This window comes from Hippopotamus amphibius, chromosome 9 (genome assembly GCF_030028045.1).
Source record: "Hippopotamus amphibius kiboko isolate mHipAmp2 chromosome 9, mHipAmp2.hap2, whole genome shotgun sequence".
In the NCBI taxonomy this organism is placed as follows: domain Eukaryota; kingdom Metazoa; phylum Chordata; class Mammalia; order Artiodactyla; family Hippopotamidae; genus Hippopotamus; species Hippopotamus amphibius.
The window spans coordinates 129,773,852-129,879,477 of NC_080194.1; the positions used below are offsets into that span (position 1 = coordinate 129,773,852).

Here is a 105,626-nt window from a genome sequence, read left to right on the forward strand (position 1 = left end):
AATCCAGAGAAACATCTATGCACACACCAGCCCCAGACCCCAAAGTCCAGTTATTTGGTCCTGACGCCACTAAGGAAGCAAGAATGTGCACACCCTTCTCCCTCCAGGAAAAAAAAAAGAAAAAAAAAAAAAAAATGGCAGAAGACAATACAAAATGACCACAAAAGGAATCACTGTAATGATTTACCTTCTTTGGGGAATATCCGATTTGAAAAAAGAATAAGGAAAAAAAAAAAGAGGACATTTTTACCTGACCAGACAAAAACAAATTGTTTCGGTTTATGATGGAATTGAAATTCACTACAGAAATGTATAGGTCAATAGCAAATGTTGAGGCTTTGGAATGTTTGCAGTTTATTGCCTGCATTCAATGTCACAAATTTCATCCCTAAAAGACCTGAACGAACAATTTGGGGAAATGGCCACCAGGTGGCAGTAATACCCCTTCTCCACATTTCTGAAATTAAAAACAAACCTGCTTTTTGTCATGTTGGATGTTGAAACCAATCGATCGTCACAAAACTACCAAGCAACATATTTGAAATATGGTGCCAGTGTAGCAAGATTTTAGTTAATATTTAGGTACTGCACTGTCCTTTCGTCCCAGACCTCCACATTGATTCTCGGTTGATTCTGAGTCCAGAGTCAAAATTTTTAACTGGAATTGCTTTTCTAAACTTCAAGTCAGAAGCTCATCCTCGACTTTGTTCTCCACTCCAGAGCTTCAGTTCCACTTAGAAACAAAAGCCCTTGCAGGTGGACTTTATCAGCCTTACTTCATTTCATCAAATTGGAATTGAATGATGTAGATTAGAGGCAATTAGTTTAAACTGAAAATCCAATGCACGTGGAAAAAGACAAATCTCAGTGAGACTCTGGAAGCAACTTACCTTTAGCTGTCTGTGATGAAAATGTAAAGATTTCCTGAGGGACTGGATTGAAAGTGGCAAAAGGTACAGCATAGAAACCACTCACATTACTCCTCCCCATGACAAGTCAAAACAGGACAAAGCTTTCCAGAGCTCTGCAGCAGCGTGCAGACATAGACAAAGAGAGAACCTTAGTTCCCAGAGTTGTCTAGTGGACCAGAATTTCAGCAGCAGAAGGGTTTATGGGAGGGGCCTGGGATAGCCCACGGAATTGTGCTGTAGGCTAGAGGAGGCTCAGAAAGAGGCGCAGAGAATAACCAAAGGGACTGGCGCTAATGGAGAGGATAAAGATGCAGCTGCTTGAGAGCTGGGTTTTCCACCGTCGCGAGCCTAGGAGAGAAATGGTGATTGACTGGCTTGGGTCACATGCCACGAAGCACTTTGATCCATCGACTTGCCCATCGGATTGCCCACTGTGGGGGAGAGATGATTCCAAAAGGCATCTGGGGAGCTGTCTAAGTTCCAGCAAAGGGAACTGCGTATTAGACGGCCAGAAAGCAAGCAACCCATGTCAACATAATTAACAGGTACTTTGAAAACCTGTAGACCATGGACCGAGATTTCCTTTCTTTTTAAGATTTATCATTTTTGGTTGGATTACACTGAAGTCAGGTCATTGCATTTCCAAACCACCTCTGAGGTCTGTTTATCCTGCTCAGTGAGACAAAGAAGAGAACCGGCAGAGAAGAAAGGAAGTTCAGGTGGGATGGACCATGACCACCTCCTAAAACCATCCGGCCTGATTTAGCATCCCATGAAATACTCCCAGTTACGATCCACCAACATCGTTCGGTCCAGATCCCTGGAGAGCTTGTTAAGATGGCAGATTCCAGGACCCCACCCCTTGAGGGTCCCAATCCACAAGTCTGGGAGTGGCCCAGGAATCTGTATTCTCAACATGCTCCCCAGGGAATTCCAAGGCAGCTTGGACTATGCTTTAAGAATCGCACTCCCCCCCTTCCCCCCAACCAGCAAATTATAAAGACTTTTTCACACATAAGGAGACAGAACTTTAGGCTAAATTTGAAATCAGTTGAGCTGCTGGCAAAATCTGGCAAATCACACATTTTGCCCACTGGCTCTCTGCCTTCTTTGACAGAAAACAAGCCAAGCAAGACGGAGGCTGGAACTGGAGGCTGAGTCATCCGTCCTTTAAATAAGCACTCTGGTTACTGTGTCAGCTCACCCAGGGGCAGGGAGGCGGGAGTCTGCAGGCCACACCTTGCTGACAAGTGGAGGCTGGCAGTCTGCAGTTCACACTGAAGGCTCCAGATCCTGGCTTAGAACTCCTGACAGCCCGGCTCTCCCATTTAATCCCTTGGGAAAGCCTTCAGCTCCAGCAGCTGCTCCACCTGGGGTCCACACTTTCCACGCCTTCCTGGAAGAGCCTGGAGGCTCTTCCTCCAGGAAGCCCTTCCTGATTCAGCCCCTGCCCACCCTGGAGCCTTCAGCACTTCCCTGAACTACCTGTGTGACCCTGTCTTTTTTTTTTTTTTTTAAGTCGTGGTAAAAAAAAAACACGTAACAGGAGATCACCCTCTTAACAAAGTTGGAAGTATACGGAACTGTACTGTTACCTGTAAGGACTATGTTGCACAGCCTCCTAGAACTTCTCCATCTTGCAGGACTCAAACTCTGTATGCACTGAACAGCAACTCCCCATCCCCCCTCCCCCACCCTCCTCCCCCAGACCCCCTCCCCCGGTCCCTGGCAACCACCCTTCTACTTTCTGTTCCTATGAATTTGACCGCTTTAAATACCTCCCATAAGTGGTATCAAGAGATGGAAACAATCTAAATGTCCATTGACAGATTGGAGAAAGAAAACGTGGTGTGTGCATAGGATGAAGTATTATTCAGGCATGAAGAAGGAAATCCCGTCACAGGCTAGAACTTGGAGGACATTGCTCTCAGTGAGATAAGCAGCCCTGGGAGGTCAGATTCTGCCTGAGTCTGACCGTCCTTCACCTGAGTTATAAGGCGGCATGCTAGAATCACCTGGAGACCCTCAACAACCTCCACACCTGGCAGCTCCCCAGACCAAGGGGATGGCCACCTCTGAGGGATCCAGCCCTCAGAAGCCTCCCGAGTGGTTCCAGCACGTGACAAGGTTGAGCACCCAGGATTTGGAGTCGGAAAGTCTAATTTGAATCCTCACGTCTGCCCCTTACTTGGTGGGTGGGCTTGGCCCCATGACTTGACGATAGAAGAGATGAACAACCCCCGCGGAGTGCCAGGCCCCCTGCTGTTGCTGCCATGGCTGTTCCCATTTTACAGGCAGCAGAGGCCCAGAGAAATCAAGCAGCTGCCTGAGCTGGGAAGCTCAGGGAAACGCTGGGACATGGCTTGAAGGCAGACAGCCAGCTCACCGGGGAGAGTTAGCCCTGGAGCGCAGGTCTCATTGGTCCTAGTGAGATATTTCTGGACATCACACCTTATTCTGAGAACGTGTGGGGACCTTTCAGGGTCTTTTTTTGGAGGGGGGACAAAAGGCCATTCATCCCAGGGTGACAGAGGGTGACAAAGAGGGAAAGCAGGCTTCAGGGAAATGCAAACCTAAGCACAGCTAAGAGGACAGAAGCACGGCAGCCGCCTTGTTACACCCCGTCCTCCGTCACAACTCAGGCTCAGACTAGGAATGTGGATGCTCTTTTGGCCGACGCGCCTCTCTGGCCCAGGCAGTAGCACGTTGTGGCATTTAACTTCCCCTCCTGGCCAAAAAGAAAAAAAAAAAAGCCGTTATTTAAAGGAATCCTGTGCCAAGGTCAAGCCACACCTCTCTTTCCTCCCGCGGGTCCAAGTACCCCGTGAAATTACACTGTTGTCCTTCTACAAACACAGAGAGGCAAGTCTCTCCTGGTTGTTCCCGTCTCTGTTTGTTCTAGTTGATGACAAATATTGAGCTAATATGCAGTTTAAGTTTTGGGACCAGGAACACCATGTGCTGTTCAGAGACAGCCCAGGGGCCACAGCCACGGTGGGGCGGGCTGTCATTGGCTTTGCCCTGTTTCCTCTCCCAATGGTGTGACCTGCTCTGGGCCCTGGCGGCCTCCTGATGGTGGCCAATCACCGTATATCCTGGTATATAACGTTCTACAGTGGAGTTTCCCAGCTGGGGGCAATTTTGCCCCGTCTCTCCAGGGGACATCTGGAAATGTCCGGAGACATTTTTGGTTGTCATGATTGAGGGGTGCAGTTGGCACCTCGTGGGTGGAGGCCAGGGAGGGATGCCGCTAAACATGCGACATGCAAGAACAGCCCCACAACTGAGAGCTTTCTGCTCCGTGATGTTGCTGTGCCAGTGTTGAGAAACCCTGGTATATAACATGAAGCTCTCACAAGGAAAAATTTTGAAAAAAACCCATTTGCAAGTATTATTCAAAATGACTTCAAAGTGGTTTTGCACTTAAAATATATTCTTTTTCTCATGCAAGGATAGAAAATTTTACACAGACATCCAGCTGCAAACTGTAAATCCCTCTCAATGTAATATTCTACTAGCTGAAAACAAGAGTACACATTTTTAAATTGAGCTGAAAATTAATAACTTGAGATCAATGAAAATAGCTACATGGCCATGTCCTGGTGGTAACAGATTAAACTGTAAAGCAGTGAGGAATAACCCACATTAGCTTTTATCAGCTGTCTTGCATTTGGCTGAATTCTATGTGAAAAAATTTTTGCTACAGTGCTTTGTTGCTCTGTTGTCTTGCCACACAACATCACTAGGCGGCGGTAGTATTACCTTCTGTTTCACTCTCTGGCCACTTGGCCTTTTGATGTCCGTAAAGCAAATGCATTGGAAGCAGGATAATTTTTGGACACATGTATTGGAGTTAGGAGTAGAGATTCATATTCACGTCTAGACATAATATACTTCTTGTTCCAGTGTTTACCTCCAAATGTAAAATGAAAACCCATCTGTACCTAGGTCTGATCCCTTAAAATGATGGTCTGCAAACTTTTGTGATCATCAGAATAAGCTGAAAGGCTTATAAAATTCAGATTCATGCCCTTGGAGATTTAACAGGTTTAGAATCTGCACTTTCACAAGTATTCCATCTGTGCCCTAAATGGTTCAACTGTTTCACACGTGTACACACATACACACATGTACACACACAGACACTATTCTCTATTTTATGGCCCCAAATGGAAGCCTGCAGTAGTAGCTTACATTAATGGCCCCAATTTGCTCCTGCCCTTGCCTCCCCATCCCCATCTTTGTTTTCGTCTCACTGAAGGAGGGAGTTGATTTCCCCTCCCATGAACCTGGGTAAGATTCGTAACCTGCTTGGCCAATAGAAGGCAGAGAAGTAATGGTATCTTAACTGCAAACCTAGCCCTTAAGAGACCTTATGTTTCCAATTGCTCTCCTCCATCTCTGCCATCACATGAGACTATACCTGAGTCAGTCTGATACAGGACAGGAGACACATGAACAAGGTTGAGTTGCCACTTCAGCCAAGGGCATTATCAGCCAACACCCAGACCTGTGAGCACATTCAGTGAAAGTCAGCAGAGCTGCCCCTCCAAACTCCAGCTGATCCCAAACACATGAACAATGAACACTGATTGTCATATGCCACCATGCATTGTGGCTATTTGTTACCCAGCAATAGCTAACTCACACACTGCTGTCTTGCAAGCATCCACTGTCAATCAAAGGAGGCAGCTTCTGTGGATAAGTGAGACCAAAAGGAAAGACTTTGCCTCCTTACTGTACTCAACTGTTCTTCCCATCACTTTCCCACCAATAAAATGGGCACACCAGTGTCTGCCCTCTCTATTTGGTGGGTGGTCATGAGAATCGAATTAAATGATACAATTCATACAAAGGTGTTTTGTAAACTGGAGTTCTGGGTATCTCTGGAAGCACCATACACGGTGCCAGGTCCTGTATATGCCTTATCTCATTTAATCCCCACAATCATGTGTGCTAACTGGTCTTGCTGCCCAGTTCTTCCTGTCCTCGGTTCTCCTGATACAGGTCTTAGCTTAAATGTCATTTCATCAATGAGTCCTTCTCACCTGATCTAGGTTGCTCTCTGTACATTCCTTCACAGATTATACTCCAATTTGTAATTTTATTTATCTTTTTTCTTGCCTATTGTCTCCCCCCACCCCCACACCACTATAATATAAGCTCTGTGAGCGCATGGGACCCTTCTGTCTGGTACATTCTGTGTCTCCGGTGCCTAGCCCAATATGTGGCACATAGTAGGTGTTCATCAAATATTGGTTGAAGGGGAGACCAATGGACTAAGCATTACCTTGGTTTTACAGATTAGGCCACGAGGTTTAAAAAGTCTAAGTAGCTTACTCAAGCCTCTTGGCTCCTAATTGCAGAGTCAGATTGGAACTCTGGTTTACACTGCCTCCCAGGGAGGGTTTGCTTGGTTGCAGAAGTCCTGGGTCATGCCCTTGGGTGGGGGCAAGAAAAGCAATGATCAGAACAGAAAAAGGCAAATGAAAGCTCCTGCCCCCCTGGGCAATGAGTCAGAAACCTCAGCTTCTTAAAGCCAGACAGTCTCTGTAATTAGCACACCCCAGACATCTGGCAGAGATGCTGCTCCTGCCGGCCATCTGCGCAGAGTTGCACAACGCACCTCATCCAGCCCCTTCCACCCGGGTCCCTGCAACCCCAGAAGCTCGGGTAGGAATTGTGCTCAGAACAGGGTGAGAGGATGGGGTGTGATGCGCTTTCTTGGAAGCTGGAAGCATCTGATCATACACCCAGGAGTGGCTAAACCGAAATATATATTTCTAATCTCCTGTTGGATTGGGATGTCCTACAAGGCCAACTTGAGAGGGGAAACCCAGTTCAGAGGGAGGAGACTCGGGGGAAATCTGACAAGGGAGGAACAAACACACGTGTGAATTCTGTTACACCAGTGAGGACATCAGCGGTCACGCTTTCTTGTATTATGTATATCCTCCCTGATGCACCCATGTAAGAAAGATGAGGTTGGAGGGGCTTGTGGTAGGTGGAAACACAGCCCCTCAAAGATGTCCATACTCTAATTCCTAGAAGCTATGATATGTTACTTTCATGCCAAAGGGACTTTGAAGTGATTAAGTTAAGAAGATTTTGATGTGGGAAGATTATCCTGGATCATCAGGGTGAGACCAGTGTGACCACAGGGTCCTTCACAGGGAGGCGGGAGTTCAGAGAGAAGAGAAGATGCTTTGAAAGTAGAGGGAGAGGCCATATACCAAGGAATGTAGGTGAAAAAAGCACATACTCCCAAAGGAAAGAAATGAATTCTTCTCCTGCAGCCTCCAGAAGGAAGCAGCCCTGCCAATGCCCAGTGAAACTAATTTGAGACTTCCGACCTGAAAAAATGTGAGATAATAAATTCATGTTGTTTTCAGCCACTACGTTTGCGGTCATCTCTTAAAGCAGCATCAGGAAACTAAGACAGGGTTAAAAGTAATCTACAAGGTAAATTACTCCCAGTGGTTCCCAACTGATTCACCTGGTACCTAAAGTCACATCATATAAGAGGAAGTTATCGTCTTCTCTGTTCTCTGACTAGCTTTCTGATTAGGTCCTGATCATTTATAACACCTACGCATCTGCTACTAACCTCCTTTCTTAATGAAGAAAGAGCAGTCTTCAGGCTCAAAAACTCCTGCAAACAGCCATTTGCAATATACAGTTAATAACGTTCTTGTCTTTAATCATATCTCGTTTTTAACTGGGTCACTAACGACAACTGATGCTGATCTTCAACTTACTTTAGAAATTTGAAATTTCAAATAAATTATCAATTTAGGTTTTCTTCTAAATAAGTGTATTTATATAAAAGAGTTGATTTGAGGAAAAATGTTCAGTGAATAATAGTGCAGGATGTACACACCTACCAGCAAAGAGCATGTGGTTGGGATGTGGATTAATAAAATCTGGGAAGCACTAGCTTGGCTGTGGGTCAGTAGGGAACTGGGCTTCTGCTGGGATTTAGCAGGCATTGGCCTTTCTGTTTGCCCAGTATCTGAGCTTCCTTCCCTTCCTTGGGGCATTTGCTTCCTTCTAAGTCTCAGTGGGCTGCAGAACTTACCTCCCACTATAGAAACTGAAGATGCTTGCTAACTGCTTTCACTCCCTACTAGGTAAGGGAGTTCTTGGTATTGGTAACCAGCAGCAAAACGTGAGCCACTGGGCACTGATGCATGTTCTGCTCATCCGTTTTCCAAAGGGAATCATTTATGGTAGGCATCCTGTTCCTCTTCCTCCATTCTCTATTGGGTGCCTTCAGGAGTATATGAAAACTTCTAATCATAGGTTGCTGGGCCTGATAAAGAGGATATTAACACATCACCAAGCAACCCTGGAGTGGTTGTGACTCCAGGGTGTGTACCTCCCAGGAAGCGGTTAGTTCATTTCATGAATGTATAAGCATTTTTAAACTTCTTAGGAAGTTGTGCATGGATTTAGAAGGCAAAGAGATGGACTTTAGTAGATATTTTGGTTGCCCAGCTCACAGTCAATTCCCTCTTTTCTTCCCTACAAGTGTGGTTCATAAATCTATCCCTCACTGAAGGAATCTGATCCCCTCCCACTTGCAGGTCACTGCTAAGCATGGTAATTTAATTACCTCTCCCAGTGATTGGGTTAAGCATGAAAACGGAATCCTCAGGCCAGTGACATCAAGGAGAGTTTGCTAAAGGGCTCCTGGGAAATCTCTTCTTGTTCCTAAAAAAAGACCTAGGAAAAGACAGTTCCTCCTTACCTGATAAAACCAGGGGATGGATGGCAATGTTTTCGACAAGCCAGAGAGTACTGAAGGCTTTGCAGGCCATGTGAAGTGGGCGGTGACTCTGCCATTGTAGTGTGGAGGCAGCCATACACAGTATCTAAACAAAGAGGTGTGCCTGCGTTCCAATGAAACCTTCTTTATATGGACACTGAAATTTCAATTTCATAAAATTTTCATGTGTCACCAACTATTTTTTTTGTCACTCTTTTGGGGGGAAATTGGGACTAAATAGCCTGCATCAGAGCAGGGACTAAGTTTATCATGATATACCTGACACCTAGCCCAATGCTTATGCCATAATTTGTACACGAATATTTGGTAAATAAATATTTACAAAATCCTTGTGATGAACTGACCCCTTTATCATAATAAATATTTATGCACCCAACATCGGAGCACCTAAATATATAAAGCCAATATTAATAGATGTGAAGGGAGAAATTAGACAGCAATACAGTAATAGTAGAGGACTTCCATACCCCACTTTCAACAATGGCTAGATCATCTAGACAGAAAATTGTTAAGGTAGCAGTGGATTTGAACTACACTGTAGAGCAAATGGACCTGATAGACATACACAGAACATTCCATCCCACAGCAGCAAAATACACTTTCTTCTCAAGTGTATGTGAAACATTCTCCTGGAAAAACCAGATGTTAGCCACAAATATTTGGTGAATAAGTGATTGGTTAATTTTCTGATTGGAAGAAATATAAAATTGAGTGCTCTGGGGTGACTACCATCCAACTGCCACCTGGGAAAAAAACAAAAAATCTAGAAACACAAAGAATATGGACAGCAACCCCTGTGTGGAGACAAGGAAATGTGGGTTCCCGAGATAGACAGCTTTTATTACTTTGGGCATTCCTTAGGTTAAAAATGAAAGCTCGCTCTCTCTCTGGTTAAATTTTTCTTTCTTTCTTTCTTCCTTCCTTCCTCTTTCTTTCTTTCTTTCTTTCTTTCTTTCTTTCTTTCTTTCTTTCTTTCTTTCTTTCTTTCTTTCCCCTTTCTTTCTTTTTCTTTCTTTCTTTCTTTCTTTCTTTCTTTCTTTCTTTCTTTCTTTCTTTCTTTCTTTTCTTTCTTTCTTTCTTTCTTTCTTTTTCTTTTCTTTCTTTCTTCTTTCTTTCTTTCTTTCTTTCTTTCTTTCTTTCTTTCTTTCTTTTTCTTTCTTTCTTCTTTCTTTCTTTCTTTCTTTCTTTCTTTCTTTCTTTCTTTCTTTCTTTCTTTCCTTCTTCCTTCCTTTCTTTTTTTTTTCTGGAGAGTGTGCTATTACAATAGTCTTATTTTTATGATCACCCAACCCTTTAAAGCAAAAGACTTTATTAAACACAAACTGAAGGACAGGACCGGCTACATAACTTGTGGAGACCATCACAAAAAAAAATGTGGGGCTCTTTGTCTAAATATCATTAAGAATTTTAAGATGGTGCTAGCAGACCTTTAACCAAGTGTGGGGCCCTTCAAGGCGGGGGCTCCTGTGCCATTGCTAGTCATTCATCCAGGAAGCTGGCCCATGAAAGCAGCAGAGGGAGTGGGAAATCGTCCTCTGACCAATTGTCAGACATCCCTGGCTCGCTGTAAAAGCCACACATTATGATCTTGATGAGAAATCAAATGACCCCTTGCCACTCAAGATGGCAGCTTCTTCCCCTAGATACTGGCACCATTGGGAACATGAGAGTCTACTGCTCTGGGCAATTTGGTTTTAAACTTTATTTTTCAATGTACAGTTTCAGATTATACAAAACATAGAAAATGGACTACTTTAAAGGCACATTAAGTAGAAAGTACCTAACTACCCTAAAATCACATTTGTCCCCAAACCAAGATTCAAACTCAACCTCTACACCTTTCCCTAGCATCTCCCCATCACCACTGCCCCCCAGTATACAAAACTATCCAACTTGCTGTATTGTAAGTAACCTTTCAGCTATTAAGAGAGTTTAGTAATTCCCACCCAGGCAGATTTTAAATGATGCTACAGCTTCTATTCAAGCTACTGTGTTTAGTGCGCTTATGTATGGGTTTGGGGGTCTAGGTTTCTTCATCACCAGTGAATAAAGAGCATCCTAGGACTTCAGCCTGTTGATTAGGGATGCACACAGGTGCACAACCCACAGCAGAGGGTGTGGGGCAGGGTGCGGGGGATGTCTCCAGTTTCCGTGTATTAAGGTATGAGTATATATACATTCACGCAGAGCAACAAATCAAGCATCCTCCAAATTCATTTGAACAGAGACCCAAAGTAATTTTAATGCAAGTAACAAAATGAATTAGTCTGTCTCCATCCATAGGCCCTCAATGAAAGAATTACAGTACTTTATAAAAATGTCCTAAAATATGCAAACTACAGTTCCCTCAAATGTAGTTGTTACCAGTAACATATTTGGTCCTAATATTTGCTTCTCGGATATCTTATCTAATTGTCTTTGTTGTTGTCCTTGAATAACGGATCATAAGCACCAAGTGAGGGCTGAACCTCCTGATGGGTAAGAAGGCTGGGTGTTTTCTCGCTCATGCCATCACCTCTTTCCCACCTCCCCAGGGCATATCATGCCATGGGGGTAAAGGCAGCTCTTCTGTTTCACAAAACCCTGGCATCACAGATGGATGCGGCCACTGAATGCAAAAAAGTAGTGGAGACCAGCCAGGAAAAAACCATGGGGTCACTTCAGACACCCACTCTTGAAGTCTTTTTGGGAAGGAAATTCATGCATTGCTTGGGGATACGGCTTTCTAGATTTCTGGTTCTGAGGGGTTTTGTTTGTTTCCATTGTGGCTACCCGGGAGTTATGGAAAAGCCGCCTGAGCAGAAAGCTTGAGACACTTAGATCCACCTTCCTCCACGAGGTGTACGTAGCATCCTGCCAACCCCAGGGGTGTGACCCGCACGCCTACCCAAAACAGGATTAATGACAGTTTTCCACTGAGGCAAGAAGTGACCGTTTGTCCTGCTCTGGCCCAGTGTCCCCCTGCACTGTGCTGGTGGCCTCTCTGCAGGGAAGGGGCCCTGTCTTAGGCAGGATGTTTGGATGTGCCTGCCCCTGTGTTTTCAGAGCCTTACACAGTGCTTCAAACATAGTAAGCATTTAATATTCTGCTGAAACTGAATGAATGAATGAGTGAGTGGGTAGATGGAGAGAAAACCCTATCCTGCACTGAAGAGGTAGCCACAGTGGCCCTCAATGACTCAAACCAGGCATTTCCCCAGCTCCACTGGAACTGGACTGAGGGCAAACCATCGCTCCACTTAGCAGAAGGTCATGTACACGGCGCCAGTGCTGACACGCGCAGATGGGTTCCAGGCGCACCTCCCAGCAGCAGCTTCACAAGACATGAGGGAAAACGCAGTGAGGTGCAAAGAGCTTCTCTCGTAGGCACTTCCTGGGGCCTGCACATTGCCACACACCTCACAGGGCTGAGGACCAGCTCCCCAGAGCCCTTACCCCTCAATACAGTCTCCGAATCCCAGGCAGCACTTACCCAGACCCTAGCAGGCAGCAGACCCCAAGAGGCACTTATACCCACTGAAGTTTGAGAACCACGGCAATCTGGGACCCTCCCAGGGCTTTGTTCACTGTCAGGACCCTGGGCCCCTCCAGGGAAGGAAGCGTTCTCTGGGTGTAACGCAGACGGCACCGCCCCATCCGTGCCACCTTGCTCGGGCTGAGTGGAGTGATATTTAGGCTGATCTAAATCCTAAATCCTAGGAGCTTTTAAAAATAGGCAGACATAGAGCAGGTTCCCTCCTGCCCACACAAGGGCCTCTCTTCTGAATCTTTGGTTGTGTTCTCTGCAGCCTTCACCGCTGCTTGTAATTCATGTTCCTAATTGGTTTTTAATCTGTCTCCTCTGCTAGACAACGAGCCCCATGAGGAGAGAGACTGTCTCGACATGGTTTCCCCTGTGCCTGGCACAAGCATCCCTTTACTTATGTTGCTGGATGAATGAATGAATGGTGAACAGTCCTCTGAGGCTCCAGAAATGGGGGTTAGTAGAGGCCAGGCAGCCTTAGAAGGCAGGGCAGGAAGAGAAGGGAGAGGCCTTCTGAATTAGGGTAGGGAGGAGGCTACATTCCCCATGCCCCAGAAAAGGGTGTTTGGCTATTGGCATGCAAGGCTTGGGACTGGAGTCTGGGTGGTCCAGTTGTGAGCAGCTGTGCAAGAGACAGTGAAGAATGAATAGCTATGGAGGCCAAGGTTTGGGCCTCCAGTGGAGTCTAGGCCCACATCCCCATCTTGACACGATGAGATCTTTAACATTTATGAGGCAGCTCTGCTCACCTGGCCCTGGCACCGTGGTCCTCAGTCTTAAGGCACCAGAGCATCACCAATGAGCTTGTTAAAAACACAGGTTCCCCGACTCCATCCCTGAAGACTCTAGTTCTGTAAGTCTAGGGAGGGACCCCGATAGCCTACATTTTACAAGGTGCCCTAGGGATCACATGCTGAGATTAGGGTGAGCCTCAATCGGACCCTCTAGGTTAAAGCTCACCTTCCTTAAGGCAAGCAGGGGACTTTGTTAGCAAATCTGGGTGGCACTTTCTGGACCCGACCCATTACAGGAGGGCTGGGGCTCTGGTCTGGATGTAGCAGAACACCAGGGGTTATACCCGTTTCTCATGCGGAACTTGGCTAAACATCTAAGGAGGTTTCCTCCCTTACCTGGACCCTCTAACCCCACCTTCCACCACTAACACATATTCAGGAAGGGAAGCTGAGGTGAGGGGGGCTCAGTGTAGCCCAGACCTAGGGGAATATGTCCCCCAAGACCCAGCTTTCTCAGTCTTTTGTCACATCACGTTACATCCCCGTGGTTAAGAAAGGTCCTGCTGAACACTTTTGGATCTGAGCATTGCTGGATTTTTGGCTTTGTCGTGTTGAGGCTTTCGGATGGGCAGTTCTGAATTCCAGCCTTCATAGTCTATTCTCTGATCTCAAGAATGCAAAAACTCTTCTCTTGGCTTTTAAAGGAAACAATGTGTTTGCTAGAAAAACCACACACACAAAATTTGATTATATACAAAACGGTTATCTGAATGTGGATTCTGTACTGCAGCGAAAGCAACCCAGCTCCTGGGCTCTATTTGCGCTTCCTCAGTATCAGGTACATGAGGCCACTGATGAAGGTGAAAGCAAAGGCCACCCAGGCCAGGATGAAGGAGTAGCCGTAGCTGCCACCCGAGGTCAGGGCATACAGTTCTGGGTTGTTCTTGTGAATGTCTTCACGCCGGTCTGTATAAATGGAAGCTGCAATCATGACACACAGGCCTGTTGGAAGAAAGCCAGGGCCCAAATAAATCACAGACCACAGCGTGCACTGGGGACCTGGGGGGACTAAGGCCAGAGCTGAAGACAAACTTCAGTTTTTATTATTAGCAGGTATTTATTTTAGTCTCTTGGAAAGATTACGACTAATATTTTGTAGCAGAATATTGCTGCCTACCCTGAAGCCATCTTGCTTTCCATTCCTGCCAGCTGAACTCAGTATAGTTTGAGCAGCCAGCTACCCAGCTCAGAGGGTCATAATTGGTTCAAGCCATGGGTCAGCCAGGCAGGAAGTAGTTTGCTTTGCAGGCGACATAAGGTCAATGTCACAACTACTCAATTCTGCTGTCACAGCATGAAAGCAGCCATGAACGATACATAAATGAGTGGGCGGGGCTGTTCCAATAACATTTAATTTGCAAAAACAGGTAGTGGGCCAGATTTGGCCTGTGGGCCATAGTTTGCCAACCCCTCTTGGCAGTCCTGTTCCTGTTTACTTGTTATAGTTTATGGTTCCATGTGTCTCAGTTCGAGCCACAGAAAATCCAAAGAGAAGGAGATGAGGGAGGAGAAAGCATTTTTTTGTTGCTGTATTTTCCCTTGCTTACTGCTTTCGAAACTGTTGGGTCAGGATGAATGTCTGGAGCTGCAGCAGCCTTTTGGGGGCCATGAGGAGGTCATCACTGACACTCTGAAGATGACAGCATGGAAGGATAGAAAGAGTGGGGTGTCTTGATGACGCTGCTGAGCTGCCAAACCAACTCTGGTACCTCCACCTTCAAGCTATTTGTTACACTAAAAAAAGTAAAGGTTTTTGTGGCTGAAGTCATTGTTAATTGGATTTTTCTCTTGCAGCCAAAAGCATCCTCACTGAACCACCAACATTCACAGATATTAGTGGTAGGATGAGGTTAGGCATCCAGATATTCCTTGGGGGACCTATGCCTCTCTCCTCTGTACCAAGACAGCAACTCCTCTTACCCTACAGACCCCAGCTCAGGCTTCACGTCTTCAGGACGCCTTTCCTGACCCCCTAACTAAATCTGAACTATGAAGTATAAAACATCCCACCATGGTACAGCTGCCAACCTCTCCTTTCTAAGTCCTCACCTGCCACTCTCCTCCCGGCTTCTACTTATGGTTGGCTGGGAAGGGAGTGTTTATTCCAGGAAGCCCATCGTTTTACTTACATGACATGAGCTGGATGATGGAGGTTAAAATAAATCTCTCTCCCTGCTTGAGGCGGAAGAGCTGGAGCAGAAAGATCAGAAAGGCAATGCAGCAGAGAATGGTGGACAGGATCATGGTGGCCTGGACCGCCTGCACCGTGGAGAATTCTGTGGGGAAAAAGCAAGAGCACATGACTGAGGACCACAGACCTCCCGGGCCCCTGGGGTACACAGTGACAGCTCCAGAGCAGGATGACATCAGGCAAAGGGGCACCAGGCTTTCATCTACACAGAATGAGCCCAAGGGCAGCCAAGGTGTCTTCCTGACACCCCCTCCCTCCAGTGTCCACTTGTGCAATTGCCCAGATGATCCCCAAAGTCCTTATCTGGAAAATGGAGCAAGGACCACCCACTCTGCAGTCTTCCTGGTCTGGGCATTGCCCCCAAGTGCCTGGCTCATGGTCAGGTTTTTCATTTAAAGTACAAACCCTCCAGTTTCAACCTGGCAGATTCTGGATCAAGAAGTTGGAATGGAATGGGCTGCGTTGGGATTGGGGGTCTGAACCATATAAAGACCTCTAAAGGGATTCTTAGAGATACAGGGCTCACGGGGCTGAGGGACCTTCTGAAAGTGTTCTGTGGACACAAAATACCCTCTAAGTATAGGACAGTGAGCCTTGTGATTGCTATTTAGGTAAAGGGAATGTGAGGTTTTTTAAAATTAGCCTTAGTGAGGGGGGCATGAAATTTTGGGGCTCAGCACAGGGAATTCTCAGTGAAGAAAGGAGCTGGTCTTAGGTGGAGGGTGCTGCATGTGGCAAGAACACAGGTGCATGGACCGAAGCCACCTGTGTGCGTCTCAGTTTCCTCACCTGTCAAATGGGGATAGTAACAGCTTCCCACCTCACCCGTCGGGGCATGTGGAATGAACTCAGCTATGTAAGGATTTTAAGCAGTTCTGGCAAAAAGGGAGTCCTGTGTAAGGGCTGGATGTTATTACCAGGATGCAGCTAAGACAGGTCAGGGAACAGTGCCCAAAGCTGCAGAGGAAAACCTAAGGGCAAATCCTCCTTTTTTCCCCAATTTTATCTGAAACTGACTGGACGGAAGCATGATATTTAAGTACTTAATCCAATATTTAGAGCATTGGATCCTGGTCCATGGGGTCTCTCGGAGAGTACCTAGCCCCCTCCCCATTCCCTATGGTGAGACCAGAAGCCAGACCCGCACACACATACACACAGCCTGATTCCATATGAAGCCCAAGAGCAGGAGGGACAAAAGTCGAAAACCCTGCTCCTTGGGGCAGGGGGTGGTGGGAAGCGAGTGGAAAAGGGCCCAGGGGAACTTTCTGGGGTGATGGGAATGTTTTCTTTCTTGCTTTGGATGATAGTTACAAGGGTGTATATATAATTACCAAAACTTTGAACCAGCCCTTAAGAAGTATGCATTTCCTTGTTCATAAATTATAGCTCCGTTAGCAATAAAAATCCTGCAGCCTTCCCTGAGATGAAATAAACCAGAATCTCTGGTGTTGGGATCAGATAAGAAGGGAGGTGGGGCACATAAAGTCCCGCAAGGACTTCCAGTATGGGGTCAAGGTTGTGACCCTCTGGCTTAGAGCAGAGCTTCCCAACTTCGCCTGATTCGGGGAATCACTAGGAGGCTTCTTTTTTTTTTTTTAATTAACATTTATTTTTGGCTATGTTGGGTCTTTACTGCTGTGCGCTGGACTTTCTGCTCTGTGTTGCGGCGAGCGGGGGTTACTCTTCGTTGTGGTGTGCCGGCTTCTCATTTCAGTGGCTTCTCTTGTTGCGGAGTGCAGGCTCTAGGCGCGTAGGCTTCAGTAGTTGCAGCATGTGAGCTCAGAAGTTGTGGCTCATGGGCTCTAGAGCACAGCCTCAGTAGTTGTGGTACACTGGCTTAGTTGCTCCAAGGCATGTGAGATCTTCCCAGACCAGGGCTTGAACCCGTGTACCCTGCACTGGCAGGTGGATTCTTAACCGCTGTGCCACCAGGGAAGTCCCTGGAGGCTTCTTAAAATAGTGATTCCTGGGCCTTTTCTTTGAGATTATCACACAGTCATTCTGGGATGGGCACTAGGAATCTTTATTTTTAGCAAGTAGCCCCCACAATGGGGCAAATACGGAAAACATGGCAGCTGCTGTGGACTGAATGTCTGTATCCCCCCAAAATTTGTATGTTGAAATCTTAATCCCCAGTGGGATCATATTAGGAGGTGGAGGCCTTTGCGAGGTGATTAGGTCATGAGGGTGGAGCCCTCATGCATGGGTTGAGTGCCCTTCTAAGAGACACAAGAGATTGTCTTGCTGTCTGTGCTCTGCCTGGTGAGGACACAATGAGCAGGAGGCCGTGTGCAAACCAGGAATGGAGGCCTCGCCAGACAATGGATCTACTGGCACCTTGTGAGAAGCAAGTCTTCAAGCCACCCAGTCTATGGTACTGTCTTAGCAGCCTGATCAGACTCAGACAATGGCTTTAGAGAAAAAGATGGATTTTTTTTTTTTTTTTAGAGCAGGGTTTCTCAAAGCTGGGGGGTGGGTACCACTGGTAGCCAATAAGATGAATGTAGCTTTGGAACCCAACCAGGGCACCAAACAACCAAACCTCACCTAAAGAGAGGAATGTTCACTTTGCTTGTGTTTGAATTCATCTAAGGACCCAAAGGAGGAGGAGGAGCTCACACCTGGTGCTTTGGCACTTTGATAACACCTGCCAATATCCAGGTATTGGTGGTGGTTTTGGTTTTTAACCAGGAAAGAACCGGAAACCAGTTCAAAGCCTTCAAAAGGCAAGTGCATCTGGTCAGAATTTAATTTAATAACACCATTTGGATTTCAATGCAGTTTTTTTGGTAAGTTTTCTTTCTTTCATGGCAGGTCATACCAGTGTATCACTTACAACAGGCAGACAAAGTTCCCCTTAAAATAAATTTATGTAGGGAAAAAGTGAAACTGTTTTAAACCAGGTGTTGGCATGGTTTTTCTGCAAAGGCCAGATAGTAAATATTTTAGGCTTTGTGGCCATATAGTCCCTTGTTCATTGTCTTGTTTTATTTTTGGAGTTTTTTGTTTATTTTTTTTTTAACAACGCTTTAAAAATATAAAAACCATTCTTAGCTCATTGGTCTGAATCTGCCTGGTAGTTTGCCAACTCGTTATTTTAAAGAAAACTAAGAGAATTCCCTGGCTGTTCAGTGGTTAGGACTCTGCATTTCCACTGCAGGAGGCCCAGGTTCGATCCCTGGTCAGGGAACTAAGATGCTGCAAGCTGAGTGGCACAGCCAAAGAAAAATTAATTTATAAAAATAAAGAAAAATAGAGGATGTGGTATGCAAAGGACAGAAGCTTGGAAACACTGCTTCAGAGCACAGTCAGCGCTCCCAGCTGACCACACACTCTGGCAACGTTAGGGCCCCAACAGGGAAGAATGGCTGTTTCCAGGGTCAAGGGTTAGCACGGCAGAGAAACAAACCCAGAGGGGAGGTGGCATGGATTGCATTAGGTGGTTTAGAATGCAGGCTTCAGAACTGGTCATGTCTAGACTGGAATCCTAACTCCAACATTTACTCCTGGCTTTGTGACCTCAGGTTTCTGCACTGTGCCTCAGTTTCCCCATCCTGAAACAGGGCCAGCGGTCCCTGCCAGACACAGCCACGAGATCACTTATGTAAAGGACTTAGCCCAGTGCCTCACAAAACTTCAGTAAATGATGCCTCCTATTGGTATTTTTGCTTTTATTATGAATGTTGATATTGTTATTGATGGAACGGTGAGACTTTAGGACCAAGCAAGGTCCCTTGCTCCCTAAACAGGATTCCAGGAAAAAACAAACATAAAACAAGCATAGGATGCTCGTTAAATTTGAATATCAGGTAAACAACAAATTTTTTAGTATAAGTATGCCCCATGTAATATTTGGGACATACTTACACTAACTTATCTGTTGTTTATCTGAGATATCAAATTTAATGGGGCATGCAATATTTTATCAGGCACTGGGAGCCAAAGTGCCACGTCCAACACTTCTACAACAGAAAACCAAACCATTCACTCCACAGTGAAGGAGAAGGGTTGGCATGTTTTTAGGTGCGATTTTCTGCATTTGCAAAGCCCTTTTATCTACTGTAGCTCATGCACAGAGGCAGGCACGGCAGGTGCATTGCCATCACCTGCATTTGCAGCTGAGGCTATTGAGTGCCTGAGCGCTCATGTGACCTGCCCAAGGGAAGGTCACGCAGCTCTTAAAGGAGCCAGCTCTCAGGTTTCTGCCCATTAGGCTGCTGAGATGCGGGGAAGTGACACAGATGTCTCTGAGCCTATTTAGAGGAGTGAGGAGAAGATTCTAGGATGATGAGGGATGAAGCGGAGACGTGGTGAGGGAGGGAAGCTCTGCTTGGTCGAGAAAGAGAGAAGAGAAGGGTGGGGCCCAGCATCCCTGGTGTTGGTGCCCTCCAGCCTCTGGCGTCCCCACTGCCCTCCTGTCCTCAGCTCATGCTGACCCCTGCTCAGAGCACCCTGAAGCAGCAGCCAGGCGCCCCCCGCAAGGCTGTGACTGAAGGAGGGGTGAGGAGTCAGGCAACAGGGAAGCCCGAGAGGGTCTCCCAAGGGGTCTTTTCTTACTCAGTGCTTTCCAGTCAGCCTCACACCCACCTTGCACGGAGTCATCGATTTCTGTACAGTTCGTGTTGTTGATGCACACTCTCCACACGTCGGCAAAAAAATCGTTTCCGACCCACCAGGCCTGTAACACAAAATGGAAACAGAGGGACAGGCTGCTCATTTATTATGGAAACACAGGCCCCGAACCGGGGGAGGCACAGGAGTGAATGATATTTCAGGACTGGTGCTTCTCAATCTGCGGTGTGCACGCAGGTCACCTAGGGATCTGGTTAGAATGCAGATTCTGAGTCGAGAGGTCTGGGATGGGGCCTGAGAGTCTGCATTTCTAATAAGCTCCCAGGCGACGCCGACGCTGCCGATGGTCTGCTGAAAGGGAAGGTCCGGGCCCTCCCAGGATGTGGGCGAGGAGGTGCGGCTCAGCCGGTGGTGATCAGAGCAGCCGGTGATGAGTTCCACCAGCCCTGCAGGGGTGATGCCGGAAGGCAGGAGGGAGAGGATGAGGTCTAGGGGGGAAGCCTGTTACAAACAAAATAATCAGACGAGACTCTCCTGCTTTCCATCCAAATGCTTCTGTTCCTCTCTGTGCTCCAGCTGTGCTTTGCCCCCAGATGGCCTTCCTTCTGCTTTCCATCCACCCGAAGGCTGGAATTTCTGCCCACCCCCACCCAATCCATCCAGGCAAGAGACATTCACTGAGCTCCCACTGTGTGCCCAGTGACAGTGCCAAGCACAATTCCTAACTCACTATGAAGACCGCATGACTCACCAACTGGCAAAAATGCCCACCTGTGTCTTCTCAGTAAGGGCCACAGTAACAGAGACACCCACAGGATTAACTGGTGCTGTGGCTGATGGCTTTTCTGCCCCTAATGTTAGTCTATCCCTTTCACTATGTCTGGGACCTTTTCAGGATCCCAAAGGACTACATGCAAGAAATAGAAAAAGAGTCTAAAAGAACATTCAAAATCACTTAGTTCACAGAGAGTGGGCCCTTTGGATAATGGTAGGTTCCCAAGACTTTAACTCACAGCATCAATGTGGTCCCTGCCCTGGCCATTCATGACAGCTCTTCCAGAACCTCCAGGAACCCAAGTCCAATCACTGCACTCATCTCCCTTATAGCGTCTAGAGCCAGGAGCCTCTGCAACGCTTCAATTCCCAACTCTGCCACTTCCTGCCATGTAAATTCCAGCAGCCTCCCTAACTGCCCTGGGGCCCAGTTCTCTCATCATAAATTAGTGCCAGGAGAAGACCTATCTTGTAGACTTGAGGGGAGGATCAAAGGAGATGATGCACACAAAAGGGCGGAGCCTAGGAGCTGCCATAGTAAGTTCTCTCTAAGTGACAGGTGTTGTCCTGATCTGTGTTGCTACTGTTATGCTGACTAATCAACAGGAGTCTGTATGCAGGCAGACTGGATGGTCGCCTGTACAGTGCACTTTTTGGCTTTCTGAGCAGAGTCTCTGACTCTAAAGGTCTCCATAGTCTGAAACTAACAGGATGGACACCAAGCCTTTGGATCAGGGTGTGCGCCATAGGGCACTTCTGGTAAAAAGCTTCATTTCCTGCCAGGGGGGATATTAACCTAGCCAATAGGCTATTTATCAGATGCCATATGGGGGCTTGCCTGGTGGTGCAGTGGTTAAGAATCTGCCTGACAATGCAGGGAACACGGGTTCAAGCCCTGGTCCGGGAAGATCCCACATGCCTTGGAGCAACGAAGCCCATGTGCCACAACTACTGAGCCTGCAGGCCTAGAGCCACTGTGCTCTGCAACGAGAGAAGCCACCGCAATGAGAAGCCTGCACACCACAACAAAGAGTAGCCCCCACACTCTGCACCTAGAGAAAGCCCACGCACAGCAACAAAGACCCAACACAGCCAATAAACAAATTTATTAAAAAATGCCATATGGCTGTGAGCAGGATACTCAAGGAAAGAACTGAATTTTTCATGGGCGCATAGGCAGAGCAGGGAAAGTTCCAAGCATGAGTTCTGCTGGGAAGGGCACGGCCAGCTGGGCTTGCAACAAGGGATCCTGTTGGTAAGAAGATGTCAGAGGCAGGAGGGGCAAAGATCACCTGGGATGGGTCACCTGGGCGATCTAGGGCAATGGTCCTCAACCAAGGGTGATTTTGCCTCTCATGGGACACTTGGCAATGTCTGAAGACACTCTCTGGCGTCACAGCTAGGGATGGGAGTGCTGTTGGCATCACATACGTAGAGACCAAGGATGCTGCTAAACATCCTACGATGTGCTAAACATCCACACTAAAGGATAAAACCGTCCAAAGTGACAGCAGTGCTGAGGCTGAGAAAACGACCTGCGGAGAGCTGAATTTAAGCCACACCCTCAAAGGGCTTCCTACAGTCAAGGCATCATGCCAGGCTCTGTGGGGGACTCAGGGATGAGAGGACCAAGGTGCCTGCCCATCCAGACCTACACATGGTATGCTTCGAACCCCCACACTTAGGCCAAGAGTCTTCAGGCTGAGGAGATGGGTGTGCTTGGTCGGGAGGATAAGCCCCATTATAATCACCTCGGGGGAATTCTCAATCCCGCTTCTGCTGACTCCAGGATCAGGGGTTCTGGGATGGTCGAAAGGAAAGGGAACTCACATTGTCGATGGTGGCGACGAAGAGCAACGCCGCAGACGTGATGTGGAAGATGATGATGAAAGCCAGAAGCACCAACATGTTCACGGGGCACCGTGGGGCGCGGAGGAGCGTTCAAAGCCCAGAGGAGATGCGCTGGAGAGGGTGAGAGACATGTACGTTTGTCAGGGACAGAGCACTAGGAAAATGAAAAATACGCAACTTTTCATCAGGTTTGAGAAAACCTTAGACAGCTCTTCCCATCGGTCCTTTGCCTGGAGACTTCACTGGACGAAATCTGGCATGAGGAGCTGTTCTTTGTTGCATCCAGACACCAAATATTCCATGTGGAGGAGGAAGGGGGAGGACCAGTTATAATCCCTAATTCAGAAGAGCACTGCAAGTCTTTGAAGCAGCGCACTGCAGGCACCAGGGCAGGAAGGAGTAGCTCTGTGTGTGCTAAAATGCTGTTCCAGATCCCCTGGCCCCCAGGCAATGCCGGGGGGATGTCACGGGACCAGAGTAAGGTCACTGTCTGAGTTTTCATTATCACTACTGCCCTGCTGCATAACAAAGCTAAAGTGATCAAATAGGAAACTATTTCCTAATGATCTAACCATTTATAAAATTAATCCCAATGTAAGCTGGTGCAGCCACTATGGAAAAGAGTATGGAGGTTCCTTAAAAAACTAAAAATAGAGTTGCCGTATGATCCAGCAATCCCACTCCCGGGCATACATGACAGAAAATTCCAATTTGAAAAGATACATGCACCCCAGTGTTCATAGCAGCTCTATTCACAATAGCCAAGGCATGGAATCCACCTAAGTGTCCATTAACAGATGAATGGCTGAAGAAGATGTGGTGCATATACACAATGGAATACTACTCGGCCATAAAGAAGAATGAAATCATGCCATTCGCAGCAACATGGATGGACCTAGAGACTGTCATACTAAGTCAGACAAAGACAAATACCATGTGATATCACTTATATGTGGAATCTAAAATATGACACAAATGAATTTATTTATAGAACAGAAAGACTCACAGATGTAGAAAACAAAATTGTGATTACTAAAGGGGAAAGGGGGTGGGGGAGGGATAAATTAGGAGTTTGGGATTAGCAGATATAAACTACTGTATATAAAATAGATATACAACAAGGTTCTATTGTATAGCACAGGAAACTATATTCGATATCTGGTAATAAAGCATAATGGAAAAGAATATGAAAAAGAATATGTATGTATATGTGTGTAGATATAACTGAATCACTTTGCTGTATAACAGAAACTAGCACAACATTGTAAATCAACTATACTTTGATAAAAAAATAAAAAAACTAATCCCCACTCAAATGCCCCTCAATATCTAACCCCATCTGAACAACACCCAACCACAAATGCAAACACAATGTGTGGCCGACAGCCACAGTTTCATTTTCCTCTCTCTGGGAGGCCGCAAAAAGGCCGCATTTTCCAGCTTCCTCCACAATTAGGTCGGAGCCTTGTGACTAATTCTGGCCAATGGGCTGTAAGCAGCACTGGCTGACATCACTTCCGGGCTGAAGTATTTCCAGGCTGAAGAGCAGGTGTGAGTTCTCCCCTTGATGAAGTAGCTGGGATGGTCTAGCCACGGTATGTTGAAGCCTCACACTTTGGACAGATACTGTAACTGGGAAACAAGCCTTTGGATGTTAAACCACTGAGATTCCAGGTAAGCCTTTTATTTTAAACTATGGTTGGACAGTCTGAATAACATAAAACAGAAAGCGATGACAAAGTGAAGTTGGAAATCTTGCAAAAGAACTAGGATTGTATCAAGTTGATGAAAGTGACACTGAAGAACTGGTCAAAAGGTGCTGAAGGGGTTAATATGTGAAGACCTGTCCGGGCTGAACTAGTTAGTGATAAAAGAGAAAAAAGAGAAACTTGAATGATGAAGAAGAAGAAGAAGAAGAAGAAGAAGAAGGGGAAGGGGAAAGGGAAGAAGGAGGAGGAGGAGGGGAGGAGGAGGAAGAGGAGAAGGAAGGAGAGGAAGAGGAAGAAGAATAAGGAGGGGGAGGGGGAGGGGGAGGAGAAGAAGAGAAAGAAAGCATTCAAAAGAATGCTTTGAATATCAAAGGATAAAAAGTGACGCTTGGGATAACTGATGAAGTCTTTGAACACTTTTGCCAAAAGGACCATCATCTTGGTCAACCGACACACAAATGTCAAGTGAAAATGTCACATCAACCAATCCAGTTGGACGAGTGAATGTTACTAACCCCCCAAATCAACACTTGACTCACTCTTCTTTCATTCCGATAATTTGTGACCAGTTACTATTACTAAAATTTTGTATAACATAAAATTAATTTTTAGTTTCACTTTAGAAAAAAACACAGTCCAAATCAGACCTTGTTTTCACTATTTACGATGACATTATAGCACCAGTTTTAAGTGGATTGATTTTATTTTTTAACAGTCTCTCTCTCCCTCCAAATACCCCACTCCCACACAATTTTTTCTGAACCATCTGAGAGTAAGTTGCCTATGCCACAGTCTATGTCTAAATATTTCCGTGAGCATCTCTGAAAAACAAGGACGTCCCTGTACATAACCACGGCATGCAAATCACAAAAATTTCACCTTATGCAATACTTTTATCTCACCTACAGTCCATATTCGAATTTCTCCAATAATCTCAGTAATGACCTTAGCTATGGTTTTGGTCCAGGACAACTCCAAGAGAATGCATTGCATTTTGTTGTCATATCTCTTTATTCTCCACTAACCTAAACTAAAGATATTCTAATCTCATCTAGAATGGTTCCTTAGCCTTTCTTGGTCGTTCCTGGCATTGATACTATGTAAGAGTACTGACCATTTATTTTGTAGAAAGTCCCTCCATTTGTTTAATGCTTCCTCATGCGTAGACTCAGGGGTTTTTTGGCAAGAATACCACATACTCATGTGTCCTTAGTATGCCCCATCCAGAGGCATGGGATGTCAGGTTGTCCTTACTGGGGATGCTAACTTTGATTAAGGGGTTAAAGTTCACTAAATTTCTCCATTGCACATTTTTCCTTTGTAATTAAAAAGTAATCTCTGTGATAAAATGCACATAATTTTAAAAATGTACCATTAATGACATTTAGTACATTCACAATGTTGTACATCCATCACCACTATCTAGTTCCAGAACATTTCCTCACCTTGAAAGGAAACGTTGTACTCATTAAGCAGACACTCCCCATTCCTCCCTCTACTCGGCCCCTGGCAACCACTACTCTGCTTTCCATCTATGGATCTGCTGATTCTGGATATGTCACAGAAATGGAACGACATAAGATTTGTCCTTTTGTGTCTGGCTTCTTCCATTTGGCAGTGTTTTCAAGGTTCATCCATGTTGCAGCACACGTAGGGAGATATTTTGAGATGATGTAAAGATCCAAGCTCTCATCAAAACGTCACCCCAATAGTTTGAGCATCCACTCATATTTCTGAAATAGAATCATTTAAAATATACTTTTTGGACAAATACCATATGATATCACTTGTATGTGGAATCTAAAATATGACACCAATGAACATATCTACAAAAAAGAAACAGACTCAGACATAGAGAACAGACTTGTGGTTGCTGGGGGGAGGGGAGGTGGGGGAGGGAAGGACTGGGCGTTTGGGATTAGTAGATGCAAACTATTATACATAGAATGGACAAAGACAAGGTCCTACTGTATAGCCCAGGGAACTATATTCAATATCCTATGATAAACCATAACGGAAAAGAATATGCAAAAGAATATATACACACACACGTACAAGTGAATCACTTTGCTATACAGCAGAAATTAACACAACATTGTAAATCAACTATACTTCAATAATTTCTAAGAAAAAATAAAATAGCCTTTTTCTGATACCAACTCTCCCACTTAGAGAGCTGCACTGCGTGAAACCCTCTAAACTCTCCACCCTTCCTCTGACCAGGCTCACGCTCACTCGTGGGACGCATTATTCCTTCATGAGACTGACCAAGGCTCGTGAGCTCACACAGGGGCCACTCTTTGAGATCCGGAACTCATGAACCATGAACCGGGAGCCGCGGGGATGCAGAGCTCAGCCTGGGCGGTCCCAGCCGCGATTCTGTGCATCACCACTTGGAAGAACCCCGTGAACCAGCTCAGAGATTCTTCCAATTCTTTTAAAAAGGACAAAGTCCCCTTTGTCTAGGCCTGCGTCATTCTTAGCTGCCGTCCCATGCGGCCTCCAAATAGATGCGTTTCTGACCCTCACACAAAAAGTGCATTACCACACTGAGTGCCACGTTGCTTTAATATCAGCTGGAATGCCAAGATGCCAGCATCACGCGCAGTGCCAATCACTCCAGGGTGATAATAGCTTTACATATGGTCCCGCTCAGATGACACACAAACACAAGGACACATAACTAAAACTTTCTAGAAAAGGAAGGAAAGGCTTTAACTCACTCTTTCCTAAAGTGTGGAATTCAAATGTTATAAGGGATGATTTGGGATGGTGCATTCATAGGGCATCAAATAGCAGTGACCCAGGTAGAGAGAAAGTCCCCCGTTCTAATGCTTCCAAGTCCATCAAGGAAAAAGACCCAGTTTGGTGCTAGCCTGTCTCCAACACTTAGCAATTTTCTTTCAAACAAAAAGAAAAAGCAGAACTTTGGATTGGCCACCGTGCATACCTAGAATTTAACAATGTTGTTTAGATTTTATTATATTTATTTTTAAGGGTCTTTCTTTTTATCAGAAGTAATACCACGTATAATCATCGTAGAAAGTCACTTTTTAAAACAACTTTATTGGAGTTTTAAAAGTGAGTCATTTAAGAAAAACTGTATGTAAATAAAAGGGCAGGTGGTCTTCAATGTCAGCAAAAATCCTGAAGGTGGTTCTCAAATGCCTAGTGTCTGGGAAGCACGGCTTTAACACCTGGGAGTGATTTCAGTTGGAATTCCAGACATTAGAAATAAGCTCCCGCAGAGAAGAGAGTACGTTTTTACAAAAGGTCAAGTAAGGTCTCGAGCCCAGTGTTAGGCAAAAGTCTAGGGGCACACACGGGTGGCTGTGGGTTGGTTTGAAGCAATAGGTATCCAGGAGAATTAGGGAAAAGAGAAACGTCACCTACTTAGTACTCTCCTATGATGGTGTCTAGAATTCAGCCTTGACCTTCAGAGGGTCTTCAAAGGGTATAAAGTACTGGACCAGCTGTTATGTATGGACTGGGTGGGTGGACAAGACTTGATGTCATGTGTTTTTGAGTTAATAACATCCCTTGGTTCCCCCGGAAATATAATTCTGGCCTACACAGACCAGCCTCTGCCATTCCCGCGGCTCTTCCCAGCGGTGCTTTCTCCTGCCCATGTTTTACCCCTGCACTGGGACTCTGTGGACCCTCTCTGGAGATACTGAAGGCCAGACAGCTCCCTGGGCTAGATGTTGGATGAAGGCCAGCCCACCAAACCCAGGGTGGCATCAATTTTATCTTTGCCATTCACAGAAATTTATTTCCCCTTCCAAAAACGTCATACTGAACGCTGACCCCTCTCGCCACCCCCTGTCCTCGTGGGCTTCAGCGCTCTGCCAGCCGGGCCTGGTCTCAGTTCCTTGGAGCAGAGCTCCTGGGGGCACCCTGTCCCTTCCACCCTCAGCTGGCTCTCTCTCGCACTGTCCAGGTCTCAACTCGAGCATCCCCTCCTCAGAGAAGCGGCCCTGATCACCCAATAGCCACGTCCCTCCGGTACTGTGTATCCCGTCAGTATCTATCCCATTCCCCTGGCTTATTTTCTTTGGAGGATTTTCACTGAAAGTGTCTTATTTGTTCACTTGATTATTATCTGTTCCCTGCTGTGCCCAGCGCACAGAAAGCTATTTGCCGTCATTTCCAGATTGGGAAAACCCAAACCCCTGATTGTCCAGAGGCAGGAACTGAAGCCAGAAAGGGCCATGACACACTCAAATCCCAAGGCAACGCAGGAGCAAGAGCAGGACTAGGGGGTCTCCTGGCCCCCGCTCTAATTGCCCTTTTGACCTCAGAGGGAGACCCCTCAGAGGACGCAAAGCAATCTTTCAATAGTCAACAACCATTTCCCAAAAGCCTCTGTCACTTTCAAGCACAACTTTCACCAGCAGTCTGAACGATGTTGTTTTCTTCCTTTGGTGGTTTCTTCAGGGGCTGAGCAGGACATTCTGAGAGGCCACGTGGGTTGGGGCGTTTACCTGTCTGAAGATGGGAGACTGTACTGGATGATCTTTTCAAGTTCCTGTCTAGAAATCAAAGTCTTATGATTTGCAGAACTTCTCTTTTAACTATATGTTTTGGGGACTTCCCTGGTGGCGCAGTGGTTAAGAATCCACCTGCCAATGCGGGGAACATGGGTTCAATCCCTGGTCCAGGAAGATCCCACATGATGCGAAGCAACTAAGCCCGTGCGCCACAACCACTGAGCCTGTGCTCTAGAGCCCACAAGCCACAAATACTGAGCCTGATTGCCACAACTACTGGAGCCCACACACCTAGAGCCTGTGCTCTGCAACAAGAAAAGCCACTGCAATGAGAAGCCCGAGCACCACAGCAAAGAGGAGCCTCCGCTCTCCACAACTAGAGAAAGTCCGTGCACAGCAACAAAGACCCAACACAGCCAATAAAAATAAATATAGATAAATAAATAAAAACATGTTTTGAACTACATAATACATGTGATGATTAAGGGGGAAAAAAGATAATAGAACCAAAGGCATATGATGAAAACCACAGCCTCTGCCCTACCCTAGTCCAGATCCCCGGAAGCAATCACTTTTAACACTTTCAGCTGTTTATTTTCCCCATAGTTCCATATGTCCAAACAATACGCATACATTTCTCTTTCCTGATTCATCTATTATAAACATGACTGACTTCCAGCCTAGGAAAGAGTTTCTCTCACCATCATCACTGTCCATCTTCCTACTCCCACCATCCCAATACAGTCTTATCACTCATCAATAATTCTCATTTATGCTAGGGCCATGTAAATGTTGTACACTGCAGAGCCAAATAGTGTACTGTGATTGCACTTTTTCTTAAAAAAATCTTCTTTTCCCTAGCTTTACTAGTTGTTTTTTCCTTGCTCTCTCTCTAGCTCCATCTATTTTACTTTTTTTTCAGTTCTTTCCAAACTTCTTATCATTCCAAGACTTCTATTACAGAACCCCAGATGCAAAGCAATGCACAGTTTCCGTTACAAGCCTGTGATTAGACTTCTCCTTTGCAGTGTACTGTCTTCGGTCAGTCCCTCTCTCCCAACTCTGTCCTCCTCTGCTCTCCACCGGGTGCAGCCTCAGCAGCTGCTGCTGTCACAGGACAAGCAAGACAAACATTCTTCAGGCAAGACCAGCAAATCTGCTCCTAACTATGACCAGGGCACGGGATGCCAGCATAACCTAAAGATGTATGAGATAAAGCAGATCCCTGGGGAGGGGGAGTGCCCAGACGGGTCACCCCACATGAAATGAGACTCCTCATGATTAAAGGTCGAGTTGCAGTTTACACAGCATATCTTGTGCTGGATCTTCAGGTCAACGCTATGAAGCTGGCAGAGCAAGGTATCATTATCCCCATTTTACAGATGAAAGACTGAGGCTCACAGAAGCGTCACATGATTCGCCAAAGTCAGCAGAGCTGGGACCCTAACCCTGGTTTTCCAACTCCAAATCCAGGACATTCTTCTACTACCCACTTTCCTGCTCCCAAGGTTAGAGCCTAAGAAAATCAGGAGAGAGGACACAGGTAGCATCAAGTCATCTTTGTATCCTCCACCTTTGGCTGGATTTCCCGCAAGCTTTCCACCAGGCAGGGGACATTTGGGAAGGCGGCATCTCTCTGCCCTGGCCATTAGCTAAAGTTGAGACATAACTGGGCTAATTAAGAGAGGACTTCATTAAAATCTAGGCTTTAGTCATCATTTGTACTAAAAACAGAATTTCTTGCATTTTAAATCCCACTAGCTCACCAGCCCAGCTGAAGCGTGTGTGTGTTGTCTTTATTGATCTACTCTGAGGTTAGTTTGGACTTTGGATAGAGTTTTACCTTGATCACGAAAAGGATTTATCCAGACACAGTAGAATGGGCTCAGTTCTGTTTTCTAAACTTATCACAATGTGCCCCCTTTCTACCCAGAAACACAGGTGAATCTCGCAGGGCACAACACCTGGATTCCCCACCTTGATTTAGGTGCATTGTAGGAATCATGGTAATTTCAGACTGAAGCCCTAAATACTCCCCATTCTATAACATACCCATAAAAATAATCACATAAAATACTATGGAACACAGCATATTAGAACTTAAGATTTTATTTTATCTTTTTAAGGAGAAAGAATCAGCAGCTGGAATCGGAGGAGCAAGCCCTATCTGCGCATCCAGAACTGAAGCGAGGAGGGGGGAGGGGGAGGGGGAGGCACTGGGAGGTGTAGGTGGAGCTGTGGAAATTCTGCACACAGAATGGAGTGTATGTGGCTCAGCGAACTTCAAGTTCTAAAAGCTGATGGTTAAAAAAAAGAAGGCTGATGGTTTGGGATAAGGGACGGTACTCCCAGAAATGTCCATCCACTCCCCAGAAGACAAACAGGGTGCACCAAGAACTGGCATCTCCCCACTGCCTCCTAAGTAGCGGTGCTGTCCTGCTAGGCCTTGGTCCAATGTTTGCTTGAAATGTATGTGTGTGTGTGTGTGTGTTTGCACGTCTAGCACCGGGTGTGGAAAGTCCTGCCGGTGACTCACTGGCCCGCCCTCCCCCAGAAGCAACATTTGATCTGTCGTTGATGGTGTGACATCACCAACAGGGTCTTACAGGTGAAAAGAGGGCGATGTGAGAGTCCCCTTCCCCCCTACTCTTCATCAAAACACAAACTCCCACCGCAGGGAGCCCCGGCCCCTGCCTGCTGCTGCAAAAAGCCAGTGCTTTGGCCACGTTCCATCATGTGCAGGGGAGCCAGAGCGTGAGCCAGCGGCTTCCCACGTTCCCAGCCTGGGGCGAGAACACGCTGTGAGGAGGACCACTCGCCCACCTGCTTCTACCCCCACCCTCGGGAGTTCTTCCTACAATTTAAACTGCGGACCGTTCTCAGCTGAGGTGGAGCCTTTTCCCGGAATTGCAAGCAAAAGGACAATCCTGAGGTCTAGAACCTTTCAAAACAGGCCTGAGCTACTTGGTGTTTAAGCGTCCCCCAGCCCAGAAGGGCTCCACCCACAGCTCCCGCTCAGAAGGCCAGGGAGGCTCTGGGCGCTGAGCTCTGGGCAAGGCCAGCTGCTAAGCAGTCGCCCAGGCCACACAGCCAGAGGGACTCCGAGGCCCATTCCGGAGCTGGAGTTTCTACCCCAGGCTGGCTGGAAGCCAGCACCCCCAACCCCCACCCCCCACAGCACTCAGAGGGGACAGTGGCTTTGGCCTGTTTTCAGGAAGGCAGAGGTCAGCTCAGCCTCCTGCCCTGGTATCTGGACACTGGCCAGCCCGGAATGGCCAGGCGTCCAAGATGCCCTGGGGATGGCGGAAGCCCTTCGCTCTGGGCGGCCCAGCTTTGTCTCACTGGGGCTGGAACTTCTGGGCGCAAAGCCAATGCTTGCCTCCGTCCAGAAATGGCAACAGGCAGAGGACACTGGGATTTGGCAGTGCTCCAGGGCAGAAGCTACTGAGGATGATTCTGCCTGAGTCTTTCAATCCATTGGAATAATAATACCCACGGCATCGACAATAATAATAGCCAACATGTATTGCCTAGTATGTGCCAGGCACTGTTCTAAGCTCATTACATGTATTAACTTATGCATTCCTCACAAAAACACTCTGATGTAGGTGCTATAATTAACCTCAAAGAAAATAAGCCTCAGAGAGGTTAAGCAACTTCTCTAAGATCACACAGCTAGTAAAGGCTGGAGCTGGGATCTGAAGTCAGACAATCTGGCATCAGAGAAACCACCATGTTGCCTAACCTAAATATGAATTTCTCTTCCCTTTTAGGATCCTCCTCCAGCCTGATCAGGAGATCAGTCCAAAGTCCTGGGACCACACGTGGCTTTGGATGCTGGCCATCATGACCTGTCATTACGCTAGGACCCATGATGTGGGACATGCTCTGCGAAGCACACCGGGGACACGGGAAGCAGAGCACAAAGTCACCCACGAACCTCCAGGCTGAAAGCACCTCCCTTCGCTGCACGCAGGGCGAATACCTGTCAGTGAGGGGACAGTCGGTCATGAGGATGGGCAAGGACTAGGATCCACTTTGCAGGAGAGGAGTCAAGTTGAGGGCTTTGTCCCCATCATCCAGTTAGCAGGTGGCAGAGCCAGGGCTCAAACCCCAGGCTTTGCATTATTAGCCTGGCACCCCTTTCTTTTCTGGCCGTGCCGCACAGCTTGCAGGATCTTAGTTCCCCGACCAGGGATTGAACCCAGGCCCCTCTCAGTGAAATCACAGAGTCCTAACCCCTGGACCATCAGGGAGTTCCCCCATTGTTTTTGTTTTTGTTTTTTCTAATTTATTTTTACTGAAGTATTTGGTGCCTCCACTGTGGAAAACAGTGTGGAGGTTCCTCAGAAAACTAAAAAGAGAATTACTGTATGATCCAGCAATCCCACTCCTGGGCATATATCAGGACAAAACTCTAACTCCACTCCTGGGCACATATCAGGACATGCACCCCTGTGTTTATAGCAGCACTCTCCACAATAGCCAAGACATGGAAGTAGCCTAAATGTCCATCCCCCATTGTTTTTAAATGGAGCAATTATTCAGGCAACGAGCATTCATTGAGCGCCCACCACGTACCAGGCCTTGGTGACACACGAGTGAGTAAGGCAGGCTCCACGTCCCCTGGGAGCTGCCCCGTACATAAAGAACAAGGGTATATAAATAAATAACATGACGTGATGACATGCGTGCTATGAGAACGCAAAGGAAGATGTGACAAGCCCCATGCTGGGGTGAAGGCAGCATCAGAGGCTTCGCGGAGGAAATGGCATCTGGGCTGGGTCTCAAAGGACAGGCGGTTTGCCAGGCAGAGCCGTGGGGACAGGGTGTTGCATCCCTCGGAACAGGATGCTCCGAGGCACCGAAGCGTTACCAGTGTGAGCAGGGGGTGAGCTGGGCAGGGCTGAGCCTGACCTCTGCGCTGGGTCAGAAGCTTGATGGGGCTTGGAAGTTTGAGTATTATCCTGGGGGCAGTGGGGACACGGGGAAGGCTTTGAAGCAGGAAAGGAATAAGATCTGCCTCTAGAAGAAAAACATCCCATAATCAGGAGGATGGATTAGGAGGCAAATTGGGGGAGGCTGTCGAGAAGCCCTGGTGAGAAAAGAAGAGGGTCCAGATGAACGTAGAGACTGGGAAGTGAGCAGAAGGGAGGGATGGAGACTCTCCAGAAGGAGATTCGACATGACCCGGGGATGGGCGGGGCGTTGGGCAAAGGATTCTGGGGGCTCAGAGTGGACACTGGTTTGACAAGCATGCTTGGCTTGGAGCAGAAGGAGCACATTTGAAGGAGGACAGAAACCGTTCGTTGCTGTTAGAACTGTCTGGTTACTAACGGTGGAAATGCTCTGGGGCAGTTGGAAATATGGGCAGTACTGTCATCCAGGAGAAAACAGGAGCTGGGAACAGAAATCCCCATGACGTGGGTTTGCAGATGGGAGACAAAGCCACTAGTAATTGTGAAATAGCACTGGGGAGAAAGGGCTGGGAGAGAGGAGGGGATGGGGGAGAAAACCAAGGGCAGATGGCGGGACCCCAAAGCTGAGAGAAAGAGAGAGACAGAGTAGGCAAAAGGCATCAGGATGGAAAATTAGCTCATTGGCAAACTTGGGAATAACAATTTTAGTGAAGTAAACTAAAGCCTTTCTTTATTTTTCTCCTTTTAGCACCTCTCATGGCCCAATGTTACCTCGTAGTTGTCATTTGGGGGTTAACTTTCCCCCCTGCCACAGCATCAGGGGCCTGGCAGGTTCTGCAGATCTATATTCTCAGCACTTAGAACAGTGCCTAGTTTATAGATGGTGCTCAATAAATGTGCTGAATGAAGGAAGCAAAGAAGAAAGGAAGGGAGGAAGGGAGGGAGGGAGGCAGGGAAGGAAGGAGGAAGAGAAGAAGGAATGAAGGAAAGAAGGAAGGACGGACCCAGATTTCAAGGGGCTAAAGCACTAAGAAGCCAAGAAATGTTAACAAACATTGTAAATCAACTATAGTTCAATTTAAAATTTTTGAAAAAATAAATAATTAAAAAAGAATTCAAGAAATGGAGCCAGACTCTTCCTTCCAGTTTGGCAATAAAAGAAGAAAGAAACATTAATCAAGGCTCTGGAGTCCCTTCCCAAAGAGATAACACCAGGCCCATGTGGCTTCACTGGTGAATTCTGCCAAACATTTGAGGAAGAATAACACCAACTCTAGACACTCTCTTCCAGAAAATCAAAGAGGAAGGAATAGCTCCCAACTCATCCTATGAGGCCTGCGTTACCCTGATCCCCAAACCGGGCAAGACATTCTAAGACAGGAAAAATACAGACGAATATTTCTCATGTTCACACGTGCAAAAGATTTTAACAAAGTGTTGTTAGCAAATCGAATCCTCCTATTAAGAAGTGGAATCTATCTCCCCACCCACTGAACCTGGCTGCCCTTGTGATTTCTTTTATCAATAGAACGCCGCAAAAGTGCCAGTTCTGAGCCCAGGCCTTCAAGACCTCACATACTTCCTGTCTGCTCAGCTACCACATGAACGAGCCCAGCCTGGCCTGCTGGGTGGTAGGAGATTACATGCAACAGAGATAAGCTTTTCTCCAACAAGGGCTACCCAAGACCAGCCAGCCCCCAGCTGACCCACCAGCTGGCCACAGAGACATGAGAGAGCCCAGCTGAGCCCAGCCCATATTGCCCACCTGCAGAAACATGAACTAAATAAGTGTTTTCTCTTTTAAGCCATTACAGCCTCAGAGATATTGCAGGCTCAGTTCCAGACCACTGCAATAAAGCAAATATTGCAATAAAGTGAGTCACGTGACTTTCTTGGTTTCCCAGTACGTATAAAAGTTATGTTTATACTACACGGTAGTCTATGAAGTATGCAATAGCATTATGTCTAAAAAAAGAGTACATACCTTAATTTCAAAATATTTTACTATAAAAATTGCTAACCATCATCTGAGCCTTCAGCAAATCACACTAGTAACATTAAAGATCACAGATCACATAACAAATATAATAATAATGAAAAACTGTGAAACACTGTGAGAATTACCAAAACGTGACAGACATAAACTGAACAAATACTGTTGGAAAAATGGTGCTGATAGATTTGCTCAATGCAGAGTGGCCACAAACCTTTAATTTGTAAAAAAATGCAGTATCTGCAAAATGCAATCAAGAGAAGGGCAATAAAACAAAATGTGCATGTACATTTCAGGATAGTTTGTTACACAGCAAGAGCTAACTGATACAGGGGACACACTGCATTACTAGATTCAGAGTTCCTCAAAGACAGAAACCATGTCTTAGTCATGCCCAGTGCCCAGGGTTACTCAGCAAACACTTGGTGAATGTCTGCTAGTTTGCACAGCTTTGGCAGAAGAGCTAATAACCGCCATTCTGCCAATGACTGCTGTCTGACCCCGTCAATTAAAGAGCTCCCTGCTAGCTGCTGTCATCCAAGGAGCTCCCTGTAATTATGCCACCCCAGCAAACCCACACCCCAGCCCAGAGAAGGCTTGGACCTGCAGGCACACATGTCATTTGGATTAGGTAGCTGAGGTGAGGCAGGGGTCAGACTCAGGGTTTTTGCTGTCCTTGCAGCCATTAGGTTAGGAATGTTCTTCCCTTCACAGAGCAACTTGTATTAGTGACTTCCAAGTAACTCCCAGGAGATCAGTGGCGCTCACTTTAACAGCCTTTTCCTCTTTCCTAAACTGTCATTTCTATGGGTGAATTTTACCAGCAGGTTAGGGACTGGGAACCACTGCCTACAATTCAGCCAGACCCAAGGAGCCCCAGGACCAAGAAGCCAGGCCTCCACCTCCAGGTAAGTTAACACATGAAGGGGACAAAGGGGAGAAGATGAACAGGAAGTAATATGTACAGACCATGGAAGAGCACACACACAGAGCCAGACTGGACTGTAGTCTAGCAGCCTAACAACTCAATGCCTCAGTTTCCTCATCTGTACAATGGGGATGACGATGGTATGCCCACCTCCTAGGACCACTGGGAGATAATTGAGTGAAAGTGCTTAGAACAGCATCTGGCACAAAGCAAGTGCTATGTACATGCACCAATCATGACCAGCATCACGGTCAAGGAGTTTCTTAGAACTGCGACCCCCAGACCTTTCCCCTCCCCACAGAGTCAGTTCTCTCCTCGTCCACTGCCACTCTCTGGTGGCAGTCACCAAGTGGAAATAAACCACCCAGCTGTCTCCAGAAGGGAATAAGTGCAAACAGACAACAGGCAGCTTACGGCATGTGGACAGTTAGGGGATATTTCAGGCACCATCCTCACTGTGCTTGCATCAGTGTTCCCCCAGATCAGTCATTCCTGCACCACCTGCAGAATCTCAGGTATATGCGTGTACCACCTGTGTCACTAGTAGCCTATTCACTTTTTAAACCTACATCTTTATAAAAGGAAACCTTATGTCACAATCAGAATGGAAAGTTAGCAGTTGCCTGCCATAAATAGAGGCTGCTGGGAGGAAAGAAATACAAGGAAAACAGAACAATGTTATTCCATTCCAGCTAGAAACTGTTGCTGCTCAAGACTGTGAGTCCAAGGCCAGCTTTCTCTCTCTTTGCTAAAGCAGGATGTCACATATGTTTGGGAAGTCTTATTAAAGACATATTAGCACAAACCTGAGATTTTCTCCTTGGAGGGTTGGGAGGGAATTTAAAAGGGAATGATTTAAAAAGGATTCTATCTTATTTAATGCAGTATATCTAGTCTACCTGAAGTATCTGTGATCATTAATTTTCTGTGTCAATTTGTCTGGGCCACAGAGTTTCTAGGAGGGTGTCCTTTGGATGAGATGAACATTTAAATCAGTGGGCTTTGAGTAAAGCAGATTGCCCTCCATAATGTGGGTGGGCCTCATCTGATCAGGTGAAGGTCCAAATAGAACAAACACTGAAATCCCCACACCCCCAAGCAGCCTTCAGACTTGAATTGCAACATCCACTCTTCCTTGGGTCCCCAGCCTACCAGCCTACCCTGCTGATTTTGGTCTTGCTAGCCTTCATAATTGCGTGGGCCAGTTCCTTAAAATAAACCTCTCTCTCTCTCCACACACACACACACACACACACCCTATTGGTTCTGTTTCTTGGAGAACCCTGCCTAACACAGCATCTCTCCCTTAGGATACCCAACCCATACAGACTCACTAACCTGAGAGCTGGCAGGTCATGTCCCTTAATTAGGGGTTTGGGGTACTAGCAGGAAGGGATGCTCTCTATTAAACACCCAAGCCCAAGCAGATGCTGAGCCAGCTGGGGAGCCATCCCCATGAACTTGGAATCATACTATAACTTTTCCCCACCAGCATGCCCTGGAGGACTGTGAGGCTGCCCTGCTGGAAAGAAAGGCAGCCCCCAAACCTCTTGCCCTTCCAACCAGGGCACCTCTGATGACGTGCGTCTGCAGCTATGACACCGTCCAGCCATGGAACTGGGAAACGGACCCCACACAATGAGAACCGCAGACGCATGCAGTCTTCGCTGAAAGGCACTGTGGGATTGTGCAGAACCACCGCTGCCCCAGTCTCTGCCTGGATTACTTTTATAGCAACCAGTTTCCATCTGTGTGGGCCCCGGGACTGGAGACCTCACTCCTTCGTGACGCGGCACCTGATAATTGCACCCTAAACATTAGCAGAAGGTTTTCCAAACTTCAATCACTAGCTTACCTCCTTCCTGAGTACCACTGTGAGATTTTACTTCATATATGTCATTAAATAAACCCACTCTCTAACAGGAATACACGTATTTCAAGAAGAAATCTTTTGGCTCCTGAAAATGGAAAATCAGCATGACCTGCCGCAGAGACTGATGGTGAAAATTAATAGCCACTCCCCCCAAAAGTTCACAAGTTCTGATTCAGTGCTGTTGTGCATCAAAGGGCTAAGTGAAGACCTGCTCTGTCTGGTTAAAGAAGGAAAACTAGAGTCAAAGAGGCATCTTCCCCTTGATGGAATCCCTGGCAGCCCAGTGGTTAGGACTCGGTGATTTCACTGCCATAGACCCAGATTTGATCCCTAGTCGGGGAACTAATATCCCACAAGCCACGTGGTGAGGCCACACACACACACAAAAAGTGTGACACAGCCATAAAATGGAATACTACTCGGCAATGAAAAAGGAACACCATGTACAACACCATGGATGACTCACAAAACCTTGTGCTGAGTGAAAGATGCCAGACACAAAGATTGCATACTGCCATGCTATTGTGACTTATAATAAGAAATATAGCTTTAAAAAAAAAAAAGAAGGAAAACTAGAGTTGAAGAGGCATCTTCTCCTTGATGGAATCAGAAGAGCTGAAAGACAATTGAAAAGGGAACCACTTTGTTACTGAGTGATTTAATGTCATACCCAGCAGCATCTACAATCACTCCAGCATCGTGCAGAAAACAGCCTTACAGAGGGCTCTGCTGTCCATGGATTCCAATTCTCTCTCAGGTGGTCCCCATATGCCTTTCATTCCTTCCCGCCATCCCCCAGCCTACTCAGCTGGGCCCAGCCTGTCCCAGAACCTTTGGTGGGGCCTTGCTTAGACCCAGGAGCTCTGGCCCCCAGCAACCCGCTCTAGACCTATAGGAATTTCACCAGTAGAAGCTTCTTAGGAGTCAGAAACCAGGACAGGACTGGGCACTGAACTAAAACCTGGGGAAGTCAAGAAACTGGAGCCCTCATCCACTGCTGCTGGGAGTGTAAAATGGTGCAGCCACTTTGGGAAACAGTCCTCAAATGATTAAACATAGAGTTATCATAGGAGCCAGCAATTCCACTCCTGGGTTAAGTACCCAAGAGAAATGAAAACGCTAGCACAGAGAACTATACTCACTATCTTGGCAATAACCTATAATCGAAAAGAATCTAAAAAACAATATATATGTATATAATAACTGAATCACTTTGCTATACACCTGAAATTAACACAACATTGTAAATCAACTATATTTCAATAAAAATTTTTAAAAAAAGAAATGAAAACACATGAGCAACAAAAACATAGAGGAATGTTTAGAGCAGCACTGTTCACAATAGCCAAAGGATGGAAACCACCCGGGATCCATCAGCTCATGAATGGATATACCAAATGGGTTACATCCCCACAACACGATATTAACAGACCATAAAAAGAAATGAAGTACTGAGAGACGCTACAACACGGATGAACCCTGAAGACATTATGCGAAGTAGATGAACCCAGACCCAAAAGACCACACAATGTATGATTCCATTTATATGAAAAGTCCAGAATAGACAAATCAATAGAGACAGAAAGCAGGTTCGTGGTTCATTAGGGCTGAGGGGGATGGGAAAATAGGAGGGTGATCTCTAAAGGGTATGGGAGTTCCAAATGAGGAAATGTTCCAAAATTGACTACGGTGATGTTTGCACACATTTGTGAATATACTAATACACACTGAAATGTACACTTTAAAAACTCATTAAGAAAGAGATTATAAAAAGTAAAATGGGAGCGCTCTGAGTTCACTGGGGGCTGGTATTTCAACACCCCCACCCTGGGTCTGACACAAGGACACCTAAGAGCCCTCTGTGACCCCTGAGGTGGGAGGAAGGGTAGAAACCATGGCTCAGGACCCTGGAGCCTCAAGCTGGTCAGACCAAGAAGTCCCGCCCCACCCCTCACGGGGCCCAGAAGTGATCAGCCCACACCTACAATGGACCACCCACCCCCAGTCAGTCCTACTGAGCCAGCTCCTCACTTTCCAGGACACCCCAAGAGGTGGGGAGCATGTGACCCCATTTCCCAGCCATCTCTCCCGAGCATACTGTGGGCGCTACTGGAGGACACGAGGACATGGAGCACTCCATCCTGACCCTCACCGAGCGCCCCAAAGAATCGCCAGGATGGGTCAGGACTCCAAGCAGTGCCCTTCCAACCTCCCAGCAGAAGCTTGCTCCCCACCCCCACCCAGAGCACTGGGATGTTTGCACAAGCCGTTCCCTGTCTGGAAAGTTCTTAGGTCTGGGGGTGACTGGCTCTTTCCCTTCATTCAGCCTCAGCTCCGAAGTCCCCTCCTCAGAGAAGCCTTCCCAGACCATCCACGTGCTAGGTGACCCTGTTTTATTTTCTTCAAATCACTCCACATCATCTGCTGTTTTCTTCCTGATCTCTAGTCCCTGCTGTTGTTCTGTCTCATCCCTCTGGACTGGAAGCTCCCTGAAGGCAGAGGCTTATGTCTGTTTGGTCCCTACTGTGTCCCCACAGTGCCCAGGACAGAGCCTGACATGTGGTGGCGCAAGGGATGGCGACCTGTCGGGGGCTCTCCTCCCCCCAGAATGCCTGGAGCAGCAAGGAGGTGACAACCGGGAGAGTGTTCAGTGAGGGGGCCTCGCTGTGAAGAAGGCTCAGTATCTTCCTCTCCCTTGGGAACCTCATGGCCTCCGGCTCTCCTCTGGGCACAGGAGCGCGAAGATTCCCAGGGTCCTTATCTCCTGCCTGGAAACTGCAGAAAAAGCACCTGGGATGACACAGGTGAGGTTGAGGGGGGCTCAGTCCAGGTTCCTGGACACACCTGTGGCCACGAGCCCCGGGGAATGGGGAGCAGGACTTCCCAGGCATCTCCAGGCTTCTCGAAATTCCTGGGAGAAAGGGAAGCTGTGAGTCCTTAGCAGCCAGTACTCACCGCAGCTGGGGGTGGGCACATCACCCAGTAGAGGGCACCTGGATGGGGCGCCAATGGGGTCAACACCACGGCCGTCATCATCTCTGCCCTGTCTGTGTCCCACCTGTCCTATTCCTGTCCCACCTGTCCTATCACTCAATTAACTTTTCAATGTGTATTGTACCACAAAAGGAAAATCAGTATCACCTGCCAAGTGACTGATTGTTAGTAACACACTTGAAAAAAAATACGCGCATATTACATTTTGTAACTGTGCCTGTATGCTGCAGAACTCATCTCCAAATGCCTGTGGGTGTGCAGACCACACTCTGGGCAGGCCGAAGATTAAGCCTCTTTCAGGCTCCTGCTTAGAAGAATGTGACCCCGTGTCACGCTGATATAAAGGGACGATGACCCTGACACTTGGGCCTGATGCCCTCCAGGCAGAACCAACTGCAGGAGTGGGGAGGGAGCAGCTGCCCCAACCGCCCCTCTCCCCCCTCCCCACCCCACAGCCTCCAGCTGGCTCCTCACCCAAGGCATGGGGGCCTCCCTTCCTTAACTCCTCCCTGGGATGGGCTGAAAAGCAGGAAGCCAGGGACTCCAGGGGGACGCCCTCTCTCCGTCATTCACACAACAGAGATTTATTGACCACCTAATGCACACTTAGGTCTGTGCTGGATGCTGGAGGTAGCCCGGGGAACTCAACAGATATGGTCCTTCAAACAAAGACCATCGGAAGTAATGGAAGTGATTACAGATTAGTCAGAGGGTTCCTGTCCAAAGCAGGGTTCCCAGAACGCCCTCCTCCATTCCACACACGTGTGAAATACAGGAATTCAGATGGCTTTGCCCAGGGGAGGGGTGGGCATGAGTTCTGTTCTCTGTGACCAGGCTGTTAAGGGCAAAGGACCCGCCTGTGGTCCATGACCTTCAGGGCTGAGAAAGCTGACTTCAGAGGAAGAACACTGGCGTCCAAGACACCCACCAGCACATCTGCAGCAAAGGCACTTTCTTGGCCCAAAGGAGCAAGATTGTTTCAAGAGAACACATGTATCTGTTTTGAAAAAGAGGGATGTGATGGGATATATCCATCCAATAGAGCAGGGTTTGTGGGATGCACAAGACTTGGATTCAAATCCTAACGCAAAATTTTTGACTCCCTTTTTTTCATCTATAGGGCAGGGACGGTCCTCACCTCGTAAGGTTGTTGTTCATTTTAAATGAGAGAGCGGAGGGAAAGCACATGGCCCAAACTGCTCTGCACCCTATAAATGCTATAGTAATAGCAATGGTAAATTATTGCTATTAATACTGGCAAAATCTAAGTCATTTTCTCCTATTCTCAAACACCAACCTAAAGCACAGTTCCAGACCCCGGTCTTCATGTGTCTCTCTGAATTCTCTTCAAAGCCCCAGACTTCCATTCCCAATAGTCTTCTGGACACCTTTTCAGGGATCTCATAATGGCCCTATTAACACATCCTAAATGTACCACTTTGCCCCCTCCCCAAACCACCACATGTCTGCTAACAACACCCAGACAGGAAACCCATCACGCCCATGCGGGGGTCCACAAAGGGATGCTTTAAGGGGCATGTTCCATGGGGACTGGATGGCACACACCCTGGTTACCTTGACCCTGAATTACCGCACAGCCCACCCAGTCTGTCCACCATGCCCCTCATCTCCAAAGCTCCCCACCCCGAAACTTGCAAAACTCGCACTGCTTACTGAATTCAGGGAAGACTATTTCGTTATTATTGAACTTCAGGTACACACATACCTGTGAATATATTCCCTCTGTTACAAACAAGACTGGAGTCCCGTGACCCATTCCTTCCTCTCTCCTCTTCCCACAGGCAGCCACACTGATCAATTCTGATGTATCCTTCCAGACACTTTTCTTGCATACATGTAATACACAGGAGGCCATAGGAATATAGCAATTTTCTGTTTGCTTTTACAAAAATACCCTATTTTTCCATATATTGTTTTGCTCCTTTTTTTTTTAGTTCAGTAATGTCTTATAGATTTTTTTCTATATTGGTACACTGAGATGAACCTCAAGATTTTTTTCTCTGTGATCTGTTTTTTAAAAAATTTTTATTGAAAATATAGTTGACATAAGATGCGCTAGTTTCTGGTGTGCTACATGGTGATTTGACACTTGCACACATTTTGAAATGGTCACCATGATAAGTCTAGTAGTTCAATATATTACATCCCATGGCTTATTTAATAACTTGAGGTTTGTACCTCTTAATCCCCTTCACTTATTTTGTCCCTCCCACCCACCTTGAACCTTGTTCTTTTTAACTTCTGTAATATGACTGATGGATATTTAGTTGCTTCTAGGTTACTTCCACTTTTTTCCTTTTTCTCTCTCTTTTTCATCCCAACACTGCTGTGTGAACATCGTCACACCTACCTCCCTAGCCAGGTTCATCGGGATGTGGAGGGAAGCGCCCTTCACTTCCGCCCTCCCGGCTCTACCCCCCTAAGCCCTGCCCTCCCTTCCCACACTTTGCACTGCAGGCTAACTGGACACTCACGGCTTCTCAAGCAGGGCTTCTGCCTGCAACCTCTGCCTTTTCTTTCCCTCCCTTTTGCGAAGCTGGAACCATCACTGCCTGGGGAAATTCTAGGGACTCTTCCAAGCCCATCTCCAGTCTTACAGCCTTAAGGAAACTTGCACACCGTGATACGGGCTTCCCTGAAACCCCATCTCATGACCCCGGTCCTGGCACGTACATCCTTGGACTCACCATCCTCTTTGCTGGACTGTAACCTCCTTTCAAGAGAGGGAAATCCCCCTTTGCTTTGCCTACACAGCTCACTGCCCAGAGTCACTTAATAACACCCATCAAGATGAAAGTGGGGAAGCCAGCCCCTCCCTCGGCTTTCCTTTGGTTCAAGCAAACCACAAACATCTCAAGCCACATCCACATATAATACATCAATATACCAACTCCTCCGATCCCTGGAACAACTGTCCAAAGTCATCCAGGTGGCACGATAACCCTCATCAAAGATGGGGGACCTCCCTTGGAAGCTGAGCGGTAGGTTAGGTCTGAAGTTGAACATCAGGGCCTCTTTGCAGAAGAGGAGCTTGGGCGGGGAGCTCACAGATACTTCAGGATTAGCTGTGTCGTCAAAAGGATGAACATCCCAGCCTCAGGTACGCCATCTCCCAAAAGGCAGTCACTCCTGCACCAAGATTTTCACCAAACCCAAGGATCACCTGTGCTTATTAATTACACCCTTCCATTATTAAAAAAAAAAAATGCTTCAAAGTTTAAAACATCAACTTTAGTTTCATTCTACACAGTAGTATCTGTGAAACTACGGGTTTGTGTGCTGTTTGTGTTTTTCCAAATACCAACAGAGAAAAAACATAATTACTCTTTTTCATTTCATGTTCAGCTGTGAACCTTTTAAAATGATTTTGTTTACCACCACTGATGACACACTTTGGGAAACATTCATTAGAATAAGATGAGTGAGACTTTGGGTCATATTTATTCACTGCAAAATTTTTTTAACTAACTTCATTTTAAGGAAAGCTAGCTCTCCAGAGAAGTTTGTGATCAGAAGTATCAGAAAGAGAAATCTTCAAAGCATCTTCTCCATCAGGCAAATTTACTTGATCTTAGGCTACAAGCATTTTGCACGGAGGGACTTAACTTGTCCATCTCTGCGTCCTACAGGGTGATAGATGTTTCACCTCCAAATTTCTCAGGAGAATCTTGGTGCCAAATATCACTCTGGTGACCCCTCCCTCAGCTCTAGACCCAGCAGTGCTAGGAAGCTTCTAGAAGCTGATGTCATCCAAACTTTGGACAGGAGGGGAGGAAGTGGGGTGATCTCCTCACCCCCAGTCCCTTTTTAGATCAACAGAAGCCCAGCTTCCTAAGAAAGGTGAGAGCCCTGGGAATTCAACTATTCAGGTCAACAACTCCTTGCTAAGCCCTGGAGATACCATGTGAACAAACCAAGTGTCTTTGAATGGGAAGACATTCTCCTCCAGCCCCCGCCTTCCTGCTTCCCGCCCCAGGATGGACGACATCCCCAGAGCTCGACAGCTGTGGCTGGGAGTGACCTGATGCCAACAGGAAGTGACCCACTGCCTGAGCATGGCTCCTGGCCCACCTTTCCCGATCAGCATGCGAACGTGGAAACTCAGCATCTCAGATGCATGACACATGCCATAAGGGTCCCTGACCCTGGGGACCTGGCCTGGAAACCCACTGACTACTCCCAGCCATCAAGCTCCTCAGCGGTGAGTCCCCAGACCCAGACCTAGTCCAGGGACTTCTGCCAACTTGCTGAGTGACCTCAGGTGCGTCACTCCACCTCCCTGAGCACCCTTAGCTGTCAAGCAAAGACTTTCTAAGGCCCTTATGCCCCTGAAAATCTTAGCCCATGGCCGCCCTGAATGCAGAGCACTCTCACCCCTCCCAGCCTCTGCCCAAGGCTTGGCTGCCTGGAAGAGCTCCAGTGACTGGCGAAGTGCAGAGCTAGTGCTGCCATGGGTGTCAGGTTACCAGGCGGGCACTCTCCCTGGGTGGCAGCTCTGCCTCGCATATTTTTAGACGCCCCCCTCGGCCTGTCCCTAACAAGAGCCTGATGCATCTGACAATTCGTGCCATGGGTCGGTCCTGCCAAAATTGCACTTTTGGGTCACTCCTGCAGGGAGCCAGACTCCATCATTCCTGGGGTGAGAGGGGGAGCCTCCTCTTCCCTCCACCCCCACCCCTACCCCCATCCTTCTCTGGATGAGATGAAGCCAGCATCCAAGGGTCAGGCCCCAGTTCTGTCTAAGGGGCCAGCTGCCCTCGTTCCCCATTCCAGCTGCCACTGCCAATCGCCAAAGCCCAGTGAGATATCCCCAGAGCCCATCCTTAACTTCCCCTTCTGAAAGGACTCAGCTCCCCCGTCCCAATGCACCCTACCTTTGGGGGCTGGCTGCCACTACCCGGTGGCTGGAGAGTGCACCCCCGCCCTGCCTCAGCCCCCGAAGCCCGTGTCAGAGGCCTCACTTGTCCACAGAGCTGGGCAGTGGCCTCATGTTGCAACACACACACACACACCCCCCTATCTGCGCCCCCAGCTGGACTCCTGCCTTCCAAACAAATCCTGCCAAGCAGCCTGCAATCCACCGCCACCCTATCTGGCCTGGAAAGGCATGCGTGTATTTTTGTCTCGACAGACTTCCCTTCCTGGTCACGTCTGGCGGAGTTCACGATGACAAAGAGGCGGCCTCTGCTGTGCCCCCGTCAACCAGGAAGGCCGCAGAGGGCAGGGGAGTCGGCACGGGCCTGGGATGAGAAACTGGCCAGTTGAGGCTTCCTGTGAATCACCTGTTGCTGGAAAATGGAGACGCCGTGCACACACGCATGTGGCTTCAGCTCTTGCCCTGAAGATATTATGCACGAGGCAGAGAAAGGACATCGAGGTGAGATATTGACTTCCATTCCAGAAACAAAGGGCCTTAGATGTTACGTGTGTGTGCAGAGGAGTGGCGGGGAGGACAGGTGGTTGTGCCCTGTATTTACAATTAGCTACCACGGACCCCTGGTAGCCCCACAGAGGCTGTGCCCTAATCTGGGGCTGGGAAGCCAGAAGAGGGCTCGGCCCCTCCCCTGTGGGTGGGGCACTGCGGTGTCAGCCCCTCCCACCTGGCCCTGCCCTCACCCACCCTGGGCCACCTCTGTGGCTTCCAACACAAACACCTGTCCCCAGATTTCAGATGAATCTCAGCCTCCCCACTGGAGGGACAGAGGCACTACAGGCTATGTGGCCGGCTGCCTGCCTCCCACTCCCCAATTCCCGGCAGGGGTGGAGGCAACAGATCCAAAAACCCTCAGTGGGAAAACAGGTTCTGCACCCTCCTGTCACCCCCACATCCCTCCCTCTGCTGTGGGCTTGGCATCTGCCACGGCCCCCATGGGCATCTGGGCCCTGATTTCCCCAGGTGGGTCTCCCCCTGACTCTCCAAAACCCACCAGAGCATCTCTGGGTGGAAAAACAGTGAGAGCTTGCAGGGAAACAGATGGAGGTTCAGTGTCTGGCTCTTGGCACGTATTCGCTCAAGGACCTTGAGAAACTCACTTAAGGTCTCTGGTCTGGCTTTCCCCACCTGCAGCCGGGATTGGGGATGGGCCTGCACAGGGCGAGGCTCCCAGGAGCGCTGGAGGGCTCTGCGCACTGAAGAGGCTTCATCAGCTCTGTTCCCTTCCCTGTCCCTTCCAGACTCCCAGGGAAGCCTGGCTCGTGTCCCTTCCTCATCCTCCTTTCACTTCCTTATACTGAGGACAAGTTCTGTGGAGACGTGGCCAGCAACAGTGAGTAGACTCCGGGATTTCTAACTGATTCAGATGGAAGCACAGAGGTGGCTGCAGACTCTAATCGTGGTAAAATATACATCCCATAATATTGATCATTTTAACCATTTTTAAGTGTAGAATTCAGTGGCATTAAATACACTTACAATGTCGTGGAACCATCACCACTCTCTATACCCAAAATGCTTTCATCCTCCTCAGCTCTGTACCCATAAAGCAATAACTCTCCATCCCTCTCTCCCACCCCAGGTAACCTCTACTCTACTTTCTGTCCTATGAATTTGCCTAAGTGCCTCCTATCAGTGAAATCATATAATACTGGGGCTACGGGCTTCTTACAACCCTCTCCAAGCCCCTTACTGTACTCTTCGCTCTGCCTGTCACTTTTTAGACTGGTCTCTGCATGTAGACACAGCTAAAACATCACCCCCCTAACCCCACATAGACATCTTTGAAGCTTGGGAGGGGGCATTGCCCCTTTTCCCAAACCTGACACTGGGCTGTCATCCTTGTTCCAAAGTAAGAGGTGGGTTCTGTGGCGTGGAGGGAGGGCTTTGCTCTTTGGGGTCTCCCTCCGGTACAGGTGGCCCACCTAAGCCCCATTTATGAGGTTCCCGCGTCAGCCCCAAATTAGGGCCTCCCTGGGGTATATTTAGGACCCTGGATTGGGGGAGAGTGTATAGTTCTCCTATACACGAGCTCTAGCCTCTCCTTTCTCTGGACCCATGGGTGGGGCCCTCAAAGCCCTCCCCCCACCCCAAGCCCAACCGGAGCGCAGAGGGGACAGGCGTCATTCAAGCAGTGCCTCCAGCTCCACCACCGCCCCAGACGTAAGGCAGTTGTTCCTCGTCGCTGTGGGGCGCAACAGAGCCGCCGACGGGGCCGAGAGGGGACCCACTGACCCAGCCAGGGCGCAGCCGGTCCCGCCCGCTCCGGGAGGCGGGAGAGCGTGCGCCAAGGCGCCAGGGACGTCCCCGCGACGACAGGGGGGCTGCCCGGGACTCCGAGAGCCCTGGGAGTGGAGCTGGCGGGGGCCAGGGGAGTCGCCCTGACTCCTCCCCAAACTTTTCCCGCCCGCCTCCACGCAGAAGGCGAAGGAAGCAGTCCGGGGGTGGGGAGGTGGAATTCGGGGTCCCGAGCAAGCTCGGCGCAGGCGGGAAGTCCGCGCCCTCGCAGTCTGGCAGAGGAATAGTGGATGTGCGGCAGGGAGGGCGGCCCCTCCCTGTCCCCCACCAATTGCAGGGACCTCCCTGGGTCCCGTACGTGCAGGGGCCTCGCGCCCCCGCTGCCCCGGCGCTCGCTGCCTGGAGCCCCCCCGACCTGCGCGCGGCTCCCGGGCGAGACCCCGACTCACCGGACGCGGGCGGCTGGACAGACCGACGGGCTGGGGCGCGAGGCGAGGCCGGCGGGCTGTTTTGAAGCTCTGGGCTGGGACTGCGCGCCCTCCCTCCTCCCTCTTCGTGGCGCCGAGCCGCCTCCCCACGTCCCCCCTCCTTCCCCGATCCCGCCTCCCGGGTCGTGATGTCAGGAGCCCGGAGAGCGGAGTGGGAGGGACCGCGGGAGGCGGGTGGGGGACACTGGAGAGAAAGGCCGGAGCCCGGGGAGCGCCCCCAGCCCCAGCCAGCCTCCCTGCGCTACTTTGATCAAGTTTAGGGCGGAGCTGGTAGCGCAGTTCGGAGCGGAGACGGAGAAATCGGAGCTTCCCCGAAGCTGGAAGGCTCTCCGCGCCGTGCTCGCCCTTACGGGTTTCCAGCTCCCCCTCCTCTCCTGCCCGTCCTCTCCCCTGTTTTTCTCTTCCCCTCCGGTAAGGGTTAAGGACGACCGTTCTGGAATCCGACTCCCTACTTTGGAACCCCTTTCCTGGCACTTCTCTTAACTTAGTGATCTCCTTAATCTTTCCTGCCTCTGTTTCCCCTTTTGGGAATTGGAGTCACAACAGGACCGCTTTCCTTGGGTTGTTGTAAGACTGAAAGTGTCATATATGCGTAGTGCCTGGGACATAGTAAGTGCTCAGTTAATCTTAGCTATGGTTATTTTTATTTTCTGACATGGAGTCCCTGGCCTTGGTGGGAGGTGGCAGGGCAACCAGGGACCCAGTCTTAGGACTCCCCCAGAGTCTGCCTCACACAAACCACCACCCATATCTTTTGAACCCACAGTCCTGGAATTTATTGTCCCTGGAAATGACATCAAAAGACAAGGAACTGTCTTTCTCTCCAACCTCAGTTTGCCCATCTGGGAACTCAAGAGGGCTGCCCTGCCCTGGAGGCTCTTGTGGGATGGGGGAAAAGGCCAGAGGGGCCTGAGCCCCATCTGTGGGGGGTGTGGGGTAGGGAGGGAGGATTTACTGTATTGAAAAAGTGAAGCAATTCCAAAACAGGACCACAACATATTACAGTATATTTTTAAGCTTTTAATTGAACAAGGTAGTGTTATTCGCACACACCCCAAAATATAAGGCAATGGACTTGTGCCACTCACAGAAGAATTAGAAACCCTTTTAAGAAATGCTAACTGATTGTGCAGTAGCTAGTCTGGCTGGGACACTAGGCCAGTGTCTCAGCTTAAATTTTCTGATGAGTCTTTTTTTTCAACCCTGTTGGGGAACTCTGCAAGGGGAGAGCCTCCTTAGGTCTAAATGAGAGATCCTTAGGCAATTTGAGGCCCCTTCCAAAGGGCCACCCCATCCCCCAAGTCTTGAGGTTCCCCAGCTGGTCTAATGTCTGACCCGCCACATTTCTTTTAATTTTGAGCTTCTATGGCTAATCAAGACTTTCATCTCCCAAGCAAGAGATTCTTTGTAGGGCCGGAGAGGGGGCAGGAAGGTGTTCATTTGAACTGAGGCCTCGCATAAAAGGGGAGGAGAGTGGGGTCTGGCTGCTGCAGAGGAGGGCCATGAAGGGCCCACCCACCAGCAGGGACAGTGATGCCTGCCTCTGTCCCATGGCCACCTGGAGGACAGAGAAAACCCAAAAGGCTCTCCCAGAATGGACGGTCCAGGTAGAGGCTGGAGCAGGTGGGTTTCTGCCGTTTGCTGAGCCCTTGCTCTGTGCCAGTTACTTTACAAACACTAGCATCGATATAACACGACAGCCCATGAGGAAGCTAAGGTTCAGAGAAGCTACCTAAGTAACTCATCCAAAGGCCCTATTCAAGGGATGGAATGTGGATTTGAAGCCAGACTGACTGTAGCAAAAGCCACTCTCCTCCTCCCCCTATATCGCTATTTACAAAATGCTCACCAGGGTCAAGCCATGATTTCTGCCACATCCACAGGCCACCAGAACTAGTATTCACTTAATATTTTTCTTTAAATCAATTTTGTTTATGTAACTATATTTATTTTTGAAAAGGAAGCCCTATATCATCATCGTAAACTGGAAACCAATGCCAACCACCAAAAATAGAAGACAAACTTACAAACACCACTTAGAGAAAACACTATGAGTGCATTCTAATCAGATACTGTTGCCTGCAAGAGTCCGTGAACCTGAGGTTTAGGATCTATTAAAAAGGGAGTTCGGCAAGTGTAAGAGGTGTTAGTCACGCTCTCACAGAAGGAGACTTTCTCCTTCTTGTAATCAGAACTATTGCAAGATCATTGGAAAAGGGAATTACGTTCTCACTCCATGTTTCAAGGCTGGAAAATGCCTCCTCTCCGTATCACCAAAAATCACCTCCCATTTGCCTGCTGGTGGGGCACATCTCCACACGGGGAAGAACCTGGCCAGACACCAAGATGCCTCTCTAGGACCCAGAGAAAGGAATGATCGATTACATCTCTCACTTGTTTCCAAACCTTCTCCAGAGCCCCACCTACCTGTACAATTCACCTGCTACTTGCAAGGTGCACCTCTTAGTTTCCTCTCTTGAAAAATACACCTATCTCTCCAGGAAGACTGGAGGCAGAAACCTGCCTTATACCCACTGTATCCCCACTCCTGGTGTTTTAGTAATGTTTAAACCTCAACATGGTGTTGGGGAAAAGTAAGAGTGTGTTCAACTGAGTTCTGGGTCCTCATTCTTCGCCCTGCCGTATAGTAGTATATATCCACACTGCAGCTGTAATCTCCTGGCTAGGAGAGCATACTTACCCCCTTGGCCTTGAGTTAAGCCACGTGACTGGTTTTGGCCAATGAAGTATTAGTAAACTTGACACATGCAAAGGCTGGGATTGTGCTTGGGCGATAGGGCTTGCCCTCTTGTGCCTTCATCATTTGAATAAGCAGAGTAAACCTCCAGTACTCATTGGCCCCAGAAAAATGAGACATGGGAGGAGAGCTTCCCTACATGTCCCACAGAATTTCCATATGGGACGCAGACTGCTCCAGCCAAGCTGCAGACACGTGGATAAGAAATGATGTCTATTCTTGCACATCACTGAGGCATCATGGTTTTCTGTTTCACAGCTGTAGCAGGTTGATAAAAGGATCATCTTGGGATTTCCCTGGTGGTCCGGTGTTTAGGACTCTACGCTTCCACTGCCCAGGGCTTGGGTTCAATCCCTGGTCGGGGAACAAAAAAAAAATCATCTCATAAGGGGAGAGAGAACTGTAAGGAAAGCATCTGAAGGCATGGAAAACCATGGAGAAGGCTAGGGTGTTGGTTGAGGGTTGGAAAGAGAAAATAGTTGAAAACTCAGTGATCTCTTGTGTGTCCTTTCTGGATTGAATGTTTCAAGGTTCTGCCAGTTTCCTATAACTTTTTCCTGTTGACTCTTTTCTGTTCTCAGAAGAAATGACTTGGGGTGTCCATGCCTGGGAGCAAAGCTGATCCCCAACCTCAAGACAGCCCAGTAGATCTTGGAGTTGTAGCAGAAGAGCGAATGGAGAAGAATATGTGGGTTCTGATCAAAAAGGATGGAGATATATGGGACTTCTCTGGTGGCACAGTGGTTAAGGATCTGCCTGCAAATACAGGGGACACGGGTTCGATCCCTGGTTCGATCCACATGCTGAGGAGCAACAAAGCCTGTGGGCCACGACTACTGAGCCTGAGTGCTGCAACTACTGAAGCCTGCACACCTAGAGCCTGTGCCCCACAACAGGAGAAACCACCGCAATGAGAAGCCTGCACACTGCAATGAAGAGTAGCCCCTGCTCACCAAAACTAGAGAAAGCCTGCACACAGCAATGAAGACCCAACGCTGCCAATAAATAAATAAATAAATAAAATTACTCTTAAAATGTCAAATAACAAAATAAAAAGAATAGGATGGAGATCTAAAAGAAAATGTGATCTAAATTCATATAGTCATGACGGGAATGGATCAAATATGAATGTGATTGAACCAGCAAAACCTGCTTTTGGTTGGTGTGTCAGTTTCACAGATGTCAAGGATTTTACTAACTTCCATTCAATAACCACTGCCTTTGCAAACAAACCAGTAGATATGACCCCGTGTGATCTGCCACCTGCTGTTCACAGCCTTGTGTACACCCCTTCCCTTGAGAGTGGGTGGGACATAATGGCTTTTCATGACTAGAATAAAATGAAAGAATGATGGGATGTCACTTCAACAGTTGGGTTATAAAACCATGACTTCTGTCTCACTTCCACATTCTATTGCCCTCTTGGCTTGCATGCTTTCATGAAGTACGCTACCATGTTAAAGAGACCCACGTGGCAAAGCATCAAGGGAAGTTCTGGCCAACAGCTGGCCAGGTACTGAGGCCTTCTGTCCAACAGCCCCCAAGGACCAGAATGCTGCCAACAACCATGTGATCTTGGAATTAGATCCTCCCCCAGTTGAGCCTTCAGATGAGACCCCAGCTGTTGCTGACACCTTGATGGCCCTGAGACAGAGGACCCAGTTAAGTCATGCCCAGATTCCTGACCCACAAAATCTGTGTTAAATATATGTTGCTTTAAGCTGCTAAATTTGAGGGTGGTAGGTTGGGTTCTATTGTAGACTTTGTATCAGTTAGGATAGGCTAGGTTATGGCATGATAACAAATGATCCCACAATCTCTGTGGTTTACATCAGGAGGATTGATATATCTTGTTCATAATATATGTCCACTGTGGGTTGATTCTGACCGTGTGTCCTTACCATCTTAACTTCAGGAGGCAGGCTGGTGGAGCAGCCTATATATGTGCCATTGCTTGTCTCAGGGAATTGGGAAGATAAGATGATGAACCACTCATTGGCTATTAAAAGCTTCTGCATGCTCACATTTCATTGGCAAAGCAAGTCATGAAGCCAAGCAGCAAAAAGCTCTCCCACTAGCCATGGTATCTTGGCAAGTCACTTCATCCATCAGGGTCCAACTCTATCTTTGCATTTTGCTTACATCGCTAAGTGCCTCTACGTGTAGGACCATAGCAAGCACAGCCAAAGGCCTGGCAAGCAACATTTTCTCTTGGCTGCTCTTTCGGATATGGGCAAAGCAAAGGCCCTGCCATCAGCACTGCCAGATGGGGCTCAGCTGGCTGCCCATCTTGCCATAGCAAGACATCTGGGAAAGCCCTTAGCGCCTGCTGTATGGAGAGTCAAGAAATCTGAGTTCCCAGAGTGGGATCTGAGAGATACACTGTCTTGAGACCATTTCCTCCCTGTCGCCCACCTCCACACACAGGGGCGGGGGCAGGATGGAGACAATGGTTTCCAGCAGAGAAACAAGCCCTCGTGTCTTGGAGCTCTGGGTCTCACCGCTTCTCTTTGTCATCGAATTTCCTGCCAGTGCAAGAAGAATTCACGGCACAAGTGTTGTCCATTTGGCTTATGAGCCATCACCAAAGACAACAGCCACAGAATTTCCAAACCTCTGGAGATGCCACCTATGCCCATGCAGTTTGGGGCTTTCACATCTTTTTTTCCTTTTCCCATGTAATGAAGACAAATGTACTGTGAGAAGAACCTGGGGGTTGAGTCTAGGTTTTTCCCATTAGAGAAATGTTTGGCATCGAGACCCAAAACATCTGGCTGCTTGACTGCAGTTCCCAGTTTGCATCAGGAGTTTTGGCGCCACAGGGACAGAGCTTCAGAGCTCTCCCAGACTTGAATTGCCCTGAAATACAGTCAAAAAGAGTAACAGGAAACGGGGGCGCTTGCTCCCACCACCAATGTCATTACCACCCAAACATCTGGAGCCCAGGAGGGCCCACAGGATGTTCTTGGCAAGTCACAGAAGAAAGTCCCCAGGTATCTCCCAACACGCAAGGTGGGTAGAGGCCAGTTCTCTTGGCCCATCTTCTGAAAAGACGGAGTACAGTTTGGCACCAAGAAAGAAAAGGAGAAGAAAAAGGTTTCTGTTGTTAACAGTGTCCCAGGGTGTGCTCTTGTTTTCCTGGGATCTTAAGTACAATCATAAATATTATTTCTTCTATGAGAGCATCCTTTGTACTTTTCTAAATGTTTTTAATTTTTCAAAAAAATATCCTTTCCTTCCTTCCTTTCTGCCAAATAATTGCTCAGTGAAATAATATGTTTCCAATCATTCACTTAAAGTATACCTACTGTGACTCTCTCAGGTGCCAGGCACTGGGAAAATGGCAGTGAACGAACTCGTCAAAAAACCTTTGCTCTCTGGAACTTACCAACCAGCACTGACCAGTTCTACGTATTATCCTGCTTGACACTGATACGGGTTTTGTTTTGCTTTGCTTTCTAAGATTTCTGGAGATGTTTGTGTATGTGGGTTGTCTCTTAGGCTATAGAACCATGGAAACATCCCTGTAAGCTGAGTGACTCTTGGCCCAGCTAGGAAACCCCAGCCTCAGGACTCAGCCCAGACTCACAAATCCTTATGAATCTTTGGGTACAGAGAAATAAGGATGCCTTCTATTTCCAGTGGAAGACACACACACACACACACACACACACACACACACACACTCTACACTCATGGTCCTGCAATTTAAAGTTCAAAGAGTGACAAGGCAGGAGGAGACCCTGAAATTCCTGTCTGTTCTGTGCTTCCGGGCAAGAAGGTATTTAAACCATTCTGGGCATTTCTTGATTTTAGAGTCCTTATACCTTAACAGTCTGGAATTCTCTCCATATATGGGATTAGAATCCTTTGGACATAGCCCATTTCTGTTTGCTCCCCTGCATGACAGCCCCTGAGAGGTGGTAGCCCTGGATAAGACAACCTCAGCCTCCAGGCTCTGGCCTCTACCTCCAGCAACCAGCACAGACGGGGTGCTCAGAGGCGGGGCTTTTCTCCCATCATGCTATTTACAATCTGTAATTATATTTGTTAATTTTTTATTTATGTGCTTTCTCACTCATTGTCTTCACTTCCCAATAGAACACAAGTTTCTTAGTGCCCAAGAGCAGAGGCCACCTCTGTCTTATCCAGGGCTTTTTCATCCACGTCTGACCCATAGCAGGTGATCAGTCAGGGTTTCTGCTAGTCTTTAGGGTGCCTTTATGAAAATTAGAAAAAAACACCCCTTCCGAACTTATTATTTAGAAAAAAAATCATCCTTTTAGTGCATACAGCTTGGTATAAAGATGGCACCTCCATGCAAAGCAAAAAAAAAAAAAAAAAAAAAAAAAAAAGGCCCCTTTCTTTCAAGCAGACACAGCCCCAAGCCAGATGTATTCTGGATTTCACCCTTACCTCTCAGCAAGGAACTCCTGTGCCCAAACTACATGACAAGAGGCAGGTGCACTGGAAGCCATGAACATCTGATGAATGACTTGATGAATGAAATTCAAGTCTTTGAGGATATGTGGTGGTTTTGAGACATGTCTGCACATTCTTCGACACTCAGCCCATTGAGAGTTTGGGCTCATCAGTTGGTGTCCAGTTGACCAACAGAATATGGTGGGAGTGATGCTATGTCACTTTCAAGGACAGGTCACCAATAGCCATGCAGGATCTGCCTGGTTCTCTGGTGCCAGGTGCTGGGAATGCAAGGATGAGCAGTGTGCTCGTGGAGTTTACAGTCTGCTGGGGTGGGCTATCACAGGGATGGCCAGATAATTTATCAGCCGAAGTAAGACACTTTTAAGAGTGAACGGGATGCTATTAATAATTGCAGTGGGACAATAATCATAAATAGGAACTGTCCCAGGGTAACCAGGGTGCACAGGTACCCTAACAATAGTGAATTAATGAATTAAGTAATCACTCAACCGAATGTGACAAGTGAGCTATGAAGGACAAGGAAGCCAGTGCTCTTTGAGCCTGCGGTAACGGGATTTGACCCAGGCAGAGACGACAGGGAGGGCTTCCCTGAGGAGGTGGTGCTGAAGGATAGCTAGGAGTTGGCTTGGCAAAAGGGGAGGGAGGAAGCAGCATGTTCAAAGGCCCTGTAGGTGGGAACGTGGTAAGTAGGAGGGTCTGAAAGAAGCCAGTGTGGCTGGAAAGGGGAGCATGAGGATGAGGTGGGGGAAGGTGGTTGGGCTAAGGTAGATTGGGGACTTCATTCTAGAAGTGATGGAGCACTGTTGAAGGTTTTCAGGCTGTAGTGACATGGTCTGATTGACTGTTGTGTGGAGAAGGTTGGGGAGGATGAGAGTGGGCTCAGGCCGAGAAATTAGAAGGTGAGAAATGATAGTAACTTGGAAACCAAGATTCTACTCACACTTTAGATTGATGCTGGGTCTGGGAGAAGAATAACCCAGAGGAGACTCAGAAGTCCCTTCAGGGAGCTGTATAGAGGAAATAACCTTATATAGAGGTCTGAGGGGTCTGGGGTTCACTTGTAATGCGCACTTCTCTTGAACCAGTGTGAAGGGCTTGGTTTGGCCCATTGGAGTGTCCAAGGGTGCAGATGTTTCCTAAATAGCTGGCGATGTTTCCTAAAGACACAGGGACCAGTTGGCTCAATTTAGATCTTAAGGAAGGGTCATTAGGCAGCTTCTATGTGAGCTGGGCTTTGATGGTGGATTCATTGGCAAGAAGAGTATCAAAGGGGCAGGGGTGATTCCCTGGGTCACCCAGTCACATTTGAAGACTCTCTTATCTGGCTTCCAAAGAGATTTAAGGCAGCTGACGATCAAAGACATGCACACCATAGAGCTGACACAAGAGGAAATAAATACTATACAGACCAAGGGGGAAGCAAATAGATGAGCCCAGAGATTTTGAAAGGTGACAGCACGTATGAATCACCTGGGAGAACCTATAAGCCATGCAAATTCCTGGGCCCCCACTTCTAGAAGTGCTGGAACAGTAGTTCTGGGATGGAACCCAGGAATCTGCATATTTTTTCAAATTTTTTATTTTTAAAATTTTAATTATTTTTTATTGGAGTATAGTTGCTTTACAATGTTGTGTTAGTTTCTGCTCTACAGCAAAGTGAATAAGTTACACATATACACACATCCACTCTTTTTCAGATTTCCTGCCCATTTAGGTCACCACAGAGCATAGAGTGGAGTCCTCTGTGCTGTATAGTACGTTCTTGTCAGTTATCTATTTTATACATAGCAGTGTGTGTGTGTCAATCCCTATCTCCCAACTCATCCTCCTTCCGCCACTGGTAACCGTAAATTTGTCCTCTACATCTGTGACTCTATCTCTGCTTTGCAAATAAGTTCATCTGTACATTTTTCTAGGAATCTGCATATTTAGCAAGCTCTATCCCCGGTCCCCAGCAGCAAAGTGTTTCTGAGGCTGGTGGTGTGTGGACCTCATTTTGAGAAACGCTGCATTCGTCCTTTAACCAAATGTGGCCGTAGTCATTGAACACCTAATTTAACATTGGATTTCCTGATGCCCTAGGCATGTGTGACACCCTTTTGACAAAGGTTTTCTTGGCTGAAGGAGGACCATCTTATGTTCACACAGAGGCGGGGCTCAGGAGAGCATCATTTGAACCACCCTGCCCTGCAGTTGCCTCTCTCTGCTGCTAGAGAGCTCTTTGTGTGAGTGCTTGGGTGGGTGGGGGACAGATATTGTCACCAAGACAATGTGAAGCACTCACCACCAATATCTAGGCCAGGTGTGTTATACTGCTGGGATGTACATGGTGAACTTGACATTGAGAATGGAGACAAGCTGGTGAGGCAAGGATTAAGTTTTCCAGCCCTGGAAGAGCCTAGCTCCTTGCTGGGAGCGATCCTGGGTAGGCAGAGTGGGACCATCCTTGTCCAGGTCCCCAAGGTCTAGACAAACTGGGTCACATAGGATGTGACATCTGCGCAAGCCCAGTGTGCTATGCTCAGCTAAGCTTCTGCAGCATCATTAGTTCTGCCCTCCTTGCAATGTCTCTTACCTCTTTATTAATCCTTTCTTGGGTTTCAGTAGCCCCTTCCTTGCTTCTGAAATGCTTGACACCTCTCCTCAGAGGTACTGAGCAATGAGGAAGGGGACTGTGGATGGTGGGGTGGATGGCTGATTAGGACAGACTTTCCCTAGGTCATTGCTACTTAGGGCATGGCCCACACATCAGCATCCTCAGCATCCTCACATCTTCAGTGACAAATGTAGACTCTCAGCACCACCACCTCCAGACTTACTGAATCAGAATCTACATTTTAACAAAATCCCCAGGTGAATCACATGCCAGGCTCCGTACACTGCTTGGAGATGAATGAAATACAGATGAATGAAAATGACATGGTTCCCCTTCCCTGGTGGCTCAGTGGTTAAGAATCCACCTGTCAATGCAGGGGACACGGGTTCGAGCCCTGGTCTAGGAAGATCCCACATGCTGCGGAGCAACTAAGCCCGTGCACCACAATTACTGAGCCAGTGCTCTAGAGCCCACGAGCCACAACTACTGAGCCCACGTGCTGCAACTACTGAAGCCTGTGCTCTTAGAGCCCGTGCTTGGCAACAAAAGAAGCCACCACAATGAGAAGCCCACGCTCCACAATGAAGAGTAGCCCCCACTCTCCACAACTAGAGAAAGCCTGTGTGCAGCAACACAGACCCAATGCAGCCAAAATAAATAAATTAATTAAACAAATAAAATAATCCCAACTTGCAAAACTGTTTAAAAAAAAAAAGAAAATGACATGGTCCCCAACTCAGCAGAGGGTACAATTTGGTGGAGGAGCTATGAGATAAAGTAAGTAAAGAAACAAACAAACATGTAATTACAAGTTGTGGCAATGGCTATCAAGGAAGTGAAAAAAATATCAGTGATCACCATATAAAAAAAGTTGTAAGACAGTCTAACAACAGACTGAGGGAGGGAGTTGTAGCAGAGAGAATAGTCACAGTGACCAAAGAGAGGAAGGCCTCTCTGAAAAGGTCTCTTTTGAGCCTGGAAGGTAAATGATCCTTGAGGAAGGAGTTGGAAGATTCTAGAACAGATGCCCAAGCCTTGCCCAGTTTCACACGGTGAGTTGGAGGCTGGAATGTCAGAGCTCAGGTTGTAAGCTTCCTGGAGGAGGAGAAGGCATTGACCATTCATCAGTTGGTTCATCCCTTCCCTACGCAGCTAGAGAGGCCTCCCCAACTCACCCCAATTCCACATCACGCTGTAGAGCCTAAGCCGAGGCTCCCAGGCTTACTCTTCACTCCAGGATTATGAAAGTCTACCAGATAGTGGTCCATGTCTTAGAAACAGTTATTCCAGGACCTCCTTCATGGCAGATCCTAGATTTGGAGGCCAGTAAACTGGCAAATGAGCCTTTGGCTAAAGACTAAATAAGGAGATATTTTGTTTTTTCCTGAAATGGCCTCTAAACGTTCCTGCTGCCAGGAGGACTAACCACCTCCCCAACCACTGGGGACCCATAGCATCTGTTGAAGTCTTCACCTGAGCTCAGCTCCTGAGTCAACCTTCCTCCCTGCCAACAGCATCAGTACCACCTGGGAGCTTGTTAGAAATGCAGCATCTCAGGCCCCTCCCAGACCTATGAATCAGGATCGCCAGAAGATGCAAGTGCACGTTAAACTGAGAAGTCTTGCCCTACACCATAAGGTCACACAGGGGCCAGTCCTCATGTTGGGATCCCAGAAGATGGCCATCTGCTGTCAAGTCCACACAGAGCAGTAGAGCTAAGTGCTGGCCTGGAGAATCTGAAGATGCTCAGCTATCCTGTAAAGGTCTAGGAGAGCTGACTCCAGGGCAACTGGGGCTTGTGGGTCGTCAGGGACCCAGGCTGGTCGTAACTGGTCCAGTTTATACTTCCTGAAGTGAGGGGCATACACACTAGCAGTCCTGGAGATGGTTTCAGGGGATATATGGGCATGCAATTAGTTACACTGGATCATGGATTAAGAATACTGTTCTCTTTCCAAGTCCCATTCAGTCTCTCTGATGACCACAAGGAGAGTGGGTGCTAGGATGCCTTCAGCACCTATGGATGGAGCTTGGAGGTTGACAGGCACTCCAGGCTGCCTGGATCCACATTCAGGCTCTACACCTCTGTGTTAGGCTGCCCAGGCTGCCATAACAAAGGAACACAGATGGGTGGCTTACACAACAGAAATGGACTATCTCACAGCTCTGGAGGCCGAAAGTGCAAGATCAAGGTGTCGGCAGGGCTAGTCTCTTCTGAGGCTCTTCTCCTTGGCTTGTAGATGGACTTCTCCCTGTATCCTCACATCATCTTCCCTCTGTGTGTGTGTCCTAATCTCCTCTTCTTCTAAGAAAACCTAATGATCTCATTTTTACTTTAATTACCGCCTTAAGACCCCAACTCCAAATAGTCACATTCTGCAGTCCTGGGGGTTAAGACGTCAACCTAACCTATATGAATTTGGGGGGAATACAATTCAGATAGCTGTGGAATTTTCACAAATTTCTCACCTTTAGTTGTGGAATTTTCACAAATTCTCAACCTCTCTGTACCTCAGTTTGCCTCTAAAAGAGGACGATGGTACCCACGTCATAGGCTGTAAGGAGAGTTGAACAAATTAGTGCACACAAAATGCTTAGAACAATAGTTGGCACCAAGTAGGCCCCACAAAGGCAACAGCCGCTCTAAGGCACGATACACACGAGATATTCAACAATTATCTGCCAAATGAATGTGCCAGGGAGGAGGAAATGTTCCTCCATCCTTCTAGGTTCCTTTAGCTGATCTAAAAATTAAATCAACATGAGACAGATTAACAGGAAAACATCAAACAAAAGTTTAATAACATGTACACATGGGGGACACCCAGAAAAACTGAGTTTCTCCCCCAAACGGCCAAAGCCCTCACTTTAAATACAGTTTTCAGCTAACGACAAAAGAGGATGGTGAGGGTGGGGAGAGTCAGTGCCGGGAGGTGACCAAGAAAAGCACAGCAAACAAGGGAAAGGTTATTATGCAAATTCAAGTCATTGCTTTCTCCACTGATAAGAGTTCCTAGAGATGTGGTCATCCTCCTCTTCCCGGTGCAGAGAGAGAGACTCCCTTACAAACACAAATATTCCCCTTACAAATATAAATGTTTCTTGCAAGAGGGTAACTCTTACTTTTCAGAGTTTCCCCATGTTTGCTGTTTTTACAGAAAATAACCAGCTTAACGTAATGAATATGCCAAAGAGACATATTTTAGGGTGGCAAATTCCACTCCCCTACAGGTGATAGTGTAATATCCCTTGGCCTAGCAACTCCTTGGCTCCTGGAAGGATGCCAGGGAATCTTGGAGCTTCTTGAGTTGAGGGTCCCAGACCCAGAGTCAGTGCTGATGGGATGCTGGAGAGACTGGGAGACGAGCTGTCTCCCTAGAGTGCCTGCCCATCTCCAGGGTGGGGGTGTCATCGCAGTTCACTGGCTGGCACCCTTGCTGGCCCACACCCTACCCTCACCCAACCAGTCAGACCATACCACCCACATGCCAGCTGATGAGTTAGGACGGGCACAGGGCAGGACCCAGCCTGTCGGCCACCTGTCCTCCCATCCTCCCTCCTCCCAGGTGCCTCCAGTCCAGGTGTTCAAAGTTTCCTCCGGCCACACTTGTGTCTCACAAAGAAGAGAAGCAAAGACTGCTTCCTGGAAGCTTGGGGAGAGGAGAAAGAGAGGCTTACAGATGGGGATTCGCTGCCCTCGGGGCGACTCTACTCCCAAGAGCAGAGTGGGAAGTGACCCCAAAGCCCAAGGATTGAGGTGGAGAAATTCTGCTCCCGCGGGGAAGGGAGAACAGGCTGAGTGAGTTCTAATGTGGCCACCTCTTCTACTTGGCCCCAGTTTTCCTGTTTGAAAATAAGACAAAGAATTCCCTCACTGTCTCTCTCCTTGAAGTATCCCCTATGAGGATTCCCTGAGGTCAGACTTAATCGATTGTCCCATTCATTCATTCATTCAAACATTATTTATTGAGCACCAATGAAGTGCCTGGGGCTCTGCCAGGCCCGGGGAGGCAGTGGGAGGTGAGACACTCAGAGAAGGGCTCTCGTGGGGCTTATGTCAACTGGGGATGCAGAAAGAAATAAGCCAACAAGTAAATCAGCAAAATAAGCTGAGCTATGATGACGTGTGCCGTGAAGAAAACACAATAGGAGGAGGTGGTAGCCACTGACCAGCTGTGTGGGTCAGGATTCAGCCACGTGATCTTGGAAGGCCTCTCTAAGGACACCTCTGATGGAGGTTGAAATGATGAGAAGAAGCCAGTTGTGCAAAGGAAGGTCTGGGGCTGAATGTTCCAAGCAAAGGGAACAGCAAGTACAAATGTCCTGGGGTGAGAAGGAGTTTGCCTTGTCTGGGGAGGAGAAAAGTGATGATGTTGCAGGAATGTGGCCAGTGATGGGAAAGGGGTAGGAAATGAGGTCAGATGGGGAGGCAGGGGTTTCTGAGGAAGGTGAGTATGGTGGGGGCCCCCCAGCCACAGCGGACGTGCACGTTTTGGGTAGAGTCTGGAATGGGCATCGCCTTCCTCCTTCCCTCTTGCTTCTCTGAGCTGGGACTCCCTGGTTTGGAGAGGGGATGTGACTGGCTTCAGTTGGGTCACATGCCTACCCCATGGCTAGGAGAAGCCCTGGCACCTTGTTGGGCAGCCCCCTCCCCTTGGCCAAAAGAGGTTCCCAAGAGAGAATGGGTGCTGTCAGCAGGGGAAGGGGAGCTGGACATTGCACAAGCAGGAGCTGCAGGCGTGCACTGCACTCCACCTCCCAGGTTCTGACCTAGATCCTCATGCCTGTCCCTGCCATCTGAGTCCCACTCACTGTCATCTTCCCCACCCGTCCCATCCTCTTTGCACTTTGGAAATGGAGTAACTGAGTCCAGGGTGGCAGGAAGCAGAGGGGCTTCTGAGTCACCCCACCATAGGATTCTGCTGCTTCTTTTAGTAAATCACTCTTTCCCCTGCCCCCTGCCCTCTAGCCGCATGGAACAAAATGGATTTTCTCTGTCCTGCGCAACCCATCTAAACATTTTGCATCACACCTGATGTTTCCCTATAGATGGTGCGGCACGGAGAGCCGGCTATGCCTGGGTTTGACCAGCTGTGTGACCTTGGGCAAGTCACTTAGTCTCTCTGTGCCTTCATTTTCTCATCTGTAAAACGTGAATAATACATCTCCTACCTACCTCATAGAGTTGTTGAAAGATTAAGGGAGTTCATATATTTAAAGCATGTAGAACAATCCTTGGCACGTATTCCATTTGGGAGAGTGACGTATTCATTTCTAAACCCCTATGTGCTTTGAAACTCTGTCAATTTCTTTCATTCACTCATTCAGCTAACACTTAGCACTTGCCAGGCCCAGGAACTCACAGCAAACAGGCCAGAAGAGGTCCCTGTCCTTGAGGAATTTACTTTCTAGGGGTAGAGATAGACTGTAAAGAAAAAAACCAAATCGATAAAGAAGACAATTTTTTTTTTTTTTTACTTTTTAAATTTTTTGGCTGCACCTCATAGCATGTGTGATCTTAGTTCCCAGGCTAGGGATTGAACCCGCACCCCCTGCAGTGGAAGGACAGTGTCTGAACCACTGGGCAGCCAGGGAAGTCCCAAGAAGACACTTTTAATTGTGATAAGTGTTGGGAAGAAATAAAACAGCATGACAGAGACAGTGATGGGAGGGCTGTTTTAGGCAGGGTGATCTGGGACAGTCTCTCTTAAGGGCAACAGGTGGAAGAGAAGAACAACCAGCCACAGGAATAAAGAGCAAGTGCAAAGGCCCTGGGGAGGAAAAAGCTGAGTGTGTCTGAGGAAAAGGAGAGGCTGTTGGGACAAGAATGAGCAGGAAGGAGGGCAGAGGAAGGAGAAATCAGAGGCAGGGACCACGCTGAGCAGCTCTCCAGGACATGGTAGGAGTCTGAATTTGTTCTTTGGGGCAACAGGAAACCCACGAAAAGTTTCAGCAGGGGAATGATTGATCCCACCCATGTTTTCTGAAGCTCATTCTAGTCCCTGCAAGGAAAACAAATTGAAGGGGGCCAGGGTGGAAGGGGAGAGACCAGTTGTGAGACTTTTGTTGAGGGATCCATCCTCAGGTCCCTACAGAGCGTTTACACAGGTATCTGTGCAACCGCCATCGAAGAGCACGGCTCACTGGGCAGCAGGCTGGTCCTTGTCTGCAAGGCTGCTTTATTCCAAGACTGAAAGGGAATCCCTACATCCCAGGTGCCCTGGGCAGACAGCTGGAACTCCAGCAGCCCTGCCTGGAACTCTGGCTCAGAATCAGCCCGGGGTCAGTCAGCCCTGCCAGGGCCACATCCTCTGGTCCTTCCCACCTCCGGGGAGTGCCCAGGGCAGAAATCCGGCCCTGCCCACCCTGGACGTGCTCTGATAACCTCCGCAAAGGGGAAGCCGTTTGTTTGGAAGGAAATGGTGCAGAATGAGGCAGTGGCCACCCTGAAAATAGGGCTGGGGCATGATTCCAGGGCTGAGCTGGGAGCGCAAGGGCTGAGATTTCAGTGGCTAAGGAACCGGGAGGTCTTCCCGGGGCCGGGGAGGTCTGATGGGTCAGGCACCTGCTCCACTTTGCCCCCAAGAGTCTTCATTACTGCCATCTTTGGAGCAACTGCGCTCAGCCACCAGGGACATGATGGCTTTTTAACCCTCGATCCTGTGAAGGGGGCCCAGGAGGAAGATCACAGTCCCAGGGAGGGGTCTTCAGGGCTGACCCAGAACGCAGGTTTCCTCTCCCTGTCCCTCATTCCTCCTTCAGTCTGGGATTTCCTCACCTCCACCCCACCTGGTATAAAAGGGGGGAAGACAGGATGTCAGAAATTACAATTGCCTGCCTGCACTTGGCAACCCCTGGGGATGCAGCTGCCAGGACCCCACCTCCAACAAATTTAGTTAGGCTCTGGGGTGGGACCTGGACACTGCATCCTAATGTGTCACCAAGGTTGAGAACCTTCACTGTGTTTATTTATTTATTTATTTATTTATTTATTTATTTATTTATTTATTTATTTTCAAGCCAGGCCAAATAAGTCTTTATTGAATGTGTGAATGAATGAATGAATCTTTTTTACTGAAATATAGCTGATGTACGATGTTGTGTTGATTTCTGCAGTACAGCAAAGTGACTCATCTCTGTATCAATACCTATATCTTCTTTTAAAAATATTCTTTTCCGTTATGGTTTATCACAGAATATTGAATATAGTTCCCTGTGCTGTATGGTAGGACCTTGTTGTTTATCCATTCTACATAGAATAGTTTGCATCTACTAACCCCAAACTCCCAGTCCATCCCTCTCCCATCCGCCCTCTGCCTTAGCAGCCACAAGTCTGTGCTCTACGTCTGTGAGTCTGAGAACCTCCACTTTAGAAAGTTCCAATTCTGTGCTTCTCAGCACTGGCTGAGTCCTGACTCTCACAACCAGTCTTCCCCCAAAGCACCGGGAACACGGGAAACTCTAAGAGGAGAGTGAGAATGAGGTTGGAGGCCTTTTGCCCAAGAGGCCAGGCAGACGGAGCAGCCGGGGAGATGGTGCGACTGGTGGACAGGGAGCACAGCCAGGAACCCCCTTCCTGCTGCTGCTCATCCCTGGTTCAGCGCATCTCAGAACTCACGTGGGCACGCACTCGGAGCTGGTGCTTAAGAATGCTGTGATCTGAAGATATGAGGAGGTGGCATGGGGTTTGGGACAGATCAGTACCGTTCCATAGATGGCCCCCCTCCAAGGCCTGGGCAAGATCTGGGGGCCCTGGAAATGTAACCGCCTCCTCTTGCACTTCGAAGGTGAGAGCCAGCAGAGGGGATGCTTGCTTGCCCTGCCTGTAGCTCTCCTAACAGAGGTGGCTGGGCTCCTCTAGGCTCTGAGCAAGTGGAGAGGCCAGGCTGACCTTGAACTTGGGCAGGGCAAAGCCCCCAGCGCTCAGCTCCTCCTTCCTTTCTGTCCTTCTCTCTTTTCTTGAGGGTTTCTAGGATGACTCCTTGTGCCTGGTTAAGCTGTCTACAATCCCACCACCTGTGGGTGGCGCACTGTCTCCCATTTAATACACTGCACCCCCGCCCCAAGCCCACCCCATCCACTCCCTATTACATCATCGTGTTTTATGTCCACCTGAAATCACCTGGTTCCTCTACTGGTTTGTTCATTGTGACACCAACATCTCCCACAGCTGTGGGGGCTGGAGCCTTGTCCATCCGGTACCTAATGCAGCTCTTGGAGCAAATCTGTGGGATTGAATGATGGCATTACAGGGAGAGCCCCCATGAGGCTGCAGGGGACGGGGAAGGGGCTACTGGTAAAGAGGAGACCCCCTAGCTAACTGCCCTCCTGGACGTCCCCTCTGAATCCTGCCCCAGGCCCCCAGAGCTCAGCCTGGGTCCCCCAGACCTCAGCCGAACCCTGCCCACCCCCTGCCCCGCGGGAGAAGCTCTGATGGTCCTCACGCTCTCAGGGATCTGAGCTCAGAGAGACAAAGGGAAGGAGCATGAGGCTCGTGGTCCTGCTGGCTCCTGGGGAGGCTTTTTCCTGCTCTGCAGCTCCCAGAGCTAGGTGCTTGTCAACTTTGCGGTGAGGGGCTAGTTTGAGGCCTTGCGGATTCATCATGGACCAATACTTTCATATCATGCGACAATAGTCATCACGTGCCTGCAGGTCACAGCAGTGGCTGGAAAGATTTCTAAACCCTCACTCCCCGTGCTGGGCTCAGCTCAAGGGCGGTAGGAACAATTTTTGGTCCACACTCTGAGCTGCGTAGATCTGGACACGCTGAGGATGGGATGGGTGGGTGGCTGTTGGCTGTTCTAAAGCCCCAGAGACCCACCCAGGGGCTGGGTGTTAGGGTGATGGGGTGATACGCTGGCATACACAGTCTGTGTCCCCCGACAGAAGAGACCCAGGATGGGAACCAGGAGAAAACCTCAGGAACAAAGAGAGTGTGGGTGGGGAGGACTCCCCCAGGGCAGAATCTATCTCCTGGACCCTCCCACAATTCAGAGGAACCTCCTGCGTGGGGAGAGAAGAGCTCTGCCCTGCTCTGCACCTGCCACCACCGCACCACCTTGGTCTGGAGTCTTACCCTTCTCTCGAGATGTTTGTTTTCTACCTTCTAGCTCAGATTCAGCCCGAGAGGAATGCACAGTAACGATAGGGTCGAGGGACAGCTGGCTCCCGTCCGCAGGGCCCCGCTGCCTGCTGGGGTGGGGTGGCAGGAGATGCAGTCCCGGCCCAGCCTCCGCGGAGATGGCAGCTCCGATGGCCCCACCCTGCCCCTCCCAAGCTCTCCAGGAGCCGGAGAGGCAGAGGAGAGGCCAGATCGAAACACTCTCCACTCCTTCGAGAGGAGGCTGACCCCGCACCCACGGGCCGGCTGCCACGGTTTCTGGGCAGGGAGCTCAGGAATGCCGCACCCCCACGTCCTGCACACAGTAGGCACTTGGAGTATTTGCGAAGGCCACTGCAGCTGGGCCTGCATGGAACCCTGCCCGGTGTCACCTCCCTGCTCTCAGCCCCTGGTGACACATTGTTACGATTCCTCTAGGTTTGGAATGTCTCTGTTTACCATCAATGTCAACCTGGCTCAGAGAACATCCAGCTCCGAGAGGCCTGCTGGCTCTAGGGAAGGGGGATGGGGATGGGGAGGGGGACGTGGGGCTGAGTGATGGGGTCCGGCCACACATGGAGCCCCAGGCCGCCTTCACGGTCCCTTGTGTTGGAGACCCCAACACAGGCATGTGGCCACTCTGGGCCCTGGAATCAAGTCACCTGATAGGTGTCAGGAGTTCTGTGGGTCCCCCAAGCTCTCTGTCTAAACTCCCAGCCCTTTTCAGCAGGATATGAGCAATGACGGGTCCTCCTTCAAGAAGCGGCCCCCTCCTTCTGTGCCTTTGATCACACAGGTCTCTGCCCTGGACATGACCTCTCCCACCTCCCCTCTCCACCTGTCCAAACCCTCCATGTCCATACGAGAGCTCAGTCCTGTAGGTAGACAGCTTGGACTTGAATCAGACCTGTGCGACTTCTTAGCTGTGTTGCCTTGAGTGAATCACTCAGCTTCTCTGTGCCTCTGTTTTCTCATCTGTAAAGTGGAGTATTGGGGGCATTCTTCATATCCGTGGCTGTCCATCATCTTCCAATCACCTTCTGTCTCTGGGGAAGTACCCTCGGTATGAGCTGCACTCACTAATGTAGGAGTAGAACTCTGTTTCGCAAACAAACAAATAAACAAAAAACTCAGTTTCCAGGCCATGTGTATCCAGGACCCAAGCCCTGAATCATAAACCAGATGCAGCCACATAAGATTTCCATGGGAATGGGGGTGGTCAACTTGGGCACTGTTTGCTTGAGATGCTCACGGTGGCAATGGCAACTGGATCTTTGGGGATGCAACGGCAGGGCTCCTGTGTCTGCAGGAGTTCTGGTACCAGGGCAGTCGTGTTCTTATTAAAGCATCCCCCCATAACATGTGTTATCTATAACTATCAACTACAAACCCTGTTTTGTCTCCCACCCTGAATTCAGCGAGCAACCTGATTTTCTTTCTTTTGTCAACACTGTATTGATTTAACCGTGTAGATTCTATACATGTTTTTTTAATTGGAGTATAACTGATTTACAATATGATAGCTTCAGGCGTAAAGCACAGTGATTCAGTTATACATATATATATATTCTTTTTCAAATTCTTTTCCCTTATAAGTTATTACAAAATACCGAGTAGAGTTCCCTGTGCTATACAGTAGGTCCTTGTTGGTTTTTTACCTAATATTTTTTAAGAAAAAGGTTTTCTGCTTAAGTTAGCCAGAGTAGATTCTGTTATATGCAACCAAGACCCTTAATGAGTTCATGGGGGTAATAATAATATCTACCTCACAGGGTTATTGTGAGGATTAAATATCCCTGCAGCCTTGGTGGGAAATCCAGAGGAAGGCACCCCAGCAACATGAGTGTCTTCCTTGTATCTGGCGTGTCCAGCTCCATGGTTTGGGGCCAGTGTGCTGTGCCTGTGTTCCCGAGCACGCCTCCCTCACAGGCAAGGTGGTCTCCCCCGCCCAAGCCTTCCTTCTCCCTTCAGAAGGCCAAGAAACACCCAGCTCCCAGGGTCATTCTGAGCTCCACTCACCTCCCAGAGGTAACACCTGGATGTCTGACTCGCCATATGCCGCAGGGCCCCACTCTGAGTCCTGCATTGAAATAAGACGTATCCACCACAGGGGAACTGGGACTCCTGCAACTGGGAGCAACCGCTGTCCCCGTGGGAAGTTTGATGGAAACTGGGCGGCATGGAGGCTCCTGACCCAGAGGCATGTCCCCAGCCCCTGAAACAGCTGACTAGTAGTGTAGAATAGACCTGGGACCCCTGGCTCCCAGCTAGTTAGTGACTCAGCCCATCCTAGCTTGTGGTTCCCGTGCCCTGGGTCACTTCCCCGGGGCAGCAAGCTCAGCCGTGGGGGTGTTTGGGGAGGCAGGTCTCAGAATCCACTACCTTGCATCCCAGAACTAATGTCTCCCAACTTTCTGTTCATAGGGAACTTTCCATTCTGGGGCAGGGTTGGCCTCCCCGACATCCTGAGAGTAGCCTATTGGTCACTCAAAGAATTGATGCAAACCCACATCAGGGGCTGTGCCCATGATGCGGCTTCATTTGCTGCCCATTTGCCTATTTTAGTCATCAAAACAAGTCACCTTGAAGAAGACCTCCTTTGCCCAACTTAAGTAGGTCCCTGCACTGGAATGAACAGCCCCCCCCCCCAATTCAGGTCTACCTGGAACCTCAGAATATAAATTTATTAGGAAATAGGGTCTTTGCAGTTGTAACTAGTTCGTATTTAAGATGAGGTCACACTGAAGTAAGGTGAGCCCCAATCCAATGGCTGGTGTCCTTATAAGAAAAGGGAAAGTTTGGACACACACACAGAGGGGGAGCTCCATGTGGTGACGAAGCAGATTGGAGTGATGCCACTGCAAGTCGAGGGAACGCCACGGATGCTGGCCACCCCCAGAGGCTGGGAAGAGATTCTCCCTCAGAGCCTCGAAGGAACCACCCCTGCCAACACCTTGATTTCTAACGTCCAGCCTCCAGAATCATGGGAGAATAAATCACTATTGTTTCAAGCCACCCAGATTGGGGTAACTTGTTACAGCAGCCCAAGGAGACTAATACAGTTCCTTTTTTATTAATATGGTTATGAGCAGGAAAGAGGGGACGAGAGAGAGTGCTCGTGACATTTTTCTGACTTGGGCTGTGTAGGCAAATGAAGATGAGTCACCCATTTCTTCTTCCATGGTGACTGTAACTGAAAGGCACCTAGGATACAGTTAGGAAATGTTGATAAGACATGCAGGGGCCTTCTGAAAGGGAAACGATTGAGATGTTGTCCAGTGGAAATAAAACGGGAGTCACATATATATATAATTTTATATTTTCTAGGAGCCACATTTTTAAAAAATGGAGAAACAGATGAATGTGGTCTTAATATTTTCGTTAACCTAGTATCTCAAATATTATCATTGCAGCATGCAGTCAAGATAAAACAGATCAATAAAGATATTTTACACACACACCCCTTCCTTTTTTTGTATTACGTCTTCAAAACCTGGTGTGGGTTTTACACTTAGAGCCTGTCTCAAGTCACCCCAGCCACATTCAGGTGCTCAGTGGCCACCTCTGGCCTGTGGCCCTGTATTGGACACTGCAGCTACCATCTTGTTAAAGGTACGTAAACCTGCTGAGACGTACAGAGTAGTTTGACCAATGCTGGATGTCCGGGAGGAGAACGAGTCTCACTGAGACATAAAAGAGTCTTCATTCCTTTCATTAAAGATCCAGCGCCACCCCTGAGGGGCCTCTGATGAGCTCTGAGCCTCCACTTCCTCCTCATGAGATGAGACGAATTGCAGTATCTCAGGATGTTTACGTGGGGATTCGGATTAGGCGGAACTTGGGTACTGAGTACTGAAGAGCAGAACAAATGCAGTTTATTTGGGGTGGGATTTATGCCAGAGCAGGTAGAGCAAGAGAAGCATTAAGGAGAGGTGGTCCTATGATATCTTCATTCTCCTTTGCAGCTGGTGGCCAAAATGCCTGGGAGAGCGGCTCCTCCTCCGCAGAGGCTTTTCTCTTGATGACGAATGGTGATCGGATGCCGGGACCTTGATGCCAAGGGCTGATTTGGACCTTCGGGAAGCACATTGTGTGCGAGAACCCTGCCCCGCCTCTCGGGGAGTTGGCAGTACGTGATCCCTTGGCTCACACGCCCCATGTGATTCCTTTAAACGCAGTGTGTTTTGTCCTGGCCGGGGGGTGGGGGGCGGTGAAGGGGACAGTTACCTCCGGTTGCTTGTCTATGCGATCACCCCAGCTGCTGGGGGGGCGGGGCGGGGAACGGGCAGGCAAGTGCGACTGCTCACCTGCAAGCCTTTGTACGTGATCACACGCCAGCCCTTTGTGTCATAAGAGGTGGAGTGGTCTGTAGCCAGGCCCCCTCCTCAAAAACCATTCCACCCAAAAGCCTGTTTCATCCAAACCTGCACGACGAAGAGCGGAACAGGTTCCACACAGACCTGGCACCTTCAGCTGTAGGTGGGAGATGGGGCAGGTAGAGAGGGAGCGCTGAGGAGCCCTTAAAGCCCGAAAACGCAGGTGTGTGAGCCTGGAGTAGATAGTCCAGGAAGAGAAGCCCCATGTAAGGCATTTTCATTGAGTTCGCTGAAGGCGGATTTGTCCTGGTCACTCAGGATAAAACCTGAACCTTTGGACTCCAGTTGGCTAGCGTGCCAGCCAGTAATTCTGAGTGCCCAGGGGCTAAAGCAACGTTTCTGTAAATATGGTCCCCAGATCACCCGTGAGGGAATCCCCGCTGTGTGTGGCAGTGGGGGTGGGAATGCTTCTTAAAACACAGATGCCTGGACCTCAGGGAAGGCTTACTGAATCCGAACCTCTGGGGAGGGGGCTAAGGAATCTGCATTTTAACTACTTCCCCAAGTGATTTTTTTTTAAATAAATTTATTTATTTATTGGCTGTGTTGGGTCTTCATTGCTGCACACGGGCTTTCTCTAGTTGATGCGAGCGGGGGCTACTCTTCATTGTGGTGTGCAGGCTCCTCATTGTAGTGGCTTCTCTTGTTGCAGAGCACAGGCTCCAGGCGCATGGGCTTCAGTAGTTGCAGCACATGGGCTCAATAGTTGTGGCACACGGGCTTAGTTGCTCCGCGGCATGTGGAATCTTCCCAGATCAGGGCTCGAACCCGTGTCCCCTGCATTGGCAGGCAGATTCTTAACCACTGTGCCACCTAGGAAGTCCCCAAGTGATTTTTTATAGACAATGATATTTCACATACGAAAATGCATAGATTCAATGTAACTTTTAAAATTGAAGTATAGCTGATTTACAATATTAGTTTCAGACGTACAATATAGTAATTCAATGTTTTTATAGAATATACTCTGCACAATGTTATTCTAAAATATTGAGTTTATTCCCTGTGCTGAGTCCTTGTCACTTATCTTATGCCTAGTAGTTTGTACCTCTCAATTCCCTTCGCCTATTGTGCCCCTCCTCCACACCTCTCCTCTCTGGTAACCACTAATTTGTTCTCTGTACCTATGACCCTGTTTCTGTTTTGTGATTCATTTATTTTTTAGATCCCACATATAAGTATAAACATACAGTATTTGTCTTTCTCTGTCTGACTTACTTCACTAAGCATCATACCCTCCAGGTCAATCCATGTTTCACAAATGGGAAAACTTCTTTCTTTTTTTATGACCAAATAATATTCCATCGTATATATAAACCGTATCTTCTGTATCCATTCATCTGTTGATGGACCCTTAGGTTATTCCCATATCTTGGCTATTGTAAATAACACTGCTATGAACATTGGGGTGCATATGTCTTTTTGAATTAGTGTTCTCATTTTCTTCAGATAAATAAGCAGGGGTGGGATGGCTGGGTCATACAGTAGTACCAGTTTTAGTATTTTGAGAAGCCTCTACCCTGTCTTCCATAGTGGTCGCACCAATGCACATTCTCACCAGCAGTACATGAGAGTTCCCTTTTCTCCACAGCGTCACCAACACTTACTAGTTCTTGTCTTTTTGATAACAGCCATTCGGAAGGTGTGAGGTTCGATGTCTCACTGTGGTTTTGATTTGCATTTCCCTGATGATTACGGACCTTGAGCATCTTTTCATGTGCCTGTTGGCCATCTGTAGGTCTTCTAGAGTCTGTATAATTTGACTATGGATGGCTGCCTTCCAGGGACTCAGTTTCCATGTACGTAAAATAAAGATGTTGAAGGCAATTTCTGAAGAACTTTCTAATACTACTTTCTATGGCTACATTTGTTGGGGGTGGGGACAAACTCAACACCCCACCCCCGGGGGGGGGGGGCAGGCAGCCACCCTGAGTGTGGGACCAGCAGCATGTAGCCAGTGGAGATAAACCTTTCCAGTGGCTGTTCTGCCTGACGACGACTGCCTTGCAGGAATGTGGGCCCAGGGTGCCTGCACTTCCTATTTGCCAAGAAGGAGCCAGGAACCAGATTTTTCTAGAAATCTCTCCATTGAAACACTGCATCTAATTTCAAAATTTTAAAGCTTCGTGTGGAAAAACTGGAGGTACTAGTTTGTGCTCTCTAATTTTTATGAAGCATTCGGCCCAAAGTTGATGGTATAACTGTTTCCAAGCCGTAGGCAGCTTTCTTCATCTGTGCTCAGCAACAGGCTTCCTTTCGCCTTTCTTTGAGCCGTTCAACCTGTGACCTTGGGCAAGTGACTTTGCTGCTTTGTGCCTCAGTCTCCTCATCTGTAAAATAGAGACAATATTTCCTACCTCAAGGGTCGCTGTGAACATTAAATGAATTAATTTTGTAAAGTGTGCATGGGGTAACTACTTGGCAAATACTCGCTCTATTATTATTATTATTATTATTATATGTATTATTATATGTATTATATTATATCATATGTATTCTATTATATGTATTGTATTATATGTTATTATTATGTATTGTTATTACATGTATTATACATTATTGTCGTTGTTGTTGTTAGCAGCTTGAAGGAGGGGACGTCTGTGTCACCGGATGTGGCCAATTTAGCCCACTCTGAGTCCCTGGGTTTTCCACCACCCCCACCCCAACCCCCTGCCCCGTCTGGAGGCTCAGCCAGAGGAGACCCTTCTTCCTGACCTACCGCCTCAGAAGCATGTGTGGGGAGCCCAGCAAGGCACACACGGCCTTTGTAAAGATAGCAATTACATCCAGCTTTCGGTGTGGTCGGGACACAGCCTTCGCAGACTCTGTCCCCAAACGCCGTGTTTGCAAAGCGATTGTTCAAGACTAATGGTCGGGAGGCTGAACTCTTCAGGGTGGTTCAGGCTGAACAATAGACGAGAGGGCCCCTGGCTTCCTAGAGGAAGGGAAGAAAGGACTGTGACTGAGTTAGAGGCATGGCACGGACCCGAGAGCGGGCAGAGGTGGGGAGGGCGGCATGGGGGGGGGTGGTGACGGCTTGGCCTGGAGCCCACTGGCCACTGTGGTGCATATAGCAAAATCACCCCTCCACTCCCTCACTTGACCTCATTCACTAACTAATGGAGCGTGCAGGTTATGTCCACAGTCCTTTGCATTCAGGACCTTCCTGGGCTGTGCTCTCCGTTCTTGTGCCACTTCTGTCCCCCGGCTTTGAACTTGACACTTAGACCCCGTCACAAGACACCCCATCTCATGCCCTGCTGTTCTCTCTGCTTGGAAAGCTCTTCCCCAACCTCTCCACCTGCCTAGGGTTCTTGTCCTCCTTACCATGCCTCCTCCAGGAAGCCTTCCTGACCCTCCCCAGTGGGGTCAGCACCCTTCAATGATGGGAAGACAATTTCTGTTCACATGGCCATTTCCCCCATCTAGGCCATCAGCACTACCTGGGTACTGTCAGGGTGGGCCTGGAAGACCCTGAGGGGCATCTCCCATCCTCTACTCCCCAGTCATCCCCCTTCCCCCTCCTCCAACCTTTTACCAAAGGTCACCTGAGGATCTCTGTTGTGACCCAGGCCCGTGAGGAGCACGGGGGAACGGGGCTTTTCTTGCCTTTGAGGGGTGTTACGAGCTGAATTGTGACCCCCAAAATTCATATGTTGAAATCCTAACTCCCAGTATCTCAAAGTGTGACTGTATTTGGAGATGGGGTCTTTGAAAAGGTGATGAAGTTAAAATGAGGTCATATGGGTGGACCTTAATTCCAGTATGACTAGCATCCTTATGAGAAGAGGAAATTAGGACACAGACACGTGCAGAGGAAAGACAATGGGAAGACACAGGGAGAAGACAGCCACCTGCAAGCCAAGGAGAGAGGCCTCAGGAGAAACCAACCTGGCTGACACCGCGATCTTGGACTTCCAGCCTCAGAACTGTAAGAAAGCAAGTTTCCCTTGTTTAAGCCTCCCAGTCTGTGGTACTTTGTTGTGGCAGCTCAAACAGACTAACACAAGGGGCTCATGATACTGTTTCTGCCTTCATAAAATGGAGATGATAATGGTCCCTCCCTCATAAGGTAGTTGGGAGGACTGAATAAGCTAAATGCACGTAGGGACTTCCCTGATGGCGCACTCGTTAAGAATCCGCCTGCCAGTGCAGAGGACACGGGTTCAATCCCTGCTCCAGGAAGATGCCACATGCTGTGGAGCAACTAAGCCCGTGCGCCACAACTACTGAGTCCACGCACCACAACGACTGAAGCCCGCGAGCCTAGAGCCCGTGCTCTGCAACGAAGAGCAGCCCCCGCTCGCCACAACAAAGACCCCTGCTCGCCAGCAACGAAGACCCAACGCAGCCAATGAATATATAATTAAATAAATCTTTAAAAAACAAGGTAAATGCGTGTAGAGCAGAAAGTGACACATGCTAGTTAATGTTCACTGTTGCTAGCATCAGTGTATCAGGTTGGGACAGACAGGACTGAGCAGTGTGAGAAGTAAGAGGAGGCCACAGCTAGGAGGAGTCGAGGGATTCCTGAATTAAAAAACTGGAAAGGCCACTTGGTGTCCCCCTCCCTTTTTTGATGAATAAGGAAGCCCCAGAGAGAGGAAGGGACTTGCCTAAGGTCTCACGGTAATGGGAGAACATCAGGGCTGAAACAGAACCTCCGGGCTGCATTGTCCTGCTGGTTGTGGGTTTCAATTATGAAGCAAAATTCACTCCAGTTCTTGGTGGCCTGGCTTGCATCAGGCAAGCCCACCCTGGGGTACAGGGTTGACCCTTCCCCAATGAGACACAGGCCTTGAGGAGGAAGCTGTCTGGCCGCTGGGGCAAAGCAAACAGCTGCCCCCAGCTTCCCAACTGCTAAGACACTCCAAGGACCTCTCCACGCATCCAGGCAGCCAAGAGCTCCCCTCACGTGGGAGCTTTGCCCAGCATCTGGGGCTGAGCGGAGAGCCTGAGGGGCCCTCCCTCTAGACAGTGTCTGGGAGCAGGGAGAAAAGGGGACCTCATGGGCTGACCCTGAGCTGGTCCAAGCCACTAGGATGCAGAAGGCAGGCAGGGACCAGTCCTTCCTCCGTCCAGTCGCTGCTCCCTGAGCCAACAGTGTTTCCTGCTGGCCTCCTGTTTGGAAGAGCTGAGTCCTGCAGTGTAGGAGTGAGGGCTGCATTCTAGGCCACCTCCAGACAGACGGTCAGCTGCCTGTCAGCCAGGCACTGAGCTCCTGGCCCAGGTGACTAGGAGGTTCAGACTGAAGAAACCCTCAAGTTCTCAACTCTGAAGTCATCCTGTGCCGCCTCTACTTCCCCATTACCCATCCTCGGCTTGAAACACTCTCAGAATGGGGAACTCACTACTGACCAAGCATTGTATCCCACTGTTGCAGAGTACTAAATCAGTGCTATCCAACAGAAATATAACATGAGCACATTTCTGTTATTTTAAAAAGAAAAAAAATGAGTTTTATATCATATGTTAACCCATATGTGCGGAATATAGAAAAATGGTACAGATCAACCAGAAATAGAGACACAGATGTAGAGAACAAACATATGGACACCAAGTGGGGAAAGCTGGGGGGAGGGGGGTTGGGGTGGGATGAACTGGGAGATTGGGATTGCCATATATACATTACTAATAAGAAGAAATATACCAAATTGCTTAAAAAAATTTTTAAAATAAAAACAAACAAAATTTAATTTTAATCATACATTCCCTTTGACCCAATACATCCAAATGTGATATCGGCATGTACTCAACATTAAACAATTAGTGAGATGTTTTATATTCTACTTTTTTGCACTAAGTGCTGGAAATCCAGTGTGGATGTTACACGTTTGCATTTCTCGGTCGGACTAGCTTCTTCTATGCTCCATGGCCACATGGGACTCGTGACTATAGGATTGGACAGCGCAGCTCTCAACCCTGGAGTTTTTTTCTTATGCTGAATTCAAATCCAACACCCTGCCATTTTTACATGTTGGTTTTTGTTTTGTCCACTGTGCTTACAGACTTATCAGCTACTGGGTAATAATTAGTAACTGCAAATAAACAATTTTGTTATGCTTTTAACTCTGCCTGCCAGTGAGCCAAACTCCTTATGTGGAGTCCATTTAAAACCCATACAGGGGAATTCCTTGGTGGTCTGGTGATTGGGACTCCACACTTTCACTGCTGAGGGCAGGGGTTAAATCCCACAAGCCACATGGTGAGGCCAAAAAAAAAAAAAAATCAAACCAACAAGAAGCCCACACAGCCCTATAGTGTCATTTTTCAAATGACGATGGGAAATCAAAAAGGTCACACAGCTAGCAAATGAGAAAGTCAGGACAGGACGTGGCCCCAGGTCTGGGGCCCATTCTCTCCGCCTCTAACACCAGGATGCCCGGTATATGGTAGCTGCCAATGATTGTGACTATTGGGCACTTTGAAATGTGACTGGCCTGAATCAGGGTGCGCTGCACAAGCATTCCTCGGAGATGTTGGGGGTTCAGTTCTAGACCATCGCAATAAAACAGATGTCACAATAAACCAAATATCGCAATAAAGCAAGACACATGAATTTTTGGTTTCCCAGTTCGTATAAATGTTATGTTTACACTAAACTGTAGTCTATAAAGCGTGCAGTGGCGTATGCCTAAAAGAGTGCACATACCTTAACTTAAAAGTAGCATATGCTTATTACTCAGCTGTAAAAAAGGAATGAAATTGGGACATTTGTAGAGACATGGATGGACCTACTAGAGACTGTCATACAGAGTGAAGTGAGTCAGAAAAACAAATACCGTATATTAACACCTATGTGCGGAATATGGAAAAATGGTACAGATCAACCAGTTTGCAAGGCAGAAATAGAGACACAGATGTAGAGAACAAACATACGGACACCAAGTGGGGAAAGTGGGGGTGGGGGGGAATGAATTGGGAGATTGGGATGGCCATATATACATTACTAATAAAAAAAATAAAAAAAAATACTATATTGCTAAAAAATGCTAACCATCAAATGGAACCGTCAGTGACTTGCAGGAGTAACATGGAAGATCACCCTTCACAGATCACCGCAACCAATACAATTGTAAGGGAAAAGTTCGAGGCATTGTGAGAATTACCAAAACGTGACACAGAGACATGAAGTGAGCAGATACTGTTGGGAAAATGGCACCAAATTTGCTTACCACAGGATTGCCACAAACCTTCAATCTCTAAAAAAGTCAGTGACTGCAAAGCACAATAAAATGAAGACCAATAAAACAAGGCATGCTTGGAAGTGTAACGTATACACCAGGTTTCTAAAACATACTACCGAAAACCAGTAAATAATTTTTATCTTGATTTTATGTTGAAACGACACTATTTTGGTTAAGTAAAAGGTGTTGTTAAAGTCATCTCACCTGTTTCTTTCTGCTTAAAAAGTGGCTGCTGAGAACTTTATATTTCATATGTGGCTGGCATTATATTTTATTGGACAGTGCTGCTCTCACCTACTTCCTTCTGGGCTAAATATTCTCCCTGCCTTCAACCGTTCACACATGATGTCATTTTTAATCCCTTCCCGGAGGTGCTCCTTTTGATCAGAGCTTCTCGAAGTGAGCAATGTCTGGCTGACTGTTCTGCTTGTTCATGTCCTTTGCTCAGTTTGGCTTGGGGTGGTTTTTCCTTTTGTTCCATTGTCAGACCTCTTTGTAATTAGAGGTATTTATATCTATTTGTTGCAACATTGCAAATATTTTCTCTCGGTCACCGTCAGTCTTTCAACTTTTTCTGTGGTATCTTTGACTATATAGGTTCTGTTTTTATATAGCCAATCTGCAAATGGTTTCCTTTGCAGGTTTCTGGATTTTTGTGTCACGCTAAGGAAGATTTTGCCCACTCGCAAATGTCTGGAAAAGTATTATCTTGCACTTTCTTCCACTGCATTTACTTTTTAGTCCTTTTTTCTCTCATCCAATTGGCATCTGTTTCTGTCTATGATACAAGGAAGGGATCTGATTTAATTTTCCCCTAAATGTGTAGCCAATTGTCCCATTTAGTGAATAATTCATTCTTTCCCCACCACTCTGAAATGCCATTTTAAAAAATCATCTTTAGGCTCTGTTTTCCCTCTGTTAACTGGCAAGTTGGCCACCAGCAGGTCCAAATTTACATCTGACCAGCTCGAGAAGCTCAGTAAATAGAGGTCTCATCTTCTCCAGCTGTCCCAGCGAAACCCCAGGGCTGACTCTCAGTGGACAGCTTGAAACGACATGGCAGCTGGGAGTGTGCTGACTGGCCAGGGTTGACCCACCTGTCTCCTTCTGGAGAAGAGGGGTGCGGTGACTTGAGAAAGTGGGGAGGGTGATTCCTCAAAGGGAAACTGGAATGCTTGTCAGACTAATAGGTGTCTACCACTGTGTGTACCCTCCGAGTCTGACCCTGGGTGCCCCACAGCCCCAGCTCTGTAGGCATTTGGGAAGGGGGGTCCTCAAATCCCCTCTTTTCTAGCCTGCTTCCCCCTCAAAAGACCAGCTAGGGTTGTCTCTATCCCAGGAATTCAGATCTGACTCCAGGTGCCCTTGTAGGGAGATTCCCGCTGGCCTGGAAAATCAGCCCAACGAGGTTGGGGAGGACTGTCCTGCCCTCTCCTGCCCCAGAACCAGATTTGTCTCTCAGCCAAAGGAGGCAGAGCTGGTGGGGGTGGGAGGGAGGGAGGAAGGATGCCCACAGGGCGTAGCTGCTGTTTACAAACAGAAAGTGCTCCTTCCTGCCAGCCCCTGAGAATGGGGCTGTCTGGGCTGGCTTGGGGAAGTGGAGCTCCTGCAGGAAGGGTCCCCAAAATGCCTCTTCTGGCCTACCTCCAAAGGCTACCAGGGAACAGCCTGAGAATCCAGAGATTAGGCTATTCTGTGGAGAGATTTTACAACACAGACCAGAATGTTGACCTTGGGGAGCTGACGTCCATGTTTCTACACAAGGTGCCCTAGCCCTCGCGCCTCACGCCACAAGGCGGCACTGCAAGCCCCTCCCTCTCTCTTTAAGCCTTTGGGGAGCAGGGTGTGACTTGGGGTGGAGTCCAAAGGATGAGGCCGGGAACCCCAATTCTCTTTGGGATGGCTCCCCATCTCCATCAGCCCTTCCAAAGCCCCCCATAATAATAATAATAATGCACTGACCAACAGTAAATGAAAACACCATAGCAAACAAGAATAAAAGTCTCTTTAGAAAACCTGGCTCCATTGTTTGACATGAAATAGAAGGAAAAGGAACGCAGGCTGCTTGCCACACACAGCGAGGATGGCAGGGTTCAAAGCTCAGCTCTGCCGCTTGCTGGCTGTGACCTGGGCAACTAAAGATTTTGTGCCTTTGTCAACACCTCGGTAAAATGTGGCTGAGGACAGTCCCCACCACACCACATAAAGTCATTATGAGGATTCAAGAAAAAATAACCGCAATAAATGCCCAATAACAGAGGGAGAAACTGGGAAAACTCTCTGAAGTAGTGCAGTGCTATTTGAAAGTGGACTTAGAAAAAAAAAAAAAAAAAAAAAAAAAAGAAAGTGGACTTAGATTGGTTGTGATGGATATTGTAAAAACTCGAGGCAACCACTAAATTTTTTTAAAAATATAATTGATAGACTAAGAGAGGAGAAAAAAATGGAATCATATGAAACATTTAAAAGCAGAAGGCATAAAAAGAGGGGAAGATTTTTCAAAAAAGGAACAGGTATGCTGAATACAGTTACAACCACGATAGATATTAATCCAACTATATCATTATATTAAATGTGAATGGTGTAAATATACCAATTAAAAAACAGAGACTGTCAGAGTGGATTGAAAAAACAAGACTCAACCACTTGTCTACAAGGAACCCACGTTAAATATGAACGAATGGAAGCTCTAGCAGAAAATGAAGGGCTGTGGAGCCAAACAGCACAGGAATGATTGGGCTGCAGCTTTAACCTCACTGAGACTCTGTTTTCTCTTCTGTAAAATGGGGACAGTAATAGTCATGATTGTGTAGAGGTGTTGTGAGAATTCAATGAGATAATTCATGTAAAGCATTTAGAATAGTGATTGGCACACAGTAAGCGCTGTAAGAGCATGCTGTTTTTGTAGCTGTTTTTATTATTATCACGTGTAGCTTCAGGACAAGTTGCTCAGCTCTCATTTCCAACCAGCTTCTCATTTCCAAGCTTCCCCTAAATAGAAATTCTAGAACCACCACTTTTTCCTTGAGTTTTAAGGCCAAGATCACCTACATAATTTTCAGGGGCCAGTGCAAAATGAAAGTGCGGGACCCCTGCTCAAAATATTTAAGAATTCCAAGTTGGTCCTAGCAGAGCATTAAATCGAGTGCAGGGCCCTTCTGTGTGACCACACAGGTCTCATGCCATGAAGACCAAGAGGGCAAGGTCAGAATCCAGGACTCCAACCATGCTGCCCTTCCCCCTCCCCTGTCCCAGCCTGCTCCACCTGACAGGTCAGAAACACGTGACCTCTTACCTGTGAGCACACCTCACTCCTCCGTACCCGTGGAACCCTGGCCTAGATGTGCTCGTTGCCAAAGAAATACTTAGCTTCCTGCTTCCTTTTGAAATCCTAAACCTAGGATTCTGAGGGGGCCTCCTTTCTGAATCCACTGAAACAGAACTGGGGGCCAGGTTTGGGAAGGAGAATTGGGTAGCTAACACGGAGTCTGGGAAGCCTTGCTCAGGGGTGGGCTGAACGAGTGTTCCTGGTTTTAGAGGGACGCCTGCTCCAAGGGGCCCGGGCAGAAACAAGTCCCGGCCTGTCCACGCCCTCCCCACCCCCCAGTCACCCAGTTGGTCATGCACAGGGCTCCCCTCCAGGGGGGTGAGGCTGGCAGAGACGTCAGAGCTTCCTGCCTCTCAGGGGCTCTGTTTACCAGGCCTGACGAAGTCCAGGGGCTCCAGCTCCCTCTGGTTCTCTCCCCACCCTGCCCCCAAGGTCACAACCCGGAGGCCCTTGCCCTCTGGGGCACTCAGAGATGCCCCCTGGGAGGCAGGGGTGCAGGCAGGGCAGGGGTGGGGGAGCCGCTGGCACAGGCAGTGGCGTAAGTGGCAGCCGGGCTGCCCAGCCACATGGGCGATTCCCGGCGACTGTGGGCAGCAGGCAAACAAGCCTTCAGTGTCCGCGCAGCCCACCCAGCTCTGAAGCGCGTCCTTTCTGTCTTCTAGGGGTGGAGGCTGACAGTAACCCCTCAGGGCCCAGTGGCTGGAGGGTAGCCGCCACCTCCCACCTCTGTTTTACGTACCCATCCATCCTCTCTTTCATCAAGGGAAAGGGACTCCCCACAGACCTGGGTGCAGGCCAGCTGGGTTTTTTATCTCACAGATCCTGTCCATCCCAGCCTGGGCAGGGCCTGGGGAAAGCCTCTGCTCCTCTTGCCCTCTCTTCCATTCCCTGCCCCCTCAGAAACGAACCTCGCAGGCATCCTGCCAAACGCAAAATCCTGAAATGCAAGCTGCCGCCTCACCTCGTGGGTGCCCGACTTCAGGGGTGGGAAGAGCTGGGGTGGGGCTGGCTCCCTACACAGCACCCAATCCCTCCTCTCCTAACCTCTCCACTCTCCCCTCTGGAATCAGAGAAGGGCCCCACCAGCCCCCTCCCCCCGCCCCCCCCCCCCCCCCCCCGCCCACTCTAGGGCAGTGGCGATGTTTTCAGAACCGAAAATCAAGACTGTGGTGTGAGAGGCAGGCCAGCTTGCGTGGAAAGATGATGGTGGGGGAAGGGAGCTGTTTGAAATCTAGTTCCCAGCAGGGTGGAAGAAGGGAGGGTGGATCTCTTCCAATTCAGAGTTTAGCACTTGGTGGGAGTTGAGGAGGAAGAAAGGGAGAGGAAGAGGGTGAAGGACAGGAAATCAAGGTACTATCTCTGTCCAAACAGCTACCGATTGCATGAGCTAACTTGTGTATCTCAGAGCAGGGCAAGCGTTACAGGGATGCCAAAAATGCGTCTCTTAATTATGAATTGCTACTGTCCTTGTTGTCAACCTGTCCTCTCTCTGGGCCCACAGGTGTACACAGTGTCTCTGCCTCCACCTGTGTTGGGGAGAAGTTGCCTTCCCAGAGAAGGGTTTAGCTCCCTCAAGATGCTCTCCAGGACACTTCTGTCCTCTGCTCAGGACTCAGCACAGACAGGGTCCCCAATTTGGGTTTATTCATACCCTGTTCACTCTGTTTGGGGACACATCAGTCCATCTTGGGATTCTCCTAGTGTGCTGGTCTTGTACGCAGGGTAATAAATACACTTGGAATTGAATTAAAGTTAGTCACTGGAACTAATTCCATTCATTCTATAGTCAGCCATCCACTTAACAAATGTTTCTCAAGGACTTTCGTGTGCCAGATGCTGTGCTGGTGGCAGGGTTGCAAGAATAAAGAGGATGTGCCCACGTCTGGGCACTCAGAGCAGAGTGGGGGATGGGCACACACCTATCAGGCACCCACTCATCCATGGTGAAGGAAAGAATCACCTGGGGAGCTCGTCAAACAGTCCCCATCCCCCTCCCCTGGGGTTTCTGACTCTAAGGCTGGGAAGGGCCCAGGAACCTGCATTTTTTAAAAGAACTTCACATGGTTCTTATTATCAAGGGAGTTTGGAAATGTTGCCCTAAGGTATAGGATTTACACACAGAGCTGGGAAGGAACAAAGCTGAGAGGATCCATCAGGGAGATCGGGTAAGGCCTTCCTGGGGAACTGACTGAGAGCTGTGAACTAAAGCACAAGGCTGTTAACTGGGTGGAGAAGGGACTTGTGTTCCTGGAGCCAGAACAGCACGTGCAAAGGTCCTGCAGTGGGAAAGTGAAAGTCCAGTGTGGCTGGAGCACAGGAGGAAGGGGAGCTGGAGAGGTGGGTCAGAGTTAAATTCGGGGTGGAGGCTACTCTAGGAGCCAGGGCCCTGGGGAGCCCTGGAAGGGTTTTGTGCAAGAGGAGTTGATGTGATTGCTGCTTTGAAAAGATTTTTCAATTCTTCAGATACACACACTGAGCCTTACAGGTCCATCCAGCTTCTGGCAGAATCAGGCTTCTCTCCCAGTTGCGCCCTTCTTGGGGCCCTAGAAGAGGGAGATGAGGGAGCACAGGTGGCCTGGAGGCCCACCTCGGCAGACAGGAGGCTCTGGACTTCGTTTCTGCTCTCAGCAGCTGTGCCCCGCTCTGCAACCCCCCCGGGCCCTGCAGCCAGGGACAGCTCCAGAGGGAGGGAAGCTGTTTCCCAGTCCCACTGCGAAGATCCACCCCTGGCTCCCTTGCCCCTCAGAAGGCAGTGCCAGGACCCACTCTTGCTCCCCCCTCCACCATTCCACCCACGTCCTCTGCCCTCTGGGGTCACCTGCCAAGGTGCTAACAAATGGGGGCAAGAGAATGCAGGAGAGCAGACATTCAGGCCTTCAGGGGAGTCTCCTCCCCACCCCAGCACCTGACTGAGCCCCTCCTCCCACCAGCCACACGCCCTTAGGTCTGGCTGCCAGAGGAGGAGAGGGGGTTCCTCAGCCCCTCTTCAGTTCTGCAGAGGCTGCTGGGTAGGAGGCAGTGGGACAAGGTGGGCAGTGCCCACAGGGGTTGGGCTGCCAAGCACGCTTGGCACGGAGTTGGCCTGGTGCTCTGACATCCACTCAGGGGTGTGGGGGGCGGGGCGCGGCTCATGGGGCGGGGCTACAAACTGGGCCTCATTTGCGTACAACCATGAGGGGCGGGGCCAGGCAGCTGGCGTAATTCTTGATGCCGTCTCCCCACCTCCACGGTGGCCAGGCCCACCGGCCCCATAACCCGGGGACACTGTCACCCACCCACCCAGTGTCTTTACTTTCTCTTTGACTAGATTTAAAGCTCCTGTACCAGTTCCTGGAATCCAGGGAAGGTGGAGGGGAGGGGAGAAAAGACGCCCACCCGTCAAACTGATGAAAACGCTCCGGGAAGATTTCCGGGAAAAATCGAAGCCACTGGGGTTTATGAGAAACCGGAGGCGGGGTGGGGGGCACCAGCCTTTTCTGCATCTTTCCATCCAAGGGTGATGCATCCGCTTCGTTTCCCTCCTGGGGGCCTCAAGCTCTTTCCCCCTCCTTTGGTTCTGGGGCAGTGTGAGGACCCCAGTCACCAAGCTCACTCCACAATTTGCTAAGTCGACCTGTGGGTCAGCGAGTTCTGGGCTGGCCAGGCCTCTGAAGGGTCCCCCTGGTCTGCAGCTCTCTGCCTGGCTGAGGTCCCTAACAGATACTGGACAAACAGAACCCCCTAACAATCCCCACCAGCTAGATGCCCCTGCTGTGTGCCAGTCTCTGTGGTCTGCGTTTCATAGACATTACCCCAGATAACTGGCTAAGCCCTCCCCCCCCACCGAAGTAGAAACTATTATTGTTGTTCCCATTTTACAGATGAGGAAACGGAGGCTCAGAGCAGTTAACTGAGTTGTCCGCAGTCACCCAGAGAGTGAGCTGCAGTGCCTGGATTTAAACGCTGGCAGAGGGGCTTCAGACCCCTAGCAATGGGTGCTTTTAACCCTCATGCTGACCTACAAAGAAGGTGAAAGTTGTCTACCTCACCTGTACCCAAAGGGAAAAGGGGTGACAGGAGACAGAAGCCCAGCACCTCAGGAGGTGACTGGGGGCAGGGGCAGGGCCAGGACACGTAAGGCAAGCAAGGAGCTTGGGCTCCTGGAAGCATGGACCCTGTACTTGCAGGCACGTGAGCCCGAGGGCCCTTGTACACGCGTGTGTGTTGATTTATGACATAAAACTTCAAGATATTTTCCAATTTTTCAATTAATACGTTTCCCTGTATATAAAGAAAGTGTTTCAGAGTCCACACAGATATTTACTTAGGTACGAGAACAGGGTTGGAAGAAGGAGGGAATGGGTTGGTTCATGCCAGCTAGAGCTGATTTGCTTTTTCTTTTCTTTTTAAATTGAGGTGAATTCACATAACTTAAAACTAACCATTTAAAGCGTACAGTTCTGTGGTGTTTCGTACATTCACAATGTTGCGCAGCCATGACCTTCCTAGTTTCAAAGAGGAGAAACTGTACCTGTGAAGTAGTCACTCACTCCCCATCCCTTCCTCCCCCTCTTGAAAGTGAGGCAAACCTGAGCCAGAGCGCTGCCTTAAAGTCCCGCCCGCTAGGGCACGAGGGCTCTCTGGCCTGCTCGCGGTTCCCTATCAGGACGGCCCCTTATCTGGACAGCAGCCCAGACACCCCTTGGAAATGCCAGTTCTCTGACTCACATCCTCCGCCGATGGGTCTCCCTCATCTTCTGAGACCACCAACAGCCTGGGGCTGAGCTGTGGGTGCTGCGGAGATCCCCGCAACACACACGTGCGCGGCGCGCGCACACACACTGCCAGGCTGAAACCCGCTAGGCATGTGGCCGGGGAGGGGCTGCGGCAGCCGCCTCTCGGACGCCCCCCGCCCCGGGCTATCCCACGGGTACCCACACCCGGGCCTGCCCGCGGAGGAGCGCCAGGAATCCCAAGCAGCATAGCTGGGTGGGGAGGAGGGAAGGACCCGCTGTTTCTGGGACACAGAGAATTCCTCCCGGGAGCCTGTCTGCAGTCACAAGGGACCCGAGAAGGTGCAGCAAGAGGCTCAAAGCCCGGCCCCCAGCCCAATACAGAGACCAAGAATGTGCTGTGTGTTTTCAGGGGAGGAAGAGAAGGACTCCGCATAGTTCCTTAGGAATTTGAATCGTCTGCCTTGAACCTGCCTCCCATTCCTGCCCCGCCCCCCTCAGCTTGTGTGAGGGGACACTTGTCAAGAGCGCCCCGGGAACCGCAGGAGCAAACAGCCAGGACTTTGTGTGATGGTGACGCACTGACATTTCTGGGCAAGGCAAAAAATGCAGCCGCCTCCCTCCCAGTGCCTTGTGGCCTGACGCTGGCTGGTGGGGGTGGGGGCGGAGAGGAGCCACTTGGGGGCCAGGGCCAGCCCATTCTAGCTGTGCCACTGTGGGCACCCCAATACATGTGGTTGGAAGCATGGACTCTGAGCCTGACTGCCTGGGTGTGAATCCTGGCTCTGCCAACTCTGCAACCTTAAACAAGCTCTTCAATCTCCACATACCTCAGTTTTCTCATCTGTAAAATGGGAATAGGCACAGCAGCGACTTCAAAGGAGGAGTATGGGATCACCTGAGATAGAGGGTAAAGCACTTGGCATCTCACAAACATTCAATGTTATCTCCCATTCTTCATCTTCTTCTTCTTCTTATTTGTTAGCAGAGAACAGAGAAATGCTGTCCCCCCCCAGTCAGCTGCTTGGTGAGTAAGGCTGTGGAGTCCTCTGTTCCTTGAGACTACCCTGTAGCGGGGTGGGGGGGGGACTTACCGATGGATTAAATGTGGGGTGTGACAGAGGAGGAGCCAAAGATGACCCCCAGGTTGGGGGGAGTGAGTGGGGGGCGGTGTTACTTAGGGAGGGACAGGTGGTGGCAATAGTTCTGGACAAGTGAAGCTGGAGATATTGTCAGGCAGGGACACAGGAGTCTGGGGTTAGGAGACAGGAATCTGGGGGTCAGTAGGGGGTGAATGGAATTAAAGGAGGGATCTGGGTGAGATTGCCCACAGAAACGGGGCATAAGAGCGAGGAGACAGCCACTCCGGGGCCTGCTGCCATCAGAGGCTGGAAAAGTGTCTGAATAGACTCTCAATATCTGGGGTCCCTCTTCCCCAAGTGGCTGGCTCCAGCCCTCAGAGTGGGAAAGGAGTCTTTTCCCGTTGATTGACCCCTGTGTGGGCCACAATGTGGGCATCATCAAACCTACAACTGAGGGAGAGTTGGGGGGTGGGGTGAGGGTCCCAGGAAACGGATCCTGGGGGCACAAGGGTCTCCTTTCTGGGATCATCTCAGTTGAATGAAACCAGGCCTTTTGAGTATAAGACGGCAAGCAGTGGGAGTGAATAAAACCCTAGAGCTGGGTTTGAGTCTGCAGAGCGTTCTGGTTACTGCTCTTTATTTACTGCTTCCCGAAGTGGGAATTAAATGCACTACCTGGCTCAAGTCTGGACATCTAACCAGACGTTCTGAAGTTTTTTCAAACTCTGTAGGTGATGGATAATTTCATCTTTATCTTGTTGTGATTGTACTGGAGTTTTTAATGTATACCTAAGCATCATGACAGAAATAGGTTGTTTATGGTTTCATTTATTCATTCATCCTGCTCTTATGGATTTCAGGTGGTGATAAGTTCTGTGACGTATGTAAAACAAGCTAATGAGACAGTCACAAGGATGGGAGGTGAAGTAGAGGGGTTAGGGCAGGCTTCATGGAGGAGGTGGTATCTGAACTCAGACTTGAATGACAAGCTGGAGCCACACACACAAAGAGTTTTCCAGGAAGTGGGGCAGCAAGTGCAAAGGCCCTGGGGCAGGCATAGCTGGGTGTGTTGAGGAATGGAGGGAAAAAGAGGACAGTCAGCACACAATGAGTGGAGAAATGGGGTGGAGCTGAGGCTGCAGAGAGAAGCAGAGTGTGGCTCGTGCAGGCTTGTGGAATGCCAGTCGGAGGCCTGGGTTTTATTCAAATCCCAGTGGGAAAGACAGCGGACTACTCAACAATAAACAGGAACCAACTATGGATGCATGCAACAGCATGGATGAGTCTCAAAACAAATATGCTGGGCTTCCCTGGTGGCGCAGTGGTTAAGAATCCACCTGCCAGTGCAGGGGACACAGGTTCAATTCCTGCTCCAGCAAGATCCTGCATGTCGCAGAGCAACTAAGTCCGTGCACCACAACTACTGAGCCCACATGCCACAATTACTGAAGCCCACATACTCTGGGGCCCGTGCTGCGGAATAAGAGAAGCCACCACAATGAGAAGCCCATGCACAAAGAGTAGACCCTGTTCGCCACAACTAGAGAAAGCCCATATGTAGCATCAAAGACCCAACATAGCCAAAAATAAAATAAATTTATTTTAAAAAAACTAATTATTTAAAAAAAACTAATTATTAAAAAAATATGCTGAGCATAAGAAGAAAGACAAAAAGGAGTGCATGGTGTATGATTCCATTTATACAAAATTCTAGAAACCACAAGCTAATCTATAGTGACAGAACACATACCTGTGATGGCCTGGTTGAGGAAGCGATGACCAAGGGGGTGAGGAAGCTTTCGGGGGTGATGGGTTCATTCATTATCTTGAGTGGTGGCTGTAGTTTCTTGGGTGAACACATATTAAAGCTGATCAGGGGACTTCCCGGATGGTCCAGTGGTTAAGAATCCACCCGCCAATGCAGGGGACACAGGTTCGAGCCCTGGTCCAGGAAGATCCTGCATGCCGCGGAGCAACAAAGCCCGTACACCACAACTACTGAGCCCACATGCCACAGCTACTGAAGCCCGCACACTCTGGGGCCCGTGCTTTGGAATAAGAGAAGCCACCGCAATGAGAAGCCCACGCGTGGCAATGAAGAGTAGCCCCCGCTCACCACAAGTAGAGAAAGCCCTCGAGCAGCAATGAAGACCCAACACAGCCAAAACACCTTGAAAACAAAACAAGAAAACTGATCATATTGTACTTCTTAAATATGTGCACTTTGCAGTTCATCACTTACACATCAATGAGTCTGGGAAAGATTGCATGGGAAGCCTCCAGTGGATTTCAGCAGTGAGGGGACGTGGTGTTTCTCGGGGAACAGGCGTGGAACAGAAGGCTGGGTTGAAGAAGGGCCTGGAATGCTGCCCAGGCAGAGTGGAGGGCGGAGGGGTCCCCATGGAGCTCAGCTTCAGAGAATTTCAGGCCGAGGTCCCTCTTCTTTTTTTTTTTTTTTTTTTTTTTTTTTGGCGCACGGGCTTAGTTGCTCCGTGGCATGTGGGATCTTCCTGGAGCAGGGATCAAACCCGTGTCCTCTGCATTGGCAGGCGGATTCTCAACCACTGCACCACCTAGGAAGCCAGAGGTCCCTCTTCTGATTGAGCTGTTGAGTAAAAGGCCTTGCAAACTCACCTTTTCAAGAGATGAGTATACATTGGAAGCCCATTTAAAAAAATCTCATTTGACTCCGCAATAGCAGAATTGTTCTCCCCTGGGTTGTCTGACAGACAACTGTGGCTGTGAGTTCCGTGAAGGTAGGACTCGGCTGGGCAGAGTCCCTGCTGGGGTGACAATGCCCAGCACAGGTGTTGGCACCTGCCAGGTGCTTGGTGAATATTTCAAATGAAGACACAAATGAATGAAGACATGAATGAATGAATGAATGAACGAATGAAAGCTTATATCAAGTAAGGCAGCTTCAAAGGGCAGTCCTCCTGTGTGTCCTAATCCCATAGCCAACTTTATTCCCAGGCCAGGTGGTACAACTCTTGGCCCTTCAGATTCATCCACAGCAATGACAGGCTCAGCATGACCCCTCAGCTCTCCTTAACCAGTGGGAGAAAGTGGGCTGAGGGTTTTCTGCAACAGGCCTGGGAGTTCTGAAGACAGCAGAGTACTGGCTCCACCTCTAACTTGCTGTGTGACTGTGAGCAAGTCACTGTGCCTCTCTGGGCTTTCTCTTCTCAAAAAAATGAGGGCTTGAAAGTATCACCTCCTGAGGCCCTCACGAGCTCCATCTATTCCTTCATTCATCTGCTCAAGAAATATCCTGTGATGCTAAAGGTTAAAACAAGAAAAGGGGCCTCAGGATCTCTCTCGTTAACCAGAAAGTGAAACATCCCCAGGGCTCTTGCATTCCTAGAGCATTGCTATGGAGGTTTTACTATACTTTTTCAGACTCGATTTTGCTGATTTATTGACATGGAATTGGGAAAGAGAATACGATAGCATTCAAATTAATAAGCATCCTGGCCCCCAGTGACTCCAGCCTTTATGTCTCAGACCATATGCCCCTTTCTATTTTTTTTTAAATTTTTAAATTTTTTGTTTTTGCCCCTTCTTTTAATGCACCCCTATTGGGGAGCAGACTGATAGCAAGGTCAGAGAGTCACTTTTGGTGCCAGGCACGATAATAAATTCTGGACAATTCACATGGGGAGAAGCCTGGGATCATAGGAAATCAACCAGACAGGAGTCAAGCAACCGATCCCCACCCCAAATCTGCCTCGTGTGACCCCAGTTGAAGTGTGACCCCTTCTCCTCCCCACCCCCTGGGCCTCAGTTTTCTAGGCTGGATCAGAGGGTCCTTCAGGAGCCTCAAGAAGGCAAAACGACAAAATCAGTTGCCTAGGATCAGCAGGCAACATTTGTGAGTGAAGCAGGACTAGTGTGTGACAATAGGGAGTGGTGGGAACTGTGGCAAAATGAATGCTGCAAGCTCAGTATATCAGCTACAGGGGGATTATGCTTGTAGGGTAGCCAGATAATCCTATCTTTAAGAGAAGCTCTGTGTGTGTGTGTGTGTGTGTGTGTGTGTGTGTATGTATGTGCACGCGTGTGTGTGCACGCACAGAATGTATTGTTTAGTTGTTGGCAATTAATTCAATTCAATACATTTTTGAAGGCTTCCTACTAATTGAGACTCTGGTCCATGCCCATCAGTCTCACATCTTCAACTCCATCTGCTTCCTATGGTTTCTCACTTTTTCCCCAAAACCTGCTGGATTTCTAGCACAGGTCTAATTTCTGAGAAATGCTAAAATGCTGGGTGAGGCCACGGAGGCAGGAAAGGCTACAAGCACATGCTTGAGCACACACACACACACACACACACAAACACACACCCTGCTTAGGGAGTGGCATGTTCCCTGGAGCCAGCTGGACAGCATCTCTCCTGAGCCCATAGGGAAAGCAAGTCAGCTGGGAGATCCTCCAGCTTCTCCCAATTTGTTGGTAGCCTGGCAGGGAGCCAGCACTTGGGTTTGTCTCTAGGATTTCCTGACTGGGCTGCAGCAGGGGAGACATCCTGTGGGGCTGTGGGCTGCATGCCCGCTTCTGAAAGCCATCACGGGAGTCACATCACTGGTCCCTCAGTTGTAAACAGCAGACAGGAGGCTTACCTTCCCCACATCAAAATGCAACTATACCCTTTTACTCCTAAAACTCAGAAATCATCCCCCCCCATCCAAGATGGATATACGTGCATTTGTATATATTTGCTTGGCTATTTACTACTTGCCCAATAAAGTATATATGGGACACCCACTGTGTGTACAGGGACTGAAGATACAGAGCGGACTAAACTCTCAGGGTAACCCCATTCCCTCCACTTTGCTTTCTGCCCATGTCACTCTGCCAAAACCTCTTCTTACAGCTCATCCAAAACCTCCTGGGCACTAAACCCAATAGTCTTTTTTTTCTTATTAAAAAATTTCTTAACAATGAGCACATCCAATATCATTAGGGAAATGCAAATCAAAATTACCATCTCACAGATACCATCTCAAACCCATTAGGATGGCTAGTATAAAAACAAACAAACAGAAAATAGCAAGTTTTGACAAGGATATGGAGAAATTGAACCCCTTATTGGTGGGAATTGTATGGTGGTTCCTCAAAAAATTAAAAATAGAATTATCATATTATCTATCAATTCTTCTTCTGGGTGTATACTCAAAATGATTGAAAGTAGGGTCTCAAAGAGCTATTTGTGTACCCATGTTCATTGTAGCATTATTCATAATAGCCAAAACATGGAAACAAATCAAGTGTCCATCAATAGGTGAATGGATAAGCAAAATGCAGTATGTTCATACAATGGAATAGTATTCAGTCTTAAAAAGGGAGGAAGTTTTGCAACATACTACAATGTGGATGAACCTTGAGGACATTATGCTAAGTGAAATAAGCCAGTCAGAAAACGACAAATACTGCATTATTCCACTTATATGAGGTACTTAGGATAGTCAAAAATCAGAGACAGTGAGTCAGATAGAGAAAAACAAATATCGTATATTAACACTTATATGCAGAATGTAGAAAAATCGTACAAATCAACCCTTTGCAAGGCAGAAATAGAGACACAGATGTAGAGAACAAACATATGAACACCAAGTGGGGAAAGTGGGGAGGTTTGGGGGGGAATGAATTGGCAGACTGGGATTGCCATATATACATTACTAATAAGAAAAAAATACCAAATTGTATACTCTAAATATATGCAGTTTATTGTCTGTTAACTGTATCTCAATAAAAGTTCTTAAAAAAAATCAGAGACAGAAAGTAGAGTGGGGTTGGCCGGGGGGGATATGAGGAGTTATTGTGTAATGGATATAGACTTTTAGTTTTATAAGATGAAGAGAATTATGGTGATGGATGGTGGTAACAGCTGCACAATATTATGAATGTAATATCAATGAACTGTACACCTAAAAATGGTTAAGATGATAAATTTTACATTACATGGGTTTTTCCACAAAAAGAAAAATTGAAAAGCAAATCCTAATAATGAGCGCATCCAGCCCCAAGACTTTGGTGTCTAAATACCATTCTCCAATAAAAGGAAACTGGGCTGCTTGGAGAAATGGCTGATTCGAGGGCTGGAGCAGAAAAAAAGAAAATTCAAGATGAGCCTGGAGCATCTTATAGGGCCAGAAAGTAAGGAAGTGCTCAAAAACCAAACCAAAAGATTGGTTTCCATGTCAAAGGGGACCAGCCAGAAAGAACTCCCAATGCTCAAAGCTGGAAAAATGTGAGCAACACAATAAATAAAGCAGTATTGGATTATAACCCAAAGTGTAAATATATATATATCTATGATTAATATTGATATAAATAAATGATCGAATAAATAAGGGTGAAGAGTCACACTTTGCTTAGAGAAGAATTACAGATAATACATGTAAATACTCCCTCTCCAAGAGGTGGAGCTTAATCCCCCCTGCCCTTAAGTGTGGGCTGGACTTCATGACTAACTTCTAAAGAATGGAGTATGGAAAAGGCAGCACAGTAACTGTGCAGAGGAGAAGCCTGGCAGATGCCCCCTTCACCATGTGATCAGTTTAACATCAGCAAGGATGTCATGCAGACATCATGAAAACCCTCACAGTAAGGGATGAGGAGGGCAGCGCACCTCTGGTCTTCCCTGCCAAAACTGTAACCCCAGACTGGTCATGAGAAAAACATCCGACAAACCCCAATTCAGGGACATTTAACAAATACCTTCAAATACAAGACCTCTTCAAAACAGTCAAGGTCATGAAAAGCAAGCAGAGATGGAGAAATGATCGCAGACAGAGGAGGCTGATAACTAAGTGCAGTGTGGTACCGTGGATTGGATCTTAGAACAGACAAAGGTAAGAAGGAAAAACAAACAAATTCTGGAATTTAGTTAATAGTAATGCACTAATGTTAATTGCTTAGTTTTGACAAATGCACCATAACAAAGTTATATAAGATGTTAACGTTGGGGGCGGTAGGTGAAGGAAACGTGGGAACTCTCTATGTCATCTTTACAACTTTTCTATGAGTCTAAACCTATTGCACAACAAAAAGTCTATTTAAAAAAGCATTTCCTCCCGATTAAAAAGGAACACATGTTCACTGTAGATAATTCATAATATAAACAAATAAGACAGCAGTTACTTACCGTCAACTCTGTTAACATTCCAGTGTATTTCAATGCAATATTTTTTCCAGTGCACAATTTTATTCTCTGAACTCTTTTTTAAATCCAAGTTTAGTTGATATACCATGTGGTGTTAATTTCTGCTGTACAGCAAAGTTACTCAGTTACACATGTATTTACATTCTTTTTAATATTCTTTTCCATTATGGTTTATCACAGGATATTGAATATAGTTCCCAAGGCTATACAGTAGGACCTTGCTGTTTATCCATCCTACATATAATAGTTTGCATCTGCTAACCCCAAACGCCCAGTCCATCCCTCCCTCACCCCCTCCCCCTTGACAATCACAGTTCTGTTCTCTATGTCTGTGACTCTGTTTCTGTTTCACAGATAAGTTCATTTGTGCCATATTTTAAGTTCCACGTATAAATGATATCATATGGTTTTGTCTTTCTCTTTCTGACCTACCTTACGTATATGATAATCTCTATTTCCATCCATGTTGCTGCAAAAGGCATTATTTCATTTTCTAGGCTGAGGTGCACTGCACTTTTAGCCTGACAAGCGTATTCCTTCAGCACTCAAGCATTTGGCGAGCATCATTTTGGTAGCTGCTTAATATTCCATGACTTGGTTGTGCTATATTTTACTTAGCTGTTCTCTCTGCTGTTGGACATAACTTCTGGAGGTTTCCTATGATAAATAACTCTGTAATGTTTAATCTGAGTCTGTGTTTGGGATAGTTTTCTAATGACAGAGTCTTAAGGAAGACATTTATAAGTCGAAGGGTGTGGATATTTTTAAGGCTCTTGACCCTTGTGGCCAATTTGCTTTCCAAAAGTGTACACCCATGGGTATGCAGGTCCATGGTGTGTTTAGGATGCCTGCTTCCAAAGGGCTTTCCTTATTCTTCATCTGAATATCCTCATGCTTGCAACTCTTCCTGCAGGCCCCTTGACATTGCTTTTTCCAGGCTCTGTTTGCCTCTCTCTGTGCTCTCTCTGTTCCCTCCTTGGTCCTCTGTTCACCCCAGCATCACATTCCTTCAGTGAACCTCTTTCAGGCTTCAGCATCTCCTGTACCCGCGCATCTACTCCTGAGGCTTCAGACATCTCCTGCATCCCCAGGCACAGCCTCACTAGCCTCTCTCTTGAGTTCTAAGTTCACATTTCCACTCTCCTCTCAAATATTTACACCAGGACAACCCTTGGGTGATGATTCAAACTCCATGCATGAAAAGGGAAGTAGTCTACATTTTCTCTGCCTCTCTTCATCACCCCCTCACTGCACTGCTCAAGGACACTGCATCTCCAAGCATCAGCTACCCAAGCCAGGCATCTTTGCTCCATCCTGGTCTCCCACGTGCCCCTTACCATCCATGCTCTAAGGGTTTGGGCTTCAACCTCGTGAGTGTCCCTCACGCACCTGTCCTTATCCAGGCCCTCTGCATCTGGTACCTGAAATTCTAAGAGCTTGGTCTCCCCACCTCCCTCCAACATCCCTCTCCTCCTCACAAGGAATTATTTCTGAAACACTAATCTGGTCATTTTCACATCCCCACTTTGAAGATCCTATGGGCTCCCTACTGTCCATCAGCATGACTCCTTGGGTGCAATTCATTCAAGTCACCGAATAGCATCGCAACTCATTTGTAGGAAAACTGACTCTTCCATCCTCTTTCAAGCAAACTTTCCTCAAGCACAGAGTCTCCAACTGGATGCTAAGGAGCCTTTAACACTCCTTTAAGACTTAACGATCTCCCTTTTGAACCAAAGATGGCTTCAGATAATATTACCTTGGGCAGACAATATTACCTAACGAGACACCATTAGCAATATTTTGTTTTTTCAGGTCCTGGCAAAGGAGGTTTCCTGTTTGCGGTCATGCTATAAATCTCTCTTTAAAATAAATTTATGGGATTTTTTTTTAAAGCGCAACAATCTAAAAGGTCGAGTGAATAACAGTAAAGATGGTACAGACATACCTCAGAGATACCACGGGTTGGGTTCCAGACCACCACAATAAAGCCAATATCGCAATAAAGTGAGTCATATGAATTTTTTTGGTTTCCCAGTGCATGTCAAAGGTTCTGTTCACGTTACACTATAGTCTGTTAAATGTGCAGTAATGCTATGTCTTTAAAAAGTACATACCTTACTTGGGAGTTCCCTGGTGGTCTAGTGGTTAGGATTCAGCACCTTCACCGTCATGGCCTGGCTTCGCTCCCTGGTCAGGGAACTGAGATCCCACAAGCCACATGGCATGGCCAAAATAAATTTTTTTTAAAAGTACATACCTTATTTTAAAAACACTTTATTGCTAAAAAATGCTAACCACAGTCTGAGCCTTCAGCAAGTCATAGTGGTAATGTCAGAGATCACTGATCACAGACCATCATATCAAATATAATCATAATGAGAAAGTCTGAAGTACAGTGAGAATTACCACAATGCGACACAGGGACACAAAGTGAGCAAACGCTGTTGGGAAAATGGCGCTCATAGACTTGCGTGACACAGGGTGACCACAATCCCTCAATCTGTAAAAAAAAACTTAGTATCTGCAAAGCACAATGAAGTGTAATAAAGCAAGGGGTACCTGTACTTGGTCATGGCAAAAATTGTGGAGGCGTTGTTTGCTACTCACAGTCTGGTCCCTGGACTATCGGCATCGTCAGGGAACTTATTAGAAATTCACAATCTCAGGTTCCACACCCGACGAAAGGACTCAGGATCCTCATTTTAACAGATGCCCGGGTGATCCACGCATACTCTTTAGGGTTGGGAAGCACTGATGTGAATAATGAAGTCTGAGAAACGCTGACCTCAGCAAAAAGGTCGAACTATTTGTGATCTGGCCTCAGCCAAGCCTGCTAGATGGTTCACAGCCTCTCCAAGAGCTTCTCCATCCAAGATGAAGCTTCCTGCCTTAACTTGTGCTGTTCCTCTCATCGGAAGTGCCACCCTCTTCTGCCTCAATCTCCTCATCACTCAGGACTCAGCTCCAATATAGTGCTTTTTTCTCTTGAGATGAATTTCACGTAACATAAGATGAACCGCCTAAAGTGAACCATTCTATGGCATTTAGCACATTGATAATGTCCAACCACTTCTACCAAGTCCCAAACCCCCAAAATAAAACCCTGGACCCACTAAGCAGTCACGTCCCAATCCCCTCCCCTGGCAACCATCAATCTGCTATTTCTATGGATGTGCCTGTTCTGGGCATTTCCTATAAATGGAACCATACAATATGCGACCTTTTGTATCTGGCTTTTTCCACTGCACATGATGTCTTCAGGGTTCACCTGGGTTGTAGCAGGTAAGAGTGCTTCATTCATTTTTAATGGCTGAATAATCTTCTATTGCATGGGTGAACCACATTTTGTGGACATTTGGGTTGTTTCTAGCCTGTAACTATTGTGATTAATGCTGCTATGAACATTTGTGGATAAGTATTTAAGTATCTGTTTTCAATGCTCTTATTTGTATACTATATAGCCAGGAGATGAATTGCTGGGTTGTATGGTAGTTCCATGTTTAACTATGAAGCAATGTCACTTTATTTTTTTAATTTTTGGCAGGGGGGGCTGCGTTTGGGTCTTCGTAGCTGCTCGTGGGCTTTCTATAGTTGCAGCGAGCGGGGGGCTACTCTTCGTTGTGGTGCCGGGGGCTACTTTTCGTTGTGGTGCGTGGGCTTCCCAGTGTGGTGGCTTCTCTTGTTGCAGAGCACGGGCTCTGGGTGCGAGGGCTTCAGTAGTTGCAGCATTTGGGCTCAGCAGTTGTGGCTTGCAGGCCCTGGAGCAGAGGCTCAGTAGTTGTGGTGCACAGGCTTAGTTGCCCTGTGGCATGTGGGATCTTCCTGGACCAGGGATCGAACCCGTATCCCGTGTTGACAGGTAGATTCTTAACCACTACGCCACCAGGGAAGTCCCTGAAGCAATGTCACTTCTTCACAGACCTTTCCCTCAGTGCTGAACTGCTTCCTTCTGCCCCCCTCATGGAATGGATTTTGCCACCTCCTTCTCCCACTGCAATTTCTAGAACACCCCAGCTAGCAAAGCCGGGATTCAAACCCAGTACTTTTTGACTCCAAATCCTATCTTTCTGCACTGCCCCACATGGCTGAACTCACCTCCACCTCAGTCTGGCCTCGTTTATAGAACAAGGCCACTCGGCTCCTGAGTGACAGTCTCTGGACTCTCAGCTCTGATGTCCAATCTTTAGACACCACGGTCTATACTGTGCTCCTAAATGGACAAACAGGTTTTAAAAAGGCGGCCTCTTCCATTCTTGGGGAGGCGGACAACCTTGCAATGCTCCGTCCCCGAGGGACTCACAGTGTGTCTCCTCCTGGGATTAGCCAGAAGGCCGGTTACGCAGCAAGGAACGAGCTCCAGGATCTCTGGTTTGGGCACATTTATTTTAGCTCTTTCTATATATACATATATTTTTTTCCATGATAGGAGGAAAGGGAGAGAATGACTCTCTTATTTTTTTTTCTGCCCTTGCAAATTCTGTGCTGCATAAAGAATGTGTGTGGAGCGGGACGCCAGGGGCGGCGGCGGCAGCAGCTCAGGGGCAGATCCCCAGGCACGGGGTGCTGGGGAAGGTCCTCCTCATGCCCAGGCACTTCTCCTTGTCGATGCACAGGGTGTTGGCCTTGATGGCCAGCTCGTGCTCCAGCCGGCACTTGGTCATGACCAGCAGCTGCAGCGTGTCCCGTGTCTCCCGCAGCCTCAGCTTGAGGGTCTGCAGGGTGTCATCTATGGTGAACACCTCGTTCACAAGCCTGGGGAGAGAGCAGCGGGGAAGGCACGGCTCAGGCGGCCGGCAGGGCAGCACAAGCACATCTCCCGCGCGCCTGGAGCCAGGTGGACGGGGGCGGGGAAGGCAGACAGGTGAACGCACAGCAGAGATGCTGAGGGCAGGGACCACAGGGGGAGAAACAGATGGGCTGTTCAGGGAAACAATCTGGCAGTTCCTGAGTTAGACACAGACTCGCCACAGGACCCAGCAATTCCACTCCTGGGCACGAACCCACAAGAACTGAAAACAGACACTCAAATACTTGCACAAATACTCTCGTGCAGCACTAAGCACAAGAGTCAAAAGGTGGAAACAACCCAAATGTCCAACGACGGATGAATGGAAACACAAAATATGGTCCATCCTCACACTGGGATATTATTCAGATGCAATGAAAAGACACGGAGCACTGGTACGTGCTACAACACAGACGGACCTTGAAGACATGACGCTAAGGGAAAGATCCCAGACACCAAAGCGTATACATTGTCCGATTCCATGTATATGAAATGTCCAGAATAGGCAAATTCATAAAGACAGGAAGTAGATTACTTGTTGCCAGGGGCCGGGGGGAGGGGGATAGGGAGTGACTGGTAACGAGAACAGGACTTCCTTTGGGGGAAGTGAATGAAAATGTTCTGGAGCTGGTTAGCAGCGGTGGTTGCACGCTGTAAATGTATGAGGGGTCACTAATGGTATGTTATTTTATGTTGTATGTATTTTATCACAATTTTAAAAAAAACCCAGATAACGGGGCCAGCCTTGTGTAGCTGAGATGGTCAGGTGTGGTGTCTGCTCTTGGCATCCATCGCAGGTCCCACCTGTGCCCCAGCTGCTGGGAGCATTGGCTGCTGATGGCTCCTAGGTCCACATTTCTCTAGGGAAGCTAACAGCTTGCAGAGGGGGGTGGGTACAAAAGGCCATCCCCTGCCTCAGGGTGGAACCAGCTCCGTGGTGTAACTCATGCTCCAGAGACCCCCGGAGGATCAGGCTGAAGCGGGGCTCCCCTATCCTGAAGCTCTGCTTCTGTGAGACCTTCCCAAGGCACCAGGAAAAGCCTTTCTAAGGAGGGAACGCTTGAGCTGAGAAAAAAAGATGAGAAGGAGCTGGCTATGTGAAGACCAAGAGGGAAGCACTCTACAGCCGCTGATCTAGAGAACTCTGTGTGATGCTGGTAATCTTCTATATCTGCACTGCTGAATTTTTCATCACTTTTCATTTTAAATCATTTAAATGTAAATAGAAGAGTCACATGCAGCTGGGGGCTACTGAACTGGACAGTGCGGTTCTATAGAGAAGAACACATGCAAAATCGATTGGTCTGGATTTTGTTCTCAGTGCAGGGGAAGGCGTGCGGGGGTGGGGGTGGGGGGAGAAGGGTGCTGAAATGAGAAATGACGTGCTGATTCAAATTTGGGATAACCTCCAGGCTGCTGGGTAAAGATTAGATTGGCGGGAATAAGAGTGGTGGCGGGAGAGAGATTAGGGTTTTTCAATATCTGGAGTGAGTGGCTTATTGAATAGTGTCCCCCAAAAGAAATGTCCAAGTCTGAACCCCAGTACCTGTGAATGTGATGCTCTTTGGAAGGAGGGTTTTTGTAGATGTAATTGCATTAAGGATCTTGAGATGAAATCATCCTCAATTGAGGATGGGCCCTAAATCCAACGGCTGATCTCATAAGAGAAAGGAGGGGGAGATTTGAGACACAGAAACACACGGGGAGGAAGGCCATGTGAAGACAGAGGCAGATGCAGTGATGCAGCTACTAGCCAAGGACCTCTGGCCACCACTAGAAGTCAGCAGAGGGGTCAGGAAAGGATGCTCTCTCAGAGCCCCCAGAGAGAATCAACCCTGCTAATACCTTGATTTCAGATGCTTGGCTTCTGCAAGTTTGAGAGAATAAATTTCTATTGTTGTCATCCACCCAGTTTATGGTCATTTGTCATAGCAGCCCTAAGATGGGAATATACCTGGTGAGCGGTGACGGTGGGTTGGCTGTGGGGCTGGGCCCTGGGACCCACCTGGTGGGGGGAGGGTGGAGAGAGGGACAGTCAAACTATGCTCAGGACAGAAGGATACGCTGCTGGGAGGACTTGGGTTGATATCAGGGTAAGCATCTCCGTGACAAGCCTGAGCCTGAGAGAGGCGACAGAAGCAGCCTGGAGACCGTTCTTTCCTTGGGGCTCCCGACCACTGCTGTCCAGCAGGATTCTCGGCAGCGACGGAAATATCCTGTTCTGCGCCCCCAGGCACACGCGGCTCCTGACCACTTGATATGCAGTTTGTGTGAATAAGGACCTGAATTTTAAATTGTACTTCGTTTTCACTAATTTACATGCAAACCTAAAGGGACTTTCATTCTGAGGAATGGACATGGAAGGGACCTTCATGCTCAGAGAGGGTCAGGAGAAGAGGGGCCACCTGTGGGAGGAAGAGGAGAGAGGCCCAGAGGTGGTAAGGGAGGGGGAGGAGGCGCAAGGAAGGTAATGCGTGGACAGGGCAGTTCAGCTGCCGGAGAAGGCGGACAGCTCCAGTGCTGTTACCTGCTCAGCTCTGAACACACGTACATATAGTGGTGCGCGCGTGCACACACGCACACACACCTCTGCACGCAGTACACACCCCTGCACGCAGTACACACACCTGCACGCAGTACACACACATACACTGCCCAGGGCTCTTGAGTCAAACATGCCCCATCCTTGCTCTCTGTCTAAATCCTTTGGTGGCGCAGTTCGTGGACAGAGAGGCAGGGAGCGTGTCCCAGAGCTGCAAGTCCCCCAGGACAACACCGATCCCTTCCCTAAAGCTCTGTTGTGTGTAAGCCCCCTGGGGTGGACAAGTGGGTGATCAGAGCCTCTGCCCCAGGAGCCCAATCCGAGCATCCAAGACGCAGGGGCAGGTGGAGGAGGGGTCAGGAGAGCCTCCCCACCCCCTCACCCAGGACCTGGACCCCACCCAGCCCAGGGGCAGGACCCTGGCCCCACGGCACCCACTTCTGGGGTGAAGCCCTTCCAGGCCAGCTGAGCAGCAGGTAGCCAGGCCTTCAAGTTCAAAGCCAGGTTATGGCTCTGCACCTCCCCCCACCCCACCCCCCGACACGACCCCCAGCTTTTCTGAGTCCTACACGACTATCTCAGGCCGTAACTGAGTCTGTGCAAACCTCAGCGCACGGAACCACCCGGCATTTTCTCTCCAAATATTTTTCCTCCTCCCCCTTACTTCTCCAGCTCTCTTCTCCACATCTGAGCTTAGCAGGAAGAGAAGCCACTGAGTTGCGGGGGCATGTGTTATGCAGCAACAGAGAACGAAGACAGTGCCGCTGGCACGGAGGGAACAGAGCAGCCCAGGGACCTGCCCCGAGTCACACAGCACGTTCACGGGAAACTAACCCCCCATGTCCGATGACCATCCCCTTTCTTGCCTGGTCATCGTCCCATTCCAAATCCCTGCCCCAGACGCACAAACCCTGCTCCTGGGCCTGTGTGAGCTTTCTGCCCTCTCCTGTGAGCAGCCCCTCTGCAGCTTAGCAGGACGAGCCGGGTTAGGCTATTCTGAGGGCTCCAGGTGAGAGCTTCACAGAAAGGGTGGTGGAGGATGAGTGAGGTGGGGGCTGGGCACCTCTTTCATGGGAGCCTGCAGAGAAGGAGGGTGAAGCCAGCAAGGGCAAAGATCACATCTCTGTCCTGGGCGGCTCCCTCTCGTTGGCCTTTAGGGGACAGCTGGAGGGCTCCCCGAGCAGAGCAGACCGACCAAACCATCCTCTCTGAGAGGAGAAGGCTTCAGTGCAGAGGGGCAGCCTCCGTGGTGGGGAGACTATCAAGAGCACCCCCAGAACCCCAGGCCCCCACCCAGTGCCCTGTGGAGTTGTGGGTCTGGATGTCCTGATTGGTGGAGGGTCTGTTTTCCAGACTCAGGCTTCCTGGTAGCTCCGGGACCCGCCTCTCCCCGCCGGCCCCTCCCCCGCCGGCCTCCACCACTCACTTGAACTGGGGGATGTCCCTGCAGAGCTCCACGTTGGGGCGCCGGGTCCGGCACTCCAGCCTCGTCTGTGCCACTTTCAGCGGGCACTCCTTGGCCATGATGGACCTTTCCAGAAGCATGATAGTGTTCTCCGTCTGGAAGATCTCCTGCAGTGTCTGTGGGGAACATTTGGGGTATCAGGAGGAACCTGATCTTGAACTTTGCCAACCACAAGTGCCCCCAGAACTGAGGGTACTAAACAGATGTCACCTCACTGGGGTGAAACATCCTTTCTCCTCCCTATCATCCCTAGGCTATCACAGAGGCTCTAGGTCTGTGAGCAGTTCTAGTTTTCATGGTGCCCCTCCCCTGAGAGAAGGATCTTTGTGGGTGGGCTGTGCTGACACCCCTCCCAGAGTCGGCAGGACCCAATGACGAGGTGACATGTGCTCTGTTCCTGATAAGCGTAGAAGGGTACCCTGCCACCGTGTCCCCCAACGTCTCCCCTTCGGTTAATCTATTTGCTTGTCTGTCTCTCTCACTAGCATGTGAGCTCCAAGAGGTCAGGGGCTTTGCTTTGTCCATTGCTGTATCCCCATCACCAGGAACAGAGCTTGGTGCAGAGTGAGGGTTGTCAGATAAAATACAGGACACCCAGTTAAATGTGAATTTCATTCGCCCACAAAGCATTTTTTACTACAGTAAGTCCAATCTGTTGCTAAATCCAACAAAGGTAGCCTACGTACCCAACTAACACATCAGCTGTATAGTACTGTACTGTAATAGGTTTATAATATTTGTTACACAAAAAATACATAAAAAACAAAAAATAAAGAAAACGTTTCATCTTACAGTACAGTACCTTGAAAAGTACAGCAGTACAACAGCCGGCACACAGGGCTGACCTCGAGCGAACAGGCAGGAAGAGGTACGGACCGGAGGAGGGAGAGGAGGTGGGAGGTGGTAGAGCTGAAGGTTCGTTAGCAATAGGAGACGGAGGGCGAGCTGCAGTTTCACTCACGCCTGATGTGGATGGAACCCACGTTCTCATCTTTGAAAGTTCACAACTTGGAGGTTCATATATAGGGGACTTACTGTATATGTCTCAACTATTGCATGAGACATACACTAACAAACCGTTTG

General features: G+C 48.4%; 2 protein-coding genes across 3 annotated transcripts in view; both read right to left on the reverse strand.

Moving 5' to 3' along the window:
• Positions 1-13,702: 13,702 nt before the first annotated feature.
• On the reverse strand, positions 13,703-49,234 carry EMP2 (epithelial membrane protein 2). 2 transcript variants are annotated; one of them, XM_057750319.1, is made up of 5 exons: positions 48,956-49,212; positions 22,388-22,519; positions 19,799-19,889; positions 15,147-15,293; positions 13,703-13,959 (listed from the first exon to the last, which is right to left on the reverse strand). In XM_057750319.1, exons 2-5 carry the CDS (start codon positions 22,463-22,465, stop codon positions 13,772-13,774), a joined length of 504 nt encoding a protein of 167 aa, XP_057606302.1. In that variant the 5' UTR covers positions 22,466-22,519; positions 48,956-49,212; the 3' UTR covers positions 13,703-13,771. The 2 variants fall into 2 exon arrangements, with proteins under 2 accessions (XP_057606302.1, XP_057606303.1); XM_057750320.1 differs by lacking the exons at positions 13,703-13,959; positions 15,147-15,293; positions 19,799-19,889 and adding an exon at positions 19,921-20,284 and having other exon boundaries at positions 48,956-49,234.
• Positions 49,235-100,114: 50,880 nt separating this feature from the next.
• The window catches only part of TEKT5 (tektin 5), a 38,491-nt gene continuing 32,979 nt past the window's right edge, over positions 100,115-105,626 (reverse strand). The window contains exons 6-7 of the mRNA XM_057695772.1: positions 104,505-104,659; positions 100,115-100,502 (exon numbers count right to left, since the gene is read on the reverse strand). Coding sequence (XP_057551755.1) covers positions 100,286-100,502; positions 104,505-104,659 — 372 coding nt within the window. The 3' untranslated portion in view covers positions 100,115-100,285. The remainder of the gene's footprint in view (positions 100,503-104,504; positions 104,660-105,626) is intronic.

Coding starts and splice junctions, on each gene's coding strand:
- EMP2 (XM_057750319.1), bottom strand. CDS start 22,465: ATGTTGGTGCTTCTGGCTTTCATCATCATCTTCCACATCACGTCTGCG. Junction 19,890..22,387: donor TCGTCGCCACCATCGACAAT/GTGAGTTCCCTT, acceptor TTTGTGTTACAG/GCCTGGTGGGTCGGAAACGA. Junction 13,960..15,146: donor CATCATCCAGCTCATGTCAT/GTAAGTAAAACG, acceptor TTCTTCCAACAG/GCCTGTGTGTCATGATTGCA.